The sequence below is a fragment of the Mastacembelus armatus genome, chromosome 13, assembly GCF_900324485.2.
Source record: "Mastacembelus armatus chromosome 13, fMasArm1.2, whole genome shotgun sequence".
Lineage (NCBI taxonomy): Eukaryota > Metazoa > Chordata > Actinopteri > Synbranchiformes > Mastacembelidae > Mastacembelus > Mastacembelus armatus.
The window spans coordinates 8696787-8840965 of NC_046645.1; the positions used below are offsets into that span (position 1 = coordinate 8696787).

Sequence of the window (144179 nt, forward strand, 5' to 3'; positions counted from 1 at the left end):
TGTGCAGGTGTTTGTTCACTGCTGTTAGACACAGACGTCGTCTCTGATGTGGACACTATCACATCAGTGACTTCGGTATCGTTGCCTGCGACATGGCTCTGACCTGCAGGCAGAAGCAAAACATTTGGCAGGCAGAGATGGTAGACACTGGTGTTTTCTGACAGTGAAGGTTACGTGACACATCCTGTCACTCTTTAATCTGTGTCCAACATCACAGACTGTGATAGTTCGCACAGGACCCAATAATAATAAGATTAAACAGCTGCCGTGACTGTAATGGCAGTTTGAAGTTTTATCACTGTCTGTGCAGAGTTTGTGGAAGTGTTTTATTGTTTACAACACACAGTGGTCCATCAGGTCTTCAGATCAGGGGATGATATCTTTACAGCTGTAACTTTAGACAGTGGAACAAGCCTAAAAAAAATAAAGTCCAATGCTCTTTCAATACATCAGACTAGTTAAAACTAAAGGACACTTTTTTCCCCACAGTCTTTGGTTTTTGTGTGTGTTTAGATTGACTTTCATTTGCATCTGTGGTTTGCTACAAGGGTGATGATGGTGATGATGGTATGGTGGTTAGCACTGTTGTTTCACAGTAAGAAGGTTCCGGGTTTGAATCCTGTTTGATCCTGGGGATTTTCGGTGGACTTTATATGTTCACACCGTGACTGCTGTACCTCAGCCTTTTCTGGGTGCTCTGGCTTCCCCCCTACAGTCCAAAGACATGCTGTTTGGGGTTAGGCTAATTGCTGACTCTAAATTGCCTGTAGGTGTGATTGTGAGTGTTTGTCTACCTGTGTCAGCCCTGTGCTAGACTGGTGACCCGCCCAGGGTGTACTCTGCCTCTTGCTCTAGTCTTAGCAGCCTAAAAAGTGATCTAAACTCACTGATCTTCTTTGTCTATTTATTGAAACAGCTCTGTCCCTGTGGACATGTCCTGTTGTACCCTCCAGCCTGTGGCAGTTTGAGTAGACTAAATTTTAACATTATTTTGACCTGGGTCAAAGAAACCAGAATAACCCAGTATATGGCCAGAGGGTCAATTGCACTGTGTGTTTTTTTTTTTTTCCCTTTTCCCCTCTTACTTACTCTGGGAATATGTCTTCACTGCATATCTTCTAGTCATATCTGGGAAATAACTTGCAATTTGGCAGTCACTGTGGATACCAAACCCTGACAGTCATGGACATAGTTGCTCAGTTTTACCTATTAGAAACTGGAGTCCTACAGCCAAAGCACAGGATGTCAGAGTCACATAAATGTCATGATGTTTTCTGGCAGGCGGCGTGTTTTTACATAGTCTAGTCTAGTTCAGCTCTACTGTTATGCCCTTATTAAGCTTGGCATCTAGCAGACACTCACTTTTTTGAGGGTGGATCATCTGGATAAAAATGCAGCTATGGATTAAGACAATGATACAGCAGAAGTGTACGCTGTACGCAGGCTGCAAGTTAGAAGTAATCAAACTGTATTTGTGAAAGTATGTCATATATTCACATATTAATATCATCAATGTGATCAATGCATTGATTTTTAAAGACATGCTCTGTGTAGTTTCCTTCATTTGGCCCCAAACACAGTGAATAACTCCAGTGCAGTTTGTTTACAGTGCAGGTAAGTTGGGCTGGATAAGACGTGGGCTCCTCTAGTGCACTAAATCAAAGACATGTGTTGTTATGTCCTCAGTCAAATTTCAGTGCAACTCTAACAGTCTTAGGTTTGATTTTTTGTTTTCCTGTCACACATACACACACACAAACACACACACATAACCACAGACAGAATGGATGCATATGGAGCATGGAGTCTGAATGTGAAGTTACGCAAAGGATGAACAGCCACACCTTTCCACGCCAAATTCACACCCACAGCCATGATAAACTATCCTTCACCAGTCGCGGTTTCCTATTGAGAAAACATAAGTTATGGCACACTTGGTGATGAGATGTAGCATTTTATAGAGAGTTGGCAACAACAAAAACCTGTAATTCATAACTTCACACTACATTTTAGGCCAGACCTCCGCCCTGCCACTGCTCACACTCAGGGTCCGCCTTTTTTCTTCTACGCTGTAAAAAATATCCGCATCCCGAAGTCGTTTAAACTCAGTGTGTGCGCTCTGGTTTTACTCTCCTCATAATAGCTGCGCAGTGAAAGTGTTGAGACCGTCTGGAAAATATTTCAGTCAGTCTGAAATATGCATTTCAGACTGACTGAACAACTGACTGATTTGTGGTGACTGCTATATATATATATATATATGTATATATTGTTATTATTAATTATTTAGATTTTTTACAGTGGAGGTGTCTCTGCCCCTCCTGCATCATTTGCCTCCCCGCGCTGCCCGGCCGCTCCTCTCACTGTGGCTCACAGTTTTCCAGGAGTACCACAGCCTGACACACTCCCTCCGTACACACACACACCCCTGCGCGGACATCTACTGCACCGACCGACAAACATGGCTGTACGGGACACTGCGCCTCTGCTCGTCGCACTGCTGGTCCTCCTTCACACCTGGACAGGTGAGCGCCCGAGAAACATTTGGCCACTCGAGCAGAACAACGCGTGGGCTGGGGTTGGCACTGTGCAGGTGGGGTCTCATAGTGGCTTTTAGAAAGTTTCCACACATGGACGCGCACCCTGGAAATGACATGATTGAATTTTACCTCGACTGCGAGGAGTTAGTGAGTGCAGGGGATGTAGCAGCAGCTCAGTTTGGGTGTCCCTACTGTGTGACAGTGCTGCTCCCTCTTTGCAGCTCAGTCCACAGTGAGAGTTTAACTTTGCATGATTTTTGTGTTTTGGTGAGCACATAGAAACTTTGTCTCCTAGCTCATATCACCCAGGCCCGATGAGTGCAGCCCCTGTGTATGATAATATATCAAGGACAGCCTCCTGTTGCTGATTTCATTTTTCATTAGAAAATCCATTTAAGCCTGTCATTTGAGCCTGTCAGCTCAGGCTGATACCACTGTAACCTGGCTGTATGTGTTAAACATGCATTTTAACTTCTTTAACTTTAACTTCACCTTTGAAAGTCCTGAGGAAAAAGTCGATTTTTGAAGGTGTAGATTTTTTTAGCACACAATAACCCGAGGTCTGAGCTGAAAATGAGTTTTAGAGCTACAATATCTAAGAGGCTGTAATGTAAATATGTTGTTTTCACCTCTATTTTGTCACTGTGAATGGATTTCCCATTGCAAAGTGTTTCTAAGTTGTGTGTAGAAGAATCAGAGAGTGACAGGCTACAGTTGTGTTGTGAATAAACAGGCCAGTGTAGAAACCTGGAGCTGAAATGAGCATAATGAGACGTCCGTGGTATGTGAAATTCGTTAAGTTTGCTTTGTGTATTTTTAGCCTCCTGCCATCCACAGAGGTATGGCTGCAGTGAGGCAGCTCTCCGTCTGCTTACTGTCAGCTCCTGTCTGTTCCCAGCAGCGATCAAGTGGCTCAGTGCTGCTCAGGCTCCTCTGTGTTTCTGCCACACACAGTCAGACACATTCCCAGAGTCAGAAACTGCTCAAACTCTGGTGATATTTACAGGACATTTCTGTGTAAAGGCAAACGAAAGAAGAGTGTTCATCTGTATATTGCATATTGGTAGATAAGACTTCTTCTTTAAATCGGCTGTGAGGGACGATAATAAAGAAAAAATTTGGATGGCAACCTGTGAGGTGCAGATATGGGTTTATTTTTGGAAGAGAGCATGAGTGTAGATTTATATGTGGTGTTATGTGTGTTAAAAAGGCATCCTGGTGTAGGTTTGCTTTGACTGCTTGTTTAAATAAGACCGGTCAGTGTGTGCCCCCCCCCCCCCCACACACACACAACCCTCTTGCTCTTACTTTGGGAACTTCTTTCTTACCTCATTAGTTCATGTTGAGATTTAGCGTTTAACTGTTGTGGTGAGCGTGTGGTCAGTTTGCTCCAGCTCAAAGCCTGTAATAGTCGTTATCTTGTTGCATTTTGTGGTGCTGGTCAACACCCACTCAGGCCTGCTGCCTCTGCAAAGACTCACTGTTTGAATTTGTGCACATGGAACACAAATGAGCGCGATTGTGTTTGTGACAAGGGCAGCCCCCGATGACATCAGAAGAAAGACAGACTGTAGCGGTGACCCCCGATAAGGATATTATTCACTTCCTGTGACATCTGCTAATCAAGCTGTGCCAAAGAGCGGCTACGTTAGACCTTGCTCATTTAAAGGTCATCACTTTCTGCTGCGGCTGAGACACTGGGCCTCGGTTTCATGTGCTCAAAACAACTGCTGCTCTTCAGAAGAAGTGAGCTGGTCACAGACAATAAATGCCCTTGTTATGTCTCAGCCACAGCATAGAAAATCCAGGCCCAGCAATCTGGCAGAGGATCAGCAGAGAGAGAGAGTGGATTTGACGTAGAAGTCCCTAAATTCAGGCATCTCTTCCGGTACATTTTCGCAGTGGGGGCCGTGTCTGTTTAATTTCTGTACATTTGAGCAGCTGCTGGTTTGTGCAGACATGTTGGACCAAAGTGGAGTCCAGTGGAGTCCGTGTAGGTACAAAATAAATTTGCTCTGTTCATTGCAAACACAGTATTTCAGGATATAGCCCTGAATCTTTGCCATTAGGATCACTTCTTCATTGTAACAGATGGAAATGTTCAATATGTCCTGAAACCATGTCCTTGTCTGGAGATAGTTTGTCACACACACATGGTGTGTTATCCTTGTTCTGAAAAAAAAAAAAAAGCCTTCAGCTGCTCAGGCACTCTGTTTATGTGTTCCCGTGTAGGACACCAAAGAGAAAAGGAGCAGTCGACCACTGTGTCTGATCTGGGCCATGAAACTGCAGCATCAATCTGGAGATGTCTACAGTTGTTTTGGTGATTTTACAGTTGTTAGGATTAGGGAAACATAATCCAGATCCCCAGTGAAATCCGGAAAGGAAACAGTATAAAGGAAAGTGAATTTGAGATAAAGAGAAGCTTTATAGTTAAGAGAAGGACAATCCTTGTATCAGACAATTTGCTGTATTTATCTACCGTAATACCTAGAATAACCACACTTGTTCCTGAACATGGCAGACTCTGCAAACAGTTATTTGATTTATTAAACCCAGTGCTGATAGTGTGTAGCTCTTCAACATGGGTGTCACCTCTTTCTGTTAAGGCACTGAAAGGGTTACAGTAACACAAAACCCCTAAATAACGTTTGCAATATTAAAACACAAACACAGATTACTAATTAGTCAATAGATATCTCAGTGTTAGACTATGAAAGCAAAAGGAAAAAAAAAACTACTGCAGGTTTTTTAAGACATTTTTATGAAAACAGAGTTTGATCCACGTCTCCCTGCTGAACTGTATAATGGGTAGAGGCTGTGCACTTGGGAGCATGAATTGGAGAAGCACAGGGTTTCCTTTTACTGTTTGATCTTTGTGTTGATGTAAATACCATCCATTATCACCATTACCTGGGTCAATAGAGCAAGCCAGTGATGGAAAGGGTGGGGGGCTGTTATGATGGAGAAAGCTCCCAGGACTTTGTGCTGTTGTCAACAGGACCATTTTGTGCTCATTCACGGAGTAGCAACACATAATTGTTTCTGTAATGCGGCTCAAACAAAGAAATAATCTGCAGCCAAGCTTTGTTGAATGATATCATCAACACTTTCGGTTGCCTTGTGCCGAGCGATCTAACTTTTATTTATTGTGAAAAAGGAAGGAAGATATTCTGCTTTGTTCAGGCTTGGCTTATCAGAATAGGGGAGAATACACACTTTTGTCAACACATTTCTCCCAAAGAAAAAGCGTTGTTCTTGATGTACTGTATTAAAATAGCAAAACATCTGCAATGAAAGTTATTTCACAAAAAAACCTCATTTATTCAGTTTCAAAGATTCTTGTAACATTGTTCAGCAGATTTGGGTTTTTAGAAGAAAAAGCCTTAAGACAGTATCAGCCTTGTCTGCAGATGTGCAATGAGGCCTTTCATCTGTAAGTCATATAGCAGGGCCTCAACACACATTGGACAGTTTGAGTGTACTCTGATGTATTGCTCTATATTTGGCCGCAGGGCAAATCCATTCATATCATCCGTTTAGAGATCACCTTCACCCAGCGCAGCATCTGAAGAGCCAGCCCTTGTCCGGCTGCTCCGACTCTAACGACATTTGAAGTCCCCTGATCAGCTGCGTACACTCCCAGAGGCTCAAAGACACACAAACACACACTCAGGTCAGCTCACTGCTGCTACATAAAGACTTGTTGTCATCATGGGCTATTTTTACTAAAGCAGTGTTACTGTCTCACTGCTCATCACACTGACGAACCCTAGGACCTGTCGAATTCACTTCACTTTCATGTTACAGATGTGCAGTTTGAAAGTTTTTCATTTTTGAGGTATGTGTTTGTGAGAGGAATGTTGACATGCTGTCCATAGGTTTAGGAGGATTCCTCCTAAACACATAGGAAACCCCTGTTACTTATTCATCCTCTGTAATTTTATGAACAAGTATCAAAGAGTGGCAGTTTTGAGGTTTAATGACTCTCCAAATGGCAGAATATTCATTGAATGTGATATAGTTAATACATTTTGGCACAAAGACTTATAATCACATCATAACACAAGATAAGCAGGACCAGGAATGATGATGATTTGGTTTTGTACTGGGCATCAGTGCCAAATGTTGTTTTGCACTCTTACAGTTAAAGCTGCAACAACTAATCAATTATTAAAATATTAATGTAGCGCTTTGTGACAACACATAGTCGATTAATCAAGAACATAACAGATTAATCGATTATTAAAATAGTAGTTTGTTGCAGCCCTACTTAGAATAAATGTTACTGCACTTCTCTAACAAGCAGGGCTGGTTCTTGCCAGCTGTGGAAGGGTGGGCTGGGCAATTATTAAGATAAATTCAGAATAATGATTTATTATTATTATTATTATTATTCATTTAACACACATTACAATGCTTCCAATTTGTATAACCACGTGAGATAAAAATCACACCTCTCTCATTAGCAACATCCAACCTAGGGAAACATCTGTCCCTCAAAACGCTGTATTCAATATGCAGCCCGCCTTAGATCGCATTTACCAAAGCACAAATCATAAAAACTAATAGATAAATTCTGTCTTTCACAAAATTCCAATTGGGTGGGCAAGACTGATGTTTGGGTGGGCTAAGCCCACCCCTGCCCATGCCTAGATCCGGCCCTGCTAACAAGTCATGCACCCTTGACTGTTAACTGGTGAAACTGGCCATTTACATGTAGAGTATAAAGTAACTAATTTCATTAATAAGAAATACAGGAGATTTCATTAAATGTATCGTCTGCAACAACCTGATGTATAATCATCAGATTACTGTATCTACAAATACGCATTTTTCTGATAAAGTAGTTCCAAGCTGTGATGTAACTGCTGTAGTTTTATGAGTCTGTGAAAACAGCGTGAAATATTAATAAAATGAGCACAAAGCGTAAAAGCCTCAGCACTGGGGAAGGTATTTGACCTGAGCTGCTGATCCCAAAGAAAAACATAAAATTGAACAAAGCGAAGATGTTCTTATCTTGTTTGTTTGACATTGAGAAAGCAGGAAAATAGTTTAAAAAAAACCCTAGAGTGACCTGACCGTTCTGGTGACCTCCGACCGTTTATTGCAGCAAGAGAAGTTAAAAGGTTAGTGTGGTGCTTTCAAAAACAATGAAAAGACAAACAGGATGAAGGGTTTTGTTAAATCAGTGGATGCTCAGTGGACATTTCTTCTTTGTTTAAAACATTTTAAACTTTATACGCTCAGCAGAAAAAAATAGCACAGATAGTCCAGTCCTCAGATGGGACTATCTGCAGAGCACAGTTCACTGGACAAGAACTAAAGGTGAGATTTATGTGATATACTTTTATGTACATTGATAAATCACTGAGAACTGGTTCAGTGAAACGGTCATACAGAGAAGCTGATGTGCAGTTTCTATCAAACTAATTATTAAACTCAGTGTGATTCGACACTGTGAAATGGAGAGTGATTTGCAGCAAAGTCTATTTAATAACATTGAATGTATTGTGTTACGGTGAACTTGGTTTTGTTTGCTTGTGACTGTCCATTATGAAAATTATAATTATAATAAACTTATCATCAGATTCATCATCCTTCTTGTCCTGTTTTACTGATGAATAGGAAAAGCTGTTTTTTATCCTGCCTGATTATTTGCCGGACTTCTTTAACTGTAACTCTACTCTCTGGGATGACCTGCTAAGTTAAACCTTTTCACTTTTAAAACAACAAGCCAAGCTAAACTGTCCTTATGTTGTATCCGTCCTGAAATGAACTCTAGCCTTTTTAAATTTAAACATACTGGAAAAACTCTCTGCATCTAAAAACACAAACATTACTTTGGGCGCTGAGGGGAAACATCTTTGGTTAAGGGAAAGGTTGAGGTCCAGAGCTGAGATGGTGTTAGGTTGAGCTCTGGATGATTTTAATTAAATGACACTGATTGACTCATGTATTTAATTTGTTTTTGAAACCACAGAGAAGCCCTCTTGTAAGGAATTTGTCTTCCCACTTTGGACTTCTGGCTTGTATCTCTGTCCCGTGAGACTGGCGTGAGCCCCCCTGTGACCCTACAGGATCTTTTTTTTTTCTTGGAAATGTTCCAATTATCTTTTTTCTTTTTTCTCAGTCTTGTTCAAAGGTTGTTCTGTGGCCGCCAGATGCAGCAGTTGTTCTATCATGTCTGTCACACTAACTCCAGTGTCAGAATGATGGTTTCTACTTGGTCTTTTGTTCTTAAGAAATACTTTACATTCTTAAGCGCTGCAGTGGTGCGGACTTTTACCAGAACACTGAAATCAGTTCAACTCACCCTGTCGGATGGGATGGGATGTGATATGTGTGTGGTAAAATGAATCCCAGCCAAAAATCATTCATTTCAGTGACATTTCAAAATGTAGACTTTTCTGACTTTTAGCAAAATCATATAATTTATTACCCACAACACCAGAAAGTGTTTTATGTTGACATGACAAGCTGAAATCATTCTCTTGCTAATGACTGGACAGTGTCTCCAGTGTTGGTCATAATGCAGCTTTTTTTCTTTACACCTGTCTTTTAAAAGTTTAACTACTGGAGAGTTTGTGACTGGATTTCTACTTAGTAGAGTATTGTCAGTATTAAGTTACTATTCCACTGTGAATAGCCGGAAACCTGATAAGGAAATTGTTTAAAGTTTTCCATGCATCATCCTGAAAACAGCTGCTTTATTGCTTCAGATATAAAAATGGTGGTTGTACTTACAGTGGCTCGTCCTCATCTCCAGATCTGTTTTCATAGATGAGGATGAAGAGGGCTGACACTGTTTTCTTCAGACTATTTATGGAATAACATGTGGTGAGATTATATGAGCCAAATTAAATTCAGCTCTCATTGTATAGTCCTGAACTCTGGAGTCTGAGTCTGAGGAGCTGCACAGACAGAAGTGCAAGCAAAAATACCTATATAAGCACATTTAATAGTTATAGTGTTGCTTAGTCAGAGCCTCATTGCTCTTAATTACATTTAATCAGAATGACAACAAACTCTTGAAGGATATGAACTCTAATAGGTCTTGTCTATCATTTTCTAAGATTATTTGTGTCCTTTTACACATATTTAGAGAGAGGAAACATGAAAGACTGAGGTGGAGGGGGATTTGTGTGACAAGGTTTCAGTCCGCCAGGATGCCTTAAAGTAAAACAAGTAGTATCATTGCCAGATTATTGTCTGTATTTGTCAAACTTGTCAAAGGAAAGAAGTTTATAACATGAGTGGTAGCAGCAAATCTGTGACACTGGAAAGCATCAGCAAGACATAGTTCAGAGTCAGATGTGTTTATGATACAACATGTACTTTAGATTAGCTCTTAGGGATGTGTTTTTTAATTTAGTGGTTTAATGGACATTTACACTGGCGTTTATTACTGCACAGATATTGTAAACTATCTATAAAATGTTAATTCAGTAATGTGATTAAAAATCAGAAGGATGCAACATTGGCATCTTTGATTTCTACTGGAGAATTAATGTTTTTTTTTTTAATATTAATGTTCTAATTTAATGTATGGGCTCTTCTACATTTTGACTCTGCTCAGAGGTCAAACACCCACAGACCCCTCTTTGTCCCTCTGTAATGTGAGAAAAACACTCGACCGAGGGGCCTCTTCTTACAACTTGTTTTTTAATTTATTTTTGCTTTGCAGAGTGATAAAGATGAGACTTGTGGTGTCTCTTTGCTAGGGACTAATGATTGCAGAGGGCAGGCTGTTGTCAATGGAAAGGGTTATCATTTGTCCTCCTCTGCCTCCAGTTGTGAGAAGTTACCAGATGCAAGTGGCTTGGGGATGCAGTGAAAGCACCCCAGTCTGTGCTGGGGTGACAGGTCGCATGTCTGGGTTTTAGCATGGACTCTACTCTGACAACTTCAGATCCAAAGATGTGAAAACTGACAAAACTTAATTCATTACCTTATTTTCCAACACCACTGGGAAGCAGTCAGCCGAAGTGTGCTTCCATCTTTTTGCTTTGTGTTGTGTGAAATTGCTGCATGTAAACTGTCAGTTTGGTGAATGTGTTTGAGAATGTAATTTTTTGCATCATCTTTTTTTAATGTTGCTCCTGTTGAGTTGTAATATTGGTGGTTCTAGGTTTACTTGTGTGTTTGCATGTATTTTCTTACACTGCAGTGTGTTGATCTCTGAGCCCCCATACAAATGAGATCCTGGCTGGTCCTTGGGTCTCAACTTGTCCTCTGGGAGCTGCACTTGCACAAGTGGAGACTAGAGGCCCGTCAGGATCTCTGTCTATTCTCTGATAGTTCAACACCCTGCTTAATAATGGATGTTGTTTTCCTGAAATAATGCACTGTGCTGATCTAATGCACATTAGGATCCTTTTAACCTAATGCAGCCCTCAGCCGTGACACTGTGCTGCTGACTCCACACAGGTACAGCAAGTAGCTTCTCAGTGTTTAGTCGCAATGGATAACTATTAGTTGTTAACTATGGTTTGCTTTTCTCTCTGGCTTCACTGTTTATGTAAGGCCCAAATTCATCGTCTTTAATTCAGTTACATGTCAGTTGTTGTGCTTCAGGTTTTTTGCTCATCCAATGAAACTCTGATTACTGATATTTTTTCTATTCTGGTGAGCAGACATTCAGTGGAAAGTGGTCTGATATGGCCTGAATCTGTTTTTTTCCCCAATTCAATTTAAATCAGCCTTCTCTAAGTAGAAACAACTGATGCAATCAAAAGAGATCATTGTTTTCTTTGCTCTTTTTTTTTTTTTCAACATGCAGCACAAACACCCAGGACCTCAGATCACAGCTTGTGAAGTATTATAAATCGTACTTTTTTATTTTAGTGTTGATTTAGGCGAAGCTTATGGCAGTACACCATGTGAGAAAGAAATCACCAACACAGCTACTGTTATTTTCAAGAAGTTGTGATGACATCAGTGCTAAGATCACATTTATTTGAGAAGTTTGCACAAATTTTAATTTAGATTTTTATGTGCATGTCTACTATGTTGGGGAATTTGACTTGTGCAGCCAGTGTCTGAAGAAACCTTATCTTTGCCTGTGTTATGTGGTGCATTAGACATTTACACATTTACAGATTCAAACAGGATGTTTTGGCTAGACACAACAATTATCTATTCATTTCTATAAGTATCAACCAATGGGATATCTGTCAGGGAGAATGATAAACAAGGGAGCTACACATCCAAGAAGTACATGTCAGTTTTAGGTGGTTTTGTTACTATTCGGAAAAGATTGGTTTCATAAACTACAGAGCATTGTACTTTTTAGATGTATGAACTGGTACTTCACAGTATTTTAGAAACAGACAGAGTATGTTTGCACTGAGAGTGATGAAAGGTTTGCATTTTCAAGTTGCAGATTGAATTGCCAATTTTAAAATGAATTGCAAATTGAATAGAGTCTACAAATCATCCATATTTGCAAGTTATATAAAAGAGAATTTTCTCCGTCTCTTTCATTCTTCTGGTATGACATGAACACAACATTAGGTCACCACTCAAGTTTCCAAGGAAGCAACAGTTTTCCTTTACCTCGGCTGTCGTATGACATACTACACATGGGAATGTGTCTGATTGTTGCCAGGGTTTTAATGTTCAACATTACCATATTGCATATGAGACACACTCCTGGCAACACATAGTGATGGGGAGTAAACACACTCCAGTGTAAGCTTGCAGCATCAAGATGCACATTACATGATGGCGAACTAATTGATGCAGCTGGCATGTGTTGCCCTTTAGCTGTCAGACCGTTCGTCTTGGTAACACTGGCACTTTAACAGCAGCAATTTTAGTGTAATCTAAGATTTTGGTGGAGATACCTCTATATCACTTGAACACACACACATTCACACACCCAAAGGTACCAAATGGATGTCTTGCAGACTGAGTTCTGCAATTCCAGCATCTACCAAAGAAGGCTATAGTTGCTGCTCCCGAGTACCATATCCTGAGAGTCAATGGGTAAAATTCTTTGTGTGTGTGTGTGTGTGTGTGTGTGTGTGTGTGTGTGTGTGTGTGTGTGTGTGTGTGTGTGTGTGTGTGTGTGTGTGTGTGTGTGTGTGTGTGTGTGTGTGTGTGTGTGTGTGTGTGTGTCTGTCTGTATCTGCAATCTATCTTTAGCCATAAAATGCCAGCAGCAAGCAACTCACATCTCATACTTGTGAAGCCATGTCATGGGACTTCTGCCACACACACTTTCTCTGCCTCTGTTTTCTGTACCGCCATGTACAAAAATAATATCCCTGCTGGCCTTTCCCAACAGCAGCTTGTGGCATTATGGAGACCATTTTGTAGTCTGGAACGTGAGAAATGTCCCGCTGAGATTTACTCAAACCCACAGACACACACACACAAACACACAAATGCAAGTAGACAGGTTTATTAGATTGTGAGAGTGATTTTAAAATGCTTTTTTTAAATGATGGGAGTAGAGGATTTGGACATGGGAAAATGACCACATCCCACATGAAGTCAGAAGCTAAATGTTCAACGCATATTTTTTATGTGTGTGTGCATTTTAAAATAGCTGTGTGGAAACTTTGAGCAAAGGGGAGTAGTCTTGTTGCTAAGGAGTAATCAAAAGGTCGACAACACAGTCAACTGTCTTTAGAGCGTAACTGCTATGGCGAGACCAAAGAGCTGCTTATCCACGCCGGATTAACCGTAGGGCAGTGAACGTGTGCTGCCCCTTACAGCTGAAGGCCTGTGGTTGGATCTTCACAGCTGTGGTCTGGGAAATTATTCTCATGCTAGTCCAGGACTCCTCTGGCAGTCCAAGTGTCTTTTTTTTTTTTGGCGTTTATTGAAAAGCAACAAGTGCCACCCAAAATGTGAAGTGAAATATAAAATGGACTTTTTTCACTGCTGAAGAAACAAGACTTCTATGATACTGACAAGTTATCAAAGCCCGTATTGGCATAGAAAGTAAAGCAAACATGTGTCTCACACTCTAGTTCACTGGTTTAGTATAAAAACAACAGGTTGCAGTGTTACATGTAAGTTTAGGGAGTTCCTTTCATTCCTTTCTTAGATGCTAGAGTCACCTAAAAATCTTTTAAAAATAATTGGCTCACTTTCCTCTAGTCATGCAGTTAGTGGACAAACGCACCGTCACACTGTCGGGATGGTGGCAGAAAGCTCAGAGGTTGAGGTTGAACTGATGCTTAATTCTCCTGCTCTGTGGCAGCTTGATGCGGAGGAGCATAACTTGCTTTGATCTCTTTAATTTTAAGTGTACCAACACCACCTGCATCAGAAGTCACCTTTTGATCAACCCAAACGATTTATTACCGTACTGTACTGAGAACCAAGCTAGATCTATCCTGACCTCTACAACAGGTGGTTGAAATGGAATATAGCTTCTGATCACCGGGAGAAATCAGAGAGTGATGTGACTCCCTCCCTGTCTCCTCTGTTGTGTGGTCCACTCTGACGCTTTCCACTCTATTTACATTCTTTGTGTCCTTCTCCTTCTCCGCCTTTTGGAAGCCGTTAATTTTGACGCCATGTTGAATGATACTGCTGGCATTTGGCTCCAGCACCCTGGGGATCAGTGAATGTGTGTGTGTTAGTGTAAGGGAAAGTGTTTGACTTGTCAGTGTTACTAGTTGACCTTATTTTTTTCCCTCAGGCATTGTGAGAATGCACAGTTTGGTTGCCACAGCTGCCACTGTCCATCTCATTGTTTCTGCACCCAGCACCTGAACCCCACACAGGCTCATGACAAAGGAACCCCCTCTGTATTCTGTATTAGGGTCGCATCTAGTGGGTATTTGTATTATTCTTAAACACAAGAAGGTAGTTGAATTCCCCAGAGCGTAGGCCACGGCTGCTACACTGTCTGTTTTGTTTGTCCAGATTTAGGTTGGGTGCAGACTGACTTTAGCCTTGTGTTAAAACTCAGACTTCTAATTCATTTGAAGGGGTACCAATGCATGGGCCCTTGGCACAACAGTGCAGGGTTGTATAGGAAAAATGTAGATCCAGGCGTAGTTTGCTGCCACAAAATCTCATCCAGTAAGGTACTGGGTAGGACAATCAGATAGAAGTAATTGCACATTCCTGTAGATTATGTGTGTAATGTATTTCTGCTTAGGTCACACATTATGATGACAGATAAAAATCGTCGCAGCCGAACTCTCGAACTTCTCTCACTGGTGCCTTAACCACATGCCCCCACTTAACCACACTGGTCTGACCCACTCAGCTGCTAAAACAGGAGTTGTGTTTACAAGAAATTGGGGACACTGTGGTCAGAGGTTCAAAGGGATACCTTCAGTTTCTTGAGTTGAGAATTTCACGGTGGAGTCTGTGTTTGACATTTTGTTTAATGACTGATCTTAGCAATTTGAATAATTTATCCATAGCTTATTAATACACATGCACATTTGATGCTGAGTACATCTGGTTTACTAATCTATATGCTGCCTATCTCGACCCAGTCACGCCTAAATCTCCTGCAATTCCTCTGGAGTCCAGTTTCTAGATGCTATTTCTGTTTGGTGCTGTTGGTCAGTCCTCACCACTTCAGGAGAGCAACTGTGTGTGGCCAACATAGTGGGAATGGAGCCATCCACCCAGCCCCAGGGCTGCAGCAACAAGACTAGTTTTAGAAATGTCTTCTCCTATTCTAGAATCCTAGAATTAGGTCAATCCTTATTATCCTTATAATCCACAATCCTTATTAGTACATTAAAGTCTTGCTGACTGATGGTGGCTAATGCAAACAAACAAGATGAAAAAATGTTTTTATATTGATAAAGAAAGAGCAAAACACACTGTCGTCAAAGAGCCTCATGTCAGGGAGGTTTATGAACGATCCTTAATAAGTAACACAATGAACTGTGGATCCATAAATGCATGAAACCCCTGCAGAAAAAGAACTTAGAGGATTATTAACTGAATAAATAAAATGGTATGACAAAGTGTTTAGTCCACATATCATGAATACTTCTTAGTCTGCTGTAGAAAAATCTGTCATTCTTTTATATGAGTGGCTTATTCATGGCATTATAAACTACAGCTTGTTGAGTTTATGGAGAAATGTGCCAGGAGCTGTGGGGATGATTCATGAGTCTGTGAGGGCCCCTTTTCGTTTTGGAGTGCCCAATTAAATCCTTGAGTCTGGTGTTGTGTGTCTGTGTTAAAATGCCTTGGGGTGCGTCACAGGAATAATGTGATTGATGAACTTGTGACAAGGCCTATAGTGTTGTATGTTTTCAGTTGTTCCTCATAAAATTCTTTTACATCATTAAGCCAAGCTGAACTGACCCAGACTGAGTGGGGTTACTGTTCTGGCAATGGATCTATGAAAGGGGATAAGAGTTTGGCTGCATCTGCCCATCTCTCAAATACATCTGTGAAGACTCTTCCAGAAGAGTTTCATATATAGAAGCACACCATCAGAGGCAGCTGCCTGAGATGTTAGGATACCATCAAAAATCATCCACACTGATTGGCAGTAATACATATTTATTCAGCATCAGCCTCCAGAAGTTGAATCTGTATAATCATAAACAAAGAAGAAAAGACTAAAATTACCTAAATGGGTATTTACATGAACATGACTATTGTTCTCTATTGTTTTCATTCAGTTAACATTAGAACATGAAGGTGGGATTGGCCTGTATAAATGCTGACTGTATGGATGAGAGAAGCGAGAACAGGTGTGTGAGTGGGCGGAGGAGGCCAGGTGACAGGGGCATCTGGTGCCTGGGTCGAGAACGGCAGGAATTGTTACACTTGCATGTTTGATGTTCATGCATTGTCTATCTTACACAATGCATGAACTGTGTCCCGCAAGCAAACAATCACCATATCTTACATTCAGAGCTGTCTGTTGTTTGTACCTGTAAGTCTTCATTCTTTGTGATTTCATACAAGAATAAAAGATGTCGCCATGTCGGGCTGTTTTGTTAGAAAGTTCAAGATCAATACATAGATTAATAATTGATAGATTAAAAGATGCATGATTTTTTGTTTGATGAAACCTGTAAGGAGGCATTTGTATGAAAAAACTCCAAACAGCTTGATGAGGATTAAATGAGAATTCAGCAGTTGTGAGGTGGGAGTGCTAACGTCAGTTATGAACATGTTTTTAATGCATTTATGAAAATGTTTGTCAGGAATCAGATTTTTAATAGACTGAAGGAACCCTGAAGCAGAAGGTGGTTGACCTATATAAACTCCACATCCTGCTGCAGTATGTCAGGAGAACATTCATTTTCACATATTGTGTTTCTCTGGTCAGTACATTGAGTGAGATTTCTTATCTGCAGCTAGATAACATTTCCTCCTGTTCTGTTCGTGTCACTGAGGGGCATAATAAATGTCAGAGGCCACAGAATCTCTCATATGACCAGTCACTCTTTCTTTACATGTCTGTCTTTATTTTGGGTTCTCTTACCGCCCTACCTCTGTCTTTTCTTCCTTCCATCCTCTCTCACTCGTCTTTTGTCTGTTTGCACGTTTTATTTCTACACTTTGTTCAGTCTGCCTGACTGAGGCACTGTTGTCTCATGCTCCCTCCTTCTGTCTCAGACTTTTCTGAAGTGGGGCTGCTATTTCTGGTGCCAGTTTGGTCAGTGCACTGAAATTCTACTGTATCATGTAAGCAAACAAGCTTGATGGGCCATTGTTATTCTTAGATTTGACAGGGCTGGAAACTTGTCCCTGAGCTGTCACTGTCATTTTACCAGTGTGTATGGGTGGACATATTTATACATACTGTACATGCACAGTACAAAACTGCCAGCAAATGATTTTATGATCTAATTATAATTAGATGTGATACAGCCCTCATTATTTTAATTATGCCCTTACATGACATCTGTTTTTTTGCTACGTACACATATACATACACACATATATTTTATATACACACAAAGCTGAAGCTCTGCTGTTTTGACAACTGTCATCTTTTTTGGTGTAATATTCATACTCATCCCTTTGTGTCTCGGTTCAGTGAAGTCTCAGTCTCTTCTCTGGAGCTCATGCCCGAAGTAAATTATACATGAATTTGATTGTAAGCGGGAAAAGCCTTGGTATGTAAATATTAACACAGTACCTTAAAATCTAACTCTGTGATAGAAGAAACAGATTATAAGGACTTTGTAATGCAAACAAAACTGCTTGCTCTCTCTTTCTGATTAATGGAATTAGGGAATTAGGACTGCATAGTTCACTTTACAGAGAGCAGGAAGGCTCTAAAAATAAGTGTTTGATAAGTAATGAATGAAAGAGCAGAGTAGAGATGTTGTGCCGTGAGGCTGCAGTTGTTATGCACTAGTACATTTACAAATCACATAATAATGTGTTTAGTGCTGGAGCTGAGTCTCCAGTTCAGGTCATTAGTTTGATGCAGCTTTGAGACCTCAAACCTCAGTGAGTGTCTGTGTGTGTGTGTGTGTGTGTGTGTGTGTGTGTGTGTGTGTGTGTGTGTGTGTGTGTGTGTGTGTGTGTGTGTGTGTGTGTGTGTGTGTTGGTGTACAAACTCCTGTTGCACACAGTTCCCAGACAGACAAGCAACAAGATCTCAGGTTATACGTGTGTCTCTCTGTTACCCTTGACCCCACTCATCATCCTGTCAGTCACTGTTGCTGCTTTCATCTGATTTCTTTTTCGCCCCAATTTGAAACGATGTTTCTCTTCAGTAAGAGGGCCTAAGAAACCCAATATTGGCCTGTCCTTCCATTAAAAAATGGATACTTTGACAGGCAGTGGCCACCGTAACCTAAACTTTGGTACGGATATTTACAATGAATTTTGGTGAACTGACTTTTCCGCTAACATACCCAATAGACCACATTTTCCACTTTTACACAAGAAAAACACATTTGCACACAAGTTGTTGTTTTGATCTAATGGGCAAACGTCAATGAAATTTGCTGAGCATGATTGTGCTCCTGTGGAAGATGAATCCTTCTAATTACCTTTAAAGGTACAATGTGTAAAATGTGAACAATTTTGCAAATTTGTTTCTGTTGTTGTTTTTGTAATTCAGAATGTTTGATGAACTTTTATTGTTTCATTTAAAGTTAATATTTTACATAGGAGAAACTGGTAAAAGTGACAGCTCATCTATGCAGTGTTAATATTCAAATGGACTAATATGTTTCTATTCATCCCATGTAAGAGGACACAAATTATTACTGCTGCAGATAGTTATTTAAGCACAAATTTAGTTAAATGAAAAACTATTCCAATAAAAATTCAAAGAAAATTTATTTAGATTACATGTTTGTTCCTAGTTCCAGTGATTTGAGTATATTTGAGCATTTAGAGACAAAACACCAGTTAGATTCATATCAGAAAGAGCAGAGGATGGTTATCTGGTTTAAATGCCAGTTGAAAACAGGAGCCCCGTCCACCTTCACCGGTGACCATCTGTAGTGTGGGCTGGTTGCCAGAGCAGACAGAGGGAGGATGGATTGTGGCCTGTCAATGAAACCATCATGGTTAGAAAATCAAACATATTCCAGCCTTTGAACAAACACATACCGCATCTAATTGGTCTACTATACCTGTCAGAGAGATGGGTGAGACATCTGTATACACTCGTAGATGTCTAAAACAGCATTATTCTGAGTTACAGTGGTATAGGTGCCCTCGTTCTTGTCTTGTCGTCATGTGATACTTTTCTCTGTCTGTACTGTACCAGGTTTTCTGTATTTGTTGTTGAGGTAGAGGTTTTAAAGGTGTGGTTAAACAGCCACAGGAGTGCAGAGCTTGTCAGGGAGCTTTATCACCGCTCTCTAAAAACAGACCAACTGATTGTTTTGTCTACAGTGAAATCAAAGCCTTTCGTCAGGATACCCACTTCTCCTTTGAGCTTCCCTTGTCACATCTGCCTCTGTTGTCCTTTATAACAGTATGTGTCGTGAGGCTTATTTTACCTTATCTTTAAGTGCACCTAATTTTGTCGTGCCTTTGAGTACAATCTGCCCTCTTTGTGGCATGGTGTTTTACGAGGGAACAACTGGACCGAGATGTTTATATCTGTTAAAAGACCCCCCTGCAGCTTCGAGTGGAGCGACCAGAGACTGGAGCTCTTTGAAGCTCGTTTATCATCTCTGAGATGCAAATTGAAAAGTGCATGTGCGTGTGTGTGTGTGGGGGGGGGGGGACCTGATTCAATTAGCCTCATAAATCAAAGCAAAATATCCTTTTATAACTGCTTTGTTTCTCTAGTGTGTTTCATGTCTGTCTGTGGGAATATAATATGTTCTTCATAAGGGCTTTCCTCTCTGTGTGGGAATCCTTTTATTAATTTAATGCATTCTCCTTATGTTGCACCATCATTTTCTTTCATTTGATTTCTGAAGTAGCTCTGTGCTTCACCCCTTAGAGGAAAACATTTATTACATTATATGTGATAAACGTTTTCATCTAATATCTTCTAATATCACACCGTAAATTATTTATCTACTTCCACGACTTTAATGAAGTCTTATAATAATTTTACTCTTTGAAATATTCAAAGTCCAAAGTCATGCTTAAAGGGAGATTTCAGCATTTTGGTAAATACATGTATATGTTTTCTCCCAGAGAGTTAGATGTAATCACAATTGGCCCAACTTAGCATAAAGACAAGAGAAAAGTAGAGAGAGGCAGCCAACCTGGCTTTGCCCAAACGTTTAATGGGTGATTTGTTGGACAATCACTTGGCTGGATACAAAAAGTTCCTGTAGTCTCACTGAGTTTACCAGACTCCAGGATCAGTAGGTGTTTCCTACTACTACCACTAGCTAATCCCCTGCTGGCTCTAGGCCTCTATTAACATACATCTTCTCTGTTGCACCATCACAGCCAGTGAAAATATTATCTGCTATTTGTTCCTTAAAACTGAAATGAGTCATTGCAAATATTATTTGATTGTTGGGCAAATGAAACAAGTCACTAAGCATGTGAACTCAGGGTCAAACACTCACCAGGGAAAAGAATATTGTTTGCTGAGGGGAGCTCACACCACTACAAGGTCCAGCTGTCCTAACTTGCCACTGTCAGAGGGGATGTGCAACTTTTTTAAAATGATGATCCAAATGCACATGCACTCTAATATCTGCACTCTGGTCCTAAAATGAATCGATCTGAGACCTTGGTGAGCCAGCTTCTCTGCACTGTGGGGATGAATACTGGTCAAATTACTAATGAGAAATGATGGAGATTCCCATGAGCAACCTCCAGTTGTCAGGCAGCATAAGGAAAGAGTTGCTGAAGCATTCAGTCCAAACTGCAAAGTATAATTTAAATTTCCAAGGGTTCATGTCTTCTGAAATGCACTTCTTACTATGGGTAAATGCTCATGTGGGTGATGGGATGCTGGGAGTGAGTCAGCGTCCTTGCATCGCTAATGGCCAGGAAATGTCTATATAGGAGAGACTAATTTGATTTCTTTAGCAGGAAAGCATCCGTCCAGCTCCATTATCCAGTGGTAAACAGCAACAGACAGCAGGGGGAGAGGCAGGTTGGGGAGAGGAGTGTACAGTAGCATGAAATTAGAAATTAACTGGTTTTCTGCTCTAATTTTCCATAAAATGTGACTGGATCTTTATCCAAGACTCAACAAATAAACACAATGCACTTAAGCTGATAACACAAACAATTCAAATTTCTTTACTGAACATTCACAGTGCTGGGGGGAAAAAGGAACTGAACCTTTGGAGTTCATAGCTGCTTGAACCTTCTTTGGCATCAATGGCTTTAGAAAAGCTTTCAGTAGCTCTGGGTTTGACCTGCACGACATTCAGGAGGAATTTTGGGCCATTCCTCTTTACAGAACTGCTTCAGCTCAGACACATTTGTAGGATGTCTGGTGTGAACGGTCCACTTCAGATCATTCCACAGGTCCTGGGTCTGACTGGGCCACTACAAAAGGTACATTTTCAATGTTCTGCTGCAGCACCCAACTTCTCCTATGCTTCAGCTGGTGGACAGCCACTCTGACATGATCCTGTAGGATATTTTGCTAAACTCATTTTACACAATATGCTGATGGTTAGTGGTCCATGCCCTGAGGCTGGAGAGCAGCAGCTTCCTCCTTGGTGTTCTGCCATGGACACCCTGCCTGTTGGTAGACTGAACAGCAATATTTCTCAGCTCCAGTGATATCTTCAAGCCTTTTGCTGTTACTCGTGATGGGCGAATGATATTGAGTCTTTGGAGCTTGTGTAACTCTTCCTGAAGCAGAGTGATTTGTTGGAGCTGCTGATCTGATGAAGACCACTACAACCAAATAGTGGGGAGTTTCCCCAGTCTGGAGTGATTATAACAATACTGAGAAGTCCTGTGAATATAATGAGGATAGCATAGGAGACTACACACCTTGATGGTCGCAATGTCAGCTGGAATATTGTTGTTCCTGAGGAACAGCTATGGTAACGGTGCTCGAGGCATTATCACGTCGGCAAAATGTTTCTTCTGGACAAGGTAGATAGGGCAAAACAGGCGTATGTCAGTGCTGGTGTTTCCATACACAGATAATGTGAAGCTCAGTAACAAGTTGTAATACGCTAAAGCAGACTTACTTAAAATCAATCAGTTGTTATTGTTATTTTTGACCAAGATATGTACTTTAATTCACACATAAAACAAATCTCTAGAACTGCCTTCTTTCCCTTGTGCAATATTGCCAAAATTAGGAACATCCTGTCTCATAATGATGCAGAAGAACTAGTTCATGCATTTGTTACTTCAAGGCTAGATTACTGTTACTCATTATTATCAGGATGTCCCAGTATCTCCAGTTAATCCAGAATACTGTGGCCAGAGTCCTGACAGGAAGTAGTAAGAGAGATCATATTTCTCTAATGTAAACTTCTCTTTATTGGCTCCCTTTAAAATCCTTCTCCTCACATACAAGTCCCTTCATGATCAAGCTCCTTCATACCTTAAAGACCTCATAGTATCATATACCATTAGAGCCCTTCTCTCTCAGAGTGCAGGTCTATTTATTTCATCATTGACAACGGCAAATGTAATCATACTAAAATAAAATATGTAGAATAATGAAAAGCACTTCCATTAACTTAACAGGTGAGCTAAGGCTAATGTTAGCCAATGAGGACCCAGTAGCAGGACTATCTGCGTTGTGGAGTCTACCTCATATGACTTGTCTTTAACTGAAAGTTGCGACTTTTTCGCACCTTACCGTCAACAAAAACCAGAAATGTCTGCAGAAACTACAATGGCGTCACAGACGCAGGAACCATGGTAGAACATCCGGTCCCTGGAGATGAAAAATGGCCCTTTTTTTGTTTTTTTCTCTACATTTCTGTATTTTGTTATGCTACATAGAGAAAGGAAATCGTTTTTTTATTTTTTAATATCTGCTGTTGAACGGAAAATCCAATGACCAAAAGTTACATGGACCGGGACAGTTCCGTTTTCTCGTTTTGGTCAGAGTCGGTTACTCTTGCTGGTATTGTTGTTTTTCCTTTTGGGCTGTATGGATGTACTGGAAGAGTACTGGGAATTAGTCACCATTATTCCAGAGTGGACAGTCCTATTAGCCTTCCTAGCCCAGAGACCATTGACGGTGTGTAAAGGGGGATCTATACAGAATGAAGCCAACTCATTCGCCATTTTCGGCCATTATTGATGTCGCCATGTTGCGTTTGTGGAGCCGGAAGTACCATATTTGGACAACAACACAGACGAGCACTGAACCAATCAGCAGCGAGCTTGTTGAACGTACACGCCCCCTGGAGAGAGCGGCTAAAACTACGACCCTACAGTCTGATCTGACATAAATATCAATATCTGTTAGGTAGTGATGAGCAGGTGAAGCCTCATGAAGCTCTTTCATTGTAATTGTGTCGAAAAAGCTTCAAGGCTTCGGTCTAACTAAGAACAGTGACATCTGGTGGCCAACTAAAGACATAGCAACCTCTCAAGAGCGTGACTGAAGGACTGACAATCATTTCAATCCCATGTCAGCAACGTTCAGAAAAGACGGTTTTGTTTTAATCTGCTAATGATTTTGTTAAAAAGTCTATACAAACAACAAAGACCAGAGATCCTTCCTGCTGCTGAACTTTTTCTGTTTGTTTGTTTTGTGTTTTAGTCAGAAAACCTTTAAAGAGAATGGTTTAACAGTCATTCAGAGACTTGTATTGTAGTCTCGCCAAATCTCTTTCCTCACAACCCAACATTTTTGAGTAATATCGATGCATCTTTATATAGCTTGAGGGGTCCAGTTTCAGTGATAAGTGGGGGTCCCTCCTGTAGACCCTTAGTATGAGTCACAGCGAGAGATCCTGGAAGGGGGAAAACCACTCGTTCCTCAGAGGCTGATCATGGAGGAACAGTGGGTCTACTATGCTGCCTGTAAATTGAGCCTTTCTTCCTGTGAGAGGGTGACATGGTGGAATGCAGCACATTAATGTGGACATGGGTGGGCTTCTCATTCCTGTCATAGCATCTCTCTCTTCCCTTTGGCCCACCATGACTTTCTTGCTGTGCCTCCTCTGAGTTTGTGTCAACAGGGTGTGGATGTGGTGTCACACGTGGTTTGTTTCATCAGAATAATTCAAGTATTTGTAAGGTTGATAATCTTAACCTCGAGGTTCTGTTAAACATGTGTCTCTCTTAGCCTTGATATTGTTCACCCTGGCTCACTGTCATGGTTTACACAGAACCATCCATCTTTACATTAACGTCATGTCTGTCACAACAACTTTCAGACTTTCCAGTCAGAATGCTGTTGTTTATGGATGCAGAGAACTTTTCTGGATGTAACCACTTCAGTTGTTTCATTTTAACCTGTTTGCATAAGGTGTTCTGTGGCTTAGCGTGTTACTGAACCACGTTGACTCTTTGTGCCACCTACGCTTGTTCAACAAGGTACCAGTCACCCTTCAAGAGAAAATTGTGACTTGTGCAAATGTCAATTTCAGGCTTAAATACTCACATAGAACACAGCTTAAAAACGTTCCTGCAAATATAGGTCAAGCTGTGTGGTTCATACCTTTCAATGTTGCTTGTAAAACATGTCTGTCCTTGGCTTGTAAGCTGGAGTTGTTAATTTATTAATTATTTCTGTCCTTAGTTTTATGTACATTTTCAATTTATACATAAAAATCATCAGAGTAGAGACGGTGAAATTTAAAAAAAAAAAAAAAATGGTTTTACACTGGGCTAAGGCAGAAAGGTCGGTGAATGAGCAAAAGCAAAATGCAACAAAGAGCAGCAGGCTTAGTGAAAAGGTTATGATGTGCATGAAGCACCTTGTTGAAGCGCATCATTTTCATCGTTTTCCACATTGTTACTGTTGGTTTGTGGTTTGATTAGCACTCCTAATTTAGTCATACCGTTGGATTTTGGACATTTGGGTGGAAACTGACAATTGACAGATGCCATTGACATACATATTCAACAACAACAACCATTTCCTTTCTTTCAGTGTGGGCCAACGTGGAGGTGAACATGGAGGACAGAGTGGAGGTGTTCAGGGGAGATAAAGCTCAGATCACCTGCCTGTTTAAATCGGGTGACGGCATTGGTGGCATAACCATACAGTGGCTCTATGTGAGTTTCATCAACCCTGATGCAGACAGACACTCATAGAAAGGATGTTTCTATGCATGTGATGCATTTTTGCTTATACTCTGACCTGTAGGTGACACGTTTGAGGGAGAAACAGCCCATCTACTACCAAGATGCCACGACAAAGTATATAGAGTCAAGCTTTCCATATAAAGACCGGATCAATGTGACTGATAACGGAGCCAGGGGAGAGACAGTGTTGACTATCAACGACGTGCAAATAAGAGATGAAATGGAATTTATCTGTCTCGTCAGAAGTCTAACAGAGGGAACTGGGGAGGGACGTACTAAGCTGAAGGTGTTTGGTAAGATTAAGGCTGAGATGGCCTGTGTTGTTCTTTGAATGGTTTGAGTAGCAAGGGAGTGAAAAGGCCCTTTATAAAGCTAACATCACTGAATTTAGAGCAACAATAATTGGTTTCAGAAAGGATGAGTATCATGCAGTAAGTCATAGTCAGTGTGCTCACTTCAGTGAAGAATTAAACTTGTATTGTTTTTGTCTGTATTCTTAAACTTAATTTGACTGACAGAAAAACCTGAGCGTCCCACCATTGAGGGTATGGAAACAGGGATCTCAGTTAATGAAAAAACCCCACCCAAGGTAAGCAAACTGTGAATTGAACAGAAAGTATAAAAATTATGGAATGACTCTCATTTAATGTCTCTCATTCTCTCCCCTCTCTCACAGATTGGCGTCTGCGAGGTCAAAAATGGCTTCCCCAAGCCGAACATCACTTGGTATAGAAATACCACACCACTACATGATGATGGGGATGGTGAGACAGATTGACAAACGCCTGTGATGCATTTCTTAGCTGTTTTAGTTTGGGCTTAATGTGGTTTCCTGTACTTTCCTTGATTTCCTTCTCTCAATCTATCCTCTGCCTTTCTTGTGCCTTCCAGGGGTGAGTGTGAAGTCCAGTTCCACTGTTGAATCCAGTGGTCTGTTCTCAGTTAGAAGTGAGCTGAGCATGAAGGTAACGAAGGAGGACAAAAATGCGAAGTTCTACTGCGAGGTCAGCTACTTTGTTCCTGGAGCAACCAGGATGACAGAGACCAACCGAATTAATATCACTGTATACTGTGAGTTTCATGTGATGAAATATCACTCTGAATACTTTACACTGTATATTTAATATTGGTGTCAGTATAATACACTAGACCATGTTAAAATAAAAATAAGTGTGTAGATAAAGAAAAGGCAGAACTGATCACAGTCATCATCATGACCTCTAAGAAAACCATAGGAGGGATTTAGGAATAAAACATCAGGTCCATTGCCTTCTTGTGCAGAGCTAAAAAATGTACAGGTTTTTCTAAGTGAGCTTATAGAAACAACTTTAAAATCAACATATTTTGACAGGTAAAAAACATTAACTGCTACTGGAACTTGTATGATGACGATAAGTCACTGTCTATTTCCATCCATGCATTATGTAACACTGTTATCCAGGGTCGCGAGAGGGTTGCAGTCAAACTCAGCTGACATTTGCTGAGAAGTGGGGCACACCCTGGACAGATCACCAGTTTATCACAGGGCTGACGCACATAGAGAAAGACAAACACTCACATTCACATCTACAGTGAAGTCACCAATTAACCTAACTCCAACCTACATGTCTTTGGACTGTGGAAAAAATCTGGAGTACCTGGAGAAAACCCACACAGACATGGGGAGAACATGTAAACTCCACACAGAAAGACCTTGGGTTACTGGGGACCCTTCTTGCTGTGAGGTGACCTCTATTGATTTGTTTCTGCAAACTGAAACAAATGCCAGTCCTCACTCAAACACTGTTGTTAGCTTAGGCCTTATGTGACCTCTGACAGTTGCCTCATTTCACCTTTAAGCAAAGTTTCATGAGGATGGCATGATGCACTCACCCCCCCCCCCCCCCCCCCAGTCTGCAGATTATGTTTGTTGAAAGAGCCAGTCCAACGAGAGGCAGATGTAGTTTAGTTCATTGTAGCTATAATTGTGGCAATGACATAAACCTGGTGCAAATTTTTTCTACAGAACTTAAGGTTTGTGGCTGTACCTTGAATTGCTGTCTCTTTTTCAGACCCCTCAACAGCTGTAGATGTGTGGGTGGACTCACCAAAGGGCAAAATCAAGGAAGGGGACTCTATTGTGTTTCACTGTCGTGGGAACGGGAATACTCCATCACTCCTGACACTCTCACACAACAATGTAAGAAAATCAACACTTTTGCACTCATGATTCAGACAGAGGCCCAGCCCAGGCCCACTTTATTAATAATTATTCTGGCATTTTAAACTCATTCTTGAGTTTTTGATTTTTATTTATTTATTTTTTGTAGGGTGACGTCCTTGGGGATGGCAATATTGTTGTGCTGGAAAACGTGTCCCGTCAGCACAGTGGAGTTTACAAGTGTTCCTCTCTGGACACAGACACATGGGGGGAGATCAATGGAGAGACCACAGTGATTGTCAACTGTAAGGAACCTGCATGGATTTGTGAGCATGTAAACAAACCCACTTTATGAGGGTTATGTATGTACTGTAGGTTCCCAGCTTGAATTCTTTTCTCTTGATTCTCTCTTCCTGCTGTATGTGTAGATCTTGATCCTGCTGTGGTGAAACCTGAGGATACGGTTGTGGTGGCCCAAGGAGAGGCAGTGACAGCCACCTGCAATGCTTTGTCTTCTCTCCAGACAAACACAGCATGGTTCAAGGTCACATACACACAGAATATACAATTACACAAACAGCAACAAAATAATATGCACCTAAATGAATGAACTCACATTTAGGAAACACGTCACGTTTGTGTGCAGCCTGTATAAAACAGACATAGGAGCAGATGTGTGACTGTGATCTGACTGCACTGTTTTAGTCCTTTAACATGGTCATTAAGTCACTTTAGACCCTGACCATTCATTGCTTTTGGCCTTTCATAACTGGTGACAGCACTATGGTTGTTTACATATGTAATCAGTAAATTTACTCCAGTATATCCTGTTACTAATACTTTTGTATTTGTACTAAATTTATTACGGAGGATTTTTACTCCACAAAGTATTTTTACTTGTGGTATTTCTGGTTTTACTTATGTTAAAGTTTTAAGTACTTTTTCCACCAATAGATGACTTCCACTATGACACATTACCCAGGATACATGGTTATACCCATTTCTCATTTTCTGATTTCCTGTTTCTTCTTTCTCTGGACAATATTAAGCTGATTTTGTTCCATCGTCTCTTGAGTCAGAAACTAGTCTTGTTTATTTAGACAGTGGCACATGTCAGGGGGCACAGACTAGTCTGCAGATTGTATATAAAGATAGTTGATGCATCGGTTCTAGTCAAAGCCCAGCTTTACCTTTTAAGTTAAGAATGTCTTGTGGTGTGTCTGTTAAATCTGCTTTTTCTTCCCTGCCTCGGCACGCATAGAATGGAGAGGAGGTTTTTACGGGTCACACTGTGACCCTGAAGGACGTGACGTTCGACAACACAGGGACGTACACGTGTGTGGTGACTGTTCCTGAGATTGAAGGAATGGAAACCAGTGGCACACTTGATGTTCGCGTCGCGGGTGAGTCAGATCCTGGACACTGTAAACTGAATATTACAACTGTTTTTCTGGTCAGTCAGTTTAAAGTCTTCTACAAAGTACCATAATATATTGTGTCATGTAATGTTAATGAAAGAAAAGTTTACTGTATTTGTGTTTGCAACAGGAACTGTTAGGAGTTAGACTAGTTGTGGTCATGGCAGAACTGCTTGCTTGTCTCTCTGCAGGCCCCCCAAAGATCATGGAGCAGGACACAGAGATCACAGCGGCTTTTGATACGATGGTCGAGCTGAGCTGCCATGTCAGAGGTTTCCCTCCTCCCAGCGTTACCTGGAACAGCCCTGATGGAGAGGTACAGCAGGGGGGAAACGTCACATTGTTGGATTAGCATCAGCTGCAACAGAAATACTGTTGGTTTTTTTTTTTTTTTTTTTTTAAACTAACATTTAAGATGATTAGTCTTACTGTCTTTGGTGATTTGCTGACTTTGTTTTAGCTGCAGCATGAGATTGGTATAATGCTTTGGAGTGAAATGTCTAGCCAACTGTTGGATGGACTGATGTTTTTTGGCAGGTTTTCAAGATGGCATCCCAGAAAGAGACCGAGGAGGGTGTTGAGAGTGTGCTCAGTGTGAAGGTCATCTCTGACATCACTGCGCTCTGCAGAGCCTCCAACAAGTACGGCACTGACTCGGTGACCTTCAACATAAAAGCCAGTGAGTCCCTGCTGCTTGTGTTTCCTGTCTCTACTCTTGGTGTTTGTGTTCATCTCTATCCTTGTCCTCCTCGCCCACACCCGTTCTGTTCTTCCTCTTCTTGTCTTTGTCACTTCTTTGTAAGTTTTTACTCCGTGTGAAGGCTTTGAGCTCTGCCATGTCTGTACGGTCTGAGTCTGGACATTTTAATCAGTGTTGTCGTTGTTTTGGACAAGATGCTGTGAAGCTGTGTGGCTGTCAAATGTTCCCCCCTCCTCCCAGTGTGTTAACAGGGTGTGTCCTCCCTTTTGTACCTTTACCTGTTTTCAGCTATACACACCACGCCATCCACCACCATTATTACAACTAGCAACACCAATACAACTACAACTACCGTTTCCTCAGGTAAGACAAGAGTCACTCTGCACTGCCTGCATTGTAAATTAAGTCCAGAGTCAGATAATGTCCCATTGAGGATTATTGAAGTTTATTTGATCATATCTTAAAAAGTTTAGAGAATCACTGTTAATCAAAACCTCATTAGGAGAGGTGTTGTATCTAGTAATACTACTTCAGAGAAGGTTATTACCTTCATGTTCAGTTTCAGGTAGTTTACATTTTGCCTTTCACTCATGGTCTGGCTGTGCCACTTTTCTGTGAGTCAGACTTAAAAATTGAGAGAGAGAAAGGAAACTAAAAACCTCTGAAGGCTGGAGCAATGAATGCAGCCAGAAAGGCCATTACAGCAGTGGTGGTGAGTGATCACTCTGAATATGAACTGGTTTCTATTTAAAGTTTTAATATATCTGAGACTTGTTGCTGCTGCAAGGGGTGTTACTGACTACCTTGTTGGCACAGCCCTCAAATACTTTTTGCTTGTCAAGTTACAGTAAATAATCACACTTGCTTTGTGAAAATGAAAACTTTGTGGCGTGAAAAAATGATCAGTTGAATCAGACATGAGTAAATCATTCTGACATGGTTCCTTTCTGAAAGGAGGAGTGTAATGTTTACTGTTTGTGTCGTGGCATGCAGATACATACACAGCATCCAACTACAAACACGCATGTGTCAGTGTGACACCAGAAAGCACCTGATGCTTTAAATGCACTCAGTCTCCTGCTCCTATTACGACTGATGCCTGTCATGCCAGGAAATTTTCAGCCCCTCACAGGAAAACCATTCTCACCAAGTGCCAGCTAAATGAGATTAACCAGGCTGCTTGGGGCTGATTGCTGTGCTACTGACTACTGTCTGACTACAGACTACACTGCTTGTGTGTGTATGTAGCAGGCCTACTGATATCAGTTATTCAATACAACAACCACCTACTAATAATTGTGCTTATGTGTTTTCTCAGTCAAAGCAGAAACAGTTATGCCACCAAAGAACCTGAAGAAAGGTTTGTATGTTGCTTTGCAGATCCTCCTCCTCTTCCTGCCACTTCTCCTCTTTCTCTCGCCTCCCAGCGTCCATCAGATTTTCCTTTATCAAAACATCACAGCATTGAATTGTTTATTGTCACCACTTCCTGTGCATGATGTCATGCTGTTATGTATGTAAGCACATCCCACCTCCTACATGCCTAAAGGACTTCTGCACCTTCTTCTCTTTATTTAAGCTGCTGGTTTAGGTCACCTGAACTCCTTTTAAATGCATTGTAAAGTGCTATCAACTGTACCTACATACTGTGGAATGCTGCACAGCACGGGAGATGCAATCCTCTATGTGACTGTCCTACCTCATGAGGTTATCTCAATCATTATGAAGTTATTAATTGCATGGTTGTTCTTGTTTTCTTCTCCACCAGAGGGCAGCGGTGTCATAATTGCAGTCGTCATCATATGCATCCTGCTGCTGGCCATCCTGGGGAGTGTGCTCTACTTCCTCTACAAAAAGGGCAAGCTCTGTGGCCGCTCCGGAAAGCAAGACATGTAAGTGTGATGACAGCAACTTGATGCATAAATGTACGATGTATCTTAAAACATGAGGCACTACAAAAAAAGTGGTTAAAATCAATATTATGGTTATATGGCAGAAGTGTGATTCAGAGTACTGTCACAATGTTACAATGTTACAATAGTGTACCTTTACCAAATCAGTGTAAAGTTACAGTGCACAAGGTAAAAATTTATGTATTTTAGTTATTCTGCTTTATTTACACTTTATAAATACTGACTCTTGCTGTTTGTATAATGTTGATTATTTAAATTATGATAATCTTGTAGAATAATGTGACATTTGGATAAACTTTCTGGGTGAAGTATTATCTAATTTTGTACAGTTTGTTTTGTTAAATGGAATTGAGGGACTATATATTGTACTTTGTGCTAATCAAATAGAAACAATTGTCAAAATTAATGCAGTGCAACAGTGAAAAACTGTGATGATACTATGGACAATGCAAAATCACCAGAAAACAAAGAATTTAGTAAAAAGATAATACAATTCTATTAAAATATGAGCTCCGATACTACTGAACTATTTCCCAGCTCTAATCATAACTCAGAACATCACACTGCACTGTTTCTAACTCGAGCAGCACTAAAGGGAAGTCTTGTTTTGCAGCACTAAAGGGAAGTCCAACAAAGAAAACATCGTGGTGGAGATGAAGAGCGACAATACAGAGGAAGCTACTCTCCTTGGGGTTAATGGAGAAAAACAACCTGCCAGTGAGCAGGTAAATTTTTTGATCTTATGATCTGATTGCACCATTAATAGATTTACTCAGCCTCCACCCGCACCCTTTCTTTTATCTCTGCATGGGTTTTAATAGCTGTGTTTTCTCTCTGGAGTGAAGGGTGGTGAGTACCTGGATGTGCAGACGTGAGGAGGTGACTGCAGACACACCGATAGCTGTGCCCATTCTTCTCTCTCAGGCTCTGACCCGCCAATGCCTTCAAGCTTCCACCAGGGCTCTTTCTTCTAATAGAGTTATGTCATGGAAAAGCTCAGTTTTCTGTCAGCTAATACCCTGACTGAGGACTGAGACTCAAATTATTTTTGGCTGCAGCTTTTACTTACTGCCCTTTACATGAGAAGTGATTCGAGCACTCCTTGTCAATACTCTGCTAATAAATTTGCGGTATTTAAACAAATGACAAATCTTTAGTTCTCACTACAATGAGCCTTGTCGCTGATTAGAGCACAAGATTGACTAGGGACTGTTTTATACTCGACTGAGCATCACCTCAGACAAAACAATCACTGCAGAGCCTGAAACAGCTGTTTATCGAGTGTACATATTATAATCTATGTATATATTTCTTTATTTAAAATAACGCCATAGAAAAAAAATATCAAAAATAAAAGACCAGATACACTTTTACTTTGGTCTGGCGCTCTCCTTGGAGAGCAAGGAGACCATAGGTGGTTTTAGGCATCTTCTTTTTATGTTATCTGTTTTGCTTAAGTCTGTACACTGAAAGTTTTGGGGTTGCAACAGTGCTTACCTCCACAGCCACTTCCAGCCTTGCCCCAAATATTGCTCTGAAAACAAGCTTGTTGGTCATTTAGTCACACATCATAAACTACATATACATGGCTAATAATATTCCACTAATTATCAGAACAGCAGCTCAGTCTGAATAAATGTGCTTATGTTGCCACCTCGACTGGAACAGACTGGCCCGATTAGATCAACAGGAAATCGTTATTCAACAATCCTTAAATCTTTTAAAGGCTCCAACAAAAACCTTGTAGCAGCCACAGATCAGTTTTGTTTGCTGCCACCATGTGTCTCGGCACGTCACCTAGTCTCACCTCCGTATGGGGCAAACATGCATAGAAAAAATATATGGAATTCCAACTAGACAGAAACAATAGTACATGGCTAATATTTTCCCACTGACCTTTTAATTAACACTTTTCACCAGCCCTCTCATTCCAAATCCAACTGTGATGTCTGGCCTGAGTGAGGTGGTTACATGGTGAATTTTTATTCAGATTGAGCTGCGATTCAAATTATTAGTGGAATATTAGGGTACATGTCACTGCAGCTAATCACATTTATTGTTTATTTTTTCTCTCTACAGCTAACACTTGTCTTTACACTCTCTAGTTTGGTATACTAAATATATCTTTACAAGACGGGTGAATAATTTGTTCAGGATTTGACTTAGAAAGGTTAACATTATTTGTAGTTCTTTTAGCTTTACTGTTTCTTAGTAGTTTACTTTTGAAATTTGTGTTTGAGTTCAAGCATTGCCAACAATAAGGTCAAAGAGTCACCGGATACCGTAGAAATTACATTCGAACTCATGCCGAACATCCACATTTTCTACTGTTGTGGTTATATTTAATGTCCAGTGCACTGATTTCTGTGGTAAATCTTCTTTGTGCTGTTGTGTTTCTCTAATGTGAAATTGTTTTGTTTAATATGGCTCTGTGTCAAACGAAATGTATTTCTGTAGCTAGCGTTTATTTCTTTAAGAGGAAGGATGAAGGTAAAATGTGGTTCATGGCATGAAGTCACCCTTCCAGAGAAGACAGGTTGTTTAATGAGTGAATCAATCCAATGTGTTGACTGAAACTTGAAATCATCTGTTGGATCTCAGCAAGACAGAATCCCCCTCAGGTGCGATGCCTTAAATGAACACCCACTCCTCATTTCAATGTTCTCATTTAAATGTTCACTAGTGACGTTATAGTATATGACTGCTGAGGAGGGGGGAATGACTGTGATTCCACAAGTGCAAATTAAATCTAAAGACAGTCAGCAACTTGCAGCTGTCAGGTTCTTCCTATGCTCTGTTAGTTTTCCTGCTGTTTTAAGAACTACCACTGTTTTAGACGTTCGAGATCTGTAAAATGTTTTTCAAAGCCTTGGCCTTGTCACTGATGGCATTCAAACCATTTACCAACAAATTTATTATTTGTAGTTTTTGAAAAATTATACAGATAAAGTGACTTAATTGAAAAGAACTTCAAATGAGCTCTACCTAATAAAATAACTTGGCTCCTTTTTTTTTTCCTGGTAGATTTACAGGTATTTTATGAGGATTTCTAGATCATTTCCCAATATGTTCCTACAACCAAAATACTTCTGAGATCACAAATAAAAGTACTGAAACTGTAGGTCCGTCCCCCTGTACTGTTCATGCATTTTACAGAAGGCTACTATTACACAGACTTTGTTGCAGCATTGCCATAACACAGCATCTGTACCTTCACACTGCTTCCAGCGTCATCTAGTCCTGTGCAGTTTCTCGTCTCTGAAACATTGAATGGTCAAAGTAGGAATAGCACAGGTACAAATAGTAACATGCTTCAGTTTCATGAAACCATGTCAGGGAGGGAGGACGTACAGCATCAGTGTCCTGGAACTGGAGCACTTCATCTGAATTCAACCATCATTAATGTTATGGCTTGTCCTCTAACTTTCCACTCTGTTCTGACAATTCACCTGTGTTCAAAAGTAAAAAAGTTCATTTCAACTTATGCAATTTAAACTCCACTTAGCATACATCGATAAGTTATAAAAAATGATAACAGCTTAAAAAAATTGTGATGTTATTTTGCACCTGACAGGACTAGAATAAATCACTGAACACATTTCAGTAACAGGTGAATTACTAATTACTAATAACAGGTTTTGACTAATCACAAAACTGAAGGAGACAGTTCAGCTGTAGCCACAATGAAGTAATTGTGCTCTTCACTGAGACTATAACTGCAGTTTGTAAATGTGTACGTTTGATCGTTCACAGAGTAATGGCATCTACAAACTAAACATCTTTGAGTCTGAACGTAGAGAAGTGAGACATGTATTGGCTTTTGCTTATTTTATTAACAGCACTGTGCATACTTCCAAAGTGATGCGAGCTTTAAAAACCATCGAAAAGTTAATGAATGCCTTTTTACCGATGAGAAGCGACATGACTACATGGAACAACAGCTCCCTCTTCTGGCATGAACTTGTCAAAGTACCCAACAGTGTAGCTGAGGGGAACGGAGGCTAGAACGCATCGAGCGTCTCTGAGGCTGAGCACTGATCTGGGACCTGATTTATCTTTCAGGTAAGAAGAAAGTGGAGGCCTTGCACAGAGCTGCACCTTGTACTAGATCAGGCCTGATGGGGCAGAGAGGACAGATTAATACAAGCAATACTGCACAATCTTGCCTTAAGAGATCAAGAGGTACAAGATCAATACCTACAAACACTTCAAAAACAAGTCCTTATTCTAAACATATGGCACTGCTCACACAGAATTATTCACACAAGTAAACAAAACCTTTGGAACCTTTTTTTCTTTTCAAATCACAAACTTTTCTAACATTCGCTTTTCTTTAGAGTGACAGTATCAAAGCACAAATCGGTACATTTGATTCTTTTGGCACCATTCAACATTACACCATACACATACACCACTTCCCTCATGCATTTACTTACACTGCTGATTTCACTGACTACACACCTCATCTTTAATCCTTAGGTTATTTAGGGGTTACTCTTCTATTTCATTACATATAAAATATTGGTTAATTGGCTATTTGTGTCATGACTGGGCAGCCTGGTTTGTGACAGATGAGAGGCTTGTCCAACTAATTTTTTTTCATTCTTTTATAAAACAGTTTTATTTAAAATATGCATACAATCCAAACAAATATAGAAGTGAAGCAACAGCAAATAAAAATCCATCCATTATCTATACTTATTATACTTATAAACTTATTATACTTATTATACTAGTTATTATACTTATTCCTTAACAAGGGTCCCAGGGATCTTCTGGAGCCTATCCCAGCTCTCTTTTGCCTGAAAGGCCAGGTCACCAGTCCATCACAGGGCCAACCACACACACTCACACTCACTCCTATGGTCAATTTAGAGTCACCAACTTAACATGCACGAGGACTGTCCCAGTCATGGGGCCCCACCATGGGTTAAAAACGGATATGTGTGTGTGTGTGTGTGTGTAAGAGAGCGAAAGAAAGAGAGAGAGAGAGAGAGAGATTTCTGCTATTGACCACAAGGTGTCGCAACTGTTCAGAAAAGATGAGAGCCTCCCATCCCTGTGGTAAGAGATTAAGGCGACTGCAAACGTGTTTTGGCTGTTTTTTTTTTTAGTAGCTATATCTGCCATAATCTCAGAACTACAGTATATTATGGAATAACACAACCAGAACACCGTTCCTGTTAATGCTTCTAGTCGCTGTGTTTTTTATGAAGCTACAGGGAATAACAGCTAACGCTAACTAATAACGTGGAGGAGGAATTAAGGGATGCTGAGGGAAGAGGAGCTGCTGTTGCCACCGGACAAGGACAACATAGAAACAGGACAACAAAGAGCAGCTAGTGTGACTGCAAACAAACCTTCACATATCTTCACAGGGGACAAACCAGCAAGGATGTAAGCTAAGCGACAGTCACATTAAGGGTAATGATATTGTATTACGTTTTGGGAACGCGTTACAATCCCATAGGAAAACTGATGGCGTTAGCTTGTTATTGGTTAGCTTGCTGTCTGATCCCACTAACTGTGGTTCTCAGAGCATCCTCTGAAATGAGATTCAAGCTTCATGCTGCCCTTTACCAAAAGCAGCTGCCATCGATTTCACCATATAGCAGCTGGAATAGCAAAAGGATGAAGACATCTAGCTAGCTGGTTACATTAAGCTAATCAACCAGCTAGCTAGCTGCTTTTCCGTTTGTATGTTTCCATGGGAACGCGATTAAACTGTTATTAATGTTAGCAAGCTAGCTAACTTATAGCTCTTACCTCTGGTTGGTTTGTGCAGTATAAAGCCTAAAAGCTACTTTCACTTCTGTCAGGACTCAGCAGTCCTATTATCTCACCGGTATGTGAAGCTTGATTTAACTAAACAGTTAAAAAATCTCTTTAAGAGTCAAGTCCTGGCCCAGATAGCAGCAACACGAAGACCACAGATGTTAGTAACTAACTACTGGAAAGTATATGTTTTGCATGCTGCTATGGAAAGGAAAATAGTTTTGGAAATCTACCCAAATTGAGTTGTCCAGCTGCCTGGTGTTTGCTTCAGTCACATGTCTTTTTGTTGTTGTTAGTGTTAACAGCATTTCACTTTTTTTCTTTGCACGTCCATTGTTGGATTGGATGTGTCCTTTGTTTTGCTCTTCTTCTTTTTGTTTGGTGAGTGTTTGGACAAGAATAGCAGAATAAAACCAAACCAAAGATAACCTCCATGCAGTCCATCCATCATCTATACCTGTTTATTACTAATTAGGGTCACAGGATCTGCTGGAGCCTATCCCAGCTCTCTTTGAGTGAAAGGCAGGGGTACACCCTGGACAGGTCACCAGTCCATCACAGGGCCACATAGAGACAAACAACCTCACACGCTCACACTCACTCCTATGGACAATTTAGTCACCAATCAACCTGACATACATGTTTTTGGACTGTGGGAGGAAACTAATGCAAACACAGGGAGAACATGCAAACTTCACACAGAAAGGTCCCTGCTGGGTTGTGAACCCAGGACCTTCTTGTTGTGAGGCAACAGTGCTAACCACTAATCCACCATGCTGAGTTATTTATATAATCTTCCATTTAAAAAACATCCATTAGTCTTAGTCTATCCCCTATATATTGTAGCTGTTTTGCATCTAAGGTGGCATCGATTAGTTGATTTAGATAATTGGGAAATAATTTCAGGGCAGCATGGTGGCTGAGTGGTTAGCACTGTTGCCTCACAGCAAGAAGGTCGTGGGTTCGCATCCCGGCCTTTCTGTGTGGAGTTTGCATGTTCTCCCTGTGCTTGCGTGGGTTTACTCCGGGTACTCCGGTTTCCTCCCACAGTCCAAAAACATGCATGTCAGGTTGCTTGGTGACTCTAAAATTGCCCGTAGGACTGAGTGTGAGTGTGTGAGGTTGTCTGTCTTTGTGTGTCTATATGTGGCCCTGCGACAGACTGGTGACCTGTCTAGGGTGTACCCCTGCCTTCCACCCGAGAGAGAGCTGGGATAGGCTCCAGCGGATCCCTGTGACCCTGAACAGGAAAAGCGGGTATAGAAGATGGATGGATGGATGGAAATAATTTCAGTGATACACATGTTAAACACCAAGCATGTCCCACCTTCGCTGGTATGAGAATGTGAATAAGTTCTGAAAATGTGAAAATAAACTAAATATATTCAGATGTTGGACTGTTGTTTGGACAAAATGAGAAATTTGAATATATTTGATTATGATGAGCATATTTATTTTATGGGGAAAAAAGCATTTATTTGCATGCAGCTCACCCAAATATGAGTTACCACCCTGACAGCCATGTATTTATACAGCTGTTATTTGTGGTGTACATACTTTAACAACAAAGAAAAAAATAATACATTTCTAGACTGATTTATTTTGTTTTCATAGGCCAGAGATCATGTGATAACTGGTTAAGAAGCCTCTGTCTCTCACGTGAACTGTCTGAGGCCCATCACCCAGTGCCCTCTCATCTAGTTTTGAAATTTGCTTGAAGTCTTTGAGAATCAAGTGTGCATCTTGTTCCAGTGCAGTGAGAGTGGGCCTGTCCATCTGCATGGTCTCACCTCCTAGTACAAACGTCACAGCAGAAAAAGAGACGTCCCCCTCACCCCACCAGACCCTCGGCTGGCCAACTATAGCACTATTATAGTTCAAGCAAAGGCTAATTGTTGGACACTTACAAAGGATTGCACAGTCCAAGTCTTTGGATGGTAATGCTGTCTATTTCTACAGTAAGCGATATTACAGAGCAAAATGTGCTTCTGTGCATTTTTCTTACGCCAAGAAATGTGATTCAAAGTTGACTCAATGACTGCTGACAGGTTTTGGACAGAAAGTATAAGTTGGTTTTAGCCACGTTTTTGTTTATTATTCCTTGTTTCTTCAGAAGCCAAGATGGCACTTCTTGTGGTTTGTGCACTCCTGTGCCTGTCCTTCTGGGTCTCCTTCTACTTTATTTTGTGTAATCTTAATGGGTCCCGGAGCTACGAATGGAACTGTCGCCTTGTCACTTTGGTACATGGCATCTTGGCAGTCTGCATCACAGCTTACATAGGCTATGTGGATGGACCCTGGCCTTTCACTCATCCAGGTAGGACACTTACCTTAAATGGATTCAAATTACTAAATTGGAACATTTTGTAGTTGGAAAATGAACATATTTTTACATTAAGGACATGATCACAGACAATAACTGCGGCTGAAATGGTTTAAAGATATAAAACATGACTGTCAGTCTGTTAATAGATTTCTTGGAAACTCAGTTGCTCCATAAATATTCAATAAATTATCATATAGGACAGAAAAACAACAAAGCTGATGCTAGGTGATTTTTCTGACTGAAAAATTAAGGATAATATATATTTTTTTTATCAGAATTGCTTTTTAATTTACTTATATAATAGCTAACATTTGCTCTACACTGCTTAGTATATTGTTGAAAATGTAAATTAATAAAAACTACTACTGTGAATAATGCATTCAGTAGTGACTAAATACTTTTACCTCCCCTAGTATTATTCTATATTGCTAAAAGTTCTTTACCAGAAGAGTGTTTCTGCAACCTTTGTTTATCCATGTCACAGTAATACATTTTTATGATGATGATTCCCTGATTGTTTTTGCTTGTACTTACAAATATGTAAATTAAAACCTGTTTCTTTCTGTTTCTGGATGCCAGGTACTAAGAATACCCCACTGCAGATAAGTGCCTTGGTGGTGAGCCTAGGCTACTTTATCTTTGATATGGCCTGGTGTGTGTACTTTCGCACAGAGGGACCCGTTATGCTGGCCCACCACACCATGAGCATCTTGGGAATCCTGTTGACCCTGTGGTTGGGGGAGTCTGGCATTGAGTCCTGCGCGGTCCTCTTTGGCAGTGAAATCACCAACCCCCTCCTCCAGGCACGCTGGTTTCTTAAACAGACAGGACATTACGGGACGCTGCTGGGGGGCATTGTGGACGTCCTGTTTGTGCTGCTGTTTGTGGTGATGCGAATCTTCGTAGGAGGCACAATGCTGTACTGTGAGTTGATCTCCCCAAGACCCAGATTCTTTATCAAGTGTGGGGGAGTGGCCATGTATGCCCTATCCTGGGTATTTATGGTGGACATTGTTCGATTTGCTATACGGAAAAGCAAGACCTGGCACAAACAGCAGAGAGGCCAACAAGAGACAGTATCAGCTAATGGTCATGAAGGGAAGAAGGATTAATCAACTTCTGTTTCTGTAAAGGAAAATTGTTTACATTATGTCCGTGTTTTTCATTTGAGATGCACAGGGGAAAGTACAAAGAAAATTCACTTTTTGTATGTCACACTGAGATTTAAAAATGATATTTCAGTCATTATTTTCTATCTCAAGAACTATCCTGTGACATTTGCGTGTGCATTTGTAAAATAAAAAACATTTTTATGCAGTTAATGCAGCTGAACATGTTATTGTGCTAAAAGGTGCAAACAACATAGATGTTTTATGACACTGAAAACCAAAGCACTTTTTACAAACACACAAACAGATGTCGCTTTCAGTTGCATTGAACTCTAGCCTAGTCATATGTGGTGATGTTCCAAAGGGACGTTAAGTGTTTGGAAACAGTTTACATGTAATACCCATGGTTCTTGAGAAACATATTATTTCGAATTCAAGTTTGTTTCTTTGGAATTTGTGTGCTCATATGAACCTTTGGACAGATGTGAAAGGCATATTCAGGGAGATATAGCCATACTGGAAAGTTGGGGTGAATGTGTGCAATGTGTTTGATTACCTTATTTAATTTAGGTTATAGCAGTTCTTTTAAGCTTTTGCCTGCTGTTTAAAATCATATTCCAGAGCCTGCCCCATGGAAAGAATTTATTTATTTTACACCCTTCACATACAATGATACAGCACAGTGGCATATCTCTGTTACATAGTTCTGCATCCATTCATCATGTATCACTTATCCTGCCACATCCAGGGTCATTAGGCCTGGAGCCAATACAAGCTGAATTTGGTCCAGAGGCAGGATACAGCCTGGACACATCACCTGCCTATCGCAGGGCTGACACATAGAGACAGACAAACACTATAGTTCTGCACTGGTAATATTATTATTTCACAGTTCATTTGGATATTTATGTAAACTATAAATATCTTCAAATGTTTGCTCAGATTCTATCAGAGTGTGTACTTTAGATAGTGGAAGCATCTGATTTCACTGTAGCACCTGTTTTAACATGCATGATTTCATTTAATCTTTTAGACAAAATTCAAACAGAAGATCTGTAGTCTGTACTGTAAGTCCCCAGGTAATTTATGCTCTTCACTGTGCTGCTGTCATGACCAACCAGACTGCCTCATACTTAGAAGAGAATGACAACCTGTGCAATCAGGCATGTAGGAGCAGTCCTTTGTTTCTATTGCAAATAATGTGGAATTTCTACATTTACTCTTTACGTAAGGCAGTGACATACACCCACACAAATAGGCCTGCCAAATAGTTATCAGTTTGCAGTAAAATTACCTTATGGGTCATTTGTGGTTGTCTTTTTAGAAAATTCACTTGTCCAATTGAATAATTCCAAATATATTAACATATAAAATTCTTAGTAAAATCTTTTCATGTTTTGATTTATATATAAAGAGTTCCCTGTGTGAACTACAGTTTTATGTTGTATTTTATATGTTATTATACATTTCCCATATTGTAATAGTATTGGAAAAATATTAATCTATGATATTGTGGTGTCGATTTTAACCATATTGCCCAGAAACAACATACAAGTACAAGAGGGACTAAGGGCAGGTGTCTTGTAATGTGTAGAAAATATTATGACTTAGCCCACTTTACATGTGTTCCAGCCGGGAAGACTACCAAATGACCAGCTGTCATCTTTGTGCTATATATGCACTATATGTGCTCTTATTATAATGACCATATTTTGTTTGGTGTTTTAGAGGCCATAGGTTTCCACAGTAATGTGCAAAAACACTTGTTATCCCATTTATTTGTCCGTTTATATTTAATTGAAATGTATTGCTTTATACAAGGTCTGTTTACCTGCTCGTCATTGTTAAAATCATGTGAGCATCACTATTGTATTTAAAAAAGTAAAAATTTAACTGGTGTGTGCCTTAGCTATCTAAATCTAATTTCCTAATTTTTTATTTGTTTTTGTCTCATGTCATACTGTAAGTTCTCCAGTACAAGCATAAAAGTGTAAAGAAGAACCATTTTCATTTCAGGGTTTCATAACTGGCCTTTGTACTTCCTGTCTAAAGTAAAATAAAGGTCTAATATACTGTTTGTATGCTCCTAAATAATTTTAAACACCAGAATTATAAAATGCATTTGGATTGGACAGAGACTGAAGTTACCTAAGCTGTCCACATGATGGTGTCCTATCAATAATTTATAAATGAACAGTGAGGAAACGTGAGGAAACATGTCATTTGGCAATGGTAAAATAAAGACCTTCACGAGGAAAAAAATTTCTCACAACACTGTCAACTTAAAATAATGTCACATTATAATTCGAGGTAAGCAAAATTGTCCTATTCAACAGTTTTAGATATGTATTTGTGCATATATTTGTGGATATGCTAGGAAATATTGCATGTATTGTATGGCACATTATATTGTCAGTTGCCAGAAACTTAAATAATGAAAAAGGATCAAAATGCACAACAATGTATTATTTCATACATTTAGCATGTTACATAATGAGAGAAAGTGAAATCAATATCTGAACATATATTTCACTCATGTTCATAAACACTGGCTATTTATCAGTAAGTAGGATTTGAACAGATTCACTGTCATAGAGCAAAAAGGACCTTTTGGACAATGTTTTAAATCTGTGTTTGAATGTGGATATTAGTCATTAATTCAGTCTATTGTGACTGCAGTATTGTTTGCAGATGGGTTTCAAACTAAATAGATACAATGACATGTATCTCTGTGTCCTGCGCTCTGTCAACACACATGCTGCCACTTGAGTGTACTTTCCCTCTGTTCGTGTCTTTCAAATGTTGTCCGTTGATGTGTTAAGGAAGCTTAATGAGAATAGGAGTGTCTTTTTGTGAATTATGGCCAAAGGAGTGGTCTGTAATCTACAAACATAATGACTGTTCTCCCAGCCCCAGACCAACCACAGACATGCAGAGTGCCAGGAAAACCTTATAGCTACAGCATAACTTTCAAACTAATCAACCAGAATTTCCACACTGGAAATACCTTAAAATGGTTTCTCTGCCATAGTCCAGCAAACGATCAAGCAATGTCTACCACTAGGACTTCAACTAATGATAAAAATGTGAAAATGTCCTGTCACAATCCCAAAGATATAACACACAACATTATTTCAGAAATATGAAAGAGTGAAATGTCCATCACACGTCACCTGGCTCAGGTTATGTTTTTAAATGTTTCAGTTCAAAACATATTCAGCCAGCTGTCACGCGTTTTAATGTGTAATATTGTTGCCAGTTAATTTTATGTCGATAACTGATTAATCGACTAGTTAACATGTGGCTAATATAATAATTGTTTTAAATGATAGCCTAATACAGTAAATTAACATTACACTTCTCTTGTGGGAGTAGCTGTGGCATCATCACCGGTGTTGGCATTATTTTCGTGTTGTTTTGTAGCGAAGCTCTCTGGTCGTGTTGCAGAAAACGAGTTTTCCCTTCTCCTCTCGGCGGAAGTGGTTAGTGGAAGCGCTATCGGGCTCCAGCTAGCTGGCTAGGGCGTTGCTAGCGGCAGAAAGTTGGATTTTTGGTGTTCTCTCGTAAGTTGTATTTTTGTAATAACAACGCCCTACGTTAGAAAAAACAGCGTTTGGTGTTCGCTAAAAGTTTTAAGCACCTCTTCGGATTTTTTTCGGTCGTTGTTTAGAGAGCAGTGGCTGATACTTTCTGTCCCGTTAGCTGGCCACAGACGTTAGCTAGCCCGCTTTCCATCCACGGGAATTCTGCCGAGAAACGACTGAATCCTGGAAACATGGAGTCGGGGAAGGCTGAGCTGTGCTAACCGACTTCACTGGGTTTTCTTTCCTCAAGGAGACTTTTTGAAGGACATAACACGGACACATATCGCAAGCCGGTGAACATTCATGCGGGTTTGTGTGTGTATTTTTCGGTGGTTAGCCGGCTCGTTGTTGTGAACGGGACTTTGCTTAGTTTGCTCACGAAGCGAAGTTTTTTGCTGAAAGAGCTCGTCTGTTTTGTTAGCTGGTAGCAGGCGAGATTCATCGCCAGCCAGCTTGTCGCGAGAAAGGATTTTCTCCAAACCCAATGTGCTTTTCTAATCGACCGTCTCACCAGTTTTGTTTTTGAATCTAACCTCTTAGGTGGGTAAAACATTAGCCGCAGTTGTTTTGCTAATTTGCAACACGGGTCGTTGAAACTCGGTTATCGAGCGATTCTCATGGTCACGGGAGACTCGTCCCCACGGCCGCAGACACAGAGGCATTTCTGGGAGCAGGGAATACCAAATGGGACTGGAGGAATTTCCAGCATCATCAAAGATCATTTAGGCACCGAGGCCATTCAGCCGAGCAAGGGTGGTGTCTGTTACAGCGGAATACAGATTGTTTACACATTTCACATCGGCGGAAACCTGGGATGTAAGTGCCAAGGATTCACATAAGGAGTTCATACATGCACGACACCCCGTGCCAGCTGGAGCAGTGTGTTTATTGTTATTGTTGCCAAAATATTGTCCATCGCCGGGGGAGGTTAGTGCCTGACTGTACGGCTAATACGATAGAGACCCAGACTGCTTTTTTAAGTTCTGCACTGTAGGTTACCTGCTGCTGTTCCCTCCTGACAAGGGGCACAGGCTGACAGACTGCGTTTAGGTAGTATTTTTCTATTTTTGTGCTCTCTGGGGTTTGGACGTGCCGTGCAATAACCCAGCAGTGTCCTAAAGTTATTTATTCTCCACGTCAGTCACAAAATCCTCGCCTACTTCAGATGAATGCCAGAGAAGGACGCTCCAGGAAATCGCCTCATCGCACTCTGGAAAATGTTAATCGGATATAATTTGCTGCAAATCTAGAACCGGAAGCCCAATGAGTGACACACAGTCCAGCTTCACTGACAGGTACAGTACACAACGACTCTTTATTGCTTTATTTCTCTACCGAGCATTGTGTGTGCACTACGCATGTACAAATTCAGCTTTCAGAGTAATGCAACAGAACAGGTTTCTAAGTTTCTTCACTCAGGGATAGTGCTGTTAACCACAGCCTGGTGAAAATATGTTTGACATGCTAGCAGTAAAGTACTTCTTTGTGGCGATCTGCTCAGTAATAACAGTGTTATACAATCTGATGGCTCTTGATGGAAACTCTGCTGATCTCAGCATGGGTGATGAGGTTCTCTTCAGACACTAAAGTACTATTTGTGCAAAAGACTGAGAAGGCCTGGGACTATTTGTGTGCCAGGGAACAGTCATCTGTGATCCCTGTGCACCTTTCAACATCACTATTACCTCTAAGCCTTTAAAGCTAGCCTCCTCCTACACCTATTAAAACAATCTCTGGATATAGACAAAACCTTAGCTCCATTTAGTAATCACCTTATATAAGGCATCTGTCAACATAAACTCAAATGCTGAACATGGTTGTTAGGGCCAGCTGTCAAAGGATTTAGTCACAGCCCAAAGAACACAATAAATAGAAGGGAATGAGCAATGTGTACCATATTAATGTGATACATCTATGTATTTGTAATATAATAACTGGAAAATTCTGCTGTGATTTGTGTATCTGGAAAACAAAGGTTTCTCTTCTCAAACTGATGCACCCTGGCAGTGAAACAGATGTTGCATTACGTCAAGTCTTCCTACCTGAATCCCACATACCTGCAAGGAGAGCAGGCCAATACAGTGGAATGTGGTTGGTAGGTTCTGAGCAGAGGGAAGCTGCACAGGTTGGGATATGATGAGATATAAAACACCCTCATGGCCAGAGACAGAGACTAAAGCCCATTTTACATGACCCCCTCCCCCACTGCAATGGCTGGCACCAACTGCTATTGCGGTGCTGCTTATTGTATGTGTGTGTGTGTGTGTGTCTGTGTTTTATAACAGTATTAGCACGGCAGTGTGCATTGCAGTATTAAATATTGTAGATGTCATGATGTCTTTGGTTGCTGTTAGTGAAATGAACAAATTAGTATTATGCAGTCACTTTCAGCAAACCTGTAATGAAATATAAACTCGAGTTGATAAGACCGTAAACCCCAGAGATACTGCTGATGCTTTGAAGTACCTAAATTTAGGATGCTATTGGACAATGCATTGTCTTAGAACATTTTGCAGTATATTTTGACATCTCATGAGAAGACTTGAGTGCTATGCAGATTTGTTGTCTGTTCATTCTTTTAGTCAAAGCATGTAGGTTGACATCTTTATAGAGATTTTGTTCATCTGTTAGTTTTAGAGCTGGCCTGTTTTATTGTTTCGGAAGCATCACTTTTTTTACTGTGTTTGTCCATCTCCCCCTCTGTACTTAAATCTGTCTGTATTTCCCTGCCTCTGACTCCTTTCACCTCTGTTTGTGGTGCATTTTGTTTTTACTCAGTTGGCTATGTTTTGGTGGGAGTATACACATAACATTTGTTGGGGTTGGGCTGCCAAGCGGTGGGTCAGTTCAGTGTGCTTTTAGTTCTTTGTCATGGAGTTCTGCTGATCTCCACGTTTTCCCCACCCCAACCCCCCGAGGCCCTCCCGGGAAGTGGTGCTGGTGACATCACTAATAGTAAACAATAGCTTGCGTTGGTAGCAAACTGACTGTCTGCTCTATGTTCCTCTTCAGGTCATCAGTGTAGGTCAGGTACATCTAGGTAGGCTGTTTGGAGTGTCACTGTTACCCTGTTGGAGGAAAAAAAATTAAATCACATCTATGACTAGTTAACGATAGGAGTTCTACAACTAACAGTAATGAACCAATTATCTGTTGTTAATTGGTTCATTATCAGTTATGCTAATATAATTTTGTGGATGTTCCTTACCCATTTTCTGCCATTTACTAATGGCCTGTCACAATTGCGTTCCAGTGCCCTGGGTTTTGTCTTCTTATTCTGAATTTACATTGAAATTAAACTGAGTAAAGCAGGCAAGATGAGATTCTGCACCCTAGCAAATGTTTTATATTTGGCTAGTGTAAATTATTTAAATATGAAATCCATTATTGCAATTGTATAATTTATTTTGACCAATAATATCTATATGTATAGCAGCTGATAATAACTTGGCACAGTATTAGGTCATTTTCCTTAGTGCATTGGAATTTGTTTGCACATGATGAATGTCTTCATGAGTAGCTCTGACAGCTTGGTCTCCTTGTATGCGTCTCCTGTATTTGGCATCTCTCCCTGATAATGCAGTATGCTTCTACTTCATCTACTCAGCACTGATACTGGAGAGGCTGTGTCAGCTGCTCCGAACTGTGCATTACAATGAGTATCCAGAAGTCATTTAAAGCTCTGATCACAAGTACAAAGACTCCAGCACAGGATGCAGTGCAGAATGGTCTTACTGAGGCGCTGATACATTTCCTGCAACTGAAATGACAAAGTGAAACTTCTGTAGGTTTTAAAAACAGATGAAACTAATGAAATTACTTTGTTGACAAATACTGAAGATGTCACCTTAAATCATCAAAATGTTATGTATGTCTTCGGGTTGTTTTGGGACTGTTGCTGCTGTGACTGGTGACCTCTGAGAAACATATGAAACACAATTTTCTTGTGTTTTACACACTTAAGAACTAATTGATTCATCAAAAAAACGTACATTTTAACCAGTAATAATAAAAACAGTTGTTACTTGCAGTCCTGTCTAGATACAGTTGATATTTTGTAGAACACCCTATGCCACTGTTAAAGAAAGTGTGATTTTCTCCAAAGGCAGTGATGTTTCAGGACTGTATAAATTCAGTCTCCCTTAAGTTAAAGTCAAGAGCGGCAACCAAATCTCCTAAAATAATTCTAACTATAAATTAATCTACTAAAAAATTACAGCTATATCTTTATTATAGTTAGCATAGCATGTGGGGCTTTTTTTCTAGTAAAATGTTTGTCACAGCATGTTAGCTCATGTAAGCTCTTGACAGCCTAAATATCACCAAGTCACTGATGCATTTTAAGGTTTTGAAGGTGATAACTGAAGCACAAAAACAGTTTTTTTTTTTTGTTTTTTTTTTAGTCCAAAATAGGTAAGCATACTCCAGATTTGTGAGGCCCCATTTCGAATCATTTTTATAGTCCGCTTAAAGTGCTGCAGTTGGCAGCTGGACTTGCAAAATGGTCTTGAACATCAACCCTCAAGAATCTTGTGATGACATGGTCACATTTGGTGGGCGGTTTTATGGTCTCTTTGCTGCAAAGCCCTATCAAGTTTAACATATAGTTAGTTGTGAGAAAAGGTTGGCTCTAGAGCTCAGTTTTTACATTATTAGCTGAATTAAGCCAAAATTTTAAACATGAATGTCTAAAGCAATGACCAGATTTTTAGTTTTGTGTATTTTAGAATGTAAATAAGGACCTTAGGAAAACTCTGTTCACACCTGTATGTCACTTTGGCAGACACACACCAACTCTTACCATACTCTCTTCATTGTTGCCAGTGTTGGTTCACTCTTTTTCACATACTCTCTAGATTGCATCTTCATCACTGTGTTTTTATTGTTACTAAAGTAAGTGATTATTTACTGCTGTTTCAAATTAGCCAAGTACAATTGGTGGGTAGCCATGTTTATGTTTTAGCCATGGTCTTTTTTTAGGGTATTAATATTTGTGTTTGATGATTGTAGTCAAGTTAAGCCAAACTAAATGGAAAGAAATGGTCATTTGTTGTGCCTCTAAGTGCTTGGGGGAGTTGGGGTCTATCACCCAGCCCTGTGATGCTGATGCTTGCGGACACCCTCTATATCCCTGCCCTGTTAGCCAAGAGAGCTTCAGGGCCCAAACATTACTTTCACTCCACAAATGACATGATGACAACAATAGAAAAAAGGGGGACAAGGGAAGAGGGCTGCCTTGCCAAAGCGTCGTGTCCTCACATGTCCATGTATGTGTTCTGTAGCCTTGAAGTAGGCTAGTGCCTTCAAGCTAACTGTGGTACTTATGAAGCCATAATGTTCTGCAGTACACAGGATGATAGCAATTTATCTTAGATTTCTTCCACATTAGTTTGCATCACATTGATTCTGTAAATATATGTTTGATACATAGTTGTTCATGATGTAAGTGTACTGAACCTTTGTCTTATTTAATAGGAAATGGATGGCTAAGATTACAAAGCAGTATCACTGAACTGCTGCAATTGATTGGATGTGATTTATGTGGCATGTTGAGACTCCCCTTCCATGGGACTCAGAATGGGGATGCTCTAATTAAATGCTGTCTCTGTGTGCTAGGAGAGGCTGTATTGTAGAGAGAGATCAGCAACCTGCTGCTGCACTGTTATTAAACTTACACTGGATTTTTCTGCTGATTTAGGGGTGGCTGGACAGACTAACACACCCCTACTCTTTGTCCACAAAACCAGTGTCAGAACATGAGTTCTGTCACCAGCCTGAAATCATGTTGAGTGAACGACACTGCTTTCTGCATGTCTTCAAATCTTTTTGGTAGCAAAATCAGGTTAGGAAAAATGAAGATGAGTAAGAAAAAGTTCAGGGGTGTACTATAAATCATCTCACCTTTGACATAAGAATCTTTGGCCATATTCTTCCATAACAGAGCTTTTCCAATGATGAATCAGACAGTATATTAACCATCACCCTGCTTTTACCAAGCTAGATTTTTTTAGTAAGTACAGTGTAATAGATGGAACAGTTCATAACTTTGAGGTGAATTATGTGTCACTAATGTGCTTTAGCCGGTAACATCAGCTTGTGTTTCATCATACGTCTGCTTCTAACAGACATTAGTAAGTCTTTGTGTGATACCAACCTATTCCCTTACGGTCAGTTGTTCCAGGTGTTTTTGTCTCTGGCGCACACTTCAACATACCTTATACTGCACCACTAAAGTCAAACCAAACGGAACTAAAAAGGAAATTACTGCATTTGTCAGATTTCAGGAAATTACTGAGAATCAGAGATGTTACTCACTTATTAGAAAGGTTCTTGTGGCAGGGCTGGTTGAGAGCAGCAGTGTGTGAACAGTGTAGTATGTTGAACCACCTCCTTTCCTTTCCCAGTGCTGGAGGACAGCAATCAGCATAGCGTGAAGAAATGTCTATCCCCCAGCGCTCATGTCAGGAATCCTGATGAGGTTTATTGGGGCAGAAAGGGCACTGTTTTCCCCCTGAGGCTGTAGCTTGAACTCCAGAGCTTTTGCTCTTGTCTAACACACACCACACCTCGCTCTCTCTTTGGCTCCCTCCCTCTCCTTTTTTGTGTTGGCATTGCAATATTGTCAAGGGTCTGTATGATTATTAATTATTTTTGTATGCATATATATGTGAAAAATGTGTTTGTGACTCAGTTGCCACAACAGGTGTAACCAAAGCTCCTTTTTTATTGCATTTTGGGTATTTGATCACTTGTTGCACACTTGTGAGTTTTTAAATGGATGAAGATGCCCATCAGTCTGCACTCAAGACCCTAAAATGACAAAATGAAAACATGTTTTGATAAATGTCTGCAGAGTAATTAAAAATCCAATGCTGAAATCTCCCATTTATAGAAATGTTGAGACACTTAGAGATGAACCTATGTTAAAATACTGGCGGTAACGAAACAGCCCAGAATTCAGTCTGCTCTGTCTGCCTTCTTCCACCTCCCCAACCCCCACCAGTTACCACCATTTCTTTATGAAAGCGTTTCTGTTGTTGCTGCTGTGCAAGGAAGGCAACATTAGATATCATTTTGGATATTGGACTGGATATCATTTGTGTTTTTGGAACTCATACAGCAGTACTCTACAACCCCTGCATTTTTGTCTGGACTTCATGTTTCACTGAGGCGACGGGGTTCAGCAATCACCAGTGTCTATTCAGAGCCCCAGACTGTAAGTATGTCACTAAAACATGTTTCTTTGTGGCCTGTTAACGTTATTAAACATCTGCACTATTTCAGTGAGCAACCATAGTGGATTTATGGTTTAAGTTTATAAAATCATATGGAACACTAGGACTGTAGAGGTGAAAAATGTTAGCTTACTAACACAAGCTTTTTGGTGAGTTTGTGCATTTCCATTTTCACAGACTATTTCAAACATGTATCAGCTCCAGTCAGTCTTTGCACTGTAAAAAAAAAAAAAAAAAAAGTCACACTTCCCCTTTTCTGCTTTTCATCACTGACAGCAGAACCAGTTGCTGTGTTAGCATGTAGCTATAAATATAAGATGCAAAGTATGAGATTAAAAAAAACAAAATGGATATAGTAAATTATTTCCCAAGTCACTTTTCCACCATTACACTCTGAGAGAAACTGTACACATTATGTGTGTGTACGTATAAGAGTTTTGTAAGAGATTGTAGATTTTCGAACTAAAGGTTGTATTTTTCTTCTCACGGTACATTATAGCAGGACCCCTTTGCCAGATTGTTGCCACCATATATGATGCTAGACAGACCCTCCACTAACAACATCCATCCAACTAATATTTCAAATGTTCTCATGTTACATATCATGCTTTTCACCTGCACATCCTTACAGTCACTAAAAGTGTTTCCATTACATACTGTGTTTTGGGAATGCTAACATTCCTGCTAACACATTTCCTCTCTAATCTCCTTCACTCATATCCACAGGTCATTTCTCACAGATGTTCTTGTAAAGGTGAATATAAAATAAAGTTTATGTAGATGGTTTGGAGAGTTTATATCAAGTGTTAAATAATGCAATTTCATGTAACACAAACAAGAATATTAATAGCATTTGACTGACGGAAATGTCAGGAAAAGCTATAATCTTGTTGATGTTTACTTGAAGAAAAGGGAGGGTGAAAATAGAAAATAAACATTATGTGGAAAATAGGTTTTATGAAGCATCTAAACACTTCCCAGTAGAATTTTAAAATATAAAACTGGTAATAAGCATAATATGTCCCCTTTAATGCAGTACTTTACAGAACACCATTTGGCAGCATGGGTAAGTCTCTACAAATTTGGCAGATTTGGATTTGGACAGATTATCCCATTCTTCTTTTCATATTGGATGGGAAGTGTGTGAGAACCACCCTCTTCAGATCTCTCCACTGATGATCTATAGGCTTTAATTCTGGGCTTTGGCTTGACCACTCAAGGACAGAGACAAGTCAGAGTCCTATGCTGAAGATGCTCCAGTGCTGTCTTGGTTGTTAGCTTCAGGTCATTGCTGTGCTGAAAGGAGAACTATCTCTCCAGTCTGAAGTCATGTACAATCTGAAGCAGGGTTTCTTTAAGGACCTCTCTGTATTGGCTACATCTATGCTTTCCTCATTTATGACCAGTCTCCCTGTGTGTGCATACTGCTTGGAGCGCTGCCCAAACAGTTCAATTATTGTCTCATCAGACCAGAGAATCTTTTTTTCCCATGCTCTGAGTCCTTTAAATGCCTTCAACCTGCTAGCTGTCTGTCATATGCCTTTTACTTAAAGTGGCTTACGTCTAGCCACTCTGCCATAAAGGCCTGATTGATGGTGTTGCTAAGATGGTCGTCTTTCCAGCAGATCCTCCCACCTCTCTGGAGGACTTCTGAAACTATGTTAGTGACCGTTCGGTTTTTGGTCACCTCCCACACTAAGGCTGTTCTTTGGTTACTCACTTTAACTAGGGTTCCTTGGATTTTCTGACTGACTATGGGATCTTATATTCAGATGTGTGCCTTTGTGAACTATGTCCAGTCAGTATAATTTGCCACAACTGGACTCCAATCTAAACACATCTTGAGGAAAATTAAGCAAGGTGCACCTGACCATAATTTGGAGTGGGATATAAGTAATAATCAGAAATTTCAATTTTAGATTTTTGTTTCATTTTTAATTTTCGAAAAAGATGTTTTCACATTACAGATTATGAGTCAAAAAGATCAAAAATGATCTAGAAAACATTAAATCGCAAAAAATGAAGGATTGTTATTATTATTATTACTACGACTACTACTACTGCTGCTGCTACTTTGACCTTGTTCTTATTTACTCTCACTCACTCTGTGTGTGTGTGTGTGTGTCTGTGTGTCTGTGTGTCTATCTGTCTATCTGTCTCTCTGATAGTTTCTTTAAGACTGTATCTTAGTATACACAGTGGTATATGTGTACACTGCTAAGGTCACATGTGACATTGTTTGATATTAGACTAGACCATAACACAGAAGGTGGCATAAAGAAGGAGTTTATGTGGGTGTAGACAACTTTTTCTTAGTGGCAGGGAGTGGAAAACAGTGATGTCATGCAGGCTGTATGTTTGTGTGCACCCACGTTCTGTGACTCAGGTATACAGATTAGATAACAAAGCAAGTTGTGTGTATGTGTGTGTGTTCTCTCTCATTGGTAGGCTGCAGGCATGAATCAGGGTGTTCAAGAGACTATGTCATTACACCATTGAGGTAGAATCGCAGACTTGTTTGGCTGGCTGAAAAGGACATATTGCCAGTTCTGCAGTGTACTTTGCAGGCCAGTGGCATGAGTCAGCACAAGAGACAGCTGAGGACATTACACTGACAACTACAGAGTTGCACTTAAGCTTTTCCCATGTTATTGATATCTTAGGATGTGGTACTGTATGCAAGGCTAAGTTGTATTTCACCTCCTGGAATGGAACACACCTCAATCTGATCTCTGCAGCCAGGAGGCAACTTCCCAAACTGTCCAATCCTCTACTTGTTTCAGACACGCCCCTCCTCTCTCAGCCCCAACAACACCTGTGTTGTGAGCTGTGTTGCTTTGCTTCTGGCAGGAGACTCCAGATTACTGCAGCAACTCCATATAGCACCAGTTACAACTGCAGCATTATCTGGTAGGGGAAAGTCAATGTAAAGCTTAGTTTAGCAAATGTTTGCTTACTTTGTTTCTTAATTTGGGTACATCAGATGTGTTCTGCTAACTCTTGTCTCTGTGATCACATTCAAGTTTCTGTTTTTGTATTCTTCTTTGAAAATATTGAACTAATCACTTGGACTTACTATCCTAGTTAAAATGTAGTAAACTGTCCATATCTGCTTGGATTCATTTAAAGGGGAACTGAGATTAACCTGAAGTGCTTCTTCTGAATCTTGCATGTGTTGGCCTACTTCCTTATTGTTCACTGTTGCCTTTCCTTGTCCGTTTAAGAGACCCTTTCACAGAAATTGCTCTGTGTCAGAGTCTGGCTCCCATAGGGTTGTTCATCCCTCCCTCTTTCACTGCTTTTTCTCTCTTCATGGTCTGATCTGGTCCCAGCCTCTCTTGCTGTAAGTATTGCTGCAGTTGGCCTAGCTCTGCCACAGTTTTCCATCAAAACACCAAACCTCAATGGAGCATTCAAGCCCGGGCTCGCTCCATTGCTCCCCCTCCCTCCCATCGAACCCTGTTCTGACTCGGCCTTCTCTCTCCCCTTCTCACTCTCGACACATTTAATGGCCACATCCAGGAAGTTGTCCTAGCTCAGTCATGAGGATTGCTACAGCTAGAACTGTACACAAGAATGAATTTAATGACCCAAGTAAAGGTAATTCCTAAACACTGTGTGTAGTTCTTTAGGGAAATAATGCTGTTTCTAATCATGTTGTTTTTAGAGTTTCTCCTAGATCTACATACCATCTTTGATTTAAAAATTTCAAAGTTGGCTTTAACTTTGAAATTTTTAAATCAAAGATGGTATGTAGATCTAGGAGATCTAGGAGAAACTCTAAAAACGTAAGTAAAACAGCAGTAATTGTCCTAAAGTGTCAAGGTGATTTTATTTTCCTCTTTTTTGTAATACCAAGTACATATTTTTGTTTCAGCAGAACAAACCTTCTGTAGTATGTTTATTGGTTGATTAATAAAATAATCTAGGCCTATAAATACTATTTTAAAGGCTGTTATTGCTCATTACATGCATGACAATAGTTCAAGTGAAAAATAATGCTGTCATGGTTGGTCAACCCACTATACATAACAACATTCTACATCAGTATGTGGTAATCTCATATGTGCCTAACCGTTAATGTGACTATATGCAATTCACACATGTACCTAGTGACACGTAAAAAGTAGCAGTAGTCCAAATCAGTAATATTGTGACTTTTACAGAAAACTGAGCAGGATGCTCCTTTAGACATGAAACAAACACGTTTAGATGAAGTGTGCCTGAAAGAGGCTCAAGACTGTTTTCTAGACCTGTAATGATTTTATTATGTATTATTATTGATTAATCATTTACTCTGATAAGCTGTGAAAATGCCTATTACCACTAAGGGTGTTGACTGGTCAACAGTCTAAAATTCAAAGATATAAAATTTACTGCCATAGAAATTCAGAACACATTCATAGTTGAGCAGCTGACTATTAGATTAAACTTTAGTATTTTCTGAGCTATGATGTAAGTCATAAATTGTTCTTATGACAAAGTGTGTAGTGTTTAAAGTATCATTAGGACATACACTAGAACAATAAACCACTGTTGTCTACTGGACAGAGAATTCACTGCTGACGTGGATCCGCTGGGATAATTTACTAGAGGTTTACTGTGAAGTGTGAGCCTTGACTGTATCAGCTATACTTTTCAGTGGAAACTGAAGAGAAACATTGCCCTGGAAGGGAGACTCTTGAATGTAACTATTCAGACTTGTAGTGATTCGACTGTCCATCAAGATACAGGACTACTGCAGCAAACATCTCTCAGAATTTGCTTAAGTCACAATACATTATTTTAAATCGCAGTGGTAACTACATCTATATACAGATTTCTCCTATGACTTAAGACAAACCTCATCTACAAGCCTGTAATTCAGTTCAGCCTGTAAAGCTATATAGCTGCCCACAAAACCTAGACTGGTTTGAATAATAAATCTTAGGGTTAAGGTTAAGAATGCATGCTGCGCTTGTATGTTTACTGTCCTGTTAAATTACATTAATATATATTCTTGTTAACACAATAAAATTCCTAGAATTATTTTTAAATGCTATAATAATATATTATATATTATTTGTTAGACACTCTCTCTCTCTCTCTCTCTCTCTGTCTCTCTATATATATATATATATATATATATCATAGTATTAATGATTAATCATATTTCATTTCAAGCAACATGTTGAAAATAAAATGCAGTTGTTTTGCTTACCTTAAAATCCAGCAGTTTAGACCACAAACCCTAGCACAGAACTGTTGACCTAGAATAAATAAAATGCTGACAAAAAAAAAAATCTGCACTTTGGTATTAAAGACGTCTTTGCTCCTTCTTCTTAGGGTATGTTGAGTTATGTTATTACTATTGACATTGACATGGTGTTCTGTGTCATTTGAATTTGCTAAAACAGATAATCCAGATTGCTCTGGTTCTTTCAGACTTGTCTTTTGAAAGCAGGCGCCGAAAAATGCAGCCACCCTCCAACCTGTGTTTATTGTATTGTTAATATATTTTAGGCATTTTAACATAACAGGAATCTTTGCTAAACTTACATCTGTCATGAATATAATGTACTAATCAATGACTAAAAGATTTGCATTATATTTCTTTCTAGTCTGTATAGTTGCCATGAAATTCTAAAGGTTTAGGGACAGCGCATAGCAAGGTAAACAATGAAATGCAATTAATGTGCAGACTGTGCTCTGCTCTTTGAATAACCAGCTTGAATTAACTTTAGCTTTAATTCAGCTAGCCTAACATGAGTGTGTATTTATCAGTGTTTTGTACATGTAGTAATGGAAGGAAAAGCAAAATGGAATGGGAGGCTTGTAAGCCTTTTTGTCTGTTTGTCTTGCCGTCACATAAATCAGGCACGATGACTATAGTTGTCAGTTAGCTGCTTTGCTAACATACAGACTAAGTGCTTCAGAGTTTTGCAATAGGCCCTTCATTTGTGGTTTTTGTTATTGCTGTAAAATATATTTGAGCTGCTTTATTTGTTAATTCCTCATTTTTAACCAAAGGGGACTTTTGCTTCCACATTGAAAGGGCTTTTCTCAATTTCATTTTGTAACCTCTTTTTTTCATTCCTGTCTCACACACTGCTCAGTCTGAATCATTAGTGGAGGCTTATTGTTGAATCTTAATCATTTATAGGTTTTACATGTGTAAATGCAAGGACTCTACATGCAGACCCCCGTGTACACACAGGACTACATTGTACAGGCTTTTGACCAAATTAAATGCTGTCATGTCACATGTTGGTATGTGATGTCATATGTTATTTTAAAAACAGCTGATTGCCTTTTCCATTCAGTGTCTGCATTCAGCACTTGTTTATTCTAAAGAAAAGTTTCTGTTGCAGGCTTTCAGTAGCTCTTTGGCTCGTGTGCTTTGATGACGCTTCTTCGTCTTACATGCAGGGTTGTGTTTTTATCAGGGCTGCTGAGATGTGTTGTTTGCTGTGATGCTGGGTGATCTATTTTTTTTTTTTTTTTATGCTTTTAGCTTTTTCCCCACACTCCATTTTGCTGGTTTAGTGTAAAAATCACTGTGACAGCAGCATTCTCACCCACCCAGGTATGGAAAGTTGTCCTTAGAAAGGTTTTTATTCAATTTAATTTTAGCCCTTCTTCATATTTATATTTGTATTGGAAAGTTAGTTTCAAGCAGACTATAAATGGTTTACGGGCATCCAGATTTGGTGCATGGACAACTGGGGAACTTTTAATGCCCAGCCCTTGTAGTTCACCAACCTCTACCAGAGTTGTGACAGTTTCTCTGTGGGATTCTCTGGTATATAGTTGGTTACAATTGAAAAAATTGTTCCTATAATTTAATAAAAGTTTGTATACCTCAGTATATTCATTTCTGATGTCAAGAATCATACTGTGTTTGATATCTTTGAAACTCACCTAACAGCAAGCCCTGTCACTTTAAATACTTGTTGTCTGTCAGGCTTTCTCTTTCCTGTTCTCCTCTTCTTTATTAATCGCTGTGTTTATTGTTCTTTATTCCTCTCTTTACCCCTCACATGTGTTTTATGACTCGATGGGTATTTGGTATGGAAAAATGTAAAATTTTACAAACTTACTTTTCAGTTCTCTCTTAACTGTTTTCACACATACTGAAACACAATTGAAACGTCAGGTAGAGGTACTCCTTTCTAAAAGAATGATTCATAAGCCTACTGCAGTGTAGACATTATAGACTGCCTGATGCATCACCCAGCCCTTTAGAACTTGGTCAGACTGTCATGTTTTCGTTTATTCCCCTATGATCAACCAAGAACAACATCTGCTTACTCAGTTTTGCCATCCCTGAGCTTGTGCATTCGCATGTTCCTGTGCAGTGTGTGTGTTCATGAACTGACTTTTCCATCTCTCCAATTCAGAGGTTTCCTAGGGAGTGGGCTACTTAAAGCAAGTTTTTTTTCTGCTGGTGGCTCTGGAACTTATTACAGTCTTAGGCATTTTCATAAACGGGCCATTCAGCTGCCCCTGCATGGTTCTGAATGGTATACACTGTCGTCAGGAGAAAGAGAGTTAAAGTGGGCTAGTTACTCATGAGACCTCCCCATTATGGAAGACTGGTGTTCTGAAATGTGTAATTATTCATATATTACATAATACTTTATAATTTTAAACTGTGTGTATTTAGAGCGTCTCTTCCATGTATTCTGCTTCATAAAATAAGAAAAAAAGGGACTACATTTCATCTTTAAGGTAACCATGTAACTTTCAAGCCATTGGCAGTGGTTTTCAGACTATATTAAAAAGAATGGCAAAACATGGCTCTGTCTAGCTGTAGAAAAACGAGCCATGCTGACTGTGCAGACCCCACTTGTAATAATTTAGAGCTAAGGGGCCACCCAGATAATTGGCACAAACTCCATGAACGTTCTGGAGATTTTCCTTTCAGTGGAAAATGCATTCTAAATAAAATGTATGATTAATACTAGTCTTTAAGTTGCATTGGAATAGGTTAGTTTTGGGTGCTAGATATGTTTTGGGTAATTTATAGAGAACCTTGAACGTAAATAAGGATTTTGTCTTATAAAGTGTGGCTTTATTCACCTCTCAGTGTACTGCAGTTAAAGATGGTTCTTGTGTAAGAATTGCTAGATCCTGTGAGGTCAGGTTTTGTGAGCTCACGCCCACAAATGCTAATATGTGCTTCTTTCAGTGGAATGACCTGTCTCAATGAGAAAGGTGAACTTTAGTCTTTAAGCTCGACTTTTATTTGGACTTTTTGTATATAAAAAAAATTCACTCTGACCTATCATTGAGTCCTTGAAGATGTTACCAAACACTGTGACAATTAATTGGGAAGTTCCTCCTTTGAACAAAATTTTCATTCGTGGTGCATCTCCCAAACAGTCAATATACAAATTTATAACTTTCTTTTACAATATGTTTCTGAATTTATTACATCACTGCAAGGCAGTAATAAGTCTTAGGGCAAGCTCCATTGAAGGGAGCTTGGCTGTGATTAGGATATGATTATTGCAGTCAAGTCATGATGTTTGTGAGGAATTAAATCACAGCTCACGCGAACACAGACAAGATCAGAGAGGCAGAGGACTTTGACCTGAAAAGGCTATAATCTGCAGCTGAAGAACGCTGATGTTTGATCAGGATTATCATGTTTACCACTATATGGGTCTCAGGAGAAGCTGTCAGCTTGGCATCTTGTTTTTGCCCTTCATGTGCAGCAGGCATAAGCATCTCAGGTTTTGTTTATTTAATTATATTGACAGTCTTGTCATGTCTGTGAAGTAACTGACATTCTCTTTCATTTTGCAGGTTTCCCAAGAAAGTAATCAGGTAAGATTTTTTTTTTTTTATTGCAGAGACATGCATGTTGATGACTGGCAACACACATATACACACCTGTTTTTTATATTATTTATTTATATATACTCCAGATGAGGTGAGTGAATCAGGTTTTACTAGGCCTGGTGTGCTGCAACACAGAAGTCTTAAGAGTTTGCACCAAACAAGCCCTCCACACCCCTCCCCACGCACTCATATATGCACATGAATACACACACACACATACACACACAGTGATGGACAAAGGGGTCCCTCTTCTAAGGGCGGCCCATCACTGCCTTTCACTGGGAAGAGAACAGTGGCCTTTCACAGTTGGGGCTGGTATAGGCAGAGACAGCCATACATAACCTCCCAAGGTTCAAGCCGGAGTCTGGCCTTGTGGCACCTCCTCTAAGGAGCATCCTTTCTCTGGCCTTGCTCTCTGGGCACTCAGCACAGCGGCCCCACATCCTCTCTGGCTGTCACATTATACAGTAGACACACTCAGCATGATTCATACACTGCTAGGTCCTCTCGCCACAATATTCTCAATACTGAAGTGAACAATTGTTGGTTCTGTGTCTTGGTGCAGTTAATTCTGAACCTCCACTTGCCTGTAGCTTGTTGCGTTATAGGGTCGCAGTACAGCAAGACACATGCAATATAATGGCACTGCCTGTAAACTGTGCTATGTATGAAACACTATACTATTTTATGTGACAGCACATTCTGGACAAATGCCTATGTTTTGCCCTATGAAACCACTTGGTTTACCTGTTTCTCATGGGTATTCCTCTTTCTCTAGAACCAGCAGCATTCTCAGTAAAGACCACCCCCCAGACAAGAAACCCAAAAGTGACAAAACCTCACTTCCCTCCAATGAGTTTGATCCAACAGGTAACTTCCCACTTTTGCTTTCACTCCTTCTATTATTCTTTGACTCTTTTCTTTCCTTGTCACCTACACTGCATTTTCCATGCTGTTGATCTATCTCTGTATGCATCTATTTATCTGTGTGCCCCTCTCAGCCATTTCTTTCTTTCTCTCTCTAACACGGACACACATGGTGTCATGAAACAAGTGTGCTGATTGACGGTTTGCATAAGGCATGCTGGGATGGTGAAAGGTAGTGTGTGTGTATCTTTCTCTATGCTTTGTGTGCCTATTTGAAAACTGTGCGTTTTAAATTACTTTAACTCATGGAAAGGGTCAATAGTGTTTATTGTCTTGAGTCATAGCTGCATTATACCAACTGACAGAAGCTTGTGTTACATATTGCAGGTTATTGGCTGCTTTTAAGCAAAGAAAAGTTTGACTATGTGACTGTAATATCTGCAGCTGCATGTTTAATGTCCACATGGTTCTTGTCGTTTGACATAAATCAGTGCACTGTGGGTTTTGTCTGCGCAAAGTGGTTGGGTGGTCTCAGCACATACTTACAGGGGAAAAAAAGCCACTAAGCCTATCATGTAGTCTAGCTTGAGGTTTATTGCAGGGTGAGATAGTAAAGATTCAGAAACAGACTATTTTGAAATGACAAAATTCTCTGTGGTGTTTGTCAGCAATCAGGGTAGTATGATTTTGAGATAGGACTGAAGCTTCTGTATTCAAAACAAAACAGAAAATCCTCTGTACCACATGGTAGCTTATCGCTGCATGATGCAATGAAAATAGAGAAGATGTGTTCTCAGTGCTTACACAAGACATACATTTTGTTGCCTGTGTATGTGTAGCATCACACAAATCTTTTTGCATGTATTCCTCTGATGGCTTTGGGCCATGTTTGGAATGATATGGTCATTAAACAAAGTGCACAGTAGCCACAGAGAAGGAGAGGATGCTGTATTCTATTGAAAATGAATACTTTAATACATGAAACTAAATACATTTAATACTTTAAAAACTTGAATACATGATTTATATTTGAATTTTCACCATGACTATTTGCATGCTTGCATGATGGTCTATATTTGTATATGTCTCTTTTTAGTTATCTGCAACTTGCATGAACTGTTTAACATTTTTTCCCAGATTTTCTCCTGGTTGCACCTTTTCTGACATAATTTAAAATGGTTTGGGTTTATTAGGAATGGGCAGGAGTTGTCTGATACTGTGGATGTTAAATATGAAATCTGAGAAGCTTTTGTTTTTGTGCACTCAGTATGCCATTCATTGCATTTAAAGGCCTAAATTATTCAGTATTTTTTTATTTTAGGCCTAAGAAGGCTATGTCCTGAGGTGTAACTTTGCTTTGTATTTATTGTTAGTCATTTAAACTTTGTTAACCCTGCATTTACTAGAACTCTGTTCTGTTGTTCATGGGTCCAATTAGTATGGCTGTTGCAAGTGTGTAGAAAACTCACATTTGATTCCACCCTCACCATTTGTAGTTTTATTAATTTCTGATGAATATTTATCTTTATCTACACTTGAGCCATTTATGATTATTTCAGTGCAGTATGCAATGTCTGGGGCCCATTATTGAAGTTTCAGTGAATTGTTAGAGTGACACCTATAGGAGTGGAGGAATTTTAAAAAGCAAATGAGTTCCTTTTCAGTGACTGCACTCCTGCCTGTTCAAACCGTTATGTTTTATCAAACAGGTTTTTTCATTTATTTTTTTTTCTCATTCCATGATTGTTTCTCCCTCATGATTTTCTCTTTCCTGTTTTGTGTTTCCTTTCTTTGTGTTGGTTCTCGTTTTGTGTGTGTGTGTGTGTGTGGGTGTGGGTGTGCGTGCGTATGTGTTTGTTTGCTGCTGTGCTGTCTGTGCTGTGGTCTGTGTGGGGGCTGTGCACAGAAGCTCTGGTGGTGCAGAAGAGTGGCAGCAGCAGTGTGCTAGCAGAGGGGAAGCCTGAGTCCTGTGGTAAGATGCTCCTGCTGGAATGGCTGGTGTGACAGCTGTATCTATACATGCTAGAGACCCTGGTGTGAAATTTCCACTAGATGTTAGTTTAAAGCAGAGTGGCAGCAAAAGAGTTCAAATATTTTATTTAGTTCTAACCATTATAGCATAAAACCAAGAGATCAGCTCAAATGGGTTATGTTGTGCCAGCAGTAAGTTGTTTACCTTATTTTTATTAAAGAACAATTAAAATCATGCTGAGGAAAACATCAGAATAAGCAACTTGTTTTTCCTCCATTTTTACATGTTCTCTTCACGTTCTCCATGCAGCTAAAACCTGATTGGTTGAGCTCTGGCATAGTATTACATTAATTGTTTCGTCATTGAATCTATTGATTATCTATAAATGCTCGAAAATATTAAATAATGCCCATCACACTTTTGGAAAACTAAGTTGGCATCTTAAAATATTTTAAAGACATTACTTGTTTTGTTTAACCAAAGTTTCCAAACTGAAAAATCGTTGTTATGCTATAAGAGAACGAAAAGCACGAAATCCCAGTGCTTGAGAAGCTGCAACTAGGGAATATTTGGCATCGTTTATTGGAAATTTTAGTTTATAAATCATTTGAGCTCTGCTTTGAAATGTCATTGGTGAATTGGATTATGGTTATATCATTGTGTAGCAGTGCATAGTGCCCAGTGTAGCACTGCTGCAAGGCATCATCATTGTCTAGGTATTGGTTCCAGCTAGTGTAGAGAATACATTCCCATGATTGTGTTTAGCTGGTACTTGTTGTGGATCAGTATAACTGGTTTACTGATTACTTTGTTGGATTGTGACATTGGGATTTGAACTTTGAAAAGGAGAACAACAAACTCCTGGCCATCTGTATTCTCAGTAAGTCACAGTCATATGTTTTACTAAGTTTGTTGCTTTCCTTGTAGTTGATAGATATTAACTTTTTCCACTGAGAAAAATAAACACCACATAAACCCTTAGCAGCTATGTAAGTACTACTTAAAAGGTTTTAGATTGGTAGGATGCAGTTGCAGAGTTATAACCACAATCCCACATTTAAGTCAGGTTCATGGTCAGGTTAAAAAGTAAATTCACACAGAAAATAATATGTACATGTTTATATGTTAGTTTAGCTTAGAGTTAAGCCAGGCGCCCACTGAACAATGGCTTTTATAGTGTGTTTTCACTAATTCACATATTATCAGGGTCATCGCCCCTGTTGTATGAGAGTGCCATCATAACCCTGTTCAACTGCTCGTTCATGCCTCTTTATATCATGAGGGACACGTTTCACATGTTCTCTGCTGTTGGCCCCAATGACACAAGAAGGTCTTGAGATATGTGAAACCACATGACTTCTTTTTGGATGCCCAGCCTCACGTGTAGTGAATTGACAAAACTTCAAGGCATTTGTCAGAAATGCCAGTTTCTGCTGCAGGCAGTCTAGTCTGTCCAGGACACAGTTTATCAAGATAAGCTTCTGCTATTGTATTCTACAAAGCATGTTTGTGTTCTCTGTGTTGAAGTCAGTCATCTCTGTTGTGTCTACTATTGCACCATCTTAAAACAGAAGAAATTCACAGATGAGAAGCTGTGAATACTCAAACTTTTAGATTTAAGAAAAGTTTGTAAATGGTATTCTAATAACTTGGGCTTCTTCTTTTTGTGATTGTTAAAGGTACAGTGGTAGTATTAAAGGTCAATGTATTCTCTATTTCCTTTTGGTTCAGCAAAGGCTGCTGATTACATATCAGTTAAACCTCTGAATAATGCATTAGCTTAGATGGATTATGTGATCAGTGATCATGTCAGCACTCCCACTTCTTATAGGTTATAAATACCAACCCAGGAACTCAAAAATGGTGTTAAGCATAGGAAACGGGCAAAAGATTAACATCTAGAGAAAAATTCACACCAGCTCTTTAACCCTTATGGCTTCATCTGTTTCCTTGACACCCCTGCCCTCGTTCCCTTTCCCTTCCCCCTGTTCCCTCAGCTCCACCTAACCCTCTTTCTACTCCCCTCCCCCCAGCCTGAGGCTTTTTGCTCACCTAACGTCTCTGTGTATTAGCTCCTGTTCCTTCCACTCTCCAACCCCCACCCTACTATTACTTTTATCGATAGACTCACCTCTTGTTGATGCTGCACTGAACAGGAAGTCTTGGTGAAGAAACCGGCTGAAGGGTCACCTCACTGCTTCTGGGTCACTTATAAAATCTGCTCTATATAGACGTTATGATTTTTTGGAAAATCTGTTCACTTTGTGTTATTGTTTTGTCTTGTTTTTTTTTCTTTTTAAGCATTTTGCTTTCTTTGTATTGTACATCATATTGTATGTACTGTCCTGTCAGTCTAGTTTTTGGCAGCCAGGCATCAGATATGCTCTAATCTCTGCTCACCATGCTAATGAAACTCTGCATAAAAAACCTGAAAAGTAATGTTCCTGCTTGTGAAACAATCACCACATGTCTGGGGAGTCAGATCAGTTTTAAACATCACTTCACAATGAAGGACTATCAGCAGTATTTACATTTTTAAAAAGATTTTTTGTTGTTTTGTGACCAAATGAGTTAGTGGACAGTGTAAAACTTTTTTCAACATTATGTCCAGAATAAAAAAACTGCAACTTTAGAGAAATTTAGAGTTTTGTTTAGTGTACACACTTGATAATCCTGATAACAGTGTCTAGACTACAGTAGATTGGTTATCTGCTGATATGTTAAATGTGTGTCTCAAAACAATACTCACATGGCCATGTTTATGTTGAAAGCATTACTGGTCATGTTTCTTGTGACTGTCTGCAATACATTCGTCTTCTTAAAGCAAGAGATGGGGGATGAAAACTTCCATGGTCAGGGTGGACAAGAAGAAAATGCACAGCAACTAAATATTATTATAATGTACATACAGACATGTGGGTATTGTTTTAAGATTTGTATTGTTTTAAGGCTATGATCCTGTTCTTTAAATGATAGGTATGAATCTTTATCCTTTTATGAAACCCAGTTTTTCACATCACATACCAAGAAGCATTAAAAGAAGTGTAAAAAGTCATCCTCATAGACTATATCAATGGTAAAATGTGATTATTGTCACACAGTCAAATCCCTTCAAAATACATGTTTCAAGTTACTTAAATTCATATTTTGGTGTTGACTAGAAGTGTGAGGTTTGATGTTACTGCACTGACAAGAAAAATTAAGTTACTTTCCTTTAGTGACTTTCTGCTCGATCTTAAGATACTATTGTGGTTTTGTCCTGTCTCTGACTTGCAGGTCTTGTCCAGCGATGTGTAATCATCCAGAAAGATAAAAATGGCTTTGGGCTCACTGTCAGTGGTGACAACCCTGTGTTTGTGCAGCTTGTCAAAGAAGGTAAGGTGGAGTCTCAAACTTAAAAGGAAGAAGAAAAAATTGTTATTACAATGACTACTTCTGGTCTATGCTATTGTAATAGAGATGTGGGCTCCTTTTTCTTGTACTGACATTAAACTGTCATGCAGTTGACTGTGAACACACAGATATGAGGAATAATTGGAACTCAGCAACCGCCACCACTCTGGCACTGGCTAAGTGTAGTGAAGCTGCTGACTGTATATTTCCTCCTCACTAGTTTCACAGTAGCTGCAGCTTTAACTTTATCATGTTGTTTTTTTTTAGAGGCCATTTTGGCAGGATACTTATGTGTTCCCCAGCTGTCTCTTACAGTCTGTAGACACTGATGGCTGTTATCAGGCCACAGAAAACCTTACACAGTCTGTGCAGTAATGGAGAGAGACACGAGGAAGGAACTGATCGAGAACTTTTGTTGCACTGTCATCAGTGCTTGGCTCTGTTTAACTGTCTTTGTATGACCACCCATTTGTGCTTATGTTACGCATCACAGGAGCAATCTACTTAGTTTCATCTGAATAATTTACATAGCTTTTTTTTATCATTTGCTTGTAAACTGAATAGAAACAAAACGTATCCTGCATCCTGCTGCAGCTTTTTCTTTCCATTGGTATGTTTGGATTTCACAGTCAGGACAAAGTCTAAATAAGCTTTTTGTATTTATTCACATATAAAAAAATTTTGTCACACCTTACAATTCTAATTTCACATCTACTCATCAAATAATATATCCTTAGTTCAGTTTAAGCTTTGTTTTTTAAATGTGAATATGGCTTATACACAGACTGTTGCTGGACTAGTTACATTTTCCATACTGATAAAAAACTAAAGACAATTGTACACATTTGCAAAACTATATTTGGTTTACAAAATGCTTCAGCTGTATGCTGCTGACTATAGAGTCAGACATGGATCTCATAATAACCTGTCTCATGCCTAAATCCTTTTGTTTGGGGTGGAGCTGTGAAACAGGTCCTTGTAATATAACCACTGTTATGGTCTTTCAAAATAGCACTCAAATAGTCACTCTACAATCTGATCTGTCAAGGCTATATGGTGTATTCACTGTGCAGAAGTATCAACAGTGGCACTGTAAAGCTGTATGTCTGGCGTTTCCCTTGCTATTTTCATGAATCAGTTTTATTCATCCATTTGTTCTGTTTCATTTGTTGTCCCTTATATTTTTTTTAACATTCTTTTTCTTCTGCCTTTGCCAGATGGGGCTGCAATGCGGGCAGGTGTTCAGACAGGAGACAGGATCATCAAGGTATTTTGTTAATTTTCCTCCATGTCTTTAAAACTGCTAATGTCACAGTTTTATAATTCAAGGCCAATACAGAGGCATTAGGTTGCCATCTGCTGGTCAGACACTATATCTGCTCGTTCTGTCTGAGAATATAATTGGATGTTAGATTGTAAGGCTGCACATAGAATAGGAGGTTTTGGACTTTGTTTTTTCTCATCGTAGTACCACTACTGTCTTCCAGGTTAATGGGACCCTTGTTACACATTCTAATCACATTGAAGTAGTGAAACTAATCAAATGTAAGTTTCTCAGTCTGTGTATAATCCATATTCACATTTAAAAAATAAAGCATAAATTGACACATCTTTTGGTTTTGTTCATTGTAGCGGGCTCATATGTGGCCCTTACAGTGTTGGGGCGCCCTCCAGGGCTCGCCCAGATCCCTTTGTCTGAAGCAGAGTCTGAAATGTTGGACGTTAGTATTTCCTCTCCAAATTCCCCAGCAGCAGAACGTCCGTACAGTCCTCAGGACCGACTTTCCTCCACTCATCCACCATGGGTACTGAGGCCATCACTTACTTCTGTTTCTTGCTTTCTCAAAGTTCACTTTATTCTACTTCCTCATCGTTTTCAAGATTTTCACTTATCTCTGTCTTCCTCTTGCTTCTAAATATGGTCTAATGTTTTTGTGGTGCCTGCCGTGAATTGCACCCTTACTTACAGATTTTCATAATGCTTAAATATTTGTTAAAAATGAATAAATATTTGAAAACAGTTTGTTAAATCTGGGTTATGTATGTCTAATATTTGCTTCCCGCAGGATGAGAATAGCAGTGTCTCCAACCAGAAGGTTGACATGTTGCAAAAGATGCTCTCAAAAGAGCAGCTGGAATTGCAGGTTAGCATAACAAGCATTGTAACTTAATGTTTCCTCTTTTTTGTGAAACCATTTTGCTCGAAAATAGTAAGGTGATTTGCACCCCTTTTATTATAGGTACACCATATATCAGTGTATCGAAAACCAATAGAAGATGTTATTTGCATTGAAATTGAAAGTCTTGGCTGTCTGTCTTTAAATAGAACATAGCTGTATGCAAGAAATGTGTGTCAACAGAATGTTTACATACAGTCTTGTTGAGACAGCCTATTCATAATCCTCCCACACTCCATACCAGAGTCTACGTTTTTTGAATAGTTTTATTATATACATTTGGAAAATTAGGTGACCTGTGTCAGTGTACTACTGGGCTGATTTCTTGTTTTCATTTCCCCGTTCTTGTGTAGGCCATGAAGGAGGAGTACAACAGGAACCCCTCCCCCAAACTACTGAAAGACATCCAGGAAACTAAAAAACACATTCCTCAGCTGCAGGGTCAGCTCTTCAAGGCCACTGGGACAACACAGGTAAAGTAACCCCCTCACCCTTCCCCTAGAATAGGTTATCTAGGAACGTTGATCTAATGCCAACATCTAAGCAGTCATTTTGTGCAGAGCATTTGGGCATCGCTCCAGACAAACAATAATCCTAATCTTATCAGCAGATTAGGCTTTCTCAGTGGAAAGCCATTCTTTTGTGTCTATGTGACAGCTTATTTTATATCACTGAGCCCTGTGTTATATATGTCAACATATTTAACTGCTCTTTGAAATGTAATGAAGTTATCTCTTCTGAGGTTACAGACTTAAAATACTGATAAAGTCATACATGTATTAATTATTCTTACTGTGGCCTATTAGTTTGCTTGTTTCATTCTGAATATGAATGTCACATAATAAGGCTGTTGTTAATGGGTAACATGTTTTGTGTTTGCACAAATCTTTAGGAGGCTGTTTCAGGTGGTGATGCAGATGATGGTTGCATGTTCGAGACAGAGCACAGGCTTGCCTCTAAGGGAAACAACAGTACAGACCTGTCTTGGAGCAGCACTCCTGTAAGTTTTCACTTAAGCAACACAATTTAAATGTTCCTCTGAACTTCATATTAAACATTTAATGCAAAACTAAGCTTCAAGACAAGAGATTCATGGCAATTGAATCAGGTTTAATAAACTCTGTTCAGCTTTGACCGCTTTAGGTCTGAACAATACCAGTACAAGCACTGTTGGTGTATTTATTGATTTTTAATTGAAATTACTGTTTCTCTAAAATTTACTGCGGAACAGTTTGGTTTTCATGGTGGTTTCATGAATTTGATTGAAAATGTAATGTTTTGTTCCACCCATCCTCCAGATATCTCGTGGATTTGGATCACCACAGAGCCTGTGTCCAAGAGAGTCATCCTTACCCAGCCCAAAGAGCACACCCAGGAACAGCTTCAACTCCTGCCACTCACCAGAGGCAGAGGATACCACTGACTTGGTAGCTATACAAATTGTACAAATTCTTGTCAGAATGTTTGTTTATTCACTCTGTTTGCTGGCATAAATAAATATTTGAGAAATACTCTCACTGCATGGTTGTCAGTGCAAGTAGATGACAAATTAAGGGGATTGCAATTGTCCAAAGTTTTTATTTATGAGAAACTGTAATTTCACAATACATCAATGTCTTGTTTCCAGGACTCTCTATCCCCTACTACAATCAGTAGTCCTGTTACTCGCCTTGCCACGCATATCATTGGAGCTGAGGACGACTATTTTGATTCAGACCAAGAGCAGGTATTTTGCCACAGGGCAGTGTTAAAATATGTGTCCTTCAGAAAACACAATCCTGGTGCTCTTCAGGTATCACAAACCTAACTTTGAGGGAAAGTTCAAATACGATTTTCCAAGTCATATCAGATAAAGATGCCCTTGTTGCAAATTATTCTACTGCATGTTTTCCAGACAAACGGCCAGTGTAACAGCTTTAACAGTATTGAGCAGCTCAAGTCTCGCCCCGCCCACCTCGCAGCCTTCCTTCACCATGTCATCTCTCAGTTTGACCCTGCCCCTGTTGTAAGTCTGTCCTCATTCCTTATTAAGACATATTTGTTTCCTGTTTTATGCAGCCTGGCAGCATCTAGAGATCTCTGTCTTTATGTCTTCTAAACTTGTGTCCTCAGCTGTGCTACCTCTATGCGGACTTGTACAAGCAGACCAACTCCAAAGAGACTAGACGGGTGTTCATGTACCTCCACACCTTCTTCATTGACAGGGGAGCAGTAAGTACAGTTTTTATTCCTGGCAGTAAAATGTGGGAAACGCAATAGGGCCTAAATTCCTGTCGTCGTTGTTGTCTTTGTATGCTGCTCAATAGCTGAAACATCAATGCTGAGTCTTTACCACAGAAGTTTTAAGTTTAGAGATTTTAAGCTGATATGTTGTGAGACAGCCACACTGTCCTGCGTGTGCCTGATCCCATCTGATCTTGGAAGCTAAGCAGGGCCGGGCCTGGTTAGTACTTGGATGGAAGACCTCCTTGGAAGACCAGGGGCCATTAGAATCAGCTACTGAGGTTGCACAAGCCAGTACAGTCTTAGTGTCAGTCCCTGGCCCGAATAAATGAGGAGTGTTGCATCAGGAAGGGCAGCCAGCACAAAATTTGTGCCATATCAATCATGTGGATCAATTGACTCGCTGTGGCAACCACTAATGGGGGGGGGGTTTGTTTGTTGTCAAAGTATACAACTGTCTTTTCTATTTGTATTTTTCTTACAGAATTTGAAAGTTGCTGTTCCTGAATCAGTTTCTGCTGATCTCGGTAAATGATTCATGCTGTGCTTCATTGCTTCGTTTGGTTGTCTTCTCTGAGTAATTTTTAGTAGATGTTTGTTTGTTTTAAGGTTACTTTTTGTGCTGCTTTTGTAAGATGTTAAGTGTTTGGTTATCCTTATACAGCCCCTGCAGTTTCATCACTTATTTAGCCATGCACACTCTTGACTAAGGTGTTAAGATATCAAATGCTCTGATGGCTTGGAAAGGATTGCTCAACCTTTGTAATACCTGTATAGTGTGCACTTGCCACAGTCTGTTGATACTTGATGTGGGTGTGTTTGCAGACCGGCGACGGACAGAACTGATCCCAGAAGAAATAAACCGACAACATGTTCAAACACTGCAGGACTCTCTGCTCCCTGACATTCACAAGAACCTAGAGGACTTCAGGTAAACCCAGGATTTATTTTCTGTGATGTGGTAGGTTCCGATTAATTGTATCACTTAAGCAATGATTTAATTCTGCCTTCAAATGAATGATTGAATTGAATAAATGCCTTGCTTACTACACTGTCTACAGTCATTTTTACTGATGCATTATCAACATATATACCAACATAATTTTTGACATGCTGTGTTGGTACATGTAGGCAAAAGCGCAGTATGGGCCTCACAGTGGCTGAAGTAGAATTGTCCAGACTGGACCAAGAGAGGGTCAGAGACCGTGTCACTCTGGAGCGAGAGCGCTCATATGCTGAAAACATCATCACCAAGATATTTGATATCCTGTAAGTGGGACACACACACACACACACACACACATAGGTATGCTGCTTGAATGCAAGACTCTTTTACAAGCTACTGAGACAATTATTCTTCTCTTGTGTTCTTTATAGGTTAACTACTCAGACCACAGAGGAAGAGAAATGGTAAGCAAATTTATATTGCGCAGCGGCTCGCAAAGCCCTGCAGACCATATGCATCTTCACATATGGCTTCACTTTTTAGAGTTTTTGACTCTTTTAAATTAATTATTGAATCATTGTTTGTGCTAGATGACCAATACATTTTAGTCTTTAAAATACGCTTTGCCCCCATTCTACATCCTACACAGCTCACAAATGAAGCAGTCTCTTAAAGAAAACATGTAATTCATGCAGTATGTGCATATTAAATAATTCAGAAGTGTGACTGATTGAAACAGTCTTGTTTGAAATGCCATATGGTCGCTGCACAGCCCACATGGTTTGTGTATGAGAACGACTGGTATGGCATATGGTACAAGGCACAATATGGACGCTTACTCTCTTCATGTTTTAGCACACTTGTTTTATTGGTTGTAATTCAGAAACATCTGTTTTCCATTAGCACTACAATGCAGTATGTCATCTATACATACATGAAGCACCTTGGTGTGAGGGTTAAGGAACCTCGCAGTCTTGAGTCCAAACGGGTCTGGAATTTTCTTCCCAAGATGAAGGTACTTATATGCATCTTTCCCCTTGGGGGGCTCACACCTCTGTCTCTTTATCATGATGACACTTTGTCTTCACTTGTTTTTGATAAAATCCAGAAAAGCATCAAGACAGAAAAGGAAGGAGAAGAGAAGGTTAAGAAACCTAGATTTCCCAGTATCCTTGGACCTCAGCGTCGGCCTAGTCGTATTGAAGCAGGAACAGGTATTTCAGACGTTTGAATAAACCAAAATTATGACTCTATTTCTATAGATCTTTAAAATAATGACACTTCTCTCTGTATTCAGTGGGTAAAAGCTTGGATAGTCGCCCACGGCCTCAGAAACAGTTGTCTCAGCCTACGCTTGGGGCAAGTGAACAAATGGACTCTGGGCGTCTAAGAGGCAGCCAATCGAGTGAGGGCTCTGAGCTCACACACTTCATGTCTTTCAGCACCTCATCCCCAAACAGTGCCACCTATAGCTCAGACACCAGCCGAGATCCTGATATAAGTGAGTTACTGAGCGAAATAAACACATCAGCAGTAGAAAGAGGCAGAGGAAATGATAGATTCTGACTTTTCATTTGTCTCTCAGGTGGGACTCCAACCTCTTGCCCCCCCAGGCTGAGTGACGGCCTTCAGTCCGACCCTCTGGATGGGTTGCTATACCCTGCTTCGCACTTAGACCTTTATAGCCTGGACCAACTGCAAGAAGAAGACAGAGAGAGCGACAGGTCCATTGACAGTCACATTTCTTTTCACCTTTCACCTTTTTGTTTCCTTACATAAAGTATTTATTCATGAAAGATTTTCCTCTTCATGTTTTTTGTAGAGCCCATGAGGGAACACCAAAGATCTTACGGAGGTGCAGATATGTGATCACATTTCACTTTTTAAAATGGTAATGTACAATGGGGAAATTCATTAGCCAGATGAAAAACTAACTTTGTCTCCTTCCCCAGGCTTGAGGGACTGGGTGCAGTTGATGTCCAGAGTGAGGATGACCAGGGAACAGACTCAGAGCATGACCCCCCAAACTGGCAGCAACTGGTCGGCCGAGAGGTCCTAGCGGGTCTCAGGCCTCACGAAATCAAGAGACAGGAAGTCATCAATGGTTAGGACATGGCTTATCACTTCACATAATATGACAGTTCATTAAAGCTGCATTTCCATTTCTCAAAGAGTATACAGGGTTCACTGTCAGTGTGCTTTAATACTCCTGTACAGAATATAGTGAATAGAAGGGGAAAGTGAGACTTGTGCTGCAGACCATTACCTGTAATATCCCATGTCACTGTCAGATGCACATCATGTTGAGCTACGTAAATGATTTGGCATCTCGAATGAACATCTTGCATTGTATGTGCAGAGCTGTTTTACACAGAGCGTGCACATGTGCGGATGCTGAGAGTATTGGACAACGTTTTCTACCAGAAACTCTCCAAAGAGGCCATTCTGCCTCCTGCTGACATCAAGAACATCTTTACCAACCTGGAAGAGATTCTTCAGCTGCATGGTACACACACACACACACACACATATATCCATCAAAAATTATCATCTATGTATGACTGATCATGAACAGTTACAAAGCAGTTATAAACATCAAAGTATGTAAGTAATGAGACCTAAAAATAAAGTTAACATAAAATTAAACTACAACAATGATAAAATTCAGATGTTAAACTGGCATTTTCATATTCTATTCCTCATCTCACACACACTCGCACAGACTGTCCATTAGTACCTTTCCTTTGAATTGCAGTTTCAATACTGGAGCAAATGGCAGCTGTTCGGAAAAGAAATGAGTCTTCGGTAATTGATCAGATAGGAGACGACCTGCTCTCCTGGGTGAGTAGAGTTCTCAGGCTAAAATTGTATTTCCTCTTTCAAACTTTTATATTGAATACATTTCATGATGACTGATGTGGTAGGAAAAAATGTATTATGTACAAAGAACTGTTTCCTGAAATAGCTTCATAGCAACAAAAACAACTTGTAGACATGGAATTGCTTTTCTTACCTTTATTTTTGTTTATTTTGAAATTTTATATGTATAAGGAAATGGTCTTAACAGTTTATAAATCATAGAGTCATTATGTTCTTAGTGTATGTGGTTATTGACAGTTTTGTTAAAAGTAAATGCTTAAATCCTTCATCAAAATCCCAATAAAAACAAAACCTGAAACACGGCACATAAGAACAACTCAGCTCTTCTCAGCAATGTTACCACAATGGAAGCAGGCAAATGAAGTAGGTAACCCTTTGGCAAAAAATGGTTATGTCAGACAGTGCCCTAGATTTGGTTGACATCTCTGCATCTTAGTATCATGTGTGATACATTACATTTGAGGTAGCCACAATTTAACTTTGTCTGAAATGTCACACTGGGGGATAAATAGAGTAATCGGTCCCCTGAGGGTCTGAGCATTGATTTAGTCTACATTTATACTTAAGATGTCACTGCTATGAGGACTTAAGCCCGGCCCCCTTCTGAGGGTTACTGCTCATTGTTAAATACTAGATGTTTCCATGGCAACTACCTCTGACCCAGATTGAATAAGTGACTGATCACGTCTCTGTCCAACTCTGCTCTGTCTTGTCTTGGGTTGGGTGGTTACAGTTCAGCATTGAAGAGGAGAAGATCAAGCAGGCAGTGGGGACATTCTGCAGCAACCAACCTTTTGCTCTGGAGATCATCAAGACTAAACAGAAGAAAGATTCAAGGTTCACTTCATTCATCCAGGTACCAACATCATGCTCACATTTTGCATAAATCTCTTATTTAGCAGAGATGAAGGCTTTAGCTTAAAATGCCTAGTTAACTACTGCACTGAGTCAATGCCCAGGATGTGTCACACAAAAGAGTTAAACACTCTAAATATAGGTGTGTTGTTTAAGGCATTCAATTGAAGTGTGATTTATAAAAAACAGTAATGGTCCTAACTATATATTTGGGTAACATATATACTGTTTACCTTTTACTGGTTTAGTGATACTTTGTGGTGATCACACAGGTGTACCCAACTTGTAATTTTTATTGCTTTGCAGGAGGCAGAGAGCAACAGACTGTGTCGCCGACTGCAACTTAAGGATATCATTCCTGTAGAGATGCAGAGGCTCACCAAGTACCCACTGCTACTAGACAACATCGCCAAGTACACAGGTACTGTAGTGCTGCCTTAGCGCCAACTGCAGTTGGCAGTGATTTGGTCAGGTAATCAACTTATGTGCACAATTTTGTGTTTGAATGCAGACATTAACCATGCACACTATAACTGTGTGCATGGTTAATTATTTAAAATAAGATGCTTCAATACATGAAAAATATGTCAATTTAAGTCTTGTTGATGAATAGTGGAATGTGGTAGGCATGACACTAGATGGATATATTGACCAGACCGACTTACTGGCGGAACAACAAACTGTAGTACCACAATCCCAAAGTAGGTTTGAAGTAATTTAGAAGTTGTGTTGCCATTACATAGTTTGTTCACAGAAACCACTCTCAGTTCATACTCTTTACAAAACCATATCACTCTCCTGCTTTCTTATCCAGACACTTCAAAGTCTTTTCCACTCAGTCAATCCCTGGCTCTGTCTCAGGGAGAAAAATTGCATTCTGCTTTAAAAAGAAATACAAGTCACCATTATAAATATTCTCTTGGCTGTTATATAAAATTTTAGATTCTCCTGGCTTGACTAGTTACACTTTTTTTGTCTGCAGTCCAGTTTGTCACAGGTGCTGGATAGCTTGCCGTATTAAAGGTATATATCATTTCTGGCCTGATGCCGTCATCATCGCGAGAAGAAATAAATTCATGCTCTGAGTTTGACTGCATTGCTACAACACTTCTGCATGTGACTTCCTTTAGTAAAGTTCAGTTATTGTACGCAGCTTCTAAATCTTTAAATCAGTGAAATCCTGAAAATAATTTGAATATTAATTTACTCTAATTTCAAGTAACCATAGAAACATGTAATACCTAGTTTGCAGCTTTATAATCTGAATGTAATATAATACAGTAGATAAAAATGGAAATCAGCTTCTTGAGAAAGAAGAAACCCAGATAAAAAAAAAGAGCCAAATGAAGTTTAAGCAAGGTTCTGTGTGGCAACAGGCCAACGATTAGAGAATTACAGAGACAAATGGAGAGATTATCATTCTAATGGTCCTGGAGCGGTAGTGCACATTTTGGGAAATGTTCTACCCATTATTTGGTCCATCATTTTAGTCTTGGCTGGGGTTTGGGTCTCACACAGAGAGAATGCACTAACGATAAAGTATAACCAGCTATTAAAAGGATCATAATGCCCCCCTGTTTTATCATAATTTTTGAGAACTATGGTGTGTTAATGGATGGAGGAAGTATCAATTTATTGGACAGCCCCCTGCAGGACTAAGTAGACCTTACTTCTTATTTTATCCTATAATGTCTTTCAGACAATGCAGTGGAGAAGGACAAAGTGAAGCAGGCAGCAGACTGCTGTAGGAAGATCCTCAATCACGTCAACCAGGCTGTTAAGGAATCTGAGGACAAGCAGGTATGATGTTTTTTTAAATCTTCTTCCCATTTTATGCCATCCCCTAGACTTTTCTTGTCCTCCCTCTCAGCCTCATTCCAAGTCCTTTCTATTTTTCTCTGCCACAATTTATTTTTTCCCTATTTCCTTTGCACCCCAGGCAGTGGCTTTCTATTAAAGATCTTTTTGCTTATTTCCTCTGTCTCTATTCCTATCTGTCCTCCCTCTAGAGGTTGGAGGACTATCAGAGAAGATTGGACCTCTCCTCTCTAAAGCAGACAGACAACCCCATGATCCTGGAGCTAAAGGTGAGATATCCACACAAACCATTTAGTTTAGTTAAAGTGTGCTCACTTGTTGTACACCCACACAGTATGCTGTTTGAAGTATCTGCTAGATGTGAAAGTAGCAGTGTGTGAAAATGGCTCACAGACAAGCAGCAAGTACTTATAAGCTCTTGTTTTCATTTATTTTCCGATCCTCTGTCCATCAGAACCTGGATCTAACCAAGAGAACGATGGTGCATGAGGGACCACTGTCGTGGAAAGTGAACAAGGACAAGACTATTGGTGTGTAATCACTCCTTTATGAGAATTTAATTACGATGATCAGTTTTTACAGTGTTTGCGACTCCAGTTGTCCACTCCTAATGATTGTACCATAAATACAAGTGTCCTCACTGTCACATTTCAGAGTTATATACACTCCTTCTGGAGGACATCCTGGTTCTGCTACAGAAACAAGATGAGCGTCTAATCCTGAAGTGTCACAGCAAAAACCTTGCAGGCAGCGCAGATACCAAACATATTTTCAGCCCCATCATCAAACTCAACACTGTACTGGTGCGCTCTGTGGCCACAGGTCAGCTAACCCCCAATATCTTGTAATACATTGAAAATCCTGCTCTTGTTGCTAACCCATTACCTAATGATTCTCTATTGGAATAAGGTCATGAAACCTGTGCCTCTATATATATATAAAGGACAGAATTAACACTGGCTCATTTCATCCAAAACCTTCTGTCCACCCTTTTTTCCTGCCAGACAACAAGTCCTTCTTCGTCCTTTCCATGTCAGACAACGGAGCCCAGATCTATGAGCTGATGGCACCCACAGTCTCAGATCAGAGAACGTGAGACCAAATACATTTTGATTGATTCCTTTTATTTTCTTTGCTCCAGTTGTTACGTGGATCAATAATGTTTTTGTTTCTTGTCTTTACACAAGGTGGCAGCGTCTAATCACCCAGAGAGCTGATGCCATGAAAGTCAAACCTCACAGCATCATACCATTACCTCAGACTGAGTACGTGGCTTTATCATCATTGTAATTTGACCAGGTGGTTCTCAGGGGTTGGACTTGTCACTAATGTAAGATGTTGCTTGTGTGCCAGTGGGGAGAGAGATGGTGTGGAGATCATTACTGCAGGTGTTTCCAGACTGAGCAGAGACCCAGACCACACATCCAGTGGCAGCACCCAGTCCATGGGTAACAAATCAGTCATTTCTCCAGTTATTCTTGGAAACATTTTTTCTTCCGTATTACTGAAATATTTCACCCTGGTAAACTGTAATTTTTTTTCTTTAATTATACTTCCTCTGATAACTGTAATTATACCTCCACAGATAAAGTAAGCAGTCTGGCCTCAAGAAGTGCAATGCAGAGCTCTTTACCAGGTAATAATCCCTTTGAAGGAGTTAAGGCAGATGAAGAGGAGGAGGAGGAAGGTTTTGTGGACCCAGAGCTTCCTTACCCAGTGACTGAAGATGGCAGAGAAGGAGACTCGTTTAACACATTTCCCTCCAGAGCAGACGAAGCACTGAAAACACGTAAGCATAAAGAACAGATTATTCAAATAGTACATACACAGTGAATTAAAACAAGAGAATCTTCACCATCATTCCTCTCCTCACTTGTCCCTTAGTGGCAGCATTGAAACAAGTGCTGGTGACCCAGCTGATGTCCCAGGAGGCTGCAGAGCAAACCAAACGCTCCACAGGGGGCCGTCTCCTCAGGACCACCTCTCTGCGGACCCCAGTAGACAGCCATGCACGAGTGATGGTTCACAACGGATCAGAGAAAAACAGCTCTCAGACAGAAGACCCAGTTCAGGACCTTGGCTCCGGGGACACAGGCTTCTTTGACTCGCCTGAAGACTATGGTGAGCCTTGCCAGTTGGAACAATTGATTCGTCATTAGAAGCTGTGCCGCAGGTTTAAATGGATTGTCATTAGAGATATATGTTTGGTATTCACTGTAAGAATAGTTTTAATCTGCTCCATGTCTCTGACTTCTTTCAAAGAACTAGTAGTTAAATGGTTTCTTTTGATTCTCTCAGCAGGATATTTAGTCCTGGAGGGTTATGGGGGCCCAGGGGAGAGCAGCACAGATGATGACATCTTAGCATCAACCACAGGGAAGCAGCTGAGCACCTCACAAGGCTGTGCTGCTGATTCTGGCATCAATTTGAGGTTTTCTTCAACATCACAGGCCGGGAGCCTCTCGTCTTTCAGCAGACAGGTCCTGTCACACCTTAGAAACCTTCAGGCCAACCTTAACTATCTGAAGGTAACAAGCAAGTTGCCCTCTTCAGCACACACATATACCAATAGTGATAATTGTTATTGAATGATGTGACAGCAAATTGTGTTTTCTCTTTCAGGAAATTGAGGCCAAGTACAATAATCTACAAACAGTACGCCAAAGGCCAGAGAGGTCAGCAGCAGACTCGGATGGAAGTAAAGGTACCTCAGTTCATACTAGATTTTAGTATATCAATCACTTACAGATTTTTTTTTTTTTTCTGATCCTACACTTGATTTTCTTTTCTCCAGACAAGAGATAATGGAAGACTGCGCCGCAGCCTTTGGCTCTGGTCCCAAAGAGGAGTACCGACTTGTAGTCTGTTCCTGCTTTTTGTGTCCTGGACTTTCTGGACGTCCTATAAGCTTGTCCTCTCACTGCTGAGCTCCTCTTTTTTCCATCGCTGTTGCCCGCAGTTGTCACAGGGAATGAGAGACTGAGTGTGAGCAAAAACATTTGAAGGGAGGAGTCTTCTGTGTGATGCTACACCCTAACCCTCCATCAGCACAAGGCAATCAGGGAAGTGGGATTGCCCCAAAAACCTCACCTCTACCATCTAACACCCATTTTCCCCTGAACTCCATGCAAGAAAGAGAACTTATACCAAAATGTACAAAGATGTGTGTTTAGAATATATATATAAGAAAACACAAAACAAGGAAAATTTTAAGATAATGTATTAAGATTTTTTTTATCCCAAGATGTATTTATTTTCTTTCTTTTCATTTTTTAAAAAAGTGTTTCCCACATTGCTTGCATGCTTTGGGCCATGGTGTTACCTTTTTGGCTGCATTTCCTGCTTCAGGGTTAGTATGAGTGTTGAGTGCATGTTAGGATTAAAGCATGCTAGCCTTAGCCTACCCTGATGAAATTGCAGGAATATATTAAGACTGATAAAGGCCAGAGTTGCACTGGTGATGGATAGATACTATTGTGTTAAAAACTCTTGAATTGTGTTAACGTCTGAAATTTCAGATAAATTCTAGGTGTGTTATTAACTAGAATGAAGAGTCTGGAGGCTCTGATCTGGTCCTGTTGCATTTCTGTGCTGCCATCTTCCTCTTTACTGTGAAGGGGTTTTGCCTTTTGTCTGCTCCTCTTCTCCTTTGCGTGTGATTTTCCCCTTATGGGTGTCATCCTTCTCCGTTTCCTCACAGCCCAGTGGCTTTCATGCTTATTTATCACCTCCTACACTCTGTATGTCATGCTTCCTCATCTGCCTTTGGGTATCTTGCCCCCTTCCCCCTCTTGTACAAGAAGCAGTCATGTTCTTTCGCTATCAGCTCCTGACGGAAATGCTGCTTCTTTCTGCTACTGTTGGCGATGCTGATCTGACTGCCTGATATTCTAATAATGTCATGAAAGTTAAACATATACTGTACAATGATCAATTCGGAAGGTTATCCATAAGTTTAATAAATAAATGGTGCCATGACGCAATCAAAAAGGAAAACTTTGCCTATTTTTCAATTGAGGTTTTATGTACACTGTATTTGGCAAGCAGACTAAATCTTATGGGAAGACTAAAAATGACCACACTGTCAGGCTGTAATGTCAGTGAAGCAACAGTACATACTTCAATAATAGATAGATAGATGGATATTTTATTCATCCCCCATGGGGGAAATCCAGAAATTATATTTATATTTTATATTTAAATAATAGAGAAATTATGGGATTTTCCCACTTAAAGCTTGATGAGAAAGCTCAAGGACAGCTGAGCGTTAGTCATGATAGATCAGATCAGCCAGGTTGTGTTATTAAAGTGTAAAGTTTAAGAAGCTATCCAGTCATAACTAGGCCACTTACCCAGTTTTTTGTCTTTTAGAGAGAATCATTGATCAGTGTCATCAGTATATTTAAACCTACTATGTCTCCTGGTCATAATATATCTGTACTTCATAAGCTGACCTCATAAATCTTTCAGATATCAGTATTTAATCCTGTGCTTATAGTTAAATATATTTAATATATATATATATTCCCTGCTGATGAGGTGTCACCTGCATAGCTTACAGTTTCCATGTGAGACCTTGTGTAATGCTTCTCCATCCATCCATCCATCCATCCATCCATCCATCCATCCATCCATCCATCCATCATCCATCATCCATCATCTATACCTGCTTATTCCTATTTAGGGTCACAGGGATCTGCTGGAGCCTATCCCAGCTCTCTTTGGGTGAAAGGCAGGGGTACACCCTGGACAGGTCACCAGTCCATCGCATGGCCACACATATAGACAAACAACTTAAACCTTGGACAGCTGAGAGATGACCTCCTGCATGTGAGTAACCTAAAGCGAATGACAAGTGAAGCATGTTTTTGCCTGAAACCATTCATAGCTGAAAACAGGCTTTGAAAAATTGGGCAACAGACATTTTTGGAACGTTTTCAATAGGACCTCTTCCTCAAACGTCCAGAATATCCTTTTGACCTTAAATGAATTGAAATGGTTTCAGTAGACAATTGGCAGCACTAAGTGTCATGGGGGAGAATATCTTTAAAGGAACCATCAGAGGTTTGATCAAGGACACCAGAGAAGGCAATGATTGTTTCCAGCAGGTGGCAAACTTCCACCATTAAACAGCATGTCTAGAAGACCCACCCTGAAACCTGCATTGACATCAGTGTTTTAAATAACCCAGGGTAGTTAATTATTTTCCAAATGTATTTGACTGGTGTCTGACAAATAAATGAACTATGAAATGTATCCAGTGTCCTTACTGAGACAAAGCCGTGGTCGAGATGATCCCACAGAGGACTGCAGCATTTGTTGGGATTTTATTTGGGTTTACTGCTACCTGTAGTAGTGGAGTCGCAATTGTGTTATGCCTGCCAGTGGTTTAGCTTGGTGTGCATGAGTGGAAAGCACATTCACAGTCTGAATGACACGTTCCCTTTTTTTTTTACTCCCTCCATCACTCCGACTCTAGGCGTGCTGCAGTGAAATACAGAGGATATGTTATGAGAGCACAATGCGAAGCCAGACAAGGTATAAATGGGGAAAATGGCAAAAAGAGTGGGAAAAGGATGATAAATTAAGAGTAACAGACAGGAAAAGGCAAGGGACATAGTGTGATAAAGACACAGGGAAGATGAAGAGAAGGACGGAGGGAGAAGAGGGGACGGTAATTGATTGTCTCGTTTCTCCACATTCACCTGTCACCTAGCTAATTGGAGTGGCGAAGACAAAGAGGAGAGAGGTGTCACTCACATCAGAGCTTTTCAGGAGGGCAGTTCATGTCAAGCTCTGATGAGTCGGGTCTTTCTCTTCCTCCCCCTCAGCTATGCAACTGTGCTGTGAGTCAGACAAGAAAATGAAGCTTTATCCATTTCCAGTCCAAAATTGGTCCTTGTGTACCACCAAAAGCAAAAACCTGTGCTGTGTTGTTGTTGTTTTCTTATTTTCACCCACCAGGCCTTTCAAAGTTGTGTCATCCTTTAAATGGAGTATAAAAACAGAACAGAAAACATTCACCCACATGTTTTCAGATACCGATTTGCATAAATTTTAGATCCATAGTCAAGGCTGAAAATCAAGTTGAGGATTTGATGTGTTTACCTGATGCTGTGTACCACAAAGAACTGTTGCAGAAGATTAAGGCTAAGTGCATCACTGTGATTGTTGCCGTGGGGTTTAATTTTAAGATGAAGATGCTTGACTAAGTAAGTCACCTGTGACAGGAAACAAACAAGGAGAATTTTCTGCAGAATAGATTTTTTTTATGCACATCTCCCTAAACAGCTTTTCAATCATCAAACTCTGAACAACGGTACATAGAACTGAACTGAAGTCACCAAAAACACATTCATATACGTGTGCATGTTGTGTCCCAAAAGACTTTCTCAATAATATGCTAATGCATTCACGAGAATGTCTATTACCATTCTCAAATTTCAGGTCTTATATTTGCATAGCGGCTTGTCTGTCTGCAGCCAGTGTTCATACAGCATCACTGTACACTAATTAATCAAACTCCATCCCTGCTGCATGAATGGTTGTTACAGCTGGTGTTGTCACGTAGATGACTATTCAGTGTCATCACCCATGATAAAACTTGAATTATCACTCAGCAAATCGTGCACAGAATAGGTCTCATTCTGTATTCTGCCCACTTCGTTTTACAGGTTTGGTGGAGTGCGCTGTTTATTAATATTCATCCGTGTGCTTGCAGCAGGCTGTAAACGTGCAGCATTGTGAGCTGCTGATCTTAACAAAGTACAGTCCATCAACAGTTAGATCAGCAAGATGGTGTGAGATCAAACTAGAGATTAGCCGGTAAAATAATAATAATAATTATGGTTATATTCCTCCATTACTGTGTAACTTTTCTAACAGAGTCACACAGTGGTTGTTTTACTATGTAGTAAATCACTGTCTGGTTATGTGGTGCTCAAAGACTATTACATTTGGAGGAAATTAAGAAAATAGAGTAAACTGCTCCTTAGAAGGTTAAAGTTGGATTGAAATAAATCACCTATTCACATGGATATTTATTGCTGTGGGGGTGAGGGTGAGTAAAGTAAGGTAGTAGTTTATTTGTCAAACCAGAAAAATGTTTTGTTTTTTACCTTCTGTTGGCATTGTTTCATTTATTATTTGTAAATATTTACATTCAAGACATTTAATTATATGTGAAAACGAACCATATTTGTTTGTAAAATCCTGCTTATGATAAGTTGTTGTCTTGTCAATTGCGTATCGTATTCATTCAAGGACATTTGATGTTTCTTTGTCACATGGTCACCTCAATTATAACCTTTTCCCCAAACAGGAACCCTTGACTTTATGAGATTGATTTTCATGCTGAACTTCTCCCCCCTGCATTGAACAGAAGCCAATATCACATGGATTGGACTGAAAATCAATAGCCTCTCCACAGTCTGATTAATCCATAGCCTCTCTGGAGTAATCACTGTCCTAAGCACAACAATGAGCCAGGCAAGATGTGGAGAGGATGTGTTAAGCCGATGCTGAAAGATGAATGAACTGACTCCTTCAAATGAGAACATTATGCTAAAAACGTGCTGCCGAAAGAGCACAGAGTCATGTAACAAAAAGGATAGCTGAACCTGCTCAGTGGCTGTTGCTGTGGGACACTATATAATCAGCCTATCCAATAATAAATAGGCAACTGTGGCTTGGCTCGGTGTTAACCCTGTCTAACTACCACACTGCACTTTGATGGAGTGTGTGGGTGAAAAGCTCCAGGCAAGGCAGCTGGCAGAGAAACCAGAGAGAGCTCCAAGTCAGGCGCTGAGCTGTCGAGCTCTGACCTGGGACCAGACACGCTTAACGTACCTCAGTGCTGCAGCAGCAATTGATGGCGCTGTTGGCAGGCGTGCCTCAGCTGATTTTGGTGACCAGCGTTGGCAGAGTATGCATCTGCTGCTTCTGTCCTGCCAGTTGGTTGGGCAGAGATAGGGTGTCTGGTTTTGTGTCCAAAGCCATGCACAAACAGAGGACTACAAAAGGGAAAATAAGACCAGAAATTAAAACAAAGTGAGACGTTTAAGGCTTAAAGGGGTTGATGGGCATATGGCTGCAGTTAGCTTGATCTGTGCTGTGTGTGTGTGTGTGTGTGTGTGTGTGTGTGTGTGTGTGTGTGTGTGTGTGTGTGAGACAGTTAATGCTGGACATCTTTGAAAAATTGATTAATTATTAAAATATGGATATGAAAATAATGACATGAATGTTGAGACACAGCTGCTGGTGTATATAAGCTCACATTGGCTTAAAAAAATATCCTTAATGAGGAGTGACAGCTGAAAGATGATATAATTGACTATTACAACCATAGTCACGTGTCACCCTGTGTGAGTCATTTAGGAATCATGAGTGTGTACACAGCATCTGTAATTGTGTGATCATTGTTGGTGAGCGTTTACAGTATAAACAGGCTTTTGCAGTCAAGCCCACATCCATAATTACAACATGCTGTCGTCATGAGCTGCTGATGTCTCACCACTGACTCAGGTTTATGTTTTAAGCATGAGCATGTATTTTACATGAGCTTTGAAGCTGAAAAGGTTTGTTTTACGTTGACAGTGTATGTAAACAGAATTAAAAACAAACAAACAAAGTATTTGTGTTGAATTACAATGAAGTAAATGCATCATTTTTCAGCTAGGTGAAGAAGCAGAATCTGATTGCTAAGGTTAAATTAATTTAAGCCACACCAGACAAAAATCTAAGCCCACTTTTTTCTTATCCTGTCTTGGACTGAATTTCAGCTTTCAAAATAATTTTTAAAAAAGTTATAAACACTGTTTACCTAGAGTTTTTTCAAAATAAAACTGAAGAAACATTTTGAGGTTAAAAGAGAGGGAGCTAGCGTCGCTTTGCTCAGTTTTCACAGCTCCAGTGGCGTCACAGCTTTAGATAAGGAGCGGTAATGCATTCCTGTCTGAGAGTCCTGGATGGATGTGGAGGGACCAGCCTGAGGTCAGGTGATTTAATCTACCTGATATGCTCCTGCAGAGTGCTGATCAATAATGATCCGGTGCTATTGTCAACATCAGGATGGAATGAATCCATTTGAAAGAAAAAAAAAAAAAAAAGCTAAGAGTGAAATGAAACTGACTCTTTTGTTTGGTTGACTGTTGCTACTCTCTCCACAGGCTAGAGGCCTTAAACCAGCCATTTGGAGCATCCAAAAGGGTCTCTTGCTGTCTACCTTAACTCATCTGACAGCATCCTGCTGGCTTTTGAAAAGGGCACGAATTCAGTGGACACAAATAATCCCCGGTAAGGCCTGAAGGTGAGCTGTCTCTCAGGACCTACTGGAGCACAAGTTCACCTGGAGGGGGTACTGCATAGAATGACTTGTTATTCGTGAGAAGGGGGGTGGCACCTATTAAAGTGTGACCCACAGAGAGGCTCCTGCTCTTCTGCATTAACATCTTCACCTTCAAAATTGGATAAAAGCTGCTACCGCCTCGCAGAACAGCTTTAACAGCATATGGGTTTTGTCAAGTGTTAAGATATTTTGACCTATTGAAATAATTCACTTCATTCTTTTCTTTCCGAGTGAAGCACCCGTTCTTGAGAGACAGCTTATTTAGGTAATAACTGATCTGGATTGATCTTTCCATTTCCCCCGTTTATAGAGGTCATGCTCTGACAGTCCTGATGTGCCAGTGGCTATGATGAAATCGCCCGATTACAAAAATACACTCTGCTGATGTATAGGGACTTCTCAAGGGAAGGAAAAATTGAGATATGTGCTATTTAACCCCTAATAAAGTCAGGACTAGTGATTGACACCTGGGTCCAGATTACTCCTGAGCTGAGGGAAGATGAAGATAACAGAGGATGTTGTGCGTTAGCCTGAAGGTGAATCTTCTCAAATTCAAGCTGACTTTCTTTATTCAGGGTCAGAGATGCATCTACTTGAGTCATACTCTGATGGATGCTTTGTTCCTTTGCCTTGTATTGCCAGTTAAGGCAATACATGCTATGTTTTAGTGATAACAGAAATGTGCACGCTTCAGTAGCTGAACTGTTTTCCCAGAGATCAGTATTTGATCTTGATTCTATATAAGAGCAGCTCTGAGAGTTTTTGTTTGTGTACCAGTAGCCAGATGCTTCAGAAGCAATGATTTGAGTCCTTCCTCAAACTATTACTGCCACTTAAATGCTCCCACCTGTCCTCATTGTTCATTTCTCCTGCCTTGGAATGAGTAAGAGAAACTCTTAACTGCCCATTCTCCTTAGCTAAGTGCAATATCACTCTTGTGTGAGCCTGAGTAATGGTTTGCTATGAGTGATGAAATTGTCCAAACAAAGCACGTAACCCTGGGCTTCCCCATCAGGAGCTCATTACGCTCAACAGCAGCTTTTCTATAATGAGTCGCATCCACTGTAGCACAGACGGTTAAGAACCGGACAGCATCTGATTGTATGATTGCTTTTAGAACTGTCACATACAGTTAGTGCTTGGGTTGGTCTAGCTTTGGTTAACATGGAAAAGGGCCTCTTGGTTTGCTGCTCCAAATTCTTGTCACTCTATTGCACTACTTTATTTTTTTATTGCTCTTTCTCTCTCTTTTCCTCTCGCCCCTCATATTATGTCTTTCCATCACTCTATGGCCACTGGAAGAAAGCCAGAGCCATTAGCCTGCTGTCGGGCCTAGAGAGGACAGAGATCTATCCTGTTAGCTGATGCAGAATGAACAGCGCCAGTTGGTCACACAATGCACAATACTGGAGGACCTTTGGGAATGGAGGGTGACGTGGTAGAGGCAGACGAACAGTGAGTGTTTGTGTGGATGCACAGACACCGTGCCACATACCCTGACACATTTACGCAGCAGTGCTGCACCGGTGTGGCAGTGAATACTTACCTGCTAACCACGCTGCGCCTTGAGCAAAGAAAACTGAGGCATCAAAACACTAGTGGCTGAAAGTCGTCACAGGCAGCTCTAAAGGTGAAGGGTTTTACTCCCCATGCACACGTGGATGTTGCTGTGTATTAAGGACTTTACACATGTACACATATTTATGTGTCCATATATAAATGGCTGCAGATTCATACTGTCTTTTATCCCTATTGGTTTCTGATAAGGACTGAGAAATCAGCCATCTGTGTGTTGTGATGCTGTTTGGCTTCATTCCACCTTACAGTTGATTATTATATAATATTTAGTGTGCCTCACTAAGGCACCATCTTAGATACTGTCCACCTCAGTTGGAGCGGCTCAATGTGATTTGTGAAGTGACATTTATTTGCAGTGGCAACCTTATATAACATCAAAAAAACCCCATCTGTCCCCATATGCAGACGCTATAGCAGCATGATACTTTATCTACATTAAAATGTGATTTAAAATATTTATTATCATTATTTTTTTATGTTAAATATCTATTATTAAGAAGAAGAACTACTGTTTCTGTATATTATTAGGTTGCCTGTCAGAAACTCAGCTCATCTGCTCATTCAGGGTTGTTTTCACATGACATTTGCACTGTGAGCAAACACAGTGTCATCACATTTTTATGAATATATTTCTAAATCTTAGTCATATGTGACCACTTTTTTTCCCTCATCCACTTCAAAGAAGCAAGAAGAGTGTGGACAAAATGAAAAATAAAGAAAATGTTTCATGTGAAGGGGCTGAAGCAGCTCGACCTATGGCAGGAAATGATACGTCCTCGTTGCTCTTAGAAAGATGCAGTTTTATAAACACATCTTTCATGGCTTTAATTCTGAACAACAGATGAATTGGAGGCCAGATTTACTCATGGTGACGAGTAATCTTTGATTCTGCTTTGCAAAGTTCACACCACTCCTCTGACAGAGAAGGAACCTCTCATGTTGGCAAAGGAATAAGGAGGTCAGGGCCAAAACAGCTGTCAATAGAATAATGTTTTGAATGCTAATGGGGGAAATTGCTGACAATCCATGTTCAGATTTATCAGTGAATTGTATTCTCTGCTAGGGCACTTTGCCAGCTCCTTTTAATCAATACACCAGTAGGGACGCTCCCACTCTCTGACTTCAGCATAAATGTGTTATCATTTGTGAGCTGCACCACGCACCTTTGTTTGCATCACAGTGAGGTGACTGTACCCTTGTCCTGCCATTTCAGCGTCAGCAGCCTGATTCATATCCGCCCCCCCAACACATCGCTGTAGCTCATTAAGGGATTTAAGACTTTGTCAATAATGCCTGTTGGAGTGTCAGTATGAGGCCTAATTACAAAATGGCTTTCATTCAAATATGGTTTGTTTCAAGTCCAACATGGTCAGGCAAAGATAAATCAAGGCATGTGGAGTTCATCATTGCTAGTGGCAGATGGCAGAGAGATAGCGGCAGACTTTTAGATGACATGGCTTTAATGTGACACATTTATAAACACATCTGTTTTAATATGGCTGATTTTCTAGGACTTGTTCAACCTTTCCAAGCCAACTCAGTACTAGAGAGTACTGAATGAAGTGCATGCTGTACTGTGCCTGAGAAAATGCTATTCAGCTGTCAATTTTCCACTTACACAAGTCAGATTTTCAGCCACGGTTAAGAAGTTTTTTCATTCCCCATTAACATCAGGAGATGCACATTTCTGTGACTGTGCCTGAAATAGGACATCAGATATGCTCGTTCATATTCTAGGCACTCTGAAGCTGCAACACTGCACACAAAATCAGTCTCTGCTCAGCGGCTATTTAGACAGCCCATCTATCACTGAACCGAGCTTTGTTAAAAGTGACAGTGCATTTATGTCTTCAGTGTTTGACTGTGCCAATAATGTAGAAATAGTTTCTCTTCACATCTACTGATCTGTGTGTGATGTGGGAATATGTTGATGGAGTGGATCGCTTCTAGACAGAAACTATAGTTTCAAAGCTCTGAAACCCACCAACCGTTATTCAGATGACTCTAATAAATTTGCTATAAAAAGCATATTGAAGTTTCGTATTTCAGTGAAAGACAAGACAAATTACAAACAGTAGAAACGAAAAAGGCAATAATACATACATAAAAATATCACTGTTCCTCTTTGGATTTCAGTGTAGCCCATAGATGACAAGCTGCTCCATGTGAGGTTCAAAGGTTTGAAGTGCAGTGAGACCATACATTATAAGCGATCAATAAAATAATTAAATCCATTCTGACAGCATGGGGCTACTCTGATTGAAATTTTCTCAGAAAATGTTATGGTTAGTTTCAGCTCCTTTTTCCAAAGCTTTTGATTAGACAGGCAGCTTTGAAATGGGCCAGCAGTTATTAAAGATCACAGGATCTTGGGTGGGGTGGAGGAGTTTTTCAGAATGGTGTAGACTGTAATCTGCTGAAAACCAGCCAGTGGTCAGTAATATATTAATGACAGGCAAGAGGTCAGTGAAACAATTTTTGAAAAAAAAAAAAAAAATCCTATCCATCCATCTTCCACTTATCCTGCCACATTCACGCCCATGAAGTGACTAATTAACCTAAGCCCAAAGTACATGTGCTTGGACTGTGGAGTACCTGGAGAAAAAACCCTCGCAGACACTGGGAGAACATGCAAACTCCGCACAGAAAGACCCCAGGTTTGACTGGGATTCGAACCCAGAACCTTTTTGTTGTAAGGTGTTAACCACTAGATCAGTGTCCCTTAAAAACCTAATTATCTATCATTGCAGTGTGATAGGTCATTAAAGCCACATATTGTAGTTATTTGCACATACAGCTATTCATTTGACTTATGTCAACTAATTCACTGCATAGGAAAGTAATCAAGTAACATGTCTAGAAACCCTTTGTTCTTTACAGCATGCTCACATTGTGATATGATGTGGTTTTCAGTTTTCTTGTTATATGTATGCTACATTAGGTTACTTAACCAAAGGTATAAAGGAAAATACTGCAGTGCAGGGAATGGCCTTGCTTTTATATTAAATAAAACACTGTGAAAGTAATTTTCACACAGTGACGTCTCCACAGATTTAAAACATCAGTCTTTTTGAGAAAGTACTACTGCATATAGGGAAAAAAAAGTTGTAAAACCTTTACTGGTGTTGGCTCCAGAAACAGGCTGCATGAGTCTGAGAAACTGGAGTGATGCTATTTGAGTCAGTGTTAGCTGGGGTTGAGGACTACAAGTTTGTAAATCAAAACCAATGAAAAGGAAATGAGCTTACCAGATCTCATAGCCTGCTCTTTATCTCTGCTTGCCTCTAACAACTGGTGGCGGTTGGGTTGCATTGTGGGTAATGTAGGTGCCAGGGTTTGATGGGAAAGAAGAGCCCATGGGATAAATAAAGAAGATACCTCAGGTTCTGCTGCATTTTGTGTGTGCTGACACACTCGGGACTCCTTGTTATCGAGTAATAGTGATAATGCACTTGAGTATCTGGCAAATCTGCGAACCTTTGCACATATTACAGTGTAATTCATTAAATCACTGTTCTCTCATCCTCGGGCTATGTCTAAACATTCCTGTGGATACTTTGCTACCACAGCTGATTTCTAAGGAATAAAGCCCACAACTTTAGCTCCTCCCATTTGTTTGTAAAGACACTATTCTTTGATTCTCTGAGCACTTTCTTTTCATGGTAATACATGACAGGTATGGCATGATTTGTGGGTGTGTAGAGGATGGGGCGGTGCATGGTCTGAGGTGAAGATGTGAAGACATTATTCTCTGATCTCTCTTCACAGCTTTCATGAGCAGTCACATCTACTTTCCCTTATTACTGGAGCGTCTGGTGTTTAAACAGACATTTGAGTTCACTGATACTGAGCCTGTGATTCATCTTTGTGAGAAAGAGCAGAGCAGCTCACCACTTCTGCCACTGCATATTGAACAGGTGACCACTGTAGAGTCTTGGTGAAATGTGTGAAAAAAGTGCTTAACTAACAACCAGACAAAGGGGAAGGTATGGCAGTGCAATGACCTTATTGTTCACCTATTAACTCCACAGATTCTGACAGATGTAGAAGTGCATGCTGGGTGTAGGCTGTTTGTTGATTGACAATAAGGTCAGTAGAAACTCTTCTGTAGAGGTATAACTTCTGTACTTTTCACCTGCTCAGTGGTTTGTCTGTGTCTTCTAAAGGTCATTATTCTCAAGGGATTCATGTTAAGATACATAACTATGCAAAGGTTTTAGTTACAATACACAGGGGACGCTTGTAATATAAATTACATAGTTTTTCATTCAACATGAACCTCATACAATGTGCATTAAGGGGAACAAAACCTAAATGTAATCAGTATTTGCAGTATTTTGCCCTTATACCAGCAGCAGTTCTCTTTTGTTTGACCTGCACACTTTCTCCTGGTACTTTGCAGAACCTTGGAAAAGCTGCTGCAGTTCTTCTGTAGATTCAAACTTTATGAAGAGTCCTAATGTCTCTTCATATGATCCCAGACTGACTCCACACTGCCCAGATCAGGGCTCTGTGGGGGTCAGAGCATCTGCTGCAGGACTCCTGGTCCTTCTTGCCTCTAGTTCTTCATGAACTCTAGTGGGTTTGTTATGAGCTTGTTGTCTTACAGTATTGTATACATGTGTTGATTTGTAACCAGCTGTTTGTGCAGTAAAGAGGTGTACTTATATCCTGAGATGGAAGAATATAGTTCTGTGTACAATGTATAATGTTTTATTTATGTTTCATAGGCCCCTATTAGTCCTGGGCCCTTGGAGTGGTCCCCCTTACAACACTGTCTCTATCTATCTATCTATCTATCTATCTATCTATCTATCTATCTATCTATCTATCTATCTATCTATCTATCTATCTATCTATCTATCTATCTGTATCTGTCTGTCTGTCTGTCTGTCTAGATGATGTTATAAAGATCAGAATCTCATCCATGTAGTTGTAACAGTACTGAGCCGTCCATGCAGCCACACTTCATATTGGATTTGTTCCCCTTTAAAACGCTGCTTTTCTTTAATGGCATCTTTCCCGTTGCTTCCACATGTTGAAGAAACGCAGCTCTGGCAAGCTCCGGAGTTGTCAACGCTGCTATAAATGCATCAAGAGTCCCGAGCATCTTCCTTCTCACGTCTGGTCCGCCGCGGTGTGAGGAAGGCACCAAATTAAAAAAAAAATCTTACTCTGTGCGCGCAGGGGAAAGGAATCGACACTTCGCCTGCACCTCAGTCTGCTCTGCATCTTTGTACCGGACCGCAGCGGATGGGTCCAGTCGACTGTACAGGACCATATCTACAAACACAAGATGTAAAAGGAGGTTTTGTGCAGAGCGTCTTTCACGGGTCCGCTCGTTTGGAAGATCACAGCACAAAAACGAAATCACTGCCTGGATTTTTCTTTGCGCTCTTCCCCTCTGGTGAGCTGGATGCGGGATACGCAGCATCACCGGTATGGTTTGAATAAGCCTGACGGACAGACCTTTCAGTTACGTACGCCTCTCAGTTTTTAAAGCAATCGGGGTGATGACTAAAAAGGAAAAATAAAACTCTCCACCCGCATGAAAAGGACTGATTCTGTTCTGGGGATAAAGTGAAGAGGGATATTTCTCCAACTATTTGGATGTGGATGTTTTTCATTTGCCGGGCGCGCTAATGCCCTGTGAATCAGGAATTGATTTGGTTATCTAAAGATCAGATTTATCTGGACTGCTGCTGATCTTACCGCCGTCTGTACCCGGAGTGTCGGTGGCGCAGGGAGGCGCGGAATAAAAGCTCCAGAGAACTATACGGGGGGAAACAGAGTTACATTGCAATTACGCGTTTCTTAGCCAAACGACGTATTTCTGCGGGCAATGGACGCGCACACAGAACCTGTGCCAAAGTAACAAGAGAATTGATTTTAAAGCCTAACACAGGGCACCACGCACCTCAGCAGGTAAGGCGACTGAGTTTTTAAAGTCGAATTATTTGGTGGAGATTATAAAGAGGCTAAAACGGATTTAATGTAAACAAGCTACAGACTAAACCTCTGTATTAACAGACGACTAGTTCTTTATACAGCTGAAGTTGAGACTGATTATCCATCATATGGCCACCGCTGAATTGACACTTTGACTCCAAAAGCTTGATCAGACATCTCTCTGTGTGTATTTTTACTGGTCTGATGTGCCAGTTGCGGTGGCGAACTCTTGCTGGAGCCTAATTGTTGCATACGGGGCCGGATGGAAACTGTGCTTGTGCAGCAGAGATCGGAGAGCAAGGCTCCTAGTCTCAATCAACTAATCATTAATTGGTAGGAGGCAGAGGACGAGGACGTCTCAGTCGTGACGGATGAGAGGAGGGCTCACGGTGATGAAGTATTCACTCCAAGTGGAGTGATACAGATCAAGCTTAAATTCATTAAGGGAATGATGGATTGCGTGTGGCAAAGTGTTGATTTAACACTCCTTAAAGACTTAAAGGTCAGACTTTCACTCATTAGATTTTGTTATTAAATGGAAAGAGGAAGGAGAAGAAGGAATATGATGCTTTAGTAAGAATGAGAATAGCTGGGGAAACACGTGAGCTCACCTTTGGCACCACCTTGTGGTTCAAATGGGTGTGTTTTTGGCTCCACTCCTGGCACCCACAGGTTTTCCTGCTATTATTTATAGCCCGACGGTTTGTTTATCGTCTCATTTATTGAATTTGATTTGCAGTGATAAATTTAAATGCGCGTTAATTGGGACCGAAGGCAATGACTGGTCATAACCACAAATAGAAACAGCACATGTAGTTTCGCCAAATGCGTCTGTGTGTTGGAGAGTAGCCCACATTTTGCACACACATTAATAATTTGATTAGCGTTGTTAATGTGAAGTCAAGCCTAATACAAATTAACACCAAATAAGACTCAAATGGAAATATTTTCTGTTTTTCAAATGTAGATGTGTGATGTTTATATATGAGGCTGGTTTCTTCTGCATCACTCTTAAAATATTCCCACCCAGGAATATATTATAATAATAATTTGTCTTTTCTTAAGGAAGACATTATTTGTGCTTGGCTTATTCCCATTTTCAGAAAGATGAAAACTAAGAACTGGCAACTGCACAGTAACCACCTGTTAGTGCTACTTTACAGTGGTGCCAGCAGATGCTGCATTTCTGCAAGCCCAAGTACTTTGTGTTGATCCCAAAATGAATAAATGCTGCATCCATAAACACAAACTGCTTTGCTGGCTCGGCCTTGTTACAAGTCAGATATTTGCTGTACAAAATCAATTTCATGTTCATAAGTTTATCTGCAGCTTGCCAATTCAAGTTCACAGTGTTTGATGCCAAGTGCTACAACTGCCTCAAAGGAGCACTTAAAGTTTGACAGTTTAGTAATCAGGAACAGTGGTAATGTTGGACTGGATATATGCAATTTTGAACTGGGCGCATATCAGCAATTTTTTTGTTCTGCAAATGTAGTTCTAGCAGAACTTTTGTTCTGAAAGATTTGAAAGCCAGAAATATCATCAAGAATAGGGATTAGCCTTTAGGATCCGCAGATTATTGTCTTTGGAGAATCATTCACACAAATTAGACTACAGGTTTGTCCTGCTAGATAAAAATTTTAGTTTTTGTGAGATGGCAAGCGAGGTTACACCTCTATGATCCAACATCATCCACTGCTGTAGAGTGTGAAATGCAGCTGAAAGCTCCAGAGAAAAGGTGGTGAATTGATCTTGAGTGAAGATACTAAAGATAGTGAATCTTTAAATGCGAGCATTTATCTATTTATAATCAAATAAAGGCACTATGTAATTTACTGCGCTCTGATTTTTCCGAGGCGCCCTGAACACACCATAAACGCAGTCACTGCCGCAGGTTCAGGGAAACTCGCAGTAGTGAGTGAAATGACAGAAAGCCATATAATTAGGTAAGTTATCTGAAACTTTCACTGAGTTTTCAGGTTGTACAGAAAAATAATCTGGCAAATAACGCGACCTAGCTTCACTTTATCTAGAATTTGTTTCTGTAACATTACTTTAAAGCTGCTATTTATGCAGTTGTTTCCCGTCGTCACTTGCTGGCAGAGCTAACCGTAGCTAACGTTAGCTAGCTAACTAATCTAACGTCACGGGTTATTTATTTATTTGTTTACGCTCATTGTTTGTACAGACTTTAAACCCTCACATCGTCTGACAAAAGCTTCACAGTCTTGGAGCCATAAGTTACTTTCCTGCTGAAAAAAAAAAAAAAGATTATCAGAAACTTAAAAATTTGTGGTTGTCTACAGATCCCTTAAAAAACTAAAAGACTCTTAAATGTAATTTAGAAATGTCTTAAAGATTTTTCCGACACTAATATTAGTTTTAAAATGTTTGATCAACATTTTATTTCGCTACTTAGGCAGCAGCACTGGGTGGATTAATCAATTAACTAATAACTAATTTGATTAAAGTCTAGTCAGAACATCAGAGGTGTGGAACAATAGTACTGGGGATTAGCTGTAAATCTAAAAAAAAATTTTATTCATTAATTAAGCAATCAGATTTTCTGCTGCTGCTTCAGGTCCAGGTCATATTTAATGAGTAATTAATGATATTAGAATTGACTTATGCACTGCTCAGAGGTCCTGATAATTACGTGATTTACATGTCAATAAATCCAAGCACTTGGTAAGTACTTCTAGACTCTATGGTATCTTCTGGTTATCATCAGTGTCTTTAATTCTTTGGTCAACTGTGAATCAGGTAGCTCATTTTAATTTAAGTGGTAATGACTTGACTTAAAACGTCTTGTAAATGTCTTAAATGCACAAACCCTGTCACACAATTTACGGTTAATAGTGTTTAACGTGATAGTTTGGTCTCGAGAGTTAACAAGCTGCTTTAAAGTAAATTTACAAAAGCTTACTTCGCTGGTTGTCAGCTACAGTTTGTGTTGAATCAATCTGGACAGCAGAGTTTGTAAAATTATGATCCATTGCTGTTTTACTATTAGAATACTGTTTTACCAAAAGACAAGAAACAACAAGACTGGACAGTAAAAGCACCTTTCCTATATGATTTCTGTTAAAAGTTATCCAACGCTTATTTGGGGATTTTGATCTGTTTAAAGTTGACTTGCCTACAGAAAGGTGATACCTTCAGTTATATTTACATGCATTCGTTTGATGTTGCTTCTAACAAGTCATCCACCTGTGACTGGACAGTGAAAGAGGAGGGAGCAGCAGTTCAGCCCAGCTTGACCCAATCCATCTCAGCATCCAGACACCACAGACAGGGCCAGTCCAAGCTTCAGCCCTGCGGCAGACCTGTTCTCCAGCAAGAGAGGTTCAGTTAGCAGATGAGTGGTCCACAGGTAAAATCTCACAGATGTTGAAGCAATGAGGATTGCACATTTGAATAACCAAATACAATATTTCTATTTTTAGTGGAACTACTAAGGCTTTGTGGCTCTGTTTTTGTACTGCACATGGTGGAGGAGCAAATGCTGGTTGATTACCCAATTTTATTTGGTGCAAATTGAATTTTGTGTCCTTCTGTGCCTGTTTGTGAATTTCATTGCTGTGTTTCATGGCTTCGTTTTTGAGATGGGTGATGCTGGTATCACTCGTCCGGCTGCTGTTTATTTGTTTGTGTGCTCCAGAGTTCACTTGTTTGCGACGCTGTATGTTATCAAACAGTTCCACTGTTTTAACAGAGCACAATGCGACAGTGTTGACAGCTGATGTCCGGACCTACGGTTCTCAGTTTGTTTCAACCAAGGGCCAGTTTTTCAGCACATTTGGGCAATACTGGATTGTTGTTACAGCAGAGAAACAGATCTTGATGTTATACATTTTAAAATTTTATATGTAATATAGACAGCAGTTATTCATTCTCATTTAGCTCTCACTGATATTGCAGTCTGGCAATTGTACGCAATTTATAATGAATAGTTAAAATTATGTTTATTCTGTTGTCTGCCAATTCTACTATTTGTTAAAGGTTACATGTTTACCAGTGAAACACATAATAACAAAGGCAAAAGCAGCTAACTAGTAAAGGTGTTTACCTCAGTTGTAGGAGCCTGCTATTTATTTCTATTGATTGTTATCTAGTAGATAATCACATCTGTAAGTTTAAACTGCAGTTCTGTGATAAATTGCTATGAATGGATGCCTGAAAGGCAAAACACGTGAAGCAAATATGACATCTGATGAGAGATTTGTAATTGTCATAGCAATTTAATTGGTGGTGTGTGTTGTCTTTTGGTATCTTTCTGTCCCTCATGTATTCTTGCTTTCATACTCTGATCAGTCAGAGACATTGTGCCATCTTAGCTACCATGTTAGACAGTCTGCTGTAGTAAGCAGTGCATCTAGTGTTTTTCTACCTTCATAGAAACATCCATTATAAGCCTGACTTAACTAAATATATCTGATTTCCTATATTAAGTAATTTCAATATCATCACTGAACTAATTATGGCAATTTGGCAAAGTTTAACACTTGCTGAACAAGCTATGTCGAGTACACGCTTTGTTAAGCATAAGAACATGTTGAACAAAATGAACATCAAAATAAGAGTACCCTTTTACATAGCAAGTCTTGGCCTCAGAGTACTGTTTTTTTTTTTTTTTTTTTTCTTCCTTAAATACAGTTTCTTTGGTTACACCTGGGTTTCCTACAGACCATATCTGCTCAGTATATGTTCAGTTTTAATAACATTTGTTTAACTTTAGCTTTATACTCTTTCTGTGACATATGAAATGTTCCTTACAATGAGGGCCAAATCAGAGTGACAATCACTAGTCCTTAATAAAGTCTCTTTTCGTGTGAATGGGAAGGAGCAGCACTGCTGTGCTCTGCATCTGTCCTCTTTCATTTGGCCAGCCGTCAGTGCAGCGTACTCATACACATATTCAACATACATTAAATATGGAATTTTTTAAAACAGGTCTTTTTGTCTGTGCGCTGAGCAGGCTTCCTGTTTTCATCCTTGCTTACATAAGTCACATGTATTCATTGTGCACGTATGGGTGGGGGAGCCATTTACTCAAGGTTACAATAACAATGTCCTTCAATGATAACCACAATATCTTAATGAAACTCAGGTATGCCTCTCCACCTTCTTCATTTTTACTCATATTGCATATTACCAGCTTCAAGGTTGAGTGTTTAGGTCACATTGTTGGCTGGTCCAGATCCTCAAATGTTTACTGGAGTGATGGGAAAAAGTCCCTTGTACCCCTTGTGTTTGTGTATATATATACATATATGTGTATGTGCGCCTGCCATATTTCGTTTTCTTCTTTTCCTATTTTACATCAATCTGTACCATTTCCAATAGAAATTTCACCCTAGCATGACAGTGTGATTTAATTGCCATTTTGGTCTGCATCCTGGAGTGCGCTCAAGGCTGACATAAAAAGATGCCATTGTTAATACTTGCTACAAAGCTCTGATTGGCTTGGTTATTTTTAAATGAGGAACATGGACATCAGTGATCACAAAACCTGCTGGTGGGCAGTGATGCAGAGGTCTGGAAGCAGACTAGTTTGATCCTGCAACAAACATTATTTCAATGTAAGAATCGCTTCATTTTTGCCTCCAGATACTTTTCAAACACTCCTTATTGTGAGTACTTATTTTGTTTTGCCGTGGGTGAGCTAAAGGTCATGTTAGAGGTGTCTAATTGATGATGTGATGGTGAACAAAACAGCTCAACTAATTAAATCATGCACCAAACGTTAATCTGAATGTATAATTACACTGTTGACTAAGCCTTAATTTTATTTCAAAGTGAGGCTGTTCTGAAGCCTCTCAAACCTCATTTATCTGTTGTAGTGCACCCACATATAGTATGAAATTGTTGCCACAAACCGTGGCTTAAGCATAATAAACTTTCCAACCGTGTTACTTTTTTTAGACCTTAAGAGCTGCCTTTAACTGTATATCATATCGTTAGAGATGTTGTTTCTCGCTGCCTCTTCTGTTATGTGTGCACATCATTTTAACTGAGATGAATGAGGTTAATATTATTTGTCATCTGAGATCCCATAGGCCATGATTGATTTAGTTACTTAAAATCAAAATCCGGAAAGTCAGAACTGATTCAGGTTTAGTCAACTTTACTCAAAACTAAATCAAGTTCACTGTTGCAGTAACAAGACCAGCTGCGTTTTTCAAAAGTAAAGCACAGCTAGAGAAAAATCTTGCTGCTAAGATGCTGTGGGGAAAGCCCAATTTGTAGGTACTTTGCAGGGATCAAAGTGAGTTCACACTGGGTTATTCATGCAAGCATGTACTGTATTATTTTGATGTTTTCAATGTTCTTTCACACTGAAGAAGCAGGAATGAGCAATGAAACATTTAATTGTGTTTTACAACATGCAGTGCACTGCTGTGCAGGGAGGTTGTATAGTAAAACAAGAATGACCATGATTGATGATAAAAAAAATAATGGGGGAACAGTGACTATAAGTAAACCTTGCTCAGCTAATGTTGATATTCAGTTTTAACAGACATTGTTGGGGTGGTATTGATTTAAGTCTGCGTTTATTATTGATTTTATAGATTGCTGTGTTGATGAACTGGACTGCTTTGCATTAAGATGCGTTTCTGATGTTTTTTCCCACCACATTCACACAAAAACTGTGGGAAGAATGTTAGAAACATATTTCAGTGTAATGCACTGCCATACATTAACACTACTAACATCTTTCTGAAGGTTTGGTCATTTATAAGCTTACAGGTACTTAGAGGTGTTTGTAATGAATTGCAGTAGATTGAATAGGTGTAGCTAACAAAGTGGCTAAAGCGTATTTTCTAAACCGAATTTTTTTTGCATTCATGCAATGGAAAGACTGCTGCAGCGTCAGACCTAAGAGTAGCTTTAAAAGTCAACTCAAAAGAGAAAAAAAGTTATAGAAGCAGAACGCCAAAGAGAATTGTGTGCTTCTATTTTGAATAAGTGCCCAGCTGAGCAAACATGATATTATGTCTGAAAGGGCCATTTGCAATGTAGTGACAAGAACAGTGAAGTAAGATTCATGGTCTCATTCTGTTCTTGATCAGTTGATGGATTGGACATGGGAGCCCAATTCCCCAAAGTTGTGAAGGTTAACCAGCTACTGCACATTCATCCTTTAGTCTTTGAAGCCTGCAAACAGCAAGTAGTGACAAGGCAAGCCGAAGACATGTCATTTACCTGGATGCTGGTGTACTTCAGGGGGCATTTGCACAGGACATTTGACAACCTAACAGTACAGCCAAGACAGATCCTCTTTCAGATACACTTTAGCAGTTTTCAAAATGTAACAGAAACAAAGTGAGTGACTACAGATGCCTCAGTCTAAAATCATAGCTGCTTGGAGGTAAGAGCTGAATGGCCTGCATTGTCACTTTTGCAGTAGATATCTGCTTTACTCACATATCATTTCTTCAGCCCACTTTCAAACCCAGCACAGACCAGTACCAGATCATAGGCTAGTCTGTGAGAGTCACTGACATACAGTATGAATTTGATTCTTCTTGAGCTCATTTCATTTCTCATTTTTCTTATGACAGTATGCCTGTGCGAGTGTGCACAGTGTGCCTTTGGGAGGGGTTCATCTGACTAAGATGATCCATATCCACTCCACTACTTGTCAACTGTTCAGACAGTGATAAACGAGAGAGAGAATATGTGCAAGGCAGTCTGCCATAGATAAAGTACCTGCAGGGATTCTGACCTACTGTACCTGTGGTCAAAGGATAAGAGGAAAAACCTAGATGAACGCACTGCAGGCATGCGTTTCTACCATACACAGCCACTGAAGGAGAGCAACAGACTCTTGTTGGTGAAAAGACATATAGGCACATAGCAAGCTAATATAACTTTATTGTATGAATGATATCAGTATATTTATATCAAAGTTTAGATTTAAAAGAGTGTGATTTTTAAATCAAAAGAGCCATGACAATTTTAATCAGGCTATAACTGTCTTAATAGTTTAAATGCGGTGAAAGAATTATTTGGCCACAATTGATTTCAAGAGTTAAAGTTAATGACAACTAGTTGGTGGAAAGTTGTCAATTTGTAGCTAATGTGTGTGCAAAATCTGTCCACAGCTCTCAGTGTCAATAGTAGGTAGTCATTTTGTTGAGAGAGAAACCCCACTCTGATATTCTTTTATATGTGTTCATTTCTTTCTCCATAAACCATTTGGTTGATTGTGTTAGGCCTTCTTCAGAGAGGTAGCTAGGTTGGTAGTTGTTGAGTATAAAATAACAGGCTGCATTTATCATTGCATTTATACGGACATCATATTATTTATTATTTATTCATTATTTCAAATTTGTCAGTATACAGGCTTAAAGATTTCTCATATTTAAAGCTAAGACCTGGGTTGTATAAACTGTCTTGCCCATATTTCTTTATACCATTTGAGAAAAACTGTGCTGTTGTTAATATACACAGCACCACCTTGGAATAGCATAAAAAAAAGTTAAGTTCATGTAACAATAATTGAGGTGATACAGAAAATAATTGCAAGTTGAATTGCAGTATTGGTCAGTGCCTCTCACTGTCACAACATTTCACACAATATGCACATGCATTAATAAAATATAAGTGGGGCAAAATAGAATATATAGAATTAGGAAAAATTACATTAAGACATTAAGGTTAAGAGGGAAAGTTTTTTTTATGCAGTCTCTCCCCACATTCCTCCTCATGCACCACTTGGCACGCACCAGGCTGGCATCCACTGTACAAATGAGGGGGCATATTGATTATTTTCTTCGAAGGTACAACAGAGCTGGTGTCTTGACTCAGGCAGTTGGCAGCCATTCATTCATGCACTCTCACAGAGCCTTTTAGGTCAGTGTACATTGGGGGGGATTTTAGAGGCTGCCTGTATAATGCACTGTGGGATGGCCGGACTCTCATGCTGAAGTACAAGAAAGGGAGAGATGTGTAATTTCCTTTTGCTCCATGTTGACACAGATAAATGGTCTCTTTGCAGCAGCCTCACCTTCATTAATATGCTACAAGGGAGGTTAGATTTTCACCACTGCAAATTCATAACACATTCAAGTAAGCTAATAAAGGATATGTGAATGGACTGGACAGATACTGTGCATTTTTCTGAGGTAATTGCAATGATTAACCTCTAATTTCACACCTAGTTTGAACTGCCATGCAGCTGTTTTGGAGATGAATACTGTGCATTATCATTTGCATGATGGAGGTCTGCTTTTTGATATCACACTCTCTCCCAAGGAGCTGTGTTTTGACTATGTTTTGTAATGTGTAAGGGAAGTGTAATTTAGTCTGCCCAGGGATAAACTTTCCATAGCTTTTATCCAGCACTGTCCTGGTTGTACAATACTTGTTGCCATAGCAGCCAGACCCTACATACCTGTCTTTCTGGTAATGAGCCATAAAACGTAAGTTAATTTATGAGTTCAATACAGGAACACGGTGTAATTCGGCCCTCTTATTTTGTCAGGTTATGACTATTTAATTAGATAAGAAAATAGTGCAAAGTACTGTAGCGATGCCCCCGAAACAAAAGACAACTACTTCCACTATTTTTTTCCAGTTACTTGTGTAAATGAGGTCCTTTCAGTGGCATTATGCCAGAGAAGGAGTTTCTTTAACATGTCAAACCATACATCTATTCAGCTGGAGACAGGGAGTAGAACATGTTATGAGACTCCAGTGGCTTCGAGATAAAATAAACTAACTCAGGAACAGCAGCAGTAGTACAGGATGTGTATGGTCAGCCACTGTGAAATCAGACAATTTTTAAAGAACCTGCAGCAAGTCTGAGTGTACAGATATTTCCATTCCCTATTTAACGGCCACAGAAGAGGCTCAAAACAGTCTTTTGGCTTTGGGAATGTTTTGGGACATGTTTGTCTGACCAAATGGTAATTAGGTTAGCATATCTTTCAAGGACAGTTAACAAAAAATATTAAAAGACCTTAACATAGTGACAAATACATGGATTATTCTGAATAAATGAGTGAAACCTAATAAAGGTGCTTCTATATAGGGCACTCCTGTTGGTGTTAGTCATTGCATGACCTGCTTGCTTGCCTGCAGTCTGTGCTCCCACCCGACTGACATAAAAGACAGCAACTTAAAGACATACACAGCTCTACTGATCTGGCCACATTGCACCTGTTAAATGAATCTTATCAACGTAATTATTATTTTAACGTGAAACACTTCGCTCTGTACCTGAGCTGGAGTCTGTCTCTAAAGTTGTTTCGAGGGCTTGTGGTAGCACAACACTGCACTGACACACCTTTTTGTTGGTTTGTCCTGTAATTTATCACCCCTTTGTACATCAGTATTTGTGGATCTATAGTTGGTATCTAAATACAGCTGTTTTCTTCTCTGTAATATGCGATAATGCATATGAATCAATAACAATGTCACTATGCAGATATGAGACTGTGGTGGAAGTACATTTACTGAAGTACTGTGCTAAAGTACAATTTTGAGACATCATTTTCTGCTACTTCATACTTTGACTTCACAACATTTTAGATGGAAAATATTGTACTTTCACTTCACTGCAAATATTTCACAACCATAGGTACTTTTTGGAATCAGATATCTAATACAAACTTCAGTACAATCATATATTGACCTTCAGTAGGAAATTCCCAAACTATCCAGCAACATGTCAATTAGCTCAAATTATAAGCTATATGGTATTTAAAGTTTAACATTAGCTCCACCTTTACCAGCGGCAACATTAAACTGATGGACACAGTAATGCATCAATAAAATGATGAAATAATATAAAAAACATTAATTTAGAATGTGCCATTGAGTGCTTTTACTTTTGGTACTTCAAGTATATTTGGCTGTTAGTACTTTTAATTAGAAGTTTGAATGTCGACTTGTAACAGAGTATTATCACACTGTGGTATATATACTTTTATTTAAGTAAAGGATCTCACTACTAGCACAATATGGTGAAATTCTGTATTCCATTAATATTTATCTGCAACAGGTTTCAGTGCTGAAGACTTATCATATTCATCTAACTCTGTTTTACAGTTTTTTCCATTGGTGCATGCACAAAATGAACATTGTTAGAACTGATTCTGGTACATTTCTCCTATCGCTCCCTATCTTGTGAATAAGCCCACCATGACTTCCCAATTCCCCCCTCTATGCCCTGTGTGCCAGCCAGCTGGGTTGGCAGTCTTGTACTTCACTTTGATTTGTGAATGTGAATTTTATCAAACATCAATATTCTCTTTTTGAATCCCATCCAGATTGGCATTTAGTAGTTATACTGGCAAGAAATGAACTGTCTGCTGACTATTGTGTTTTTCTAGCATTGCCTGACCAACTCACCAATTAATGAAATGAATTAGAACTCTGCTTGGCCATGACAAGACAGTGAGTAGTAGACTTAGACTATATTTCCATGGCTATGCTGAAGACCAAAACCTTCTCTAATTTTGGTCTTGGAAACAGTTCACAGTAGAGTAGGATGTTTCAACTGAGAGAAATTTGTTTTGCACAATAAATTCTTCAGTCTCAGTGTAATCCATAGCAGAAAAATTGCACTCATTCCTCATGTAGGTTTTAACAACTGTGGTGATATTTCTTATGGTTACAAAAGCGCTGTTCAGGTCCCAAGGTGCTGGAGCTAAATGCGGTGGTCTTAAGTGCATCATCTTCCTCTACTTCCTCTGCACCTTTCATGAGGTATTTCCTGAAATCTCACATGACCTTTTCCTCTTTTTCCTTGAAATGTTCCTTTTGCTGTTTGCTTCTTCATTCTGGGTAGCTATGGGAACCAACAGGTATCCATCCATTTTTACTCTGGGACCATTTCAGTGTCTGTAGTACGATTTATCTGTCAGGCGAAACACAGCAATTATGCTTCCAGGTCTCTAGCTCTAGATTTATTGGCTTGCATGGTAGAGTCCAATGCAACAGGCATTTTCTTTCTGTTGGCAGCTTCTTCCATTTATATTGTTTCTTCTTTTCACTCTCCTCTGCCTGATATGCCTCTATTTATAGAAGATTTCATTTTTAGTGGTTTGCCCCAGACTCCTGGCAATCGGTTGGCACTGACCCTCTTTCCTACTTCTTGTCAGCCTTCAGTCTTGTAGACCAGCAGAGGTGCCTGTCTGCCCATTGTCCCCATCAATATACACTTGTAGGTAAATGAGACACCACTATTTCTGCTGAGACCACTTAACGTACAGCATTTGCTATGTGGCTTTCCAGTCGTTCTGATTGGCTAATTGAGGGTCTTACATCACTGTACATCTGCACTGCTCAGCTTGACTGACACATGGCAGTGGACGAGTCATATCCCAGGTGCAAAGGCAGTTTCGTGGCCACTTTTTAATCATGTTCTCCAGGCTGGAGCTGATAAGAGATGTAAGGGTGATTGTGGTTCAAGGAGGATGTCCTTGTGCAGGGGCCTTGGGATTATGGCTCTTTACTGTGTTTTGACTGGGGGAATGAATACATCAGTATTCACATGACAGTCTCCTCAGGGGTTTACAGAGTTACTGGAAAGATTTGGAACAGAGGAAAGAGACTCACTCTGTCAGGGAAATCAAATGCCCTTGGATTGGGTGTAATCTTTGAACTCATCCTATTGAGATGAACAGAGCAGAAGACAGTATGGGTGTTAATAGCATTTTAGATGTGATGAGCTCACATGGCCACTTCATTTTCAATATATGAATAGGATTGATATGAATCAAGGCAAACGTGTGAGAAGTCACTGTGCACCCCCTTTAAATTTCTTACTTATTTCCAGAAACACTGGAAGTGTTTTTTTTTTGACAGTGAGGTCAAAACAGTTCGAAATGTGCAGGCTGGAAAGGCAGTACCAAGGCTTGGTTGTCGTAACAGTTTAAACTAAAATAATGCAGACTGTGATGAGTCCAACAAAACAAAGTGACCAGCCATTCCCAATCTGATTAAATATATGGGCCATATACCTTGAATACAGATCAGAATAGGGAGTGTCTCAAGAAAGCCACTGGTGCTACAACTTTGTTTTTCTTTTCTGTGCTTTGCAATGACATTTCAGCCTGTGTGTGTATTAACAAGTAGGAGAGGGCGCTAAATGGTCTAGGGACTAACTATGTTGAGGAACCAGTAAATCAAGTGATGTTAACCGTACTTAATGGGTCTCATTGAGTGTACGCTTCTTTGCATCTATTTTAATAAATATGCTGCGAGTTACATCGCTACTCTAGATTGCAGTAGATTGGATTACTTTGCATACATTTTGTAGTTGATGTATACTGTATATAGAGTATAGTGACTGTGTGCATGTAAAGCAAATGAAATGTATTTATTTTATGTAGTAGCAGCTAGGAACTACCATTGTATATCTGACTCATCAACACAGTGATAGGCAGAGGCACTATCTCTCGCTGCTGTAACTGTCATGTCTGTGGTCAGTCAGCCTATACCAAGCAGCAGTTTTATGTGAGACATCTGACCCTTACTCACTGCACAAGCACAAGGGGGATGTGCTTTTATTAATATCTTTATGCCTTAATGCATCGACACATTCAGAGAAACACTTGTAAGCTCTGCATGGCCACACAGCTGAAAGAACTCCTGCATACATCTATGAATTGCACAGCCTTTCAAAACATTTTTTGAACTGTCCTTTCTGACCTGTCTGTCTGGATTGAAACAGGTCTCTTTCATAGATGTGTTTCATAAGAATAGATGTGGGGAAATTTAAAAAAGGTGGAGAACAGATTGCGTTTAATTACCTGTTTGCTCATGATGATCACAGTGTGTGACCTGTCTTCTTGCTGCTTGAAGCTTCTCATTTAGTCCTCAGTATGCATACAGAGTTCAAACCTTTGACCCACACCCCGACACACACTCGCACTCAAATACTTCTACAGTAGAGTACATTTACTCTTCTGCTTTGTTGCACTAGATCCTTCATCATTACCGAACATTCTTTTTTGACCTTTTCAAGCATGATATTCATGAATGCACAGATTATTTCTCTCTGTGGCCTACATTAAGTTGTCACTGTTACATTAACAAAAATGTAAAAAAGGAATCTGCATTATGTACTGCTTGGCTCAGTAGCTAATTTGACTAATTTATTTCAAAGTTATTTTCAGAATTACATGAAAACAATAATACAGTGTGTGTGTGTGTGACAGGCAGGTATGTGTGATTTAAATGTTGCGATAAAGAAATGAGGCCTATTTGTTTTAGTGTGTTATGTGTTTCATGAGTACTATAAACTACAAACTAGGCGATTGCCCACATGAAAGAAGCAGCCACAGAGGACTGAAGTTGAACTCTTCTTGTTAGTTATAACTTTCATTTTGAGTTCAGTGCATGTCTAAGGGTTCATGATTAATCAAAATATGATCTCCATCTCAGTTCTCGCCTTTGATGTTTTTATGTGACCGTGACATAACCTCTTAATGGTGCACTGCTGAGTGAGAGTAGGTTTGTAGGCAGAAAGAAAACATCAAGTATGGTATGATGTCCCTCATATCATTGATGTCTGACACATTGTAGATTAGTAATTGCATCAAAACATCAAGAGGCGTGTCCCCTGGGTTGCCTGAATGCTTACACCCACTACAAACTTTGTTTCAGCTGTATACTGTATTACCTGCAGTTTGTAGTCTGCTGTACAGCTGTTTCTTTTGGGCAGCATTTTCACTTGTGTTACACTAGAAGTTGTAGTTTAGCATGAATAAAAGCATTTTTACTTGTTCTGCGGTACAATTCTATCTTCAATTGAGTCAAAAGTGCCATCTAACGCTAGTGACTGTAATTACTGTAAATATACACGTATAAGTTGCTTCGCTATACTGTATAAGGTGCATTACAAGCCAGAGAAGTTAAAAAAAAAGTGACTTATAGTAAAGCAGGTTATTAGTGCTTTAAAGTCAGCTTTCAAAACAAGAATATTAAAGCAGAACTTGCTCTGGATTTGGCTTTTATGAGCAGTCATTGAGATTTCCCAGTTCACAACACATAAGTTACACATTACTTGCTTAATGCCATGCTTAATGCCATACCATGTTTCTCCTTTAGAAGTTACTTGTAGATGAATTAGTTAAAAATTTTAAGTTTGACAAAGTGTGACATCATTTCCTGTGCTGAAAGCCTATGAAAATTTCAAAGCAGCTGCCTGATTGATTTTTAGGTTAGTCTAAACCATTTGCAGGACTTGAAAGGAAATTTAGAGAGAGAATCTTATAAGAGCAAAAGAGAATCTTATAAAAAATTCAGACAAATTATCATTCGAAAACACAACATCCTCATCTGTCTACGCAGTTGGCAGGAGTTGTGGGAGCAGTGTCTGAGTATAAGGTATTTTTTTTTTATTCCTTAGTTGAGCAAAATAAAAAACGGCTGGATGAGAAGTGTTGACTGACACAGTTCCAGGTATTATCTTTTACCAAGCCACAAATTTCATCAAAGATCTGTTCTCACTGCTCACTGAGCTTTATACCTCGCTGACCTTGTTGTATTGCATTTCTATTGTCAGTCAAATGTTCAACACATAATGTCCTAAGACCCAGTGACACAGCTTTAATCTTGACCTGAATATAGACTGCTGCCATACTGCACAATTTAGTGTATGAGGCACATTATAGAGATGGCTGACATGTATACTGTTCAGAAAGTAACCTTCATTTTATGTGACAGGAATAGAAGTTGTTGACTCAAGGTAGCTGAAAAGGTTAAAATATTCTTTACTTATTTATCAGTGAGGTATTTGATCTCTTCACTTTGTCTGTTCAACCATGCAAAATGCCAGTAATTATGTTATCATCACTAGAGTCTGAATGAGAAATCAGCTACCTGGTATTATAGGGATCAAGGCCTGATCCTGATCAGAGTCTTTTATCACCTCCCCCAGTCCTACACACACAGAGTCATATCTTACTATAGTTGTGAGGACACAATGCTGCATTGCAGAATGGCATCAGTGTAAAACAGATCCACAAAACCATAGAAAGACGTGTACACACACACACGCAAAAACCATCCTCCTCTCTTCATTTTCCCTTTTCAGTGAGTCACTTGTGAAAAGTGGGCAGAGGCAAGGTGGCAGGGGCGGAATAACATCTTGTTTTTACTGTGATTACATGGGTATTTAGAGAGATGTGCCTCTGTACTCTTGCTGACGGACAAGTTATACCACTCCTATCTGTTATTGCTTGGGTCTGCTTCAGTTACATCTGCTTTGAGCAACGACACCTGCCTTGCGTACATGTTACAAGGATACATCTGTTACTGTGCTATCTTTATCACCCACAGAAAACACCTGCTTCTTCACCTCCAGAAATGTGAATCGTTGCTGCGTTTTATAATTTCATCTTTTCAGGAGAGAGAGTTGAGCTCCTCCATGGAGTCAGGGTTTGGTTTACCATCTACAACACCTGTGGTGATTAGGTTTGGCCTGCAGGAGGTCTGGGTAACAAAGGAGCAACCTCAGCTGCGCAGCACAATGCAAGGGAGAGTATCAGATTGAATGGTTGATGATGGTTGAAAAGCATCTGCGTGACAAAGATTATTATAAACAAGGGTGCATAGTGGCATTTTATCTTGGTCTTTTGTGGGCTTTAAGTACCTGCTAGGTCTGGTTTCAGGTTTCCTCAGATCTTCTACTCTTGCTATTACCATCCTAATTAGCCTAATGAGCCAGAGGAAAAAAAAATATCGAAAGTTGACGAGTTTGTTACAGGCAATTATTGTACTGTCCTTCCTGTACTGGCCTTATCTGCTGAAGGGTGGAGATTGGGATCAGTGGAGCAGCAGCTTCTTCAAACCCAGTGTGTGCCATGGAGTCTGGTATTGATTAGAAGAACAGAATAAGAAGAGAAGGAGGCTGCAGAAAGAGATTAGTGATCTTTGATGGCCTTAGCTTGCGGGATACTAATGGTTTGAAAGTGGTCACACTGTTTTATTGTTACAAATCACCATGGTTACATCAAAAGCACAAGCTGTACCACTTTAATTTCAAGGAATGTACAGTACATCACAGAAGGTTCAGCTTATTCTGGTGTTTTTCTATATTAATTGATGTGTGGCAGCTGAAGTGATACTAGGTGTATGCATTGCACTTACATTTACTCAGTTTCTTCCTCATACCCACAATCCTACCCCAAGGCTTTAACCTCAACCCCATCACTGTGCAATGTTGTTTTTTTTTTTTGTAGAAATACACCTCTAAATAGGCAGTCTCATTCACAGGTCCTCCTCTGAGTAAACAAAAATGGGGGGATTTATCATACATTTTCAAATTTTTCAAAAGTTTGTACCTCATGATGACTGAATGTACACAGGAAGGATAGGTAGATACAGGCTTATCCAAACTAAAGTTACCTATGCAAAAGTAATTCTACCTAAGCTGCCAACATGTATTTTTCTTAGTACAGGTAATGAGACAGATGACAAGTGCTTTCACACTCACTGGTGGCAAATAAATCTCACTGCTGAAAAATGTAACTTTGCTCCTTACTTGCCTGATACCTGAAGATGACATTTAAAAAAAAACTTTGACATTTGTTTACTACTGAATTGAAGTAATAGTCTTCCTCTGAGTGAAGCTGCCTTGCAAAAAAAAAAAAAATACAGTTACCTTGTTTACTACTAGACATGACCCAGGCTACTGTCAGGCTTGTTGTTGTGTGGTAGGCTTATGTGTTGGTGTGAAGTTTAAATGCCTGAGGCATGAGAGCTAAATGCTAACCAACAGTGTATTCAGGAGTTATAGTATGATGTAAGAAAATAGACAATAACAATAATATGGATGCTGTTAAAAAGTGAATCTCTTATTGATACATTGCATATTAATAGTATTTACAGGATTTCCTTACACTGTATTTTCATTTAATCATTAGTAAGTTGTGGATTGCAGGATCTAATGTGAAATATAGATGATATGAAATGTTTTATTCATATCAGCAATGCACTGACATGATATATCGCACCCATATCAACCTTACTAAACACAACTGTTAAGGGCATGATGTTACTGATCCACAGTAAACACATTTTCTGTCAGTGTCATTATAAAATGTATCTTGTCCATCAGTGATGTCATTTGGTTGGATCATCTAGGGCTTCAGTCCTGAATAGTTTGAGCTCAACCTCAAATACTGTCCTTAATGGTCCAGAAAAGAACGAAATTAGTGTAGCAAGGCCACAATCCCACTTAAGTCGAGCAGAACAAGAGGGAGATGGGAGTAATCTTGACAAAGGAAGTTGTGTAGGCAGTTTCATCCCATGGTCACAGATGCTGAAGCAGGTATAGTGGCATAAAAATTCCTGGTTTTCTTGGCTTTGATAAGAAGAAAACTGAATATAAATAAAATGTGCATATTAAACATTTTTGGTGTCCAAAAAATGAAGCAGTATCGCCGAAAGAACCCCATGGTAGGCAGCACTCACACAAATAATTACAGTAAACTGTCTTTCTGAGAAATGCAGGTTGTACTGTTCTTTGAAAAGTCTGGCCACTAAAACTGTTTTTCTTTCTACAGATATATTGTCACATACAAATGTGTAAATGTTGAAATAAAACCACAGCAGTAAAAGAGACAGACAGAGGAAATAAGAAAAAAGGATAATTGTTTGACCAACTCAAGCATGTGATATAAAGAGGAAAAGGTTCATTATGATTTTGAGAACATATTTTATACTGGGCTGTCTTGACTTGAGCCTAGCAGTCTGATCAGTGAAAAGGGAAAAATGGACAAAGAAGAATCTAGTAAGATGTAAAAAAAACAAAAAAATAAAGCAAGACTGTTAAAAGCAACTTGCTACAAGTGCAGACGAATATGAGACAAAATCATAATAAAAATAAAATAATTCCAATAGTTCAATAAGCACATAATATCGGAAAGAAATGTGGAAGACTGGAGGCTGACGAGATACGTTCAATAACTACTGATAAAAGAGGCCACAAAAAGTTGAATGCAAGATAAATGGACTTAGAGTAAAACTTCAGGTGGAAGAAAAGGATGGGGATTTTCCAGCAGCATATTGTTAATTTATAAATCGGATATGAGAGAGCCAAAATCAGCAGCAGAGAATAAGACAAATAAGACAATGGAAAAAATAATGAGATTCAGAAAATGGCAACAACATTAAGAAAATAGAAGTGAACTGGATGGATGGGTGGATGGATGGATAGAATTGCAACAGAGAAGGCAGAGTGGGTAGAGGAGAAGAAGAACAGCACCAACAGGAAGAGACAAGTAATAATGTGTCAGAAAACATTCACATAAGGACAGAATTTAGAAAGGACAGACTGAAACAAATTCAGAGGTAAGCCATGTTTATATTGTATCTTCATGGTACTTCAGCCATAGACAGATTTTATAGACAGATATTGAGGTGAACTAAAAGACATGTAAGAAGAGAAAAGGTGAGAGGAGTTATGAACTGAACCTTTAAATAAAAAGGAAATCATTGAATCATATGCAGGGATTTATGCATTTTCTATTTAGAACAAAAGAGACTTCTGTTTTCACATTAGTGCTGAGTTATTATATTTGAGAGAAAGTTGGGTTAATGCATTCTCAATAGACTCTTCACATGAGACATGTTGACTTATTCTAGCAGAAAAACATAGGTGTAACAAATTCAGTTAAGCATAGCTCAGTCCCATCAAGTGTGCCAGCAAGCCATGCCAGTAAGCCAGCCTGCGCAATACCAGGATCCTGGAACTCACTCATCTGAATGAAAAGCTACCATTTTTAATATTATCAATTACAGCTGTGCTTTTTCTGCTATGGCATGCCAACATTTCTGTTGTGAAAACAGTCTGTGTGCATACTGTGCATAAAGTAATAGTACAACAACCAATTTATTATTTAGTCAAGGCTGACATTGCTACTAATAATGTCTTTTCCATCACTCTTGACAACCGTTTATTAACAAAATGTGAATGTGCTTTAGTTTTTTTGTCTGCTTGACAAGTTAATAAACTTTGGAAATGGTCAGAGGAGGAAAGAAAAAGATGGATGGGCAGTTAGGGGGAGAGGATGATGTTTTATGAGACAACTGTTAATAGATAAAATTGCATAAATATATAAAATTAATATAATTACACAAATGTCCAAGTAGCATATGAGTCAAGCTAAAAAAAATGTAAAGACAAGACATCAAAGTAAACACAGCAATCAAAGTAGCATTAGCAATAGAAGAAGGTAAAGCTGTTAGTGTGCATTAAAGTAATAAACGCAAAGCAGACCATAATCACAGTTCACCATTTAAGGTTAGAAAGGTTGACCTAGAGCATGTCAGACATGATGTTTTAGATGTATGGCCCTCAGTTGTGACCTGCATTGGATCAAGGTAACATGTTTATTTTGTTGATTGTATTAAAGGTAATTTTAGTTAGTAAGCAATCATGCACTTTTCTATATGTTCCAGCACTAGTGAACATTACGTCTGCTGCGCTTGAATTACTGTACATTAAACATATAAACAAATAGCTGCACTTGGAGCATGCTTTTCTTTTTCGCTAACTATATCAATAGTTGTCTGTCCCAGTGTTTTCATGTCTCTTAGCAACAGTAAAATGTTTCTACAAGCTGTACTATTGAATAGTATCCATAGCAACAACCGTAATTGGTTTCCTTAGAAAAACTGATTGATGTAAATTAATCAACAGGGAGCTTATGGCCTATCTGTACTGGTTTTTATCTCTCTCCTTTTGTGTCCTGTGAGGATTTAAAACATTTTTATCTTTTAATCTCAGATTGATGTTTGCACAGCCGTTTCTGAACAGGTGATTCAGTGACATTTAACAAAAAAAAACAAAAAAAACAAAAAAAATCAGATATAGCCTACCCTATAGCAGCATCAGTGGTCTGAAGACTATAAACATAGTAGTACTGATGCTTCCACAGGGGTAAGACCTCCATGTTTAAATCCTGGCTTTTCTTTACAGTACAGAGGTTTATTTGTAATGCCAAAATGAATCAGATTTGAGTGTGATTGCCTGCAGGCCTTCTGACAAAAGGTAGTGTGTTGTTGAGAGGGCATCTGGCCAAGTTGGGATAAACTATAAAGCACATTTAATGAAGCCAGAGTGCATCATGGGTCAGGTGCATTGGGCAGTTGCTCTCCAGAGACACAGACCCTTCACCCTAGACATATTGGCATTGCCCTTTGAGTCTCACATATGCACATGCACTTCATCTGCAAATATAAATTAAACATGCAGACAAACACACCTTTTGTACCCACATTTACACAATTACATATGTTAAATGGATTGGGCATTTTGACAAAATAATTAAAAGGGTTCATGATGAGGTTGTCTTTATGAATTATGACTCTTGATCAGGATAACGCTTCATTTAGTACAGGTATTGAGGCAAGCATACACCCAGCATCTTTCTCTGCTTCCTTTTGCTGACATCTCATTAGAGGCATGTCAAGTCCCTCCACACAATGTTACAGTGATTATACTGCAGGCATGGTATGGTTTACCACGACAAGAGGAAAAGGGAGAGAAGCTCCTAGCTGCTTTCTGCTCTCACCATAAGCAGTGATATGACCTTTGGGTTAATTGTGGTGCCGGTGCAAAAAGGATCAAAAGCTTTATAGAGCTTGGAAAATGGCAGAAGTCAAAAGCAGTTCTCCATCAGTAAAACCTTTTCAGCTTTAACAAAGGGCTCAATTTTTGGTACAATAAGAGACAAATACCTGAGAAGCCACATTACTACATTTTTCTACATCAAAACTCTCCTTTGTATCTGAACATAGGTCATAGGTCCTTTACACTTGTGTGTTGTATTCTTCCTCCAAGGTCAGATGCTTCATTTTTGCCACCATATTGGAGTATGCACCCAATGTTTTAATGGCTAATTGATAGCACACCTCCATGGTGATCAAGTCTACTTTCAAGAACAATCAAATAACATACCAATGTCCCTCTCACAGTCTGGAAATAACCAGCAAAAACACAAAAATACCTAGCAGGTACTTAGAGTGACTGCCTCGGAGACGAGCTGCTGGCAGCTAATTTCTATTGGAGTCAATGAGACAGAAACGCGACTCGCTTGTCAATTAAGGCTCTGATGGCAAAAACTACAACTCTTGTGTTATATGTTTTGACGAGCCGAGACAAGAGGCATGTGGCAACTTCTGAGGTGGGTTTTGTGCTTGTAGAGTTAAAACTGAAGCCGTGAGAGCAGTTGAGAGAATGTTTTTCTCCTTGGAAAACCAGCCTGTTCTCCACTCTAGCTGATGATGTCACACGCTGTTAAACTTGGCAAAACGCTGTGACATACCTCACTTTAGACTTAAATTAATAAAAAACTATTCAAGATATAACAACAGGGAGCACAGCTCTGACAGATTAAAGATATTCAAGCATTTTAAAATGTAAACAGAGTCTGTAGCTACACGTATGCCAGCGATATAGGCTCATGAAAATCGACCTGTTTCAGTAAAGTCAGATCATTTCTCCCATTCATTTGAATGGGAATTTTTTAAGTTTTAGAAATTCCTATAAAATCACAGAAAAGAGATACAAACACCTAAAGTAATAGCATGCATATGCACAACATGCTTAACATTTTACAGTTGGAATCATGTTTCCAGCTGTACGCGTATAGGAGAAGCTCGTCAAAGAACAAAATAGAATAATAAAGATGTAAGAGAACAAAAGTGTGATTGCAGAAGGCACACTAACTATGAATGTGCAGCCAGTTGATGCACGACAGATACATTTATTGGTTGAAAATGAAACAACAGTTCATCATTGTGAAGATAATTTTGTCACTCAGTCCAAAAAAATATTCCTTATCTCAGTTGATATTCTGTTTTTGGGGCTGACAACTTCAGAATTTTAAAAGTTAGATAATTATACGTTTACAAAGTAATTACGATTTTACTACTAACTAACTAATTTTACAGTTCATGTGTGTATGTATATGGGCTAATTTATTAATCAGGCTGTACCATATACCGTATACCATATATACAGTGCAAAGAAGAATGGCAGAAAATCCTCCAATCCAGGTGAGCAAAGCTTTTTGTGTCATACCCAAAAATATTGGAGGCTGTAATTGCTGCCAAAGGTACTTCAATAATTATGTAAATGTGATGTTTTTTCTTTTTAATACATTTACAGACATTCCTAGAACTCTGTTTTCACTTTGTCATTATGTGGTACTGAATGTAGATTGAGAAAAAAATGAATTTAAACAATTGCAGTATCAGGCTGCAACATAAAAAATTGAAAAAAAGTGAAGGGGGTCTGAATACTTGCACTATAGTTTTGACAGGCTGTTATGATGGTACGTCTGTTGTGCTCCTGTACTGGTATACCTTTGACAACTCTTCAGATGTAGCTGACCTTCTGTAGCTACATATATCTGCTGACGTGTTCATTCTGAAAGTTGAGGCTTGGAGTCTTCGGGGGATGTTTCGCACCTTATTTTTGAAATTTGTGACACTGCTGTTAGTGTGTCATGAGACGGTATTGGTGTTAAGAACAAATTTGAAGAAGAAGCGGGTGTTTCTACATTGCGTCTCTTTTTTGGGACACCATAGGAGAATCTGAATTGAGAATGAGTTTTACAGGTTTTTGGATCATACGGTACCATTCAGTATTAAAGGTAAGTAGTATTTAAATTACACTTCTATACTCCTTGGTCCTCACATATCCAGTACAGGCAAAAGTGTATTCATTTTAACACTGCTGTGGCTGTATTCATTAGCGTCATTGATGTTGGTAAATACACCTCTAAATTTAAAAATTGTGAGGAAGAAATATTTTGTGCACCTGATAGTAATTTGTAACAGGTTTAATAAATATCCCTCTTACTCAGTTTCAAAGCTCTTTTCCTGGTGATGTTGCTTATAACTGCTCTTTATTCTCATACGCTTCTAGAGGCTCCCAGCTAAACACAGCAGAATGGCTTTAATTAGCTCAAGTCTCTGCATACAAAGATAATTGTGAATAATACAGTTGCAGTACACAAGGGTGAATGAACACGGCATTTAGTTCATGCCTTGGTTTCTCCGTGGGCCATTTCAAGCCTTTTTTTTCTAAATTGAAGGTTAAGTGTTATGAGGACACTGCACAGAGGTAAAAGAAGGCCGTACCTTCATATTGACCCAATGATTCATCTTTCCTTCCCCTGATGTTTTGTCAATTGGTTTGGATCTGCTGTAGCTTTATTGTAAGTGGGTGGACAAGGTGACCCATGCTGTAGATCAAACTGCTGAACAACTGCTTGGGGACAGGGTCCTGTCTGCCTGACTGGACGTCATTTTTCTCCATTTAGCCCCATCTCACACCTGTAATAGGGTGGTCGTCCACATGAATGCTCACGACTCCGCTGGGATAGAGCCATGTTTTCGCTCACATTGCTTGTCATTAACAACAGGGGTCAGTGGATTTACACACTTTCCCTGCTGTCTTGACAGGATGTAAACGCTCAGTTCTATGTTATATTTTGAGAGAATTGTTGATTTTGTTTATTTTTTGATTTAAGAATTTTTTTCTGGATTGTTGGATGCTCCAGGCTAAAATATCTTAGTCATTGTCATTGTTTATTAGATTTAGGTTTATTAGGTTATGTTTAGTCTGGATTGCAGTAGTTCAGCTGGAAGGAGCATAATGAAGAAAGATGAAGAGCCTGCACTTAAAGTAGGCTATTGTGACAGAAGCTGCCATTTTAGAGAGATGGTCTCTTGGTATTTCTGTGTCTCAGACACATTGACATTTTCGTTGTCATATCAATGCCTGGCCTTCTCCTACTGAAGGCCAGTACAGACACAAAGACAGAGAAGGTGCCCAAGCCCACAGTGCTCCACTCCTTCTGACTTGAGACATTGTGAGATGATGATTTAATGTAAAACTTAGATGAAACTTAATTTATACAGCAAATAAGTATTTATCCACCCAAACTGTATTCTCTTCCTGACTGTTTTATTGAGAAATAGCCCTATGTTCTATTTCCCTGTAAAGGTGATGTTGGAAATGCAAGTCTACTTTATATAACCTATTGACGGTCTTAATGCTTTGCCAGTATCCAGCTTAAACTATAAATATATCCAGTCCCACACATTACGTGCAGCCTCACTCTTTGTTACAATATGATTGGTCCTGACTGGTTTCAGTTTAAGTGAATTAGTTGAGCATGACAGGTTTGCTTCTGCAGCAGCCCACCATAACGTGTCCAGCCAGCCAGAAATCCACACAGAATTACAACAGACACAGCTGTTTTTGTGAGGACACTTATCCCTCAGAATTAAATGCCTAACCATGACTCAAACCCAAACCTAAACCAGACTGTAGCTTCAATTCTTAATAACAAGTCAGGCCTTTAAAGAGTGAGAGGGCGCCAATAGTGAGAGAAAATGAGAGGGCGCCAATATGTCGTCACTCGCAGGGTATAAAGTTTATACTGAACCTCAAAATGTACAGCATACATGCGAGCACACACACACATACACAGTGTTAATGACTACTATGAGGAGTGAATCATGCCAGTTAATGTGTGGGTGAGCATTAAGGTGTCCAAATGTGAAAGCTGCTCTCAAACATGCCAGTGATGAACATTTATGCAGTTGTATAAGAAATCACTAATTTAAAAGATAAAATCAAGGTCCTGATGATGATTGCCTTATTAACGTCTCACTATGGGCCACCAACAGTTAGGCATTTGGGTGTTGTCCTGGATTCAAACTTCAAACTTGAAAATCAAATTAATACAGTGGTTCAGAATAGCTTTTTTCATCTTTGTTTACTGTCTGTTGTCATTTCTCTCACATTCCAGATTTTGAAAAGGCACCGCATGCCTTTATATGTTCTCAGTTGAACAGTGCTTACAGATGGTCCAAAAGGAATGCTGCCTGTTTAACTAATACTAATCCTTTTCAGCATACTACCCCATTTTTGCACTCTCTGCATTGTCTTTGCCCTTTTAGTATTGAATTAAAAATTTTACCTTTAATTTTTAAAGCCTTACACTGTCTTTCTCTTTCATATTTCATACAAAATTGTTGACTTTGTTCTTCTCAATTAACTCTTGAGGTTCTGAAAACAAACTGTTTGTTGGTTACCGTGCTTTCGGAGGTGGTATTCCTTACCTCAAGATATTCGTGCTATTACTGATTTTACCCTTTTTCGTACAAAACTAAAAACAAGTGTTTGGTGATCTCTCCTAGTAACTATGTTGTGTTAAAGTGTATGTTTCAACGGTCTAATAATTTAATCTCTGTATTGAGTTTAATTGACGTAAACCACTTTGTGTGCAATCGTATTGTCTAAAAGCGCTGTATAAATAAATTTTGGTTTGATTTGATTTGTAACCTCCATGGACTCGACTTCAATTTTTGTTTTGGTTTTCCAATGGCTAATTGTTATTGTAATCAGCCAGTTAATATTCCTGATGAGATTCATTTTAGTTGTTGTTCCAAACATTGCTAACTGCTATACTGGTCTAATTAAAATAATCATTTGAGTGTTGAAATCATTTATATGTGAATAAATGATTCTGTTAGAGATTCCTCCTACAAGTGGTAAATGACTGCTGTGGCTTCTCTTATGGTATGTTACAGGTTGTCATTGTTGAGAAAGCTCACACAATCTAATCTTTCACTAAAGATGAGGCATGTTGGGACCAGATTTTATGTTAAGAGTCATGTAAAATGAGTGTGGATTCTGTGGAACTCATAGTGCTGTATGTCTGACAGCTGTTGATCTTTGACGCAATTACAGTGTTTTGTCTACCCTGATGAAGACATGAGACCATGTCTCAATAACGCTCTACAGACTCTTGATCTGACAGAAAGGTTTTGCTTGTTGCTTAGTGACCCTAATGTCCAAACCTCAGTTTCCCCTTTATTTCCACACAATGGTGCAAGCAAAAATGAACCAGCTTATATTACCTGATTTCTTCTTATGTGTGCCCGTGTGTATCAGGCACAGGTTTAACTCTCAGCACTCTAGAGCAAGTGCTTTGCATTGTAGGAGTGTTGATTCAATTGGCAATAAAGCAGACATCACGTGTGCTTCTCTGACAAAGCAGAGGGAGAGGTGGCCTCTACCTGTATCTGTAGGTGGCGGGGAACTGTGGCGGTTTGTGTACACACTCGTTTGTACGCTATCTATGACTTAAAAGAACATAGGTGACAACTGAGGCATCAAGGTTTAACCGATACACTTTCACAGTGCCCCTGTCCTCCACTTAAATGGCGTCGCTGAGTGATTGTGATACGTGCTCTATCAAAGGATCAAAGAGAGCTGGAGTTGTTCTGCTCTTCAACTCAAGCAGACTGACTTTGTTAGATGTGTTAGCTGATGATAATTGAAATTGCCCCTCTCTTCACTCCAAGCTGGTGCCTCTTCTCTTTATTTCCTTATCTATTACCCCTTCTGTGCTCCCTGCAGTTAGTCCCCTCCCACCATTGCTTTCACCTCCCAGTCCCTTCCCTCTCCCCGTCCTCCTCCTTTCCACTCCTGCCCTTTCTCCGAGTTGCTCTTCATTCACCATTTCCTCCTTTTCACCCATCTTTTCCCCGTTATTTGGCTTCTGTCTCAGAGCAGAATGTCAAACGATGCAGGGAAACTGTATTTTAACATTCACACAGCACGCCTGGCATAAACTAATAAGAGTAATTAGATGTTCTCTCTGTGTTGTTCTTCCCTTAAAATGGAGGCTATTGTTTTTGTCTTTTCTTCACCCCAATCATTTGACATTCTGACATCTGCATGGGAACAAAGGGAAACAAAAGGAGAGAGAGAGAGAATTGCAGATAGAGAGAGCAGGGCAGGGAATGGGACATGTGAAAACAGAACCTGGCAGGAACAAAAGAAAATGGACTCCAGATTTGATATATAGCGCACATAAACACTGGCTGTTCGTCTTTTTGACCAGTATCTAAACCTTTCCTCTCAAACACACACAGTTACAAAGCACATACATATGCATGTACATGCAAAAATGACAAATCCTTTATTCATTGATCAAAAATGGTCTGATGGTGTATGCCATGTCCTTGTCAGTGTTTTTTCTTGTCCACAAGATTTTATGCTAACTTCAGGCTTTTCTGCACTAGAAGAATTCTAATCCTTATGTATTGTTGGATCACATTTGGCAAACAGACAACCAAAGCACAGCTTATGGCTCAAGGGGCTTAGAGTAAATTTAAAATCTTTCTGCTTTTTTTTTTATTTTTTATTTTTTTATTTTTATTTTTTTATATAATATAAGCAATGACAGAACAACTGCAGTGATTTTACACAAGCGTGAGTGATTAAAATAACATATTTTAACTGCACCATGATTACCTAGTAAACAGTTCAGTAATAATCTTTAATGTTCAAAGGCATAAACTAAGCATTGTTTTTTTTTTTTTTATTATCTTCACGACTGCACAGAAGAAAATAAGGATCATTGTGCCGAGTTCTCACTTTACGACATGTCATTTAAATAACAAACTTTTAAATAGTGATTACACACCAGGCTCTGACTTCAGCTGCCCCCATTGGCTATCACTCAGCACATCCTGTGGCAAAATCACAACAGCCATAATTAGGTGTCTTCCCCGGTCCGCTTTAATTGTGAAACAGCATCAGGAAGTGTCGAACTTTCATTAACCCAATGGGTACACCCCCTTCCTTTTTACGGCACACGGCTCAAAAACACATACCCAAATTAAACTAGCTGCTCTTACATTTTAGGAGTCATATTGATGACCTTGGTGTCGTTTGAAGCAAAAGCTTCCCAGTTTACTATCGACATGCTGTAAAATGTGAAATATGACTCCCCTCCCCCTCTAGCGTCGAGCGCTGCTTGCCCAGCCCTTTAAAGCCTACTGTTGCGTCATCAAACATAACGAGTCATATAACGTTTGAAAGGCCTCATCATTGGCTACAAGGTGCGTCAGTCATCATTGACGAACAATGTAACTGGCTGATTCTACTGTCAATCGAAGTTAGTCTATGCCCCCTGACTGGGATTTGCTCTGAGGGTGCGAATTGCGAATTCTATTGGTTTTAGGGTTAGTTACGCTGTGAAACGTAACAAACAAGTTTGATTGAGGCTTCATGTGATTCACAGAAGCTTGCTATGTCAAACTTTGAGTAAACAGTGAAATCACACGTATGAAGTAACACGACAGAAAGGTAAGAACCAGTGTACTGTACTGTATTTGTACTGTTGTTAAATATTAAGAAACTGTAGTCGCTGTGATTATTCAATCTTAAATTGCTTGATACCATTTGAATAGTGAGACTTTAAGGTTTTATTAGATATAAAATTTGTTAGACTGTATTCAAGTTTATCCGACGATCTTTGGTGAAATATCTGGACATACTTTGGACTAACTTTGGGACCTGATCCGGTCCTGGGGCACCTAACAACATACACATATTAAAGACTGTCTTTCTTCTTCTCAGTGGCACTCTTCAGCAGCTTTTTGTCCCTGCATTGTGTCAGATGTTTGAACACACTGCACTAATGTAAACCCTGAAGCAAGAGAATAAGAGAAAATGTGCTCATTGGCATTAATTAATCTCAGTTACCGTAATTGACTTAAAATATGACTGCGTGTATGTGCTGCTGAATTTCTTTTCCTTAGCCATCAGATCACAAGGCCAGCAGATTTGGTGAAGTTGAACTGATTCTGTGCTGTGTTCAAAAGCTACATAATGTTACATTTTTGTTGTATGGAGGATTCCCCTGTACACCTGCCAGTCATTTGTTTCTGGTTAAATGTCTGCTAGTGTATTATATTTTATGTGTCTTAGTGGCTGGCACTATTTCATAGACAGCCTTTTTCATTGATTCTTGGACTAGCCTTCTGTTGTTGGAATCAGTTTCACTTACAGAATCTATGTTTTGGAGAGATTGCAAAGAGAAAGAGATGCCAAGTGGGAATAAACTTTATTAAAATGGATTTTAAAAGCCAGGAGACTTACTGTTTAGTTGGGTAATACAGCATACTGGACCCAGACGTTACCAAACATTTCTGTGTTATGTGAAGATCAGGTGCTCACTGTTTGAATGACTAGGCTAAACAGTCACAGTCTTATATGTTAAGCCCCACACAAAACACCATTGGAGCATGACCAGCAGCTCCTAAAATAATATGTTTAGCATATTAAGTAAAGTTGGAGCACTGCCCTCGATCCAGGTGTTGTGTTTGTTGTTTCATGTCCAGAAAAGACATTTTTTCCATGTACTGAAAATATCTCTTTTTATATTATCTTTAGAATGCCAGAGCTGTGGGTCACAGAGACCTGGGTATTTTTATACCTCAAAAATAAGTTCCTCATATTTTGACAAGAGAAGAAATCACATGAGTCAGGATATGCCCAGTGAAGGAGAAGGCATGAAAACATCACTGCTTTTCTGAAGTGGTTACCAGAGTCAGAACTTAAAAATAGGCTATTCTGTTGAGCGTTGGTGTGTCCACCTCTGCTACTGGTATCTGAATTTACATAGCAATAATAGGGGTGGCTGTAGTGACTCATTTCTTAATGCTTCTTAAGGTGACTATGAGTGCTGCATTTAAATCATTACTGCAGTAAGTATTTATTGGAAATGACACATTGCTCTGCATGTTCTACGTAACTTGTCAAGTTGTTCTTTTACCAAGAATTATATAAGGGGATACTAATGGTGAGGCTGACGTAGCAATTTTTTGGTGGAACAAAGTGTTCTTGAGAATAAAAACTGATGGATGATGAAATTCTTTGCTGGCTGAATACATTCTGTACCACTCCTGCCCTGGATTGAAACCTACTGGCTCACCCCTCTCTAATATGAATCAGTAATAGTGATGGGTGTAATGTAGCAGCCCAGCGCAAATGGACAAACCAAAATTTAGACTGGAATATGATTTAATTCATATCTCTTACTACAGTACATGAACTTGTTTAATAAACAACACCACCTTTTGTTCCGCCTGTGTCAGTCTGACTATGATGTTAACCTTTTCAAAGTGGTTGACTATTAAAATAGCTCTTGTGACGCAACCAGCTGTTGTTTTCCTTAGGTGAAATGAAATAAAGGTTCTTTGACATTCTGTGTTTAATATATTCTCTTTTCAATCAGTTAAAATAACTCAATCACGCCATATTCAGAAGAGCTTGCAAGTAAAAGTATGGTAAATCTGCAGTATATAACTGTATATACGGTATATAACACAGTTGATTTGTTGCAAACAATGTGTAGCAATATATGCCCTTTTTTCAGTCTCAAGGTTAGACAAACCCCTCTAAATATTTGTAGTATCAGTATCAAACAAATGAATAATCACAACACAACAGTGATTTGTTAATTTCTTAAATTTCACATGAATAAAAAAATGTTAAGTAGACAAAAATGAAATGATTATAACAGTTTGAAACTCTCAATACTCCTGGAACTATTCAATGTAGCAGATTCTCTCAGTGGATATGGACTTGTTTTTAATCCCATATTTGTGGTTCCAAGCTGTTACATGTCTGTCCCACATAGTGGTTTACTTAAAGAGAGAATATCTTAGAAAATAAAATAGTTGTCAGTGCTGCAATTCCCCACTAGTTGTTCAGTATTATTGTCTTTTGTAAAAACCACCAGAAACGGTTTTTATAGTCTACAATGTACACAGTTTTTAATTGCTACTTTCTGACAACCTTTGTTATTCTAAGCCCTGATTTTAATTTATTTTATGCTTTTATGCATCGCTTTGTAAAGCTGGTTTTGGTAAGTGCTATATAAATGAGCGTCACCATATTATTTACCATACCATATTTTTATTTAGTTTGTGCAGATGCTAAAAATCTGTAGCACATCAAAGAAACATTTGATTTTGAGAAAACAAACAATCCATTGGTTGTTCCAGTGGCCTGTGTGCTCCATGGGCGATGAAGTTAGCCTGTTTCTCTGCTTCGATCCAGCGGCACACTTATTGCTTCCCAGCCTTCTCCAGCCTCTCTTCCCTCCCCCCATCTGTCATCTTTCTGTCAATGCATCAGTCCATTCACAACCAACCCTTTCTACTCAGTGATTCTATTGCACACAGCTCTTAAGTAACATAAAAGTACTGTAAATATACAGTACAGCCATCATGATCTAAAGGTGAAGCATTCTTTGACAGAGAGAAAAGGAGAGGGCTGAACTGTGTTTTGTGTGGAGATTCCAGACTTCTAATCCCCCACAGTCAGTGCTGCGAATTGATGTAGTCCTGCTAGTTGCTGCTGATGGGGCTTGATGTGAATATGGTGGGAGTGATGGTACACTCCCACGGAGAGGCAGAAGCAGCAGCAGCCACTGATTAATCCTCATGTTGGAGCCTTTAATGATTTATTTATTTGGAAATTACAGAGCCCTGGGAGAGCTGGGCGCAATTGATAACGAAAACCTAGTGTGAGGGTGGGGAGGAAGAGGAGGTACGCTCTGAGATTTAACACTTGCCTGAGCATGTGTATACTTACATGTATGTGTGTGCCAGAGGATCTCTACCCAGGGGTCGCATAAAAAGGACAATTTTCATATTGACGTTGGTAATAATTTTCCAATAGAATGTTTTTCTGATGTGAACTGTCTTTTCTGCCGTAGGCGGTAGTTCAGCTGCAGCAATGAACTCCTGCTGTGAAGATATCGATGTTTGATCACAGGGTGTCTTGCTCTAACCGTCAGGATATGTTTTTTTTTTTTTTTTTCATCAAGAAAAGCAATTACTTTTTTCATGTTTAGCAGCCGCTGAAATTAAAGTCTTTATGCTGAAGTTTAACAGTGTATTTAAACATCTGCCAGCTGTCTTTGTCGGAAGCAGAATGTGTCTTAGGAGCCTGGAGTGGCAGATTCTGTTGAGCATCATTATTACACAGGCTCTTTACATCCATGAAAGAGCAGACAAAGCATACAAATTTACACCAAATGAAATTAGTCACGATCAACATAATGTGACATGATGCTCCCTGATGGTTTGTTCTATGGTAAGCCATTATAATGTAGTATGTGTCAACATGAACACAGGGCTAGGTTGATGAGCTTACTCGCTCAGTCTGTGTTAATGGCTCCAGTCAGTGAAGTGACATCAATGAGTCCTGCCAACGTGTATTACTTTAGCTCATTAAGTTTAATTGTAGTATTTCTTTTCTTCTTACCGAACCTTACGTAAGTGCCATCAGGATCATAGGGACTCGGGGAAGGCATAAAGGTTCTATTAGAGTCCTGAGACAATTGTTGGACTTTTGTAACAGGAAATTATAAACATGTTTTCTTCTGGGAATTGTAATCAGTCTGCTGTTTTAGACTGTTTAAGAATGGATTTTGGCATTACTGGCTATGCCTCTGTTTACCATGTCTGTGCTATAACCTCTGTGCCAAAAGGATTAAAAATAAATAAATAAACTTTTTTTTTTTTTTTTTTTTTTACACTAATTGTGACTAGACATTTTCTTCATCTAGTGCTTCCATATCCTGCAGGTGAAACTTTGATCTTTGGCTAATATTGATTTTTTTTTTTTTTTTTTTTTCCCCCCAATCTAAATGCTCTGGTAGTTCACAGATTTTATGGCTGTCTTTAAGTGTTCAAGAAGTTCGTTTCCAGGGGCCATTCAGCTTCTTATCCAGCTTATTTGTCTGTAGGTAACACTTGTTTTTTAAGTTTAATTGTGTTATTCGTAAATTAAGTGTCACTTTGTTTCACCAGAGAGCTTTAATTTACGGTAGTTTTTAACAGTGAAAGGAAGCTTTTTTTCAGATTTCGATTTGTCTAAGTGGATCTTCAAAGACCAGTCAGGCTTCCTTGTGTTTCTCTCTCTTTAGTGATACTTTTTTCCAAAACCTTTTGAAGTATAATTTAGATGGTTATAATGTGGTTTGTACAGTAATGTTGTTTCTCAATACTTACATTGATATCTCAGATAGGATTTTTTGGCTGTCACATCCGGATTGAAAATAGGTTACTGCTGAATTGTACTGTTAATCACAGGACATGCAACCCACTTTGCAAACAAAAAAGGTTGTTTTTTTTTTTCAATTTAGTGTTTTATGAAGTGTTAGAAATCTCAGACTTTGAGTCAACAAGCAGATACATGGAGAGTTAAAAAGTAGCTATCGAATGGTCAATTAACTTGAGTTCGGGTTTCACACTTCTCTCCATCTGTCTGTAGATGCACTGCCTCTCTCTTGCTCACTCCCACACCTGGTACTGCCTATCACTCCCTTTCTGATGCTGCTGGTGGTTCTGACACATTCACACAGACAGCTGTAGTATTAAAATAACTCTACGCTAATATTTAAAGCATAATTTAATTATTTATTCAATAAATTACTCCAGTGAATTTTTGACAACTTTTTATTGTGAACAGTTGAACTAAAATGAAACATTTTTCTTGAGTTCTCCCTGAGTGTTTTTTGTTTTGATAAGCTTCACTGTGCAGAGTTTAGAACTAAGAAAATCCTGTAAATAAATTTGAGTTTCACATTCAGACTTCTCTCATTCTCCTTGCTCTCCACCAAAATTGCAGTACCATCTCGGATGACCATTCCAAGGTGAGCACACAGTTGAAGGTATAAATCCTTGGCAGGGTTACGGGGCAGTTTTTAGTATAGTTTATTGTCAAAGGGGAACAGCCTCCCTTTAGCCTGAGGGAGGTCGTTTACTTTTAGAATCTGGAAGAAACTAAAAAAGAGAGATGGACACCTAATTAGGTTGCTTGCTTCATAAACTTTAACTACATGTCGAAGCTGGATTTTGTATATTTGTGACAACACAAATTGAACAAGACCATAAACTAAAAATCATTAAGGTAGTTTTCACCAGTGACTGATGCAAACAGTGAAACTCATGGAAAGCCGCATCCATTGATAGTTTGCATATGGTCACTCATGAGTTAAAATCCCACCTTGCAGGATTTCTAAGATACTGTACATTGAAGCTACCAAATATATAATGTGGTTTGACAAATTGATCACCAAAGAAGGGACTCGCATCTTAGTTCATATTGCACTTGATAATCCATTATAGGAGCAAAGCATTGCATTATTGTTTTTGTTCTTTACATTTGAAATATGCAACGATTTAATTTGTGTGTGCTTGAGCATAAAAATCCTTAATATGTCTAGCATGTTCTTTTACAAGAAGCACATTCTGTTCAAGACAGTTTGCAAATTGGGCTTTGGGGTAAATGCAAGTGGTTCTTTTAGCCTGCTGGCTAATAACAGTCTGAACAGGACTAAACAGAACAGATGCCCCCAGTGGCATCATGACTCAGCCTGATTAATCCAGAGCTTTGCTCATATGCAAAAACAGAGATGCAAACGTCTCTCTTTTTTCTGGCTTTTCTTGTCACCATTGCACCTCTACTTCCCACTGTTTTTGTGTTCTCACTTCATCTTTTCCCTTCCTGTGTCAGAGAATCTGCATTCTTTCCCTACCTTGCATTCACATATCTACTTGCCACTCATCTCTCTTTTCCTAACTCTCCCTCCCTTACGCCACTGTTTTCCTTTTGCAGTACTTTGTTGGAGAGATAAATGTATGAATCTCAGGATTAAAGTAAATCTTCTCATGTGAATTGTTTCTGAGTCCTTGGGAGGGCGACTAGAGTACTGCAATCTGCTCAGTGGGACGCAACAACTCCCTTTAATTAGAAGCAGCATGCCAAGTTGTAGTACTATGTAGGTGTTTGGTTAGGGCTCTCTGTCTTAGCCCCAGTCAGTGCTTTTTGTTTCCAACCTGCTAATTTCACTCTGTGCTTCACTTGTATTTCATTTTGCAAGTTTCTGCGGCAGAGAGCGGTTGTTGCATTGATGGCCTTTGATCAGCCCATATCTTCCTCAGCAGATTTCTTTCTGAACAGGTGTTATTACTGCATGTAAATTGCTCAGTAGCAGTTTGATGTCAACAATTTGCTATGCCTTCCCTAAGTTTCTTAGAATCTCTTCCTCTACCTAACGGAGAAAATCATCCTGATAGCTTTGGTGCTTGTTCAGCCATTGTATTAAATGTGATTTGAATTGTGATTGAATCATTTTCTTTATTTGCTCCAAAATTGCTACCCAGAAACATTGCAGGCTGAGCCTATTAGCACTGAAGGCTAAAACTAAACCTAACAAATAAAGGAAGTTTCAGTGTTATACATTTTAACTCATAAAGGATCCAAGTTACAGTCAGTGATAAAAGTAAAATGAGATCATTACAACTGTGATCTTTTCAATATAAGCTCACAGATAATTGGTCAGTGCATTTGATTGAGTGTTGCAGGGAATGACTAAGCAAGAAAATAAATTCTCTCCGTTACTGGATACAGTTGTGCACCATTGGTCACGTGTAAAGACTTTCTTGGTCACGAAGTGCAAAAAGTACTTCAACAAGTATTGTACAACAACCCTGTAAGAAAGCCTTAAGCTACAAAGCTATATAATACATTGTGTATTTAGTTTGATTCATATTAAGTCCACTATTTAAAGGTATAATGTGTAACATTTAGAGCGATCTATTATCTGAAGTGGAATATAGTATTCATAAATGTGTTGTCATTAGTGTGTAATCATCAGAAAGTACCAAACGTTTCATTTTCTTAATCTTAGAAAGAGACTTTGAAATACATAGGGAGCATAGTAACATGGCTTCTCCCTCTCTCTCTCTCTTTCCTGCTCGGTGTGCCACATGTTTAGTTATTCCTCTGTCTCCTTTAGTGATAATGATACTTGTAATAAGTGCAAGGTTCTAGTAGCTTTGGAGGTGAGGATCACTGATTGCTGATGACAAAGTGAAAACATATAAAGATGAAACAAAGTAGTCACAGAATGGACCCTTGGAGACTTACATATCATGCCAGAGCTACTAGAGCTGAAATTGGACTAATGGAGGATGTGGACTAGTCTTTAGTATTGAATGACTTAAACCTTATCAAGACAAACGCTTTTAAGAGTGTGCATCACCTGTCAGGCCTGTTACTACACGGCTCTGCCCAGGCACATCACTCTGAATCAGATATACCAAGTGACTCTGTTTACTTTTGAATCTAGTATGCATGAAGAGATAAGGACTGACGGACTCATTGGGCCCCAGACACGTGATGCTTATCTATTTATACGCTGACGTGAGTAATGACCTTAAATGTGAATCGTGCTTGGTTTGAAACAGTGTACACCAGTCACCAGGTAACATGATTTCTGCAGGTCACTGGTTACTACGCCCTCCGTCTTTAGAGCTTTGACTGGCACTGTAAAACTAACACTAGTGTGTGTCTTTAGCTTTTGTACCTCACCTGTCTGACTCATCCTGTGTGATGTTCTCTATCTCAGACATGATGCTCCAACTTTTCCCCATTGCTGTGATCGATTCTTAAATATTTTCAAGTCCCTTGTTTCTTCATCATCCCTGTGTCATTTCTGCTTTAACACTTCACTTGGAAAGTCTTATCTTACCTCTGAATGACACTCCACTACAACTGTGTCACTACCTTGTAGAAAGACAGATCTTTCCACCCTCCTGAATGCCTCACCATATCCTTTCTCTCTGAACTCACTATCTAAAGTTCACTGGGTGTCGCACTGGGGTTTAGAGATCACCGCTGGGTGTGGGCTGAAGTGCAAATGCATGCGGACAGAATAATCATTGCAGTGCCAAAATAAATAAATAAAATTAAATACCAGAAGTTTTTTTGTTTGTTATTAATTACAAAGTCTGGAGATGTTTATTCTGTTCCACGCTGGTGTTGCATGTATGTTTACAAGAAGGACAGAACACATACAACGATGAAAAGGAAAGCATGTTTTGTTTGATTTGACAAGGAAGGGTGTGAATAAAGACTGCCTCATCTGTCAGCCTCTAAATAAAGAGAGCTGTTTTGCTATTTAACGGCCACTCCACTGTGCTTCTATCACCCAAATGAGTCCAGCTGACATTTCCTCCTAAATCCCATTTAACACAGTGGCTTGCTTTATCTTCATGTGGGGATTTGAGCCAATAATTCTTGTTCACGCATTGTAACCACTACCTAGAGGAGTCATGTCAACAGCAGCTTGATCGGAAGGAAATGCCCAGTATTTACATGTGAAAATGCAGTGAACTTCACTATTCTTTTACAGATTAATAGTAGCTCGTGGTGATTTCACTCATTCCATTTATGCTAGTGCTAATGTTGGTACATTTCATCCCCAGTGGCATCAAATTGTAGAAGCTGTTTTTTTTATGCATGTCCTTAGGTTTTCAGTTTTTAACATATTTATTCAACATAGGCTACTGGGCACAAATGCCCTTCAAATCTAATTAATAAATGGTGAGTAATGTGAATGGTCCCATTCTATCTAGGAGCAAAAGTCCCCTCATCGTCATCAGTTAGAATTCTTTGGCCTTGACTTGTTTTGCAGTAATATAGTATGCAGTTTGAATCTCAGAGTCATTTTCAAGAGCCTTTATTACAATTAATTGTGCATGACACTCTGGATTTCAGCTCAGGACAGGTAGATTCATCTTTAACCTATTGAGCAACACAGGAATTCTTGTACATTTTATAAAATCTTGGCTTATGTCTGACACCAGTCCTTATGACTCAAATTTTAAGAGTCAGTTTTGTGGACACTTTCACTTTTTTTTTTTTTTTTTAACCAAGATTGAATTTATTTTAAAACTTATGTTTGAGATTTATTCACCCAAAGTTTAGATTTCTCTAATTCCATCTTTACAAACAGTACAACTTCACCTCTGTCCTCTACCAGCTGTTTTGGAAGTTATTAACATAAAATGTACATTATTAATGAGCACCTGCTCTGATTGGCTGGAGGTGATAACTCATTTTAGATTTTTGCATCAAAGATTTTTGTTCTTGTCACACTACTTGACATTTGGATGTCAAAATAAAACTGAACCTATGATAGGGATTCTTTGGTCACAGATTTTTCACCAAGAATTTCTATGAGTGTACTAGCCACCCATGCCGGATATTAAGCTACACTGGATTTTACTTAATGTGTGCTCACCATTTCTGCTTCACACAAAACTCTGCGGTCAGAACCAAAAAATCTCAAATTTGGATTGATCAGGTAGTGTAGATTTCCTCTGGCCCAAATATTTCTTGTCTTCTTGTCAGTCTCCGTCAGTAGTGGTTTCTTTGCATCAATTCAGCTGTGAAGGCCTGATTCACACAGCCTCCTCGAAACAGCTGATGTTGTCTGCTAGTTGAAGCACTGATCTCACTTGCTGAGAGATTTTTGGAGCTGGTAATTCTTATGAACACAAGCATATGTAAATATATCTGCTTAGTTTAACACTTACTTGCTACATAGTTCCATGTTATTTTCAGTTTCACTGAATAGAAGTGTTTCCAGCCTTTTGACCTCTACTCTAGGCAGGTTTTTTTTTTTTTTTATGTGAATGGAACAAACTTTAGTCTCCAAAGACGCCTTGAGGTTGTACAGAATAACTATCAATAATAATTCAATGAAAGTTGAATAACTTTGTCTGGCCTGTTTGGTAACGACCAGTAACAAGGAACAGGGGCAGAAAATTTTGAATAATAATGCCACTTTGTTTAACTTAAGTTTTAAGTACGATAATTTACACTATTTAAATGACAAATGATTTTATTGTTATTGTATATGTATTGCATTTCCATGACTATTTTGATCTAAGGTACCCTGAAGAATTGCATTTGTTAAAGGTAAAAACAGCTGCGATAAATTGTGCATCTATATTGCGTACCTACACAGCACAGGGGTTTATGGGTAAGCTTAGATTGCAGATGGTCCAATGCACACACCTGGGGAGGTGGAGGTGGGAAAAGGTGGAAAGCGTGTTCAAACAACAAAATGGAGCAGCTAGAGGAGAGGCTTGTAGTCTGAGGAAATATAACCGTTTATCCCGCATCCATTATCCTGCTTGTTTTGCTGTTTGTTTTCATAAATTGTCTTCCCTACCCATTTTCCTTTCCTGCCTTCTATATTTTCTCTACTTTAATCACCCCCTAGCCAGAACTTTAACATTTTCAAATATGAATGCAACAGCTATGCAACCATCTTTGAATTGCAAACTCATATGTTCCCATATGTGCAGTGATTCAAAAGTCTGAATGCAGCTTTAACTCCCAAACTTCTCAAACATTTCAATGTATTATATTCAGTTTTGAGACATATTTGAGGTTTATTAATACACAATGCTTATAGTGGTATAATAAGATATCAGACAGGCAGCCTGGATCCGGGGTGGGAGAGCAGAGGTTTTCAGTGACATTTACTGTAAAAGTGCAGTTGCTTGTTGTTTCCTTCATGCTTGTTGACATTCACATAGTCATGTCAATACAACTGAGATGCAGCTAATCAACCTGGCAATTGTGTGAAGAACCTGAAGGTGCTTGAAGGATATACAAAGTCACAGAGCACTGAAAGGTGTGCACCAATTTGTAAGAGAGAGAAACTGTGTTTAATAGGCATCAGTGCATTATCTTTCACCCTGTTTTGGCCTGCATAAAAGAACTAATTGCTGTTAATATGTAATTTCAAGGTGAACCTAACAGTGGTGGCAATATGTATCGAGTGAGTCAATGTAATTTGGGCTCCTTGTCCTTATTAATAGGTGTAGTAATGTATCACTTCATTCATCATGCCCCATGAAGACCAGGATAACTGCAATGGATAGAAAAAGAATGGATTACCGGGCGGAGTATCGGCTGATCTCACCTTGCAAACCTACCCTTTAGAGTCACGCTTAAACCACAGTAACACATAACAGTCTGTTTTGTCACTTATGGTGCTCCATTGCCCTCAGTAAGTTAGTTTAGTAGACTTCCAAAGTCCTACTCTTGTGTTTAAGCTAAAAGGTCAAGCAGATTTGCCCTGGATAAACAACAGCTGAGGATGTTACACATTTTTTATGGCATGTTAATTGAGATGTTTGACCTTTTAAAGCTCCAGAATAATATGCTAACAAGTGCTGTCTATAAGTACCATCTGTGGGAAGCACAGATTGCATTACTCTATATTACTACTACTATAGACCCTGCATTATTCTATTGACCCTTTAAATGTTGCGTTATCTTTTCATGTATACCAAACTACTTCAAGAAATAACTACTGTATAAACGATATATGTCTGAATCCCCCTCTTTTGTTTTCCTGTGAAATGTTAAAATGGTTTGTAGCACTCTGGACTGAACTTGGTGGCTCATCTACAAATTTAATTTGCAGTTGTAGCTTGCAGAGCAACAGCTTATATTTGGAAGTGTGTATTCAGATATCAGGTATGAAACACATATGGGAAATGTGGCTAGAGCACAACTGCTGTCTTTAACCGTGTATTGCAGTGATTCTCATGAAACCTATATTCGTTAAGCCACACCTTTGTGCATGCCAGTCAAATCTCGAAATGATGTGATCAAATTCAAACCCTGTTAAGGTATTCTGTGACAAAAGCACTTTTAGCTGTGTAAGTCTCTTGTGCAACCTTTTGGATTCATCTCAAGCAACAACTATGTAAGATGTTTAGGATTTTGAGATTTATTTCAGGAAGATAATCTGTTTTTAGTATTTGATTTTGGTGTTTGTGCATCTTATGAAGTGCAGGTTTCTAATGTGTGTTTGTGATGTACTATGTCTATTCCAAGAGCATTTACACCTTTTGAATTCTATCCAGTGTTTTAACTGTTAAGGTTAAAATACTGGTTATAACTGGTGAGTCATGGGCCGTCTAAACTGTTCCCTTGCTGAATTCTGTATCCCTGCAGAAAAAGATGAATCAAAATGTAGAGAGAGACTAAAAAATGTTTTTTTTTTGGGGGGGGTTATGTAGCCCTGTGACATGACACAATCTCATCTGTAATCTGACACATCTTTTGACAGCTATTAAGGATGCTAACAGCCTCAACCTGGCCAATGACCATGATTAAGAAGAGAGATTAAGAAGAGTAAAATTAAACATGCTACCCTGAGCAGTGTTATTATGTTACAAAGGTATTGAACCACTAGATGACCCAACAGCCATTGCTAACTCAGGATTAATTAGGATCACCACATTGCAACACTAAGCTACAGTGTGTGGGGGAGCTTTTATGAGCCTTATGAAGTTGGACATAGTTGTTCTTGGCAACTCTTATTTTTTTTCCCACATTTCTGTGTCATAAATGATAGAATTTGAAGAATGTTGTTGTCGAAGTATCCCAAAATACTTTCTAGTGATGTTTAAACAAGAGTGTTGTGAGTCATTAAGCTATGGAGAGTCTTTGTGGATGAATGGTTGAGTAATGTTTGGATTTACAAGTTCAAAAGTGTGAGAAAATGTGATGTATGAGGCTTACTGTCATGGGGCAGGCATCTAGATTAAAGATTTAGTTGATCATGACTACCCAGTGTTGTTCTCCAGTGTACCATGACACCCAAAAAGGTAGAAAAAAAGCATATGTATTTTTTCCACAGGGATCTTATGGAGCCTACTCCAGTTATCTTTGAGCTTTTTTTTTTTTTTTTTCCAGCTGCAGCAGCACCCTGCCTCCCCTGGCACTTGCAAGATGGTAGCAGCAGGTCTGTACATGTCCCAGTGGTCCACATCTCAAACAGACCTGCTGCTCATTCATAACTCTTCTGTAGTGGTGACACTCTGATTAATGTGCCCAGACATCAGCAATCTGCCTATGCAAGACAGAAGCAACACTGTCTATTAAACACATGGCAAGAAATGTAATATCACCGTCCATGTCACCGTGTATCAGTCCTCATCTAAACCACAGGCTCCATTTCACCTGGAGTCGGCCAGGCTTTTATAGGAAACAGCTCTGTGTGGAGTCATTATGGTTAGTTTGTACTCATTCTTAAAGTATCAAGAGTATGTTCTCACACAAGAAATCCTCCTTCCTCCAGGCTCTTATTCTTTTACAAATTTAATGAGAATACAAACTGGAACTGTAGAGCAAATTTTCAGTTTTCCTTGATGTCTGAGTCTTTTCTGACTGCTAATCATCACCCAAAACTCTGAAATCCACATATAAAATTGAGTTTGAGAGGGCCAATGAAATCTGGGGCCCTTTCTAGAATCACTGAACACCATAATGTCGAACTAATGAGAATCTTGATCCCTTAATGAGATAATCAAATTCAGCTCAAAGGTTTGAATGGCATATTTGCATGCTTTGAATGACTTTGGATGATCACTTTACATTGTAGCTCAATGGAGAGATCAGTACTTGCCCCGACCCCCCCCAAACATTGCAGAGCCTCATTGAACATCTGGCACACATGCACACCGCTCTCTTTACTGCCATTAACAACATACCTGGGGTGCTTGGCCACAGTAATGATGCTTGACTCCAGCACCCACAGACTACCTTCCAGTGTTAACCATCGATCTAACCAACAAGAGTGCAGCTGTAACCCTTGTAGACACTGTTGAGTCCTCTATGCCTCACCCCAGATCAGCTAGCTCTTTTGTTAAATTATAACCTATTGGTGCTTTTTTTTTTTTTTTTGAGTGTGTCATATTTGCTGCTTGTGCTAAATGGTTGTTGATTCGATGGAGGGTTAGCTTACTCACCTTGCTGTTGGTTAGAAAGAGAGTGGGAGAGATCCATCACTGAAATGAGTTTGGTAGCAAATGCTGATAATAGAAGCCTTTGGCTGTAAATAAGTGGAAAATGAAGAGACCAGCAGGGCTCACCAAGATCATTTATTCATCCCCTCAAAATTCTGCTCAGATTCTGCTTAGTCATGTCCTCACCTCATTTCCCCTGGAGTTGATTGGATCATGGCAGTGGTGGGCGGCTGTCAGCAGCTAGCATGATTGAAAAGTAAAGTGACGCGGCCATTCATACTGAATAAAGTAAATTGTGTTTAATAACTAGATTCCTTTGACTGTCAAACTCTGTGCATTCACGTCATCACTCTGTTTTAACGGCCCTGCTGCTGCCATTACAGCGCTCTATTTCTTTGACAGCATTGATTGAATTTATATTTATAAAAGAAGGGACTTCAGTGTAAGGTAATAGACCCATTTTTTATGTCCATCAAATTATCCCTCTCTGCCTTTGCTTCTGTTTTATATATATATTCCTATGTGTGATCAATTCACAGATCTGTCAAGAAGTGTTACAAAAACTGTGAGATACAATAATAAGTCCAGAGGCAGGTAATACATAAAAGTCATGGTGAAATATTGAAGAAGATCTCCTGTATTCATGGTGTTTACGTGTGAAATTTCACAGGTGCTGACACAGTGTGTCCTTGTCAGAGTGAAAATGTATTCATCTCGCAATACAATTCCAGCATGAATTCTTTTAGGAGTGAAGGAGGCAAATGATGTGAATGTTGAGAGCAGAGCCTTAGCATGAGATATTACATGTGGCAGGGCAATTTCCATTCCAAGCAGGAGCGACCCTTCTAGTCCAGTGTTTAATTTTCACATGTGATTGCAAAAGAATTTCCTGAGAGCCGGCGGATGCTCAGACACTCATCAGAATAGCTTCAGTAGAATCGGCACCTTTCCCATAAATAATCAGGTAAATATGGAGCACCACAGTCATACTGCAGTTACATTTTATTCCTCCCCACAAACCATCTCCATTTCCACATCTGTCACATCTGACCTGTGGATTAAAGACACCGAAAGACAGTAAACCATCTTTGTTGTTCACTGCTCTAAGTGCCCATGTCATGAAAACCTGATTTCCCAGTGATGAGCAGTGTTCACAGAGCAGGTGAATGCTGGGAAGTAAATATCCTAAACATATGTACACAACAGCAGTCACCATGCTGTGGTTTGGCTCTGTTGTATCCTTTCTCTCCCACCTCCTCCCGGCCTTTTCCTCCATGCTCAGATAGAGACAGGAAACAAGTCTCTGCAAAGTGAAGCTGCACAAAAACCCACGACAGCATCTCATTATCCACTAAATAGCACCAGATTAATTACAATGACAATGACAGATGGCTTGTTACTGGATCATTGAGATGGTACCCAGGAGAGAGACAGAAACATGCATGTAGAGAAACTCTGATGGGCATTTTTATACGGCACTCTGAGTTACACTATCTCTAACCCCTACAAACATGTCTCGAAATACATTTCAGGAGAGAAGGGACGTTATTATGGATGGTCTTTACAGTTTCTGCTCAGCATGTCTTTGAAAACAACAACACAGCATTTGGGATTACTCATAAGAAAAGACGCAGTGCAGTTTGTGTTTATTTTTATTCAGTTGTGTACTTTTATTTTCACATTTTTTTTAATTACTTGAAGGTAGTGAACCAGGTGGTGAACCAGCAGGGTATTTGTGTTGTCTCCCCATTTTCAGCTTTTTTTAAAACGCCATCATTGTGCACACACTGTTTATATATATATGGTCCATGTTTACTGGGTTCATGAAGAAACAACTACTTTGTAGACATGCTGAAACATAAAATCGAGATGAACTGCTTAAAAAAAACCTCATTAAAACACAATCCTGTTAAGGTTTTCCAATATTTCAGTTGCTTTTTATTAGTGCAGTTTTATTAAAGTGATTTCTAAAGGTCAGCTGATTTCTGTGCACTGCACAAAATAATGTTTATTTTTGAACCTTATATTTGACCAGTCACATCATTGGTCTCAAAGCTTCTCAACTCTGATCCTCTAACCAGCCTCGACATGCTATTCTGCCCTATAAAGTAGTGTGCTCTTTAAAGTGCCTACATTTATTCACTTGCTGCAAAGCACTTAGCAGAGAGAGTAGTAGCAGATTAGAGAGAAACATTTGTTTCATTAAACAAACCGAAGGTTCACCTTTCAACAGGACAATGACCCTAAGCACACAGCTAAAATAACAAAGGAGTGGCTTCGGAACAACTCTGTGACCGTTCTTGACTGGCCCAGCCAGAGCCCTGACCTAAACCCAATTGAGCATCTCTGGAGAGACCCGAAAATGGCTGTCCACCAACGTTCACCATCCAACCTAACAGAACTGGAGAGGATCTGCAAGGAAGAATGGCAGAGGATCCCCAAATCCAGGTGTGAAAAACTTGTTGCATCATTCCCAAGAACACTCATGACTGTACTAGCTCCAAAGGGTGCTTCTACTCAATACTGAGCACAGGGTCTGAATACTTATGACCATGTGATATTTCAGTTTTTCTTTTTTAATAAATTTGCAGAAATTTCTACATTTCTGTTTTTTTTCTGTCAAGATGGGGTGCTGAGTGTACATTAATGAGAAATAAAATGAACTTTTTTGATTTTGGTAAATGGCTGCAATGACACAAAGAGGGAAAAATTTAAAGGGGTCTGAATACTTTCCGTACCCACTGTATATGTGTTAATTTACAGTAATTCTGTCGAGTAGTCACTAGCGTTAGATGGCACTCTTGATTCAATTGAAGACAAGATTGTACCACTGAAGACGTAAACTACAGCTCCTAGTGTAACACAAGTGAAAATCCCACCCAAAAGAAAGAGACTTCAAACTACAGGTAATAAAGTCTGCAGCTGAAACAAAGTTTGGAGTGAGTGTCGGCATTCAGTCAACCTAAGAGGAGGGGGACATGACGTTTCATCTTCACCTTCTCCCAATGTTGCCGCAGTTGTATAAAGTTACTTAAAACGCATGAATGAATTCAGTAATGCACTTCTGCTTGTTGTTATCCTTAGCCTACCTTCTTCCTAAGCTACTTTATACAAAGTATAATGGGAAATGCGACTCATATGCTGAAGTGAAGTGACTTATATGTTTTTTTTCTGTTCAACAAGGCTGTTTTTGCTAAAAGCGATTTATCTTCACGATTTACTTGAGTAATCGCTGCAATCGATTACAAAAAATCCTCGAAGCACTTGCATTATCGGACCTGCTCCGCCTAGGGATCATTGTTCCATACGGACCATAATCACTGTCCTAGTATTATTGTTTAAAAATGCAAAAGTCTGGGATCATTTCAAACTTAAAAACGATGACAATGGTGCAATGTGTGTATTGTAAAGTAGAACAGGATTAATACAAACACACTTGGTCAGTGCTTCAACATCTGAACAGAAAACATCCGAGTAATCGCTGAAATATTTCGTAGAATACTCGACTCCAAAAATGATCGATAGCTGCAGCACTAATTCACATATTGAAAATGATGCAGGCATTGTGTGAATTTGGCTTTTGTAATAAAGGTACAATAGACACAGAGCAGGTATTTACTTAGTCACAAAACCTTTTCTTTGAGCTGCACCACAGTATGAGTGCTCATCCCACATTTACATGTAGCTGAAATTCAACTAGGAGATTTCAGCAAACATGAAGAGGACAAAACTTGTTTTACTGTGCTTTATGTTTATGAGAGAAAGTTGAAGATAGGAGGATGAAGGAGAGGCTGTACAAGACTGGATGACATGAATGAAGAGTCACTGTCGTCATTGTCTTGCCAACTGAGGGTGTGTGGAAAATTCATTCTGTTTCAGTGCTTTTGAGAAGTTAATTCCACTGGAGTGAAAAGAAACAGGTCAGTCATTGATGTCAGACTTAAGTGTTATCTATTTTTGATTGTGGCAGTGGATGCATCAAAGCAAACAGCAGAATATCGGACGTAAAAGGATTATTCAGCTCTGAAAAAAGTTCTAGTACTAGGGAAATACAGAGAGCTGCTTGCAAAGGGAATATTTAGATGCTGTATGTATATTACCCATTTGTTAATATTACACTTGCAGCCTGGCCTTATTGCATTGTCTTCCAATCCTTCACATTACTAGACTACACTGCTTTACTCATTACCAGCCATTATCTATTCCCTGGGCAACCATTGTTCTGTGTGCTGAAGTGTTTGACACATCATGACCCTTATTTTGCTGTGAACTGTATGAAAAAAAAAAAAAAAAATAAGAATAAATACATAATTTTAAATTAACCCCTAAAATGCCTCTTTAATTGGGATTTATTTTTCAATGAGTATGACTATTTTGATTTAATTTTACTGTGCCAGAACTCCTCATTCTGTAATAAAGCTACAATACATAAACATGGCTTTGTTTGCATGTGTGATCAGAATAGTGCTGTCACGATTCAGTCCTGCACGCCTCATGGGTCCTTATATTTGTTAAATGAAAATTAAACATGTTAAATATAGATTGCGAAGATGGTACTTGTTAGATCACACACGGGGGGTTATGTTCTCTATACTGGAGCCATTTAGCCTGCTTTTTCTTTCTCCGTTTGTTTTTTTTCCGTTACCTGCTGCTTTGAGGTAAGTTGCTGAGTTTAGTAGATGAAAGAGGTTATTGACTTTGACCAGTTCTAGCAGTGGGAGTGCAAGCCTGTCCATTTAGATACATCCTTTCTCAGGGGAGTGAGAGTATTTTCCACACCATAAACATTGTGTATCTCCATATCCTTTAGATTTGGGCCTTACATTCAGATTTGGCTTTTGTAGACTTAGATGGGAAATCAACTGCCTTGCAATCATTTAGGCATATTCTACAGGGAGCTGAGTCCAGTTGTTTTTTTTTTTTTTTTTCATAGCAGCTATACCAAAACGTCCTAACTCAGAGCTAAAGAATGAAACTTTCCACCAGCTCCAGCAGCAAAAAGTGGCTGAAATTATGTCCAGGCTAGAGCAAAGATGCTAGATAGCTATAGAGGGTTTTGTGGAAGCAAATAAACCAGCCACTGTGATACAGTACTGCTGAGCTCCTGCTGTCAGTTTCAGTGTTTTACAATAAAATCGGGGTGAAACATATTACTTCCAGTGTGCTCACTCTGTTTTGAAGACTTATTTGGCAGTGTCAGCCTGGACAGGTATAAATCAATAAGCGCATCAACTCTTTAGGAGAGCGTCACCAGTAATGGTAATAGTGCTGGTTTAAGAGTCTACAATGCGCCGTGGTACAGATGGATTTATTAGATATCAAAAACAAACAAACAAAAAAAACTAATGAAATTCACATAATGGGCTCTTTGTGCCTCTGTGATTGCTGTTTTTACAAATAGGTCTTTTCTATCATTATGTTCAAAACACTGATAAATGCCATTGTCACAGATAAATGAGCCAAGCCTGGCAGGTTAATTGATGCTGTAACACATGCCATGTTTATGTAGACATCTCCAGAATCCTACAACTCCTCCTTACTGTTCCTCCTCCAACTATCATTTAATGAGCAAAACAACATCTGACATACACTGTATAGAGCAATATGGGCAATATATGAGCAATATTTCTTTTTTTAGCAGTTAATTCCTGTCTTGATCTTTTAACTTCTGCATAAAATATCTTGCTCAGTTAGGCCTGATAAATGTTCAGCTTTTTAAATGTTACTTTAGCTGTTGATCTTGTTGTGTTGAGCAGATAGCATACATGTATTTAGCTTGAACTACTTCAATTCAGTGATTACGATAAAAAACTAAACAACTAAAACAATAAGTTCCTAGTGGATGAAATAGAATGATTGGAGTCAGTGTCAAAATATACTATTTATTATTTAAGTGGAGCTTTAGCTTGCTTTTATATATTTCATTAATGCATATTCAGTGTAATAGACTGCCTAAAGATATGTTGGTAGCTGTAACCTTTGAATGCTCTGGGAGCCTTGAGGTAATCTGAATCATTTAAATCCTCTTTCTGAAGTACTGTAATATAGTGCCTCCATACTTATCTAAGATATTGTATATTTTTGTTCTCTAGTTGTATTATAGCTCCATGTTGATTATAAAAGGGAAGTCTTCTCTGTTATATTCAGATATATACTTCCAGGCCTATAAGTTTCCTTTTCGACCTGTAGACAGGCAGTGATGTAAGTCTGTTTCAGAAGTATGATACAGGATGAATCACCACTGGTCTCACAGGAGCTTACAAGTACTGTATATTTCTATTGAGATGAGCGCAAAGCAGCTGAATTAGCTCCTCAATTTGACTCCAAGGTCAGCTTTTATGTTTTGTTTTGGTGACTTTTGTGATTTCAATCAAAGTCATACATTATAGTCATCGTTTCAAATCTTCTTTTTTTCCTTTGGGCTGCTCCCTTCAGGGGTCGCCACAGCGAATGATCTGCGTCCATTTAACCCTATCCTCTGTATCCCCCTCACCCACACCAACTATCCTCATGTCCTCCTTCGCTACATCCAAGAACCTCCTC

The 144179-nt window shown here is 39.4% G+C and overlaps 3 protein-coding genes and 1 pseudogene across 14 annotated transcripts; all 4 read left to right on the forward strand.

The window, feature by feature from the left end:
• Positions 1-2232: 2232 nt before the first annotated feature.
• On the forward strand, positions 2233-34304 carry LOC113122841 (cell surface glycoprotein MUC18-like). Of its 5 annotated transcripts, none has more exons than XM_033325524.1 (17): positions 2238-2525; positions 24970-25094; positions 25186-25417; positions 25643-25713; positions 25801-25888; positions 26016-26195; positions 27176-27303; positions 27434-27569; positions 27693-27808; positions 28526-28667; positions 28874-28998; positions 29220-29361; positions 29671-29745; positions 30701-30742; positions 31151-31274; positions 31909-32020; positions 32141-34304. In XM_033325524.1, the coding sequence occupies exons 1-17, from the start codon at positions 2462-2464 to the stop codon at positions 32168-32170; spliced, it is 1932 nt and encodes a 643-aa protein (XP_033181415.1). In that variant the 5' UTR covers positions 2238-2461; the 3' UTR covers positions 32171-34304. The 5 variants fall into 5 exon arrangements, with proteins under 5 accessions (XP_026150269.1, XP_026150261.1, XP_033181415.1 ...); XM_026294467.2 differs by having other exon boundaries at positions 2280-2525; positions 32136-34304; XM_026294484.2 differs by lacking the exon at positions 29671-29745 and having other exon boundaries at positions 2233-2525.
• A 2132-nt stretch (positions 34305-36436) lies between these two features.
• On the forward strand, positions 36437-42582 carry tlcd5a (TLC domain containing 5a). 4 transcript variants are annotated; one of them, XM_026299407.1, is made up of 3 exons: positions 36437-36719; positions 39184-39387; positions 39976-42582. In XM_026299407.1, the coding sequence occupies exons 2-3, from the start codon at positions 39192-39194 to the stop codon at positions 40506-40508; spliced, it is 729 nt and encodes a 242-aa protein (XP_026155192.1). In that variant the 5' UTR covers positions 36437-36719; positions 39184-39191; the 3' UTR covers positions 40509-42582. The 4 variants fall into 4 exon arrangements, with proteins under 4 accessions (XP_026155192.1, XP_026155193.1, XP_026155190.1 ...); XM_026299408.1 differs by having other exon boundaries at positions 36437-36692; XM_026299405.1 differs by lacking the exon at positions 36437-36719 and adding an exon at positions 38385-39028.
• Positions 42583-43980: 1398 nt separating this feature from the next.
• Positions 43981-81322, forward strand: arhgef12a (Rho guanine nucleotide exchange factor (GEF) 12a). 5 transcript variants are annotated; one of them, XM_026326851.2, is made up of 42 exons: positions 43981-44905; positions 45231-45384; positions 60115-60135; positions 60929-61020; positions 62924-62989; positions 66266-66364; positions 67600-67649; positions 67870-67927; positions 68015-68187; positions 68449-68526; positions 68913-69032; positions 69452-69559; positions 69858-69986; positions 70187-70285; positions 70454-70564; positions 70672-70770; positions 71267-71309; positions 71608-71713; positions 71914-72051; positions 72160-72192; positions 72632-72743; positions 72837-72942; positions 73026-73229; positions 73314-73452; positions 73551-73583; positions 73681-73832; positions 74088-74234; positions 74484-74569; positions 75342-75464; positions 75770-75884; positions 77163-77263; positions 77473-77550; positions 77736-77811; positions 77936-78103; positions 78286-78373; positions 78469-78546; positions 78635-78729; positions 78867-79070; positions 79166-79402; positions 79580-79809; positions 79904-79985; positions 80076-81319. In XM_026326851.2, the coding sequence occupies exons 2-42, from the start codon at positions 45353-45355 to the stop codon at positions 80084-80086; spliced, it is 4320 nt and encodes a 1439-aa protein (XP_026182636.1). In that variant the 5' UTR covers positions 43981-44905; positions 45231-45352; the 3' UTR covers positions 80087-81319. The 5 variants fall into 5 exon arrangements, with proteins under 5 accessions (XP_026182636.1, XP_026182655.1, XP_026182629.1 ...); XM_026326844.2 differs by lacking the exons at positions 43981-44905; positions 45231-45384 and adding an exon at positions 46074-46184 and having other exon boundaries at positions 79583-79809; positions 80076-81322; XM_026326836.2 differs by lacking the exons at positions 43981-44905; positions 45231-45384 and adding an exon at positions 46074-46184 and having other exon boundaries at positions 80076-81320.
• Positions 70933-71051, forward strand: LOC113125759 (uncharacterized; annotated as a pseudogene).
• Positions 81323-144179: the final 62857 nt, after the last annotated feature.

Coding starts and splice junctions, on each gene's coding strand:
- tlcd5a (XM_026299407.1), top strand. CDS start 39,192: ATGGCACTTCTTGTGGTTTGTGCACTCCTGTGCCTGTCCTTCTGGGTC. Junction 39,388..39,975: donor CTGGCCTTTCACTCATCCAG/GTAGGACACTTA, acceptor TCTGGATGCCAG/GTACTAAGAATACCCCACTG.
- arhgef12a (XM_026326836.2), top strand. CDS start 46,105: ATGTTGCATTACGTCAAGTCTTCCTACCTGAATCCCACATACCTGCAA. Junction 68,527..68,912: donor AAGAGCAGCTGGAATTGCAG/GTTAGCATAACA, acceptor GTTCTTGTGTAG/GCCATGAAGGAGGAGTACAA. Junction 69,987..70,186: donor CAGAGGATACCACTGACTTG/GTAGCTATACAA, acceptor TCTTGTTTCCAG/GACTCTCTATCCCCTACTAC.
- LOC113122841 (XM_033325524.1), top strand. CDS start 2,462: ATGGCTGTACGGGACACTGCGCCTCTGCTCGTCGCACTGCTGGTCCTC. Junction 26,196..27,175: donor AATTAATATCACTGTATACT/GTGAGTTTCATG, acceptor TCTCTTTTTCAG/ACCCCTCAACAGCTGTAGAT. Junction 31,275..31,908: donor CGCTCCGGAAAGCAAGACAT/GTAAGTGTGATG, acceptor CTTGTTTTGCAG/CACTAAAGGGAAGTCCAACA.